Source organism: Arvicola amphibius, chromosome 12 (genome assembly GCF_903992535.2).
Source record: "Arvicola amphibius chromosome 12, mArvAmp1.2, whole genome shotgun sequence".
Lineage (NCBI taxonomy): Eukaryota > Metazoa > Chordata > Mammalia > Rodentia > Cricetidae > Arvicola > Arvicola amphibius.
Window position 1 is genome coordinate 164,272,913 of NC_052058.2, and position 120,695 is coordinate 164,393,607.

At 43.6% G+C, this 120,695-nt stretch overlaps 1 protein-coding gene across 1 annotated transcript; it reads left to right on the forward strand.

The window, feature by feature from the left end:
* The first annotated feature begins 15,843 nt into the window (after positions 1-15,843).
* On the forward strand, positions 15,844-119,732 carry Pak1 (p21 (RAC1) activated kinase 1). Its single transcript, XM_038313683.1, has 16 exons — positions 15,844-15,895; positions 16,139-16,410; positions 76,827-77,040; positions 83,000-83,100; positions 83,546-83,693; positions 87,565-87,602; positions 93,548-93,664; positions 95,547-95,721; positions 98,061-98,124; positions 102,413-102,461; positions 107,516-107,628; positions 109,279-109,396; positions 112,360-112,459; positions 113,362-113,558; positions 116,340-116,477; positions 119,583-119,732. Exons 3-16 carry the CDS (start codon positions 76,851-76,853, stop codon positions 119,667-119,669), a joined length of 1,635 nt encoding a protein of 544 aa, XP_038169611.1. The 5' UTR covers positions 15,844-15,895; positions 16,139-16,410; positions 76,827-76,850; the 3' UTR covers positions 119,670-119,732.
* Positions 119,733-120,695: the final 963 nt, after the last annotated feature.

The following is a 120,695-nucleotide window of genomic DNA, read 5'->3' on the forward strand; positions in this document are numbered from 1 at the left end:
CATGCGCGCCTAGCGTGTTCGAGGGCCTGGGTTCAAGGCAGAGGCTCAGCGCAGTACCCGGCCTGCCGTAAATGTCCCACACAGTCAGTTCGTGGCTGCTTCTCTAACTCCCTCAATGGCTCTTTCCTGCCTAGACCTGAAGGGAACACTGCCGGCCTTGTCTTTTCTTCCATCCCAGGCTTCGATACTGGAGTTGTTCCATGACTACCGCCCCTTTCCTGACCCACTCCTGGCCACCCTTTAGTCTCTGCTTGGGCAATGGGTTTGCAGCCCTGGCAAGGTCGGGCTGGCTCTTCTGCTTCCACCCTGTCCCCTCAGAACCGCGCGTTGGCGTCAATCACAGGACTTTATTATCAAGATTTGTTATTTTAATTTTTAAAAATTATGTGATATGGGGATATATATGTGTATATGTATATATGTGTATATGTGTATATGTATATATGTGTATATGTGTGTATATGTATATATGTGTATATGTGCATATATGTATATACACGTATACATACACACATACACACATGCATACATACACACACACACACACACACACACACACACATATGTAGTTGCAGATGCCCTTGAGAGCCAGGAGAGGGCATCAGATCTCCTAAAGCTGGAGTTACAGGCACTTGAACAGCTGGTCCAGGGTCCTGGGAACCAAACTCAGGTCTTCTGAGAAAGCCTTGCTCTTGGCAGCTGAGCCACCTCTCCAGCCCCATCAAGTGCTTTGAATATTTCTTCTCACCACTTATTTCAGCGTTGATGGAAACCCTGCCATCAACAGATGAACACACAGCAAGGTCCATCCTTAAAGGGAAGGAAAGGGCCTCATCAGGTGCTACCACACAATGAGTTGGAGCAGAAGCAACTCAGTTGCAGAAGCACAGCTGCAGACTACCAAGCACACCTCAGTACAACTGGAAAGTCTGCTGGGAAATGGTTACAATGTGTGCTGTGCCACAGTAACAAGTTGGTAACCCAACTGATGTGGGATTGCCCTCCGTATGCTGTGAATACTTTTGGTTAATAAAGGAACTGGCTTGGCCTGGTGAGGTAGAACAGAGCTAGGCGGAGAGAACTAAGCTGAATGTTGGGAGAAAGGAGGCAGAGTCAGAGAGACGCCATTGAGCGGATGCCAGAGACAGACACACTGAAACTTTGCTGGTAGGCCACGACCTCATGGTGATGCACACATTAATAGAAATGGGTTAAATTAAGATATAAGAGTTAGCCAATAAGAAGCTAGAGCTAATGGGCCAAGCAGTGATTTTAAATAATACAGTTTCCGTGTGATTATTTCGGGTCTGACCTGCCGGGCAACCGGGAAACAAGCGGCCTCTCCTTACAACACCCAAGCAGTGGGGAGACTGAGACAGGAAGGCTGAGAGCTGTGGGCCAGCCTGGGCTACCTGGAAGCTCTTCTCACAACACCAATAATGCTAACGAACCAGCCAACCAAACAATGTGGTCTGAAACCCTCTCCCCTTGTCAAGTCTTAGCAAAGTGCTAAAATAGTATCTACAGTTGTCTAGAAAGGTGGTTAAGATACCCCTTCCTTTCTCAGCTACACATAAAAGGTTGCATTTTCTTTTTCATTAGACTTGCAGCAGGCCAAGCGTGGAGGCAGATGTAAGCATGCAATTGCAAGTTCACAGCCCGGGTAGCGAAAAGAGCTCAGAACACAAGCAATTCTGCTAGCTATTTTCCTCTTTTCTTTTTTTTTTTTTTTTTGGTTTAGAAAATATAGTTACTTTGCTCACACATGCAAAATCTAATTCTTATTAGTAATTACAAAGGATGTAGCAGGAGATAAAAAAACAAATTAATAACTACATAAAAGCTTTTTTGGCTTGAACTTTTAATACAATGGCTCTTGATGGACACGCCAGGATTTATAACGCAGAGGAGTCCTGGGATCAGAGCGTCTGAGAACGGCTTCCCTGTTTTCTGCATGAACCACTAGTCTCTTCCAGGACAGGGGCCTCCAGTGGGTACCAGGGCACTTCTGAGATGGAGTGGTGACTCCTCAATCAGCCGGGTTAATCTCTGGTCTGCTCTGCCTGCTAAGACATTCATGAGTCAACAATGTCTCTTGGACAGTGGTTTCCAGCAATTGGTGTTAGAACCCACTTTTCGGATTGGAGGATAACACCCATTGGCCTCACTAGAGAGAATCAATAATCCTCTTTCGGTGACTCAGGAGCAGATTCATTCTGAGTCAGCCAGGAATTTGAAGGCAGTGTGGCAGAGCCAGGACATTCACAGCCGCGTTTCCGGGAACCAGCAAATCCCCGGCCCCACACCGAATCTGGGAAACGCATGTCGCTGTTTTTCCCAGTCAGTTAACATTTTCTGTTATAAATTGCACATGCTCGTGAAAAAAATGAAAGGAAAGTTCACAAGAGAAGGGCTTTGAAAAGAAAACTTGGCCGCGATTAGCCCGGCCTTTCTTATCTTGGCGGCTCTCCCTTTTAAAGGGACTCCGTGTACTCTCTTTTCAGAAAGTCCCGGTAAGCATTCTGCCCTGGTCTTAGTGGTTGATTGGTCCCTGCATGTCAGAGCAAGGCCGCCGTTGGTCAGTCTAGAGGCCAGTTAGGGCAGCCAAGGAGGGACGCTGGGAAGAACTAGAAGGATCTACGGTTCTGCTCTCAGGAGGTGTGTCAGCTGCCGTCCAAGTGGTCAGAGAGGACGCGCAGGCTCCTAAGGTAGGGAGTGATCCATTTCTTCCTGTATTTTCGTTATGGTAAAAATCTGAAATTCCTTCAGGAATTCTCCTTCCGAGAATCAGTCCTAAGGAAGTGAGGAGATATTGAGACAGCACGATGTGTCTGCCGTTATTCACGAAACTTGGAAGCAAACTAAGTGCTCACGATTTAAGGTTCATTCCAAAACTCTGTGGTTGTATAGTCTATGCTGGCTAAGAAGAATGGACATTTAGGAAGTCTTTAATGGCACAGGAAATTTTTTGATATAGATTATTGGTAACCACCTATATACTTGGCATAGATATTTGTTGGTTGAAAACTAAAAAAACATGTGGGTAAGAAACTGTACCTATGAATACTATATTTTCTATTATGTAAATATTTTGTTGACTAAGTAAAGAAAACTTAATCTTTAAATTTTATTTATTTATTTTTATTTTATGTGTATGGATGTTTTGCCTACATATATGTCTATATACTTGGTACTTGGTTGGCACCCTCAGAGGCTGGAATAGGGTATTATATCCTCAGGAACTGGAGTTAGGGGTGGTTGTGGGCCACCATGTGGTTGCTGGGAATTGAACCCAGGTCCTCTGGAAGAGCAGTCAGCGCTCTGAGCCTCTGAGTCATCTTTGCAGCCCTGAACACTTATCTAACGGCTGGCACCAATGCATGTCACCAGGGGAAAGCTGTTTTTGTGAAGATTCTGAGAAATGACCGAGGATTCGGCAGATATATACCAAGAGGGCTGGGAGCTGCTTTGCGTGAAGCAAAGACAGGGATTTGGTTTAGTGCTTCTGAAAGGAGGGGAGAAGGAGGGGGGAGGGAGGAGGGAAGGGGGAGGGGAGAGGGGATTGCATGACTAAAGGCTCTCTCAGAATTGCTAGTTTCAAAGAAGTTTAACTCAGTCTGGAAAAACAGCAACAACAAAAGACCCAACCCAGGTACTTGTTTAAACATACTTGGATCCAGATGCATTGGCATCCTTATTTGAGCTCTGCCCTCCCCTCCCCTACCTCCCCTTCCTTTCACTCCCATTTGTTTTCTCTTCTTTCTTTCTTTCTCTCTTCATTTTAAGACAGGGTCTTCTCACTTAACAGTGTGGCAAAACGATTAATTTTTTTTTAAACTTATCTACTTTTGTGAGTGTGAGCATGTGTGCACAGACACCTGAGTGCCATGGTGCATGCATGGAAATTAGAGGACAGCTTTTTTTGTTTTTGTTTTTGTTTTGTTTTTCGAGACAGGGTTTCTCTGTAGCTTTGGATCCTGTCCTGGAACTAGCTCTTGTAGACCAGACTGGTCTCGAACTCACAGAGATCCGCCTGCCTCTGCCTCCCGAGTGCTGGGATTAAAGGCGTGCGCCACCATCGCCTGGCTAGAGAACAGCTTTTAGTAGGGCATTTTCTCCTGGCATGTGGGTCCTGGGGATCAAACTCAGGTTGAGCTCAGGAGCAGGCACCTTTGCCTGCTGAGCTGTCTTGATGACCCAAGGCCGGCTGAACATTTCCCCTACTGCTGAGATGTCCAGGATGGTGTTAAACTCCTAGACTCTGGGACTCCAGAGCACAGGACGGGGCTGGTTCTCTTCCCATCTCCTGACTCTTTTTTCCTCTATTGTACTTCTTTTAAAAAATCGACCAATCTCGGGACTAGACCTATGGCTCAGCAGTTAAGAGCACCGACTGCTCTTCCAGAGGACCCAGCACCTATATGGCATTTCATAACCATCTGTAACTCCAGAGGATCTTACACCTTCATACAGACATATATGCGGGCAAAACACCAGGGCATGTGAAATAAAAATCAAGAAATCATTTAAAAATTAAAATCTCTCTTTCTCAGTGTGTGTGTGTGTGTGTGTGTGTGTGTGTGTGTGCATCTGTGGTGGCAGAACATGCCAACTTATGCCAACACATACCAACTCATGCCAAGTCATGCCAACACATGCCAAGTCACGCCAACACATGCCAAGTCACGGCAACACGTGCCAAGTCATGCCAACACATGCCATCTCATGCCAACTCATACCAACACATGCCAACTCATGCCAACTCAATGTTTCAGAGAGCAATATGGGGCCAGGATTCACAGCTTCTCACTGAAACTTGTTCTTGTTTCTTTTATATATGCAAATATTATTCCTGCTCATAGATAGCAGGAAATAAATGAAAGCACTGGGCATGTTAACATATCTGACATCCCAGCACTGGGGCGCGGTGACAGGAGGAGCTAGGTTTAAGGCTAGCCAGGCTACATCGCAAGACTTTGTCTCAAAACCCAGTCAGACAAAACAAAACAAAACAACAACAAAACAAAAAATTCTCTTTGCCATTATGAAGACAAATATCAAATATTCTGGTGGAAAACCAGAGCACTCAAAGTCAGAAAGTCCAATGTAACATGGGACATGGGACTAAGTCAGAGCCCAGGAGGGAGCTGATGAGAGTCCTGTTTTGCTCTCCCCATGTTAATTGCTGAACGGCTTGGCCCTTTGCAGCAGATCAGAGTTGAGTCCTACACAGAGACGCAGCACTCGGGAGGCAGTGGCAGGCAGATCTCTGTGAGTTTGAGGTCAGCCTGGTCTACAGAGTGAGTTCCAGGATAGCCAGGGTTACACAGAGAAACCCTGTCTTGATAAACACAACAACAACAGCAAAGAGGATTGGGCCCCATTCCCATTGGTGTTATTGCTCTGCGGGTTGCATGCTGCTCCTCTCTGTACTTCAGTTCCAGCCCATATTCAGCTGCACAGGGGATGAAGACCTGTACCCGCCACGCTGCCTGGTGGAAAGGCTCCTCAAGAGGCTGCAGGAGCTGGCTCTGGGTACAAACCTTCCATTTTGGTTTGTATTTCTATTTCTAGAGTGTATGTTAAATTTAAATTTTATGTTTTTATTTTCCATTCTTGTAAAAGCCACCTACCTTGTTTAGTTATTGATTTAGCATGTGATATGTGCATGTAGGTACATGCATGTGCAAGTGCATATGCCCATGTGTGTACATGCGGCGGCCAGAGGTGTCTCTAAGGTATCCCCTTCACGTGACAAACAAGCCTACCAGGATCCCGTGTTTCCATCAACTCTGGGGTCACATACGTGCCAGGGGCTGGAAGGTGACTCAGAGGTTACAAGTGCTTACTGGTCTTGTAGAGGGACCGGGGTTTGGTTCCCAGAACCTATGTCAGGCAGCTCATTCACAGCCTGTAACTCCAGCTCCAGGGGGAGTCACCGTGCCTGGCTTTCATGAGCACCGGCATCCGTGTGCTTTGTGGTGGTTTGGATGAGAATGACCCTCAGAGGCTCATAGGTTTGCATACTTGGTCCCCAGTTGGTAGATTGTTTGGGAATGATTGGGAGGTAAGGCCTTGCTGGAGGAGGAGGTATGTCACGGTGTGTGTGTGTGTGTGTGTGTGTGTGTGTGTGTGTGTGTGTGTGTGTGTTGGCTTTGAGGTCTCAAAGGCCAAGGCCATTCTGTGTTCTCTCTACTGTCTACTTGTTTATCGAGATGTGAGCTCTCGGCTATTTCTGCCACCATGGACCGTGACCTTCTGAAAGGGAAGCTCAGGCAAACACTTTCTTTTATGAGTTGCCTTGGTCATGGTCCTAACAAAAGCCACTAAGACACACACATCCCCACCATACACACGGTGTTAGATAAATAAATACCACGAATATCTTCCTCTATCCTTCGTTTTTATGTGGATGCTGAAGATTTGAATGCAGATCTTCACGTTTGTGCAGCAAGCGATTTTATTGAGCCATCGCTCCAGCCTCATCCAGTGGATTTTAAACACCCTTTTCACCAAAATTATTTCTAGTTTGGAAATAGATATTAACTTTAAAAAAAAGTTTAGGGACTTGAAAGATGGTTAAGATGTTAAGAGCAAGTACGGCTCTTGCAGGGGACCCGAATTCCATTGCCAGTATCCACAGGGACTCTATACTATTCGCTGGATCCCACACCATCTTCCAGATGCTGCAGGTAGTACACTCACACGTGCGTATCCACACACACGCACATACAATCACACATAATTTAGTTAATACTAAAGTATTTTTTAAAGTTTAAAAGACACAAATACTCGCTGGGCATGGTGGTGCATGCCATCAATTGCAGCACTCAGGAGGTAGAGGCAGGTGAATCTCTGTAAGTTCGAGGACAGTCTGGTCTACCTAGAGAGTTTCAGGACAGCCAGGGCTACATAGAGAGGCCCTGTCTCAAACAAACAAACAAACCAGAGAGAGAGAGAGAGAGAAAGAGAGAGAGAGAGGGAGGGGGAAAGAGAGAGAGAGGAAGGAAGGAAGGAAGGAAGGAAGGAAGGAAGGAAGGAAGGAAGGAAGGAAGGAAGAACAACAAGATGTTGGGCTGGGCAGAGGTGCACATCATTAATTCCAGCACTTAGGAGGTGGAGGCAGATGAATCTCTGAGTTTGAGGACAGCCTGGTCTACAGAGTGAGTTCCAGGACGGCTAGGGCTACACAGAGAAACTCTGTCTTGAAAAACAAAACAAACAAAACAAACAAACAAACCAACCAACCAAACAAACAAACAAAAAACCCAAACCCCCAAGATGTTGGGCTAGTGATGTGTCTCAGTGTAAGAGGGCTTGCTTAGCATGAATGAAACTCTGGCTTTGGTTCTCAGCAATGGAAAAAAAAAAGAGCAAAAGATTCTTGGCCCCTCCCTTCTTTGTTCCCAGGGCCTGTTTCCCAGCTGCTGAGGTTCCAGGCCAGGTTCAGAGGGAGAATAGCTCATGGGCCAGGTGCTCCAGCTCCACACTGTCTTCCCTTCCTTCCTGGTCTGTTGCCCCAGCAGAGGCCTGGGTGCAGCTACTTATGATCCTTCTCTCTAAAAACCTGTTCTCGGGAAAAACCTTATAGACTCACTCCCTCTCAAAAGAGACAGCAACAACTGCAGGAAACCTCAGGGAAAACTTGCATCTCACTGGCTCCAGCCCCCAGCTCTGCGATCAAGCGCGTCAGTATTGAGATAGAGCCTCACCCCTCACAGGTGGACTGGAGGTTATATGTGTGTGCGTGATGTACATGTGTGTGTGTGTGTTCGTGTGTATGAGGGTACATGTGAACTTGTGTGTGCATGCATACATGTGTGTGTTGAAGCCTAGGTTGACACTGGGCATCTTTGGGCATTGTTCTGTGCATTATATTTTGAGGCAGTGTCTCTTGCTGAATCCGGAGCATGAGGTTTTCGCTCTAGTCTAGCGAGCCAGCTCGTTCTGAGAATTCTGTACACTCAGTCCTCATGCAAGAGCCGTGCACGCTGTTTGCCCCCGAGCCATCTCTTCAAGCACAAGCTAGCCTCAGCTGTTTTTTTTTTTTTAATGTTGGTTTTTGTTTTTGTTTCCTCTAAGACAGTGTTTCTCTGTATATCTCTGTGTCCCAAAACTAGCTCTGTAGACCATGCTGGCCTCAAACTCACAGAGATCCACCTGCCTTTGCTTCCCAAGTGCTGGGATTAAAGGCGTGCGTCACCACGGCTTCATTTTTTTTTTTTTTTTTTTTTTTTGAGACAGGGTTTCTCTGCAGCTTTAGAGCCTGTCCTGGAGCTAGCTCTTGTAGACCAGGCTGGTCTCGAACTCACAGAGATTCGCCTGCCTCTGCCTCCCGAGTGCTGGGATTAAAGGCGTGCGCCACCACCGCCCGGCCCACGGCTTCATTTTTAATTTTTGAAAAAAAAATTTTTTTCTGTAGTTTTCCACAGTGGTGACACCATTTCACAGGTCTGTGGCTTTTCCTGGGGAGACGTGAAAGAAACAACCATCCATCCTCAATACGGAACAAGCCAAGAAACCAAAACAAGTCCAGCCTGGCGAACAAGTGAGCTCCTCGGGGCTGACGCCTTAGTGCCTCTCAGGCAAGCCGCATCAGCCGAAAAAAATCCCAGCCCTGCCCAGCTTTCTCCCTCATATACTTTAGCCTGTCTAAGAATAAGTGCGGGGTTGGGGGCGCAGAGGGCGTTCTGCTTGGAACCCCAGGAGAGGGGCCTGTTTCTTAGGACCCTCTTACTCCATTTCCTGGAGTGAACATTAACAGTTCGGGGACCGTAGAGCTAGCAGAGCGCTGGACACATTCAAGGGGCGCAGCCAACAAAGCTGTAGAAACGGAACCAGGCGAAGTCGACATTGGAACCTCTCGGGACACACTGTACCGCTGAAGAGCAGCACCCGACTGCAAGGAAGAGGGCCCTGAGAAACCGCAGCTCACAAACACCCAAACACACCCAACCTGCCCCGCTCTCCCTTCACAGGACAGCTGGAGGCAGGTGGCGCCTGGCCTAGGGTCGATGACTCAGACGCGTTCGGCTGAAGATCTTGGCGATTTCCTTGGCCTTTTTCCTCATAGTTTCAGGACCGGCTGCTCAGCTGCAGATCCCACATCTGCCTTTATGGGAAGAGGAAGGAGGAAGAAAGGGAAGACACCATTAGGAAGTAGAATTTATCTCCAGCGTTTTCCCTCCCTGTTCCCCCGTGTAGCTTCTATTACTTACAAATCATCACAAACACCGCTCAAGACGCACTTGCTCTCGCGGTTTCTGTGGGTCAGGCCTTGGGTGGTGGCGTCAGTAGATCCTTTTTCATGAGTCCGGTGAGCTGCACCGTCTTCAAAGAGTCCCGAGCTTCCTTAGGTTGTTGCCGAAATCATCTCCTTGCGCCTCAGAGAGTCACAGAAGCATTCTTCCTAAAGGCCAGAATAACTATGGTTTTATTTACTTATTTGCTCCGTTGTGCACGCGAGTGCACGCACACTTCCCGCAGCATACGCTTGGGGGGTCAGAGGACAACTTTCAGGACTGGATCCTCTCCTTCTCCCCCCGTGGGTTCTAGGATTGAACTCTGGTTGTCAGGCGTGGCAGCGAGTGCCCTTACCAGCTGAGCCATGTGGCTGGACAGTGTGGGTCCACAGAGGAGACCCAAGGACAGCTGTATCCTCTACCATGCGCTCACCTCAGGCTTTGAGGAGCAAACGCCATTCTTCACTGAAAGGCATTGGAGCCTTTTCAATAAATGGCAGTTTCAGCACTTTCAACAAAGGAAGTAGAAGACGCCTAGGGCACCTCAGACCAGAAAGCGAGGAAGTGCTCAAAGAGAAGCAGGCATCTTCCAAAGGCACACTAAATTCTGAAGTATATACTACAGCTTCTGAAGTATAGCGTGGTTTATGAAGTTAAGTAGGTGCTTGACCTACAGCACACCTATACGACTCTTAGGGGTTTACCCAATAAAATATAAGACTTGAATACATGTACTTGAAGGATCCATTATAGTTTTTTTTTTTTGTTGTTGTTTTTTTTGTTTTTCGAGACAGGGTTTCTCTGTAGCTTTGGAGCCTCTCCTGGAATTCACTCTGTAGACCAGGCTGGCCTCTAATTCACAGAGATCCGCCTGCCTCTGCCTCCTGAGTGTTGGGACTAAAGGCGTGCACCACCACCGCCTGGCTCGTTATAGCTTTTACGGAGCCAAATATTTGAACCATCTATTGATGCGTAAGTGGATAAACAGATGGTGATAAATATGTAGGATGGAATACTATTCAATACTGTAAAGGGAAGCATAACTGGCAGGACATGGATAATCTCAAAAACATGAAGGCTAGTGTGTATAGTTCATGGTAGCATATTTGCCTACAATGCGCAAGGCCCGGTATTCAAGCCCCAACATGGCAAAAAATATTATGAAAGAATTGGATGCAAAGAAGCATTTACAGAATGAATTTTTAGAGCAAGCCCAACTAACTCACAGTAACAGTAAACCGATCATTGATTGCAGGGGTGGAGGTGGGGGGTTAGGAGATTGACTGCAAAGGTGTATAAAGGAACTTTCTGAGTCAGATGAGCTTTGTCCTTGTTTATGAAGACAAATACCTAAAATACCTAAAATGCATGTGCTTCATTTTATGCAAGTTCTATCTCAATAGTTAAAACCATTCAAACAGAAGATTCAAATGGATTCTTTACCCTGCTGGGCACAGTGCAGGCAGAGAAACCAGGAGTTCAATGTCAGCTTCAACTGCATAGTCTGAGGCCAATCTGAGCTGCTTCATGGAACCTAGTTTCCAAAAATAGGTGCAGTAGCACACACCTTTGATCCCTGCACTTGAGAGGCAGAGGAGGCAGGTGGGTCTCTGTAAATTCAAGGCCGGCTGGTTTAGACAGTAAATTCCAGTCAGATCTGCATAGTGAGACCCTATCTCAAATCCAGTCAGTCAAACAGCCAATTAAACAGCCATCAAAAAGCACAGCTGCCTTAACAATCAAAAGAATGTAAATTAAGGTAAGAACACACGGTCACAAGACATACTGCTTGCAATAAATAAATAGCAAAGGTTGCTAATCCCAAGCTGTTGTGGTTGTGGGGTAATTAAAATCCACTCGTCTTCCAGATAGGAGTGGGCACAAGTTTGGCATCCTCTACTAAGCTTGGTTTGTAAGATGAACCTATAATGAAACCAAAGTAGTTTGAGGCAGACCCTTCCTGCATCACATTCCCTGAGCCCATCTCCGATTTCAGCTGCAGGCTTGGACAGTTGCAACTCTCTGTGCACTGCCACATTGACCTATTGTTCAACACACACCTTCCTCACCTCTCTGCAGGGACTTGATTGCTGGGGCTGGGGTGGGGATTAGGAGGAGAGTCTGATATCAGATTAGTAAGAAGGACCTGCAATCAAAGCCTTAAGTCTAGGGGCATCAACAGCCTGGGGGGCAGCTCTTAGGTAATGAGGAATTCTTGCAGTAGATAAGGCTCCTCTTTCAGGGTCTCTTCCAGGAAGCCTGCGTTTCTCCAAGGTTCCCACACACTCCCCATTGGCTTTCCCACACCACTCCTGTTTTCCAGATCAGCTCCTAAGTGAACATTGTGTTTCCAAGTATTTATAGCAGGCTCTGAAGTTTTTTTTTTTTTCTCACGATTAGATAATTGGTACCCAAAATGACTCTACTCTTAGGATGGAATTCTGGAACTTAAAGGCTCTTTGCCTGATGTCAGACTGGAAGTATAAGTGGAAGGAAGACATTAAATCACGTCACAGGTTTTGACAAGACGGTACGGTGGGTAAACCATGCTTGCCACCAAGCCTGATGACCGAATTGGTGCATGGAACCCACACGGCAGAAGGAGAGAACTGACTTGTGAATGTTGTCCTCTGGTCCACACACGAGCTATGGCATATGCGCTCGTACACATACACACAAAATAAATGTTCAAACAACATTAAAATTAAGTCCTGACATAGCCCTAGCACAGGGATGCTCAATCTTTTTTTTTTTTTTTAAAACATTTGTCATTATAGGAATAAAGAAGAATCAAAGCTGTCCTAGCCAGGGTTCCTACTGCTATGATGAGAAACAAGGGCCTAAAGAAAGTTGGGAGGAATGGTTTATTTAGCTTACTCTTCCACATTGTACTCCATCATTGAAGGAAGTCAGGGCAGGGACTCAAACAGGGCAGGAACCTGGAAGCAGGAGCTGATGCAGAGGCCGTGGAGGGATGCTGCTTGCTGGCTTGCTTTCCGTGTCTTGCTCAGCCTGCTTTCTTACAGAACTCAGGACTACCTGTGCAGGGGTGGCCCCACCCACAATAGACTTGTTGAGCCCTCCTCCAACCCTGTAATGGATCACTAATTAAGAAAATGCCCTCCCTACAGCCAGATCTTCTGGAGGCATTTTCTCAGTTGATGATTTCAGCTATGTCAAGTTGATGTAAAACTAGCCAGCACAAAAGCCTTCCAATTCAGATAAATGAAATGTTAAATAATAGAATTTTTATCAAGCAGTATGGCACTCCATAGGTCACACACCATTATAATATCTAAAAATGTCTGCCTGTGTAGGTACCAAATTTCTATAAGGAAATCTCAGCCCTGTGGAGAGAGTGCTCTAGCGCTTGAGAGATAGAAGGGCCGTGTCAAAATTGTAAGTTGTTGGTTGTGCTTTGTTAGCAATCTTGAGAGTCTTGAAGAAATTTCAGGCTCAGGTCATTACTCGCGTATCAACTCAGGATGTCACGTGAAATCCAGAGAATCTCCACGGAAGACTGAGAAACAACAAAGCCCATCGTCTTTGGCAGTCGGGAGAGCAGACTATGTTGCAGGGGATGTCCCGAATGAACTGTTGTGTGTGCCATGCCTGTAATCCATGCACTTAGGGCGCTGAGGATCTTGACTTTGGGGCTAGCTCTGGGCTATACATGAAGATCCTGTCTGGGAAACAAAGAAACACAATGTAAAAGGTTGCTAGAGATGTCTTGATTTGCTTTGGCAGGGTTTTAGGGACCAAGTAGCAAATGGTATCTAACAATTGGGGTAGACACATTAGTGTGTGTTTGCCTCTAGGAAGCGCCTCCCTGATGTGGGATCCCCCTCTAAATACCATTGGTTAATAAAGAAGCTGCCTTGGGCCTATCACAGGGCAGAAGAGAGTACAGCGGGAATTCCAAGCAGAGATAGGGAAAGTAGATGAGAGTTGGTGAGAGGCCATGCAGCTGCTGGAGGAGACAGACACCACGAGCCTCATGGTAAAATATAAAATAATAGAAATGGGTTAATTTAAGATATAAGAGCTATCTAGAAATATGCCTAAGCTATTGGCCAAACAGTATTGCAAATAATATAGTTTCTGTGTGATTATTTCAGGTCTGGATGGCCGGGAACGAATGAGCAGCCTCTGACTACACACCCCTGTCTACTTTACTAACATAGATGAGCCCTACTCTTGATTGGAGAACAATTTCTTTTGACCGGGGAACAGATTAGTAAATGTGTAGTGGCCTAAAACAATACACTTGTCATTTTATGGTAACGTAGTTCCGAAGTAGAAGATGGATGGAGGAGGGTCGAAATCAAGGTGCCGGGAGGGCTGAGTTCCTTTCTGGAGGATCCTAAGGAAGACTTGTTTTCTTGCATCTTTTGAAATCTGCTCTCAGGAGCAGAGCAGTTCCCACCTCAAAATTCTCATTTCCTCACCTCTGCAATGTGCTCTGTCATGGAGGGAACCGCAGTGACTGTTCCCAGTGGTCAGAGTATTAGCCGTTTGGAAGAGATCCTACTTGTCTGCTGTGCAGATGCACAGATAGTGTAGATTAGGATGAATTTTCCGGCTTCTGACCCTAGAGTATATTATGCTCTGTGCATATGCCTCAGTTTCCCCATCAAAGAGAAACAGTATGAAACCTCAAAGGATTGTCAGAGGCTTCTTTAGGGAGATAGTGTCAATGAGGTACTCAGAGCAGGAGCACACAGTAAGCATTTATTAAATACATTGTTTTGGAATCAGGATTTCAGTGATTTGCCGGCTCCCACCTCTTGAATGCTAGGACTAAAGGCCTATGCCACCCCCACGCTATTTTATTTTTAACAGATCAATCGATGCTATGTTACACAGCTCCAAGTGTGGAAGACACAGAGAGGAAAAGGACTTGTGAAACTGATGGAGCCAGGTAGACAATCACAGTTACACCTGTACTTGGGATAAAAGAGCCAGGCGAGGTGGTGCACTTGGGGGGTTGAGGCAGGTGGATGGTCACAAGTTCTAGGTCAGCCATTCAAGAATCCTGAAAGAGAGAAAAACAGAAAGAGGGAAGGAGGGAGGGAGGGAAGAAGGAAGGAAGGAAAGAAAAAGAAAGAAAGAAAAAAAGAAAGGAGGCAGAGAGTAAGAGGGAGAAAATAGATGTGGAAAACTTTTGACATTAAGTTCAGGGAACCTTAGAACTATTAGTCAAATTCCTAAATAAATGTGACGCTGGAGTTTCACGGTGCAGAATGAATGGGTGTCGTCCAGGCAGATAAGGAAGGAAGGCTCCTTGATAGGAAGAAGACTGTTAAAAAGCGTTCGGTAGTTAGTGTTCTGATGTGGCCGCAGCGAGGGTAGAGTGTAAGATGAAGCCAGAAAGGCTGGTATAAGCAGCCAGCCTGTATGTGCCGTGTTAAAGTTTGGACCTTATCCTAAAAGCTATAAAGTCTCTCAGACTGTTCAAACAGGGGAAGGAGAGACCAGAGAGCATAATGGGTTAGATTTCGAGAGACTAAAGGTTGGTTCTGTTGCCCAGGTGACGGTAGTGACTAGAGAGAAGGGCAAGGCTTGACAACGTTTTTGCAGATTTTACAAGTCGGAAGCACAGTTTGAAATGAATATTGAGAATGAGATCTGGCTTAGAGGGCTGCTAGATGGTGGTTCATTGGCTGACCACAGCAAGGGAAAAGGACTCTAGAAATACTCATTATTTTCAAGGACAATGCAGGGTAAATTGCAGCTACTATTATTACTATTATTGTAAAGCTGAAGTTTAAAGAGGCCAAGTTAGGATAGCCAAGTGTTATTTATTATGAAGAAGTTGGAAGGGTTGGAAATTCAATTTTTTTTTTTGTCTTTTCAAGGCAGGGCTTTTCTGCATAATTCTGGCTGCTCTGGAACGTGCTCTGTAGACAAGGCTGGCCTCGAACTCAGAGATCCGCTTGCCTCTGCCGCTCGCGTTCTGGGATTTTAAAGGCGCGCGCCACCATGCCCGGCTTGGATTCGAAGTCTTAACTGGAATATCTGGGGTGTGAGACAAGGCTATGAGTTCGGCTCAGAGTTACAGTGCGTCGGTTTTGGACGTACTGAATCCGAGTCACAGCAGGACAAGTAAGTAATGATCGCTGTTTCCCAAGGAGTGAGAAATAGAGAATCTGAGCTCAGGAGAAAAGTTTGTGTCAAAAGTAGCCTCGGTGGCGGGAGAGTGCTGGAAAAGGAGCCTCTTTTTTTTTTTTTTCCCACGTGAATTCCGTCTAGCTCGACCGTCTCCGCTATTTCTTCCCCCACCCTTGCATGTGACACCTAACGTTGCTCAGACCGCCAATCCCAAGACAGACAGAAGAGTAGATGTCCGCCTGGGAGACGGCCCGAGCCCCGACAGCTTTCACACATTCAGCTCTTGGCGAGCTAGGGATGCGCTGGTGCTTTGCAACGGAGGGGCTCCCCGCGTTCCACCCCGACCGCACGCTAAACACCTTACGTCGCCCCTAAAATCTCACGGGCCAACGCCGGTGCAAAGCGGTAGACCGTCCAGACTCGCAGCAGACACTCGGCCCCAATGACGTCACGTGGCCGCCAGGTGATCCTCGGCCTTTGGCGTCAAGCGCTGATGACGTCATCCGGCGCGGGACCTCCTCCCCTCCCCCTTCCTCGGCGTGGTAGGTCCGGTTCACGTGGGTCGGACCGGCGCTCCCGCCCCCTCCCACCTGCGGGGGGCGGAGTCCGGCAGGAGGGGGCGTGGTCGAGCCGAAGGAGGCGGGGCCGGGGCGGGGCTGCAGGGCGCGGCGGCGGCCAGTCGGGCTGCATACAATAGCCAGGCTGCGACGGGGGCCGAAGGTACCGCCGCGCGGTGGGCGCCCCGCACCGCTGCCCGACTCCATTCCGCCCCACTCCGCCCGTAGGCTGCACGGGGTCCCCTCCGCCATCGCCGACTCCCCGCAGTCGCCTCTCCCCGCTCAGAGCCCGCGCTCTCCCCAGCATCCCCCTCAGCGAGCGCACCCCGCCCCCTCGCCGTCCCGGCGCGCCCCCCGCTCCTCGCGGCCCGCAGCGGCCCGCCCTAGGACCCCGGGCGTGAGGGAACCAGAGAACGCGCTGCGGCCGCCCGCGCACCCCGCCGCGCTCTCCCCGGGCCCAGTGGCCAGGAGAAGGAGGAGGAGCAGAGCGAGTACAGAAGGTGAGAGCCCTCCCTGCCCGGTGCTCCCCGCATCGCGGCGTCCGGGCGCGGGCGTGGGTCGGGAAAGACGCGGGGGCAGGGGCGCCAGGTGAGCAGATGCGGGCGCCGCCCCGCGAGGCCGACCGACCGCTCCCCTTCGGGCCAACAAAGGCCCCCGGTGCCAGCTAAGAGGCGACCGCGGGTCCCCATAGCCGGGACCCTGGGGGATCCCGAGGGCGTGCTCTGGCGGGGGAGGGACCACAGGTCCCGGTCCGGTCGGGGTCCTGGGACGCTGGAACGGGCCCGTGACGCAGACGTTTAGTAAAGCAGGGCGGTTTTGGGTCTTTGGGGTCGGTCCTGGTTTGGGAATCACTTTGCGGGTTCATCGTCTTGAAAAATAAAGGCTGGAAGTCAATGACTTGGGCCGCCCCTCCCCCACGCCGGGAGTACCCCGTAACTTGGGAAGTTCCTCATTGACTTTTGGAAAGGAGGATGAGAATTCTACTCTTTTTCACGCCCATTTCAAAAGGCCGTGAATTATTCCAACCTTTCCAGAATTATTCAGCCTTTTAACGGTAAACAATACTATGAGTGTTTTGGAAGAATACTTGACAATTATTGGGTGATTAAATCTTTTAACCTAAGTTCCTTATGTTAAACCCCTTGGAGAATTTACCTTACCCTTTACAAGACTCCCAGAACTGCGACAGGTAAAAGGAAAGGTTAATCGTTATGTTAGTCCTTCTATTTTAAGGATCGTTCTTGAGGGAAACTTTTGTCCCTGTTTAAGGGTCTCAACCCTGTCAGAAGGGTTGTTCAGAGATACCTCTTTCGGCATCACCTCCTTCCTGTGTGACCTTGAACAGGTCCCCTCCAGCCTTCAAGTTCCAGGGGTTGGCAATGAATCTTCAGAAACAAGCAGCTAGGTACCAATCACCTACTCCGCTTTCAGGATTCCACCGAAGAATACTCCTCGCTGCTCAGTCTTTGCTGGCATCCTTCTGCCTCCTTCCTGGTAGAACACAGTTGTCCCCGTTGGGGCTCCTAGTGGCCCACAGAGGTTTCAATGTCTGCATTTTTAACGTGCTCGCTCTGTTTGGAAATCCCAAATCATGTACACTCGAACTGGAGAAGCCACCTCAACGAGAAGCCACCTTTCCAAGAGTTTTGGCAGCTCTGCCAACATTCCCCTGAAGCCTCTTCGTAGCCTTATGTTTGAACTCATGGCTTGGCCTGATCAGTTTGCTTATTTATTCATCTGTTCACCCAACATTACTGCCTAGACTCTGGAGTGCTACGGTGTTTCAAGCTGCCCTGCTAAGGTCTGTGTGGATTTCAAGTGCATGATACAGTCGGTCTTTGCTCACAAGACCAAGAGCTCAAAGTTTAGTGGGTGAGGTAGACGTGTAAACAATGAAAGCCCTCTGGGGGACTCTAGCCGAGCGGGGAATGGTGTGCAGTAATTGAGGTTGCTGGACCTGTCTTACAAGTCTTGTCCTGGCCAAAGCAAGTCCTTAGGGAAAGTGACTGCCCCTCATCTATAAGAGCTGCCCTTGACATGAAGCTTATCCAGTTTGATTCAATATATGTTTTTCTGAGTACCTGCTTTCAGTCCTTGTGCTAGGTTTACAGGAAGCTGTGCACCTTGAGGGGGTCTTTGTAAAACAAAATTGGTCACGGAAATGCTTCCTACCCCCACCTCACCCCACCCCTCCCTCTCTTTTCACAGTTGAAGGATCAGACTCTTTGGGACGAACTAAGAACTGGTCTGGAGCCCAGACCATTACTGCTTCTGTAGTCTTTGGCTTTTTGCATGGTGTCTCTTTTTTTGTGTGCTGCTTTCTACCCCTTCCTTGCCTGGACGGAGTTCTTTGTTGGATCTCTGAGAACTAGTCCCTCTTCTCTCCTAGTCTTCTCTTGGAGTGAGCCGCTCTTGTAAAGTCCTCTTTTGGTAATCAGTCTCTTAGTGAGAGTCCACACCTTTAACTCTCTCTCTCTCTCTCTCTCTCTCTCTCTCTCTCTCTCTCTCTCTCTCTCTCTCTCTCTCTTTCTGGGGATCAAGTGTTCTACTGCTCAGCTATATCCCCAACCCTTTGTTCACATTGAACATTTTAAAATTTTGAGACAGGACCGGCCTTGGACTCATTCTGTAGCTCAGGCAGTGAACCTGTGGTTCTCCTTCCTTAGCTTCCTAGCTGGGAGACCATTATTAGGTTCAGTGGCTTGTGAATCTTGTAGGGTTTGTATGAAGATCAGAGGGCAGCTTTGGAGAATCGGGTCTCTTCTTCCTAGAGCCCAAACTCAGGTTATCAAGCTTGGAGGCAAGCACCCTTTCTGGATGAACCGTCTTGCCAGCCCTACATATTTTTAAATTTTTATCTGTTATTGTGTGAGTGTTAGTGGGAGTTTCATGGAGGTTAGAGGACAACTTTCAGGAGTTGGCTTAGTCTCTCTTCACAGTGGGTTTCAGGGGAAGGAAGTTAAGGTCATCAGGCATCCTCTTTAAAGCAAGGACTTTTTAATTTTTTTCTTTCTCTTTGACCTGTTGACCCATCTCTTTGGCTCTACTTTTTATTTTGAGACAGGACCTACCCGAGTTGCTCAGGCTGGCCTTTGAGCTCCGGGTATAGCTTCGGCAGTCCTTGAACTTGGAATCCTTCTGCTCCTAGGTTCTGAATAGCTGGGGTTCTAGGCTTGTGCCTATTTCTGAATTATTTGAGGTCAGGTTATATTTAGACTTAGCTCCTAGCACTCTTCCTGGGACTGTGAATAAGTGTTCGAATGCTTAAATATGCAAATGGATGAAAGAAGTCCTGTGAGCTCTCAAGCTGGGTTACCTGATCTGGATGGAACAAAAGCCTGGCTCTTGGACCAGCGGTGTCATCTGGGAATTTGTCAGCATATTGTTGAGTCTCATCCCAAACCTACCAAATAAAGATCAGGCTTGGGGCCCAGAGATCCCTGCTTTCTTAGGCCCTCCAAATGTTCTTGATGCTTATTAAGGTTGAGAAACCACTACAGAGTTTAAAGATCTGTGTTTTGGTCAAACCAGCGCTGTGTCCCCCGTTTTCCCTCTCCCCCCCTTCTCTTTCTTACAGTATGTGGACCCTGCCGTTCCCTTGTGTTTACACCCCTCCCTCCGATCGATCTCTTGCCACCAGAGTGAACGCTTCTTGAGGGCTGGAAGTCTCTGTTCAAGTTCATGGCTCAGTGCCTCGAGGAGTGACTGACCATGAGCAGCGCAGACACTCAGGCGTTTGATGGGCGAATGCTGCGATTAGTCCTTTGACAGCCAGCTGCTGCTTAGCAGTCTTGTCAGAGAACAGCGGGAGTGAAGAGCAGTCCCATTCCGTTTTGCAAGTCCAGAAGAACCTTACTGTTTTGGGCGTTCATTTTGGCTTTAGCCATCTTAGTTAACCTACCTTCCTCCTCTCCCTGTTTTGTTATTTTTGGTTTTTTAGTATTATGTGAAACCAGGGTCTTTGTAGCCCAGATTGGCTGTAAACGCGTGCCAGCCTTCCTGTCTCAGCTTCTTGAGTGAGATCACTGGCCTCTTTCTGGCTTTGCTCGTCTTTCTGCTGTAGAAATGATGCCTCCAGAGTTTTCCAACTTAGAATATTGCTTTAGCCATGGCCTGAAAACTGCTGAGATATCCGAGGCCAGGATTCTTTTTTGAGAAATTTACAGCTTGGTTTTGTAGGCCTGACTTCTGCAAGTCAGACTTTTGGGTCTGAACTGAAACTGTCTCTTCTAGATGGCCTGTGGCTTCTGTCTTTCTCTAGTGACATTTAAAGCCATGTAAAGGCTTACTTGAGTTCTTGACTTCCTTATGAAGCTCTACAAGTGTTTTATTTCTTTCACTTTCTATTTGTGTGTGTATCTGTATGCATGTATGTGTTGTTTTCTTGCGTGTTTGTGGTATGTGTGTGCATTTGTTTCTGTTGAGTGTCTTCAATTGCTTCTCCACCGTATTCTTTGAGGCGTGGGTCTCTCACAGCCAGGTAGACTGGCTGGCCAGCAAGCCCCAGGCATCCTCTTGACTGTCTAGCCAATGCTAGGATTAGCGGTCTACTCCGGCTCCCAGCAGGGATTAGCGGTATATTCCCGCTCCCAGCTTGAGACATAGGTGCTAGGGATCCAGATTCAAGTCCTCATGCTTGTATGGGAAGCGCTGCACCGAATCATTTCTTCAGCCCGGTGCATTTGTTAGTTTCTTATTAGCCTAACCCAGCGTGCCCAGGTGTCCCCTTGCCTAACATCCCTCAGAGAAGTGGCTTTGTTCATTCATCCTTGACTTTAGGAACAGTAACTGGGCTCATCTCTGCATGTACCAGACATTCTCTGGGGTAGATGTTCACCTGTATATAGGGGATAGCCCAAGCCCTTAAGGAAATATTGAAATAAATGGACAAATAGAGGGATTTGATTGTAAAGGTGAGAGAAAGCTGCCTTTGTGCCCCCTCCCCATTTACAGGTAGGTTGTTAAGCAAGTGTCATTTTAATAAACACACTTCAAAAATCATTTTGAAGCTAGGAGTGGTGGCCAGTATTTTTAAATCACAGCAGGTGTAAAGTGGGGCTTTTTCCAACCCGCGGAGTAACCACGTGTGATAATGTTGGTATCTCGGAGGTGAAGAAGCAGAGGCTTGTCGCGGTACAGGAAACTCGTTCAAAGACTGGCTGCATGTAAGTGACAAGCCTCAGTTCCCGTCCACCTCCACCCGACCCAGCCACGCACTATTTCCTGCTTCCAGGCTGCTTGAGTTTTTATTCATGGGGGCATGGAACTATTTTACAAATAAATATACCGTCGTTGGAGCTAGAATAAGATTTTCTTTGTGTAGCCTGCCCCTTTTTTTTGTGCATTAGGAAGATTGAAAGACTAATCCGCACCGTGAGCAGTCAATCATTTCTGTAGGAAGAGGGTTTTCCTGGGTGTCCTTTTTATTGGTTTCACAGTAGGCTCTATATTCCCATTTTTTTGGGTTAGGAGACCAAAGATCATAGAACAGTGTCCGTTTGCTGGAAAATGCATCTCAGCAAATGCCTGAGTATTGGCGTGGAGCACACTCCGGGATTGTAGGTACAGTAGCTATGTTGTATTGACTTTTAAACTCTGTCCATCTAGACTCCGGGACATTTCAAACATCCCTTTAGGTTGCTTCCTAGTTTCAGTTTTTTGTTTATTTTTTAATTTTTTTCTCAATACAGGATTTCTCTGTGTAATTTTGACTGTTCTGGAACTCTATAGACCAGGCTGTCCTCGAACTCACAGAGATCTGCCTGCCTCTGCCTCCCAAGTGCTGGGATTAAAGGCGTGCACCTAATTTCAGTTTCTTAATCTTAAGAAAACCCTAATCAGAGAACACAGTTTGAGCTAGATAAAAAAAAAAATTGCTTAAAATTTTGTGATGGCATAAATTTTATGAAATAGAAAAAAGTTGTTAGCAGTTTGAATATAGCATTTCTTCCCCTGCCTTGTGTATTTATTGTGTTATGCACTGTCCTTGTTTTAAGACTTTCCTCAAAAATAGATTTCTCTTCTTAGAACCCCTCTTTTTTTTTAAAAAAATATTTTTTCATGTTTCTGTTTTTGCTGTCATGCATGTTTTATGACTCTAGATTACTCTTTGTGGGCTGGCATGTGGCTCGGTTGATAGAGCACTTGCCTGGCATATATGAAAACCTGGGTTTGATCCCCAGCACCATAGAGAGCCAGGTTTGATGGCATGTGCCTGTAATTCCAGCACTCCAGAGTGGTAGAGGATCAGAAGGTCAGGGTCATCTTTGGCTACACAATGTGTTTGAGGTCAGCCTGGTGACCAGAGACCCTGTCAGAACCAACCAACCAACCAAGTTATTCCTTGTCAAGGATCTTGAAGTAATAAGTCTAGGATGAATTTGAGGTTCTTTAATTCCTCATTACTATGATTTATTATTTTTTTAAAAGCAAGTCATAGTGTTTTGAAGTAGTTTTTCTTTGTTTTAAATATAAATATAAATATTTATATTACACATGTAAGTGTTTTGCCTGCGTGTGCACCACGGCTGTGCCTGGTGCCTGAAAAAGCCTGGAAGAGGGCTTGATTCCCTAGAAGTAGAGTTGCAGCCTACAGTGAGCTCCTGTGTGGGTGCTAGGAACCTAACCCAGGCTACGTCTTTCTGCAAGTTTCCTAACCGCTGAGCCGTCTCTCATTGATAGGGTTTTGTGTGGTGTCGATTAAGCCTCTAAAATGGATCCAAGTCTTAAGTTATACAAGTCCATTATGTCTGGGCTCTTACTCTGGAGTCAGGGTTAACTAATTTACATACAGCCTTGGGAAACCTTTCTTAATTGTGGAGCTTTCTCCATTCTTCCCTTTCTGCTTCCAGCTCCCTCAAGTTCCCTTTCCCTTTCAGGCTGGGGAAATTCCAAGAAGGGGGTGGCAGGAACGTTGGTTCTCTATAGAATCTGCCTTTGGAGTCTTTTGTTATGATAAACAATAATGCCAATGTCTGTGCCCCTTCCTCGATCTTCTGTCTGTGCAGACTGTATCTTCAGGCTCCCCTCTTATTCCCACCCTGCTTCCTACAGAGCTGAGGTTTATGTCTTCCTGATCTAAAGCTTTGCCTCCATAGTTCTTGTGTGTTCTTTGTTGCTTTCCTAGGAAGGAACTGGGTATAAAGTTACCCAGAAAAGCAACTTAGATACTTATTTAAATCTAGTTCTTCGTTAAGAAAAGAGAAGAAATGCTTAACTCATGTAGTTGTTGTGAAAGTTAAATTAATGTTTGTGCAGATGGGTTGCAAGATTTTGATCTGTAAGATCTTAGAGTAATGTAATTTATATGTAGGTAAAAGTTTTTAATTTTGATTGTTTGAATTACTTTGCAATATTAATAAAAGCACAGATGTCTGTCTTAAGTTTACTTTAATCTCTCTCTCTCTCTCTTTCTCTCTCTCTTTGTGTGTGTGTGTGTTTATGTTTGTTTTAAAAGATGGGGCCTAATGTGGCCCATGGTGGCCTCTAGCTGTGTAGCAGAGATAGCTTTGAATTTCTGATTTTTTTTGCCTCTACCTACTAGTTGTGCTAATATACCTTATTTAGTTAACTGTTTTAAATCTTTATAGATGATTCTAATATGCAAACATGATTGCCAATATCTGCTCAATATCTCAATATCTGCTGTGAGTATCTTATACTTGTCACATAACAATGAGTGATTTATCACTATTTGAAGTCCACTCATTTGCTAATCACATTATGTATTAGGCGTTCTCTAGGAGAAGATGGACCTGCATGTAGGCAGTTACATTCTGTTGAGACAGAAATGACAGATTAGGGTATGTGCAGGTGCCATGTGACATGGGAAGGGAATCTGCCCCACTAGAAAGTGGGAGGCTTGGCATGTCGTGTTAAAGGAAGTGACCCTGCGGATGAGGGCTGACGTAAGGGCAGAGGTTCATCGTGCAGGAGTTGCAGAAAGAGAGCAGTTAGGAGGGCCAGGAGACTGAAGAGGTTTTCTGCTGAGTCCCGAGTAGTTCAGTATGTGTAGAAGACAGATGATGTGTAGAAGACAGATCCTCCTGTGTGATACACAAGGTCCTTTCATTGTAATATGGCTTCACTTTGCTCTTTGAACAGTTCTCTGGGTTAGTTAGGACAGGTGCTGTTTTATCTCTGTTTTATAGAAGAGAAAACAGGGAGGTTAATTGAATTGCCTAAGGCTGGCTGTGGCATAGCTGAGATTGGAAGCAGATCATTCTAGCGTTTGGACTCAGGTGGTTTGCACCTTTACGGAGCTCGAGGCTCAGGAGAGCACCATGGGTACGAGCAGTTTGTAAGCTACACTGTGTTTGACTAACATTGGCTAGATGGGAGTTTGTGGTTGGAACTTTTATTTTTTTATAAAAATAAAAAAATTATTTTATATTTTACTTTATTTTGAGACAGGGTTTCATGTATCCACAATCTTCTCCTTTCATCTCTCAAATGCTGGGATTATTGGCCTGGACTGTCATACTCGGCTATAGATCCTTTAGCTCATAGTCTGTGGGCGTTTCTTAGAATTCTCCTTAATATCCAAGCGTTTTCTTTCCCCATTGGAGTTGCTAACCAGGATCCAATAAGCTAGAATATTGTCAGCTAATTCTCCTTCAATTTTAGTGTCTTTACCTGAGTCCCCTTTGTTTTTGTGTTTTGAATGTTTATTTATTGTTAAATTTATTTATTTGCTTTTTTGAGCACTTGGGAGGCAGAAGACAGGTGGATATCTCTGAGTTTAAGACCAGCTTGGTATACAAGTTCCAGGCCAACTAGGGCTACACAGAGAGACCCTGTGTTAAAAAAGGCAAAGCGAAGCAAAACAAACAAAAAAAATTGAGATGGGGCATAGGTGTTGAGGTATTTGGTGTAGTTGGACAAATTCTTGATTCTTCCTATCACTTGGAGAATTAGTATTTTGTTATTTTTTTTCATTTATTGTCTCTCCTGGAATTAGATTCCTAGAATCTGAGGGATGTGTTTTGTCACCAATAATTGTCTTTAGCTTTGGCAATTGAGTCCAGGGCTTTAAGCACTTGCTCTACCCCTGAGCTGTATTCTAGCTCCTCAGAATAGACTTTGCCTGAACAGCTGAAGATGTTACCTATATGGTGGTAACGTAAAAATGAACAACAACAACAAAAAAAACCAGTGCACAGACACACACACATGCAAGCATACAAATGTGTATATTCATGTGTACATATGTTCATGAGCTCTTGTTGTGTTACAACACAGGTCTCCTCCCCAGGTAGGGAACCCATAGGCTGAACAAAGTAGATACCACCAAAGTCCAACTTGGTAAACCAGTGAATTTTATTGGGGTTACTGTAGGGTAAAGGGCCAAGGAAAGAGTACCCCCCTCTTGACCCCAAGCACTTGAGCTGAGGAAAGAACACCCTCCCCTGACCTGACCCCAAACTCAAGACCTGGGCTGAAGGAAAAGCATCCTGTGTGTCCCAGAACCCTGTAAAAGCCTTCCTCTCCATCCAGCCTTCAGCTGTCTCATCCCCAGCCAGAGAAGCAGCCGCTCTGTGTTTCTTCCCAGTAGCTCTCGTGTGAGGCTGGTTTTTTTTTTTTTTTTTTTTTTTTTTTTTTGTGCTGTGACTGTGGTATCCCTTGGCTCCCGACTGCCAGGATGCCATAGGGTTGGAAACCCTTATGGATTCTTACAGGGGTGTCGGGGAGGGTTTATGAACAGGAGCAGAAATGACTCAAAGACAGCAGTATTGGTGAGGCCCACGGCAGCACAGATGATAGCTCCCGAAAGCTGGGAGCCCTGGAGCACCCTGCACAGCCTGCAGGAAGCTCAGCAGGTTGGAGAGTGTGGTTTCCCAGAGACTCTGGTCTGAACCCCTTCAGCTGATGGTTTCTGCTTCTTACAGGCAGCTAGTCTGATCCCAGAGTCTTCTGTGCTGCTCAGCTTCTGTCTGAGGGGTCCCTCTGCTTTTATGGCTTACTCTGGCAGGGAGGGACCAAATGAATCTGCTCAGTTTCAGGGACTTCCTGAATCCATTTCGAGTAGTTTACCTTCTGGTTTAAGGAGCCTCTTGCATGATGGGCTGTTTCCATCTTGGAGGAGACTTACACACAGCTCCCATGTACCTCACCTATAACTTGAATTCTATTATATTTCACTGTATTTGCCCATTGCTTGCCTGTCTCTCAAACTATTCGTATCCATGTTGTTTTGAAGCATTTCAAAATAAGTTGTAGGTGCTAATATTTTACCATTAGACACATTAGTATTCACGTTGTCTGTTTTCACAGAGCCATACCCATTTACTGTCCTGTGGTTTTATTTGATTAATGGCTGTCTGCCTACTGGAACCTAAGCTCCAGAGACTCGGTCTCTTTAAAACATGACGACTTAAAAGAGAATGAGGTCGTTTTTGTCTTGTGGTTGTTGTTTTTGGGACAGGGTCTTGTGGAGCTTAGGCTACCTCGAATTGGCTGTGTAGCCAAGGATGACCTTGAACTCCTCAATCCTCTGTCTCCACCTTGACATTTCTTGAAATACAAAGTAGAATTCCTTTTCTGTTAAATGATGCTGTGCTTGAACCTGGCATGTAGTAGGTATTTAATAGCATTTGGTGCATAGTAAATGAAAGTGGAACCAGCAGACACGGGAGCCCGTGTGACTACCTGAGTAAGAATATTAGTTTAATTTTTCTCCAGCTCAACAATCATAAAAGAGTTCTTGTGTGTTTCTCCTTTTGGATACCCTTCCATGCTTGGGAGTTCTTTCTTTCTTCTTAATCTATGTTCACACTGCTTAAAAAAAGGTTATTTTAATATTTGTCTAACAGGTGATAGGGGTTGCTGAATACATGACTGTTTACTGCAAATACCTCTGACCTGAGTAAGCGCTGAAAGCTTTCTTGATGACGTCTAAAAGTAAAAGTTTCAAGGCCACCTCCAACTGTTTTGCCACTCAGGGTATTTCTTTACTTCATTTGAATTGAGGAATTAACGGGTTATTGAGGTCTTTGTAGGATGATGACCTTCTGGGTGGCAGTTTGTTTGGTTTCGTTTGGTTGCAAATGTGCTGGCTGTGAACCTTGCAGGTTCATTTGTAACTACTCTGAGAGCCAGGCCTTTCCTCCCAAGGCAGGGCTTAAAAATTGCAAGTTTTTTCTTTTTCAATTGGTCTTAAGGTGTTTGTTTCTTTTAAAGTACTTTTTTCCCCCTTTTGGCAAGGTATCTGTGTATTTTAATTTGGCCTTGCAATCTATATCCTCCTACTTTAGCTTGCAGAATGCTGGGATTACAGCCAGGTGCTACCACACCCGGTTTAATGTTATTATCTTTCTTGTTAAAAATAACACATGGTAAAGAGCATTAGCTGAAGCTCTTTCAGAGGACCCGGGTTCAATTCCCAGCACCCGCGTGGCAGCTCACAACTGTCTGTACTCCAGTTCCAGTGGATCCAACTCCCTCAAAAGACACATATGCAGCCCAAAAACCAATGTACATGCAAAACAAAACAAAGGAAAACAAGAAACAGATCTGGGACTAGCATAAGTAGATTGCCATGTTCAGTCCCCAGCACCACAAAAACCTAAACCAAACCAAAGCAAAAAAATCTCTTGCTGTAATGCACACCACGAGCATGGCAAATTATAGAGAAAGTTTATCTGGGCTTGTGGTTCAGAGGGCTAGAGTCCCTGTGGTGAGCGGGGGCAGCAGGCGTGATAGCAGGGTGGAGAAGCTGAGAACTCATGAACTCATCGCTAAAACTGCAAGCTTGAAGCAGATAGAGCAAGAATCCTGTAACTCTGAAAGCCTGCTTTAGTGCCCTACTTCCTCTAAAAAGGCCGCACATCCTAAGAATCCTCAGAGAGCACCACCCACCGCCTGGGGACCACGCATTCCAATGGGGGAAATTTCCATTCAAAATCACTGCACTTCTCAGCCTCTTCCACCATCCTTTCAGTTTATTTGTTGAAGACACCACATTATTTTGTAGGGTTATTCACTTCAAATTTTGTATTGTTAAAATAGCTTCCCTGGACCTATTTATTTATTTTTAAAATTGTTTTAATTTAATTTTATGTATGTAGTTTGTTTGCATGTATGTCTTTGTATCAGAGGAGGCCAGAAGAAGGCTTCACATCTCATGGGACTGGAGCTGTAGATGATCATGAGCCTCCGTGTGGATGCTGGGAATTGAACCTGGGTCCTCTGGAAGAGCAGTTCAGCCATCTCTCCAGCCCCTCTTTTATTTCTACAAATCCATAGCTGGGGTTAGAAACCCAGCTCAGCCCTCCCCTCTCTTCTCTTCCTAGCTCCTCTCCCCCATCCCTCTTCCCTCTCCTCCCCTTCCCTAACCAGGACCTTGCTTACGATAGACAAGAGCAGTATCCCCGAGTCACCTCTGCAGACGCGTGGTCATATTTAAGTGCCTTTTACTTTGTTTTGAGCTAGTGCCACTTCGTTGTAATAACAATAGGTTTGTTCTTTCACCCAGAGGCTCACGATTCCTGGGTGTCTCTCTCTGTTAATAATCTGGATGGGAATAGCTGTAGAAATTCCCTTTTTGTTCTTAGATTATTGCACCTTTCAACCTTTGCCGTTCTTGTTAAGTTCCTTCTTTTTTTTTAAATATTTATTTATTATGTATACAATATTCTGTCTGTGTGTATGCCTGTAGGCCAGAAGAGGGCACCAGACCTCATTACAGATGGTTGTGAGCCACCATGTGGTTGCTGGGAATTGAATTTAGGACCTTTGGAAGATCAGGCAGTGCTCTCTCTTAACCTCTGAGCCATCTTTACAGCCCAGGTTCTTTCTTTTAAAAAGTCTTCTGGGCTGGCCAAATGACTCTGTATTTAAAGCTGCTTCCTGCCAAGCCTGAAGACACACACACACACATACATACATACATACATACACGCAAAATAGCTAAGTAAAATATAATTTTAAATAACCTTCCTTTGTTGGGTGTTAGGGCACATATGCACTTAATAGTCCCAGCTACTTGAAAGAGGCAGAAGTTTTGCTTGCACCCAAAAGTTGGAGACCTGTTTTAGCATTATTGTCAATATGTGGAATAATTCAGTTGTTTAAAAAAATCAGCATTCATGCATCTTTTTCTGCTCACCACTAGGTCTGTTCTCATTCCTTTTGTCAATAAGGGCTTTTTTCCCCTCCGAGACAAGGGGTGGTCTTTTTATTTGACATTTTTATTGTGTTACACATTTTTCTCTTCTTCCTTCTTTTCTTGTCCTCTACCCTCATCCCCTCTCCCATCACACCTACCCTCCCAATTTACTCAGGAGATCTTGTCTTTTTCTACTTCCCATGTAGATTAGATCCATGTATGTCTCTTAGTGTCCTCATTGTTGTCTAGGTTCTCTGGCATAGTGAATTGTAGGTTTTTTTTTAAATGTCTAAAAGCCACTTATGAGTGAGTATATATGATAATTGTCTTTCTGGGTCTGGGTTACCTCACTTAATATGATGTTTTCTAGATCCATCCATTTGCCCACAAATTTCAAGATGTCATTATTTTTCTCTGCTGTGTAGTACTCCATTGTGTAAATGTACCACATTTTCCTTCTCCATTCTTCGGTTGAGGGGCATTTAGGTTGTTTTCAGGTTCTGGCTATGACAAACAAAGCTGCTATGAACATAGCTGACTGAGCACATGTCCTTGAGTTCTTGAGTTCTTTGTATATTTTGGAGATCAGACCTTTGTCTGATGTGTGTACCCCACTTTTTAAATGGCACGATATTAACATTTAATAATATGGCAGATTCTAAAATGGAATTGAAGAATTTTGGGAAGTTGAGTTGTAGTAACTCTGGAAGATGGCCTGAGCCACACAGAAACCCTGACAGGTGAGATTAGATTAGGTTAGACCACTTTAAATGTGAAGGGGTTGTGTACAGTTAGTATGTTTATGCTAAAAGTTTAAATACAAATGGAAGAAAGATTAATGTGGGCAATAAAATGACAGGAGATTCAGAAGACACCGATTTAAAATAAGTAACAAAGGACTGAGAAGAACCTGGGGGAAAACTGATGAAGTCCTGAATATTTTTACAAAATTGATCTTATCTACATAGTTTGGAAGTTAAATGTGAAATGACAGATGCTCTTTAGATTTTTGTTAGTGACAATTAAAACAAATTTTAGTAATGACGATGAAAAATTGATTTTCATTTATTTTGATAGCTTATTAAAACTCCTTTCTTTCCATCAATTTCTTTTTCTCTCCCTCCCTCCCTCCCTCCTTTTATGGCAGGGGAGGTAGGTATACTAGCAATTCTGGTTAAATTTAAGTACTAATTTGGGTCCTAGTTATCCTTGGATAACAAGAATCCCTCCAGTGTCTGATGGTCCTGTTAGATGCAATAATCTGAGACCGGGACATTCTTTATTGGTTGTGTTTCTGTGATGTCTGAGAAGTGCATAGTGAGAAGTAACTGAAGAGATTTGGCACTCCGTGGTCCAGGGTGTGTGTGGCAGGAGTATGGTCCAGGGTCTGTCTGCCAAACGTTGTTAGGTCCAAGTGGAAAACCTCTTATTCTTCCTTTTGTTACTGCATGGTGTGTGCTTTAATATTCCGAATCTGCTCTCTGCCTTTGTAGCCCTGGTCTCATTGTGAGTCCTCTTGGAGATTGAGATGGAAATGAGAGGCTTTGGGCTGCAGTGTGGGTGTCCACACTCAGGAGAACTTAGAGATGCCGAGGACCAAAAGCCTGGACTGACCTAGCAGTGCCAGGTCAGCCAATCACTGCCTTCCTGTTCTCCCTTTGTTCGTTGCGCCTTTGGCCTTTTATCTGCTGGATTAATGTGATGCTAATGTGCCCCTTAATGAAGCCGCGGACGCACGTGATCCCAGTCGGTGGGCAGGAGCTCCTAGCAGCGGCCTTCAGAATGTCTTTTCCCCAGCAGTTGGACTAGACACCTGAAAACCTTTTCATTCTGTGTTGGAAACCATAGAAACCATAAGCTGATCACGCCGTGTAGATCTGGGACTCTTGACTCCTCGTTTTATTTAAGAAGAGAGACAGAAAAACAACAAAACAAAAAACCAAAAAGGGCTTATGCCAGATTTACTCCGTTATCTCATACGTCAACAGAGATGTCTGATCTAAATTTTACCCTCTGTCTTGTATAGCAGTTAAGCTTCTGCCCCTTCCTAACTCTGTAGGCTGTGATGCTGCCATTCCCTGACTGTGTGTTATGGGAGTGCTAAACTTGGTAGTTTTGGTTGATTTATCCTTAAAATAGTTCTGACCATACCTGCTTATAGGTTTGCATTAGGACTGCAGATTTTGACACTTACATGCTCAGCAAACACTGGCCATCAGTCCAGGTTAAAGAGGCAGCTGGGATGATCTTAAACAGCATATAGCTCTGTGCTTGAAACCTGGCTTCTTAGTTCCTCAGTTAGTATTCAAGCCTTGTGAAACTCAGAACGTTCTCTCTTGCTACCCTGAAGTTTCCTTAGCACCTAAAGAACAATCACATTTATTCATTTATTTATTTATTCATTCATTTATTCATCCACCCATTTATTTATTTATTTATTTATTCATTCATTCATTTATTTATTTATTATGTATACGATATTCTGTCTATGTGTATGCCTACAGACCAGAAGAGGGCACCAGACCTCATTACAGATGGTTTTGAGCCACCTTGTGGTTGCTGGGAATTGAACTCAGGACCTTTGGAAGAGCAGGCAATGCTCTTAACCACTAAGCCATCTCTCCAGCCCAAGATCAATTGTTTTTGAGACAATAGTATCATATAGCCTGGGCTGTCCTTAAACTCACTGTGTAGCCAAGGATCTTCTTACCTTTAATTTCAAGTAAGTTATCTGAGATTACAGGTAAGTATCACCGTGCTCAGGTTATGTGATTCTAGGGATCAAACCCAGGACCTCGTGCCTGCGAGGCTGGCCCTCTCCCAACGGAACTATATATCCCTATCATTTTATAGTACAATTTTTAGTGTATCATGGGTGCTTAATACATATTTTCTGTCCCCCCCATGTTTTTTTTTTTTTTTTTTTTTTTTGGGACAGGGTTTATATATCCTTTGTTGGCCTGGAATTCGCTATGTAGAGCAGGCTGGCCTTGAACTCAGAGATCCCACCTGCCTCTGTCTCCCGAGTTCTGGGATTAAAGGTTTGTGCCACCATGCCCAGGTGTCTGTTAGTTTTTTTGAAGGAGTATTTTCTAAATAATGTCTAGGTTTGGATACACTGTCCTTGGTTGTTTTTTTTTTTCTTTACAGTTTGTTTTAAATATATAAATTTGTAGTTTTTGAAAAGGTTTAGGCTGGCGGGGAGGCTCAGTGGCTACTTGGCTGCCAACCCCACCGCTTGAGTTCACCCCAGGAGCCACATGAGAACCAGCGCCCGCGACTTGTCCTTCAACTTCCGTGTGTGCTGTCACCTGTACCCACATACACATGCATGCACACAAAATAAACTGTCTTATGTCTGATCGTCTCATGGATCTTTGTTTCCTTTGCATTATAAGCCTTCAAGAATGCTCCTTGAGTCTCTAGCTAAAAAAAAAAAAAAAAAAAAAAAACAAACAACAGCAACAAAACAACCAACGCCCCCACAATCTAACCCTCAAAAAAAGCAAAGGGACTGTGATCTTTGTTGTAAGACTCTTCACCATAGCTCATAGTATGGTATTTTTGTACAGTTTTGAAGATTTAGTAAATATTAACATTAGGTTATAAAAATCATTTGGATTCAACTTTGTTGAGCAAAAACTAGTAAGCTGTGGAATCATTCCGGAGTCTAGGGAGTGAATTTTATAGGTGTAATTCTCATGGCAGGGGATGCCTTACTGCCTTTATGAAAGTCACTCTTTGTCCCCGAACTCACCCTTCCTGTCTCTCTTCTGTACAAGGACACTGGCCATTTCTTCGGTGCTCTCTCACTTCTGCCACGTCTCCCTGCTGCTGCTTCTCTGGGATCAGTTTCTTTCTATGGAGGTTGGCTGATGAGCCAATGCAAAGACGTGGGCGGGGCGTTGTGGGACTATGATCGTGTATGCTGTATGTTATTTTTCATGTGGGGCTGTTTACCATGTATGCTGTATGTTATTTTTCTTTTTTTTTTTTTTTTGTATGTTATTTTTCATGTGGGGCTATTTACCGTGTATGTTGTATGTTATTTTTCGTGTGAGGCTGTTTACCGAGTCCTTATGAATCAATAGAGGCAGAAGCAGAGTCACTTTTAGCAACCTTAGGCAGCATGGATTCATTTCAGGTTATGAAAGAAGGTGCTGAAGACTCCTTGTATGGCCAAGCATACAACTCGACGGTAGACTGTGTGTCTGGCGCACTCAAGGTCCTGAGTTTGTCAGCACTGAAGAATGAAATCTGACGAAAAGCATCCAGGTTGAATTCATCTGAACAAACTCTGCAGATTGCATTAAAGAACTGAGCTCCCGAGGATGGCGGTTTCTGCTGGAAGCTGTTGCTATGACAGCTGGATCTAGACTTGTGCTGTCTCTGCTGCGGTTTGTTCCCACAAAAGGATGCTCTGTCGAGCCTCATCCTTTCTCTGATCTACTTCCAAAATGCTATCAAGTTTGAGAGTAGATACACTCTCTTGGCAAAACCTAAATCATACTAAGTAGAGAGGATAGGAAATCGAATTTTATTTCCCAAACGATGTAGTACCTAGAAGGAGATTGAAATAAGTTTGAGAAAACTAGTTGACAGATTGGTTATAGAGTATTCAGGTACCAGTGCATTTTCCTAGTGCCAAATCTGAAATTCTATTAATACAAAATCTTAAAAATTTTTTATAGATCATGTTGACATTTATATCATGCTTGTTACCTTTGTCCCTTTGTTGGCGTAGTAAACTGGAGAGAGAGAGAGAGAGAGAGAGAGAAAGAGAGAGAGAGGGAGAGAGAGAGAGAGAGAGAGAGGGGAGAGAGAAGGAGAGAGAAGGAGAGAGAAGGAGAGAGAAGGAGAGAGAAGGAGGAGGGGGGAGGGGCAGAGATTATGAATACTTGCAGTCTAGCCACTAATTTGGTCTGGTTCTGGAAATTGAACCAAGGAGCCTCTCTCTGTAAGAACAAGCGCTCTTAACTACTGAGCCATCTCTTCAGCCTCCTAAAGTGCCCCCCGCCCCCCCACATCTTCCAAAGAGTCAAATTGTACTTGCCTGTCTCTGGTTAAACTTAACCGCTTAACAGGAAGTAAACCCTGACAAGGAGAACGGGATTAATAGGCCTGGTTTGGTTTTATAACCAGCACCTGTCACCTTTCCCTCAGGATGGCGTGGTTTTCAAAATGTGGCTGTCTAGTATTTTTTTTTTTTAATGTGCTTGCTTTTTATAATTTGAGACTTGGTCTCTTACATTGCTCAGGCTGGCCTTGAAGTCTTGCTGTGTAGCCAAGCCAAGGATGTCTCTGAGCCCAAGCTCCAGATCATCCTGCTTCTGACTCCTGCCTCTGCAGTGTTCAGATGATAAGTGTGGGCCATCATGCCTGGCAATATACAAAGTTTTGAACCACATCCCAGACCTAAGTAAAAACTTCTGAATGTGGGGCCTAAGTTTCCAGGTGGTGCCGATGATATGCTTGCTGCAGATGAGGGCTGATAAGTCTGAGGACTCGCTTACGAGGAGGGAGGCGGGAGTAGATGCCGTGGGGCTCAGAACTGTAATGTGGACAAGGAGCCAATTCGCGAGGGATCTGAGTGTGTACTTTATAAAGTTGTGAAAGATAGTGGGTAGTGTGTGTCTGAGGACTTGTAGGATGAAGGAGACAACGGAACAGCGGGAGATTAGATTTTCACCCTGGGCTCTTTCTCTCATTCAGCTTTCAGCTCTCTTTCTATAAACAGAACATGGCCATTCGGATGTTGGGAGAACTTAGTGAACAACACACTTCCTCCAGGGACCAGGCTTGCCCCATTAGTCCTGTCAGCAAGCGCCTTTCCCCACTGAGCCATCCTGATGGCCCCTCCTCCTCCTCCTCCCCGTCCTCCTCCTCCTCCCCGTCCTCCTCCTCCTCCCCGTCCTCCTCCTCATCCTCTTCCTCCTCCTCATCCTATTTATTTATTTATTTATTTATTTATTTATTTATTTATTTATTATGCAATATTCTGTCTGTGTGTGTATGCCTGCAGGCCAGAAGAGGGCACCAGACCCCATTACAGATGGTTGTGAGCCACCATGTGGTTGCTGGGAATTGAACTCAGGACCTTTGGAAGAGTAGGCAATGCTCTTAACCTCTGAGCCATCTCTCCAGCCCTTCCTTTTTTTTTTTTTTTTTTTTTTTTTTTTTTTTTTGAGGTAAGGTCTCACTCACCACATTGCCTAGTGGCCTCAAACTCACCACCCTCTTGTCTCAACCTTCTGGGAGCTGGGATCAAGCATCTTTCCTTTAAGATAATATCTTGATTTTCAGTGATTATTTCAGGACTCGGGCGCTTGATCAGATTCTTCCGCCAGCTCTGGTTTAGCCATATGCAGTCTTTGGTGTCATGTGAATTGTTAAATTCTGTTGTCAGAGGGACTTAGAGGTTTCTTTCTGCTTTTAGAGCTAATATGTATTGGGATGATGCTACCATACATGTTTTATGTTCTATCTTAGCATTATATACCATTCCCTTTTAATTTGTGCCACTATACCCTTTCCTCCAAAATTTTTATCACTTACATATTTCACATTTTGTAAGATAGAATATTTTCTAGGTTACAAACAGGAAAGGTATTTAGAATTGATTTAGCTTCTTCCATACTTATATTTAATGAAACCAAAACAGAAGGAATTTACCCAAAATTTTAAGTATCTTGCCACTTCCCCTTTCACATTTCTGGGCAGAAAAAAAATTACATCTGAGGTTAAACACTTTTTATTATTTTATTTTGTGTGTGGGTATTTTGCTTGAATGTATGTATGTGTATATGTATGTATGTATGTATGTATGTATGTATGTATGTCTACATAGACAGACATGTCTGTCTGGTGTCCACAGAGGCCAGAAGAAGGTATCAGATCCTCTAGAATGGAAGTTACAGATGGTTATGAACAACCCTGTGGGTGCTGGGAGTTGAACCTGAGTCCTCTGTAAGAGCAGCCCAGTGCACCTAACCACTGAGCCATCTTTCTGTCCCACAATATTTTCTTAACTATATTTTTATCAAAAGTTATATGTAAATGCCTGACTTGGGTTACAAACTGTCTCATGTAAATGAAGCAGAGCTAAGGTCTGCACCTAGGAAGAGAAATCAGCTAGTGGAAAGAAGTGTAAATCCAGTAGAGAGAAAAAAGGTTCCTGCTCTCTGACTGAGGGCAAATTCTTACCCTCACATATTTGGTATTAGATATTCGAGCTGGGCAGTGGTGGCACACACTTTTAATCCCAGCATTCGGGAGGCAGAGGCAGGCGGATCTCTGTGAGTTCGAGGCCAACCTGGTCTACAAGAGCTAGTTCCAGGACAGGCGCCAAAGCTTCAGAGAAATCCTGTCTTGAACCCTGCCCCCCATTAAAAAATGAAAGAAAGCAAAAAGAAAGAAAGAAATTCTAGTATTGGGTTACTGGATGGCATGAGAGCTTTGCTTATCTAAAGTGTTTGAAGGAAAGAAGGCATGAAATTAAGTGAATGACTTCATGTGGTAATAAAATGACTTGTTATTTTCCTTTCAGAATGGAAACCAAATAAGCTGCTTCTTGTAAACTTATCGTGACAAAACTTAGATCACCAGACTTTGGGGACTAGCTAACCAGACATTGATTTTAGGAACGAAAAAACTGGGGCTCAGAGAAGGAAAACTCTCGATTTACCTGTTCTATTAGAAGTTTGGGTTAAGGCCACATTTTAGCGCTTGCGCCTCTTTGATGAGTCCATTTCTGTTGGACTCCTTCCAGGCGTGGTACACGAGGAAATGTGACAGAGAGCAGAAAGAGGACAGACCTGCCTGCATGCTCATCATACTTCTGCCTCTTACTCATTTGCCTCTGAGACGGTATTACTTCCTCTGCTGTTTTCCCCAGTTGTAAAATGAGCTTATGCCGCTCCCTCTGCCTTCCTCCCTCCTCCCTCCCTCTTTTCTTTTCTTTCTTTCTCAAGACAGGTTTTCTCTGTATAACCCTGGCTGTCCTAAAACTCAGAGATCCACCTGCCTCTGCCTCTTCCTGATCTTTCTGAGTGTGGCATTCACCACCACTTGTTCAAGGATGGCACTGCTCGTAGTGACCCTTCTACACCAATCATTAATCAAGAAAATAGCCCACAGACTTGCCTAAGTCTCATTTGATGATGGCATTTTCTTGTCTGTCTGTCTGTCCATCATCATCATCTATCTATCTGTATAAACTATGGTACCAGAAAGGAAAACATTATTTATTCCAGAAAATCTACAATGATAGCTAGCATAAAGATCTTAGCTGGGGTCAAGAAGACGACTCGTTGGGTAGAATCATATCTAACTAAGCCTGATGACCTGAGTTCATTTCTGGATCCTGGATCTCATGTAAGAAGATAGGTACCATCTGTAATTCCAGCACTCCTGTTTCAAGATGGGTGGTAAAAACAGGAGGGTCAGCTGGAAACTCACGGGCCAGCTAGCGTGGAGTATACATCTTAGTAATAGAAAGAAGAGAAAATTGTCTCAACAAGGTGGAAGAGAGAATTAACACCCAAAAGTTGCCTCTGACTTTCCATGCAGGCTGTGTGGCACATGCTTGCCCTGGCACATGCGCGCACACACACATTGACTCACACGTACACACACACACACACACACACACACACGTAATTAGCTGGACAAGGTAAAGCATACTTATAGTCCCACCTACTCAGGCGGCTGAGGCAAAGGATCTGATGAACTTTGGGACTTTGAAGCCAGTCTGGGCAGTTTAGTAAGATCAGCCTCAAAGGAGAGGGGTAGCTTCAGGGTTGATCCTTGGGTAGTTATGGCAAGTGCTTTATAGCCAGCACTTCCACCATCACCACTACTCACAGAAAAAGTTTCATTAGGAAAAAGACTACTTGTCCATTGAGCAATCTAAAAATTCAAGGTGCAAAAGAGTGTACCTGAACTGTGAAGTGCCCTGTTGTTCCAGGCTCGGCTTTCCCTGCTCAGCACCCTCTCCGGCTTTCATTCCTCTTATGTGAACAGTGAAATGGATGTTCTCTTTGGCCTTGAGAACTTAGATAATTAGATAATGCTCTTGCTTGCGTTACCATTACCATGGTAACTGAGATGTTCTACAGCTCCTCTGCCTCTCTTTAATCCACTGCTTATTTCCTTTCAAGTTTGTTGTCCGCTTTGCTTTTTATTGACTTATTTATTTACTTTTTAACTGTTTCTGTGTAGACCTGTGTTCCCTTTTGAGGTTGAGTTTTGTAAGGCCTCAGGAAGTGGTAGAAGCACCTTCCTCAAACCTGGTTGCACCAAAGCCCGTCAAGTCAAGCCTTGTCCCCCAAAGAGGAAGAGAAAGCCGAAGTTCCTTACCGTAGATAAGAGCTTCTCTTTTGAGCTCCCTGGGTTAGTTTCTCCACTAACAGAAGGGACATTTCCTTTTAGCTGACAGCATTTATTGTACTGTGTATTTTATACTCCATTCTCTGGTAATGGTTCTCATATCCTGTCTGCCCCTAAACATTTTCTTACAACCATCAATCCTTCTAAGGTTGGAGGTAGCCGTATGCCAGGTGATCAATAATGAGGAGAAACCATGTGCCGAGAGCCTCATTGCTTGTCAGCGCCCAATAAATGTTTCCATGTAGTTTTCACAGTGGTCTGTGACATGGGTATTATGTCCCCTTTACATAGGATGTCGTTGAAGCCCAGAGGGAGAAAGGGGTTTACAGCGTCGTGACTGATAAGCTGGATTTGCTGACCCCATGCATGAACTGTGATTGGAACTCTTCTTGTGATTCCCAGTCTAGCATTCTTCCCACTGCTACCGCAAATGCAGAAACCGAGTGTGTAGCTTTCTTTAATGTAGTGGGTAGAGAGGAGTTCAGATGGGAGCAGGTTGGAATGGAGGGGCATATTGGTGCAGCACACACTTTCCGCCAAATTAAGAAGTTACCTTGGAATCTTTGTAATGTCCTCACTGGAACTGTAGGCACTCCTATAATTTGGCATCCTAAAATGATTGTGTGCTGATTAGCAGATGTAACACCACCAACCTCTAGGCGTGTTCCGTCCTAAAAAGATGAAAAGCTGCTTCTCACCACCAAAGGCAAGGCAGGTGAGCTCAGCTCTGACTTGAAACAGTTCGTACTTCTGTCTTGCCCCCAAGCTTTTTTATTTTTCAGTTTTTAAAGCCAGGTGCCAATAACCTCCATTTTCAGTGCTGTAGAAGCATTAGACAATTGGGACATGGGGCTCTTCTCACCAGAGAGCCCGGGTATTAAGCACCGTGGTGAAGTTGGTTGCTGAGAGGTTGCCTCGAGACAGGACTCTGCCTGCTTGTGTTTGGCACGGGTTGTTGGTTCAGTCTGAGGTTTCCTAAGAGGACTAAGTGATATTGTGTAGCAAGGTAATAAAAATAACACCTGGGCTCAAACTCTTGTTAACCGTGTGAGCTTGAACAAATGATTTCTACCCGCCAGGCCTTTTCCTTCATGTGTTTTAATGGAGTGATTCTCGTTGTCTCTGGAGGAAGACACTGCAGCCCAGAGACCTGATAGTAGTCTAGACTATACTTTCAATTATTCTTGAATCAAGATCCTTCCACTTATTATCCGTGTTCTGAATTTTTGCTGAAGTCTGTAGCATGCAAAATAAAAACCCAGAGACAGATATTGGGGTTCAACCTCATGGTTAGAAAAGCAAAGCAGCCAGCCGCTGGTTCCCACCTCTACCTCAGACTGGAAATGGGCAATCCTGCCTCCAGGAATCCTCAGATTGAGACTGAGCTGATACCTGTCTCCTCCCGTTTTATATTCCTCTCTAGTGCTGGGATTAAAGGTGTGTACCACCACCACCTGGCCTCTATGGCTAAGCCTGGCTTCTTTGCACTGATCATCAGGCAAGCTTTATTTATTTTCTTTTTTCTTTTTTTTTTTTTTTTTTTTTGGTTTTTCGAGACAGGGTTTCTCTGCAGCTTTAGAGCCTGTCCTGGAACTAGCTCTTGTAGACCAGGCTGGCCTCGAACTCACAGAGATCCGCCTGCCTCTGCCTCCCGAGTGCTGGGATTAAAGGCGTGCGCCACCACCGCCCGGCTGCAAGCTTTATTTATTACAACAAAAATAATACACCCCTATAGAAGACCCTTACTGTCTGATATCTTCATCATTGGGGTTTATACCTTATGTATATTTTAAACTGTCATTTTAACATGACTTTGGAAGGAACATGGGTAAATATATTTTTGATCTGCCAACTTGAATTAGAAGCAAACTTCAAAAGAAGTTAAAGGAAAGATGAAATTGGTTTTGTATCCAGAGTTGCAAAAGCCTCTCCATGAGAATAAATGAGATGATAGTAAATGAAGCTGGTTTCCTGAAGAATGGCCTGAAAAGGAAGAGACCAAGACTGAAGCCTGGTAGTACCTGTATCTGGCTTTGTTGTATTGCTGTAGTCACAGGCCAGCCCTTCTCAAGGTGGGCGAAGATTACTTTTGATGACCCAGGCTAGCCACAACATTTATAAAGAAGTGAACCTTTCTAAGCAAGCTCTAATTCTGATCCATTTTCCAGGCTTGGTAAATACAGGGAGAATTCCCATATGTCTTTAAGGGATGGTTTCTGCCGATGCAAGAAGCAGGGACTCCTTCAGAAGCCTCCTGGGTCTCATTTATCTACGAAGGATCTTTCTTAGTTATACCACAGTTATGCCTGTCTCTACAAACAGCAGGGCACTAGTGAGAGTTGGGAGCACCGGGGATTGCTTTGCTCTCTGGTGCTCTCTGGTGCTCTCTGGTGAAATCATCTTCACTAGTCTGAGCATTTTAACTCTTTTGACTATACAGAAAATTAACTGAGGGAACTGTACTTTACATCAGTACTTAGTATTTTTAAAAAAATGGTTTTGTTCATCTTCTCCTGATCTTCCTAAAGGAGAAGTGTGAGGAGACTAAGGGGCCTTGCAGTCAGTGTGGGTTTGCAGTTGGCACTGATTCACAGTGTGATTCTGAGTTACAGTCTACCTCTGACTTCAGGACACTAAGCTAGAGAGTCAGAGCTTTGAAGTAAACTCTCACGGGTTACTGGGTAAATTTGGGAAGTGGGAAGAAGCTGAGGAAGTGGACTTACCCTTCTCCATTTCAGACACAATAGTTCTGCTTTTGTTTATTTAAATGTTGAGGTTATTGTAAGATCTGATTGGAAAGAAACTTTTGAGACTAAAAAAAAAGCTTGAAAGTGGATTGCTGTAGTGATTAAAAGTCTTAAGTTCTCAGAAGAAAGGGGTTGGCTTTTTGTTGCCATAGACAATTGGCCTCAGGGATGTGAGGATACCCTCTTTTCTGTATTTCTGAACAAAAAGCAACAGAATATTGCACCTAAATGACTCCTAAGAGACCAAGATTTTTCTTCCTCTTTGATAATTTTTATTTATTTATTTTAAACAGTGCTTGCAGATATAGGCATTGGTTGCTAATGGATATATCTTCCTGTCCCTAAAGTGGTATAGCTTCTTCAGGGAACCTAGGTCTTGAGGGATAAAGACCTTCCTTGGGAAGACGGAAAGTGTGTTATACATAGATCAAGCCTTCAGGTGAAGCAGGGGAGGGGAGGGCAAAAGAGGGAGGACTTCAGTTGACATTTGCTTTTAACTGTTTAGGAGATCTCTTTTTTCTTTTTTTTGGAGGGGTGGGGTGGGTGTGGTTGAGACAGGTTCCTCTGTGTAACAGCCCTGGCTGTCCTGGAACTTGATCTATAGACCATGCTGGCCTCGAACCCAGAGATCCACCTGTCTCTACCTCCCGAGTCCTGGGATTAATGAGATTAAAGACGTGCGCTATCGCTTCCCCCGGCTCTCTTATTGTTTATGGCTCCAGTGCTCACTGTTACTTCCCTTACTGTAGAAAACAGTTGAGGGAAGGTAAGCTGTTACCTGCTCCCCCGTTATTCTGGTTTGGAGTAGAAGCCTAGAAAGTAATGGTTTGGTGAAAGAAGGATTGGGCTTGGAGTCGGCAGAGCTAGGAGAGATCCGTGTCTTCTGCTTCCCGTGCGGCTTTGGGAAGGCTTGGAGTCGGCAGAGCTAGGAGAGATCCGTGTCTTCTGTTTCCCGTGCGGCTTTGGGAAGGCTTGGAGTCGGCAGAGCTAGGAGAGATCCGTGTCTTCTGTTTCCTGTGCGGCTTTGGGAAGGCTTTGTACCTTACTTCTCGGTTTGTTTTGTTTGTAACTAGGGGTTGTTGGGAGGACTGAAGGTGAAAATGAGGCCCCGCACTACACTTAATCCCACATCCGTTGCTTGATAGGTACAAAATATTTGCTATTTTCATTCATTCTTTGAGACTTTTGGATAGATACTAATTAAAAGTTTAAAAATAGTTTATGCCAGAGTAGCAAAATTAGTACTTCATAAAATCTAGTCTTGTCAGATACATTTACAGTTTTAATTGGCAGTTTGTCTTTGGAGTTGTTCAGGCTCTGGGTGAGGCAATGAATGGCTCAAACTCATCTAGTTGAGGCAGCAGGCAGCTCAGCTTGTATCTCATTCTCCACTGACTGGAGTAGTTTATAGTAGTATGGGCGTCTGGCACGACTAAACATCCATACTAGTTCCTAACTTCAGTTTTGAGGGTCGTTCATCTGTGTAGCCTGAGAAGCCAGTGGCTGCCTGCTGTTGGGTAGAGCAATATCTTACATGTTCCTACTGTCTTTAGATGTTTTCTCCGATATGGGTCAGGTACTTCCCTGCAGATACACCTGACTCTTTTCCTTGACAATTTTACCCTCTTTTCCTATAGCTTAAGGAAAATAGCCCTGAAGAGAAAAGATAGGTATAACCATGGTGCTCTGGGAGCACAAAGGAGGAATCAGAAGGACCAGAAAACTCTTTAGGTCTTTCCCTATTCCCATCATAGTCTGTTAAATGCTAGTCCTTCAGTTCTTAGGGGGAGAATCTTAAAACTCCCACACAGGCACTGGTGTGGCCTTTACCTTATGTTGGGGCTCACAGTGTAGGTTTCTCTAGTTCCCAGCATCTGCTTACATTCTTCACAATAGAGAACTGTACTGCAATTGGTCCTCTCCGAAAATGAAGACTCATACCATCGTGGCTTCTCATCAGTGGCCTCTCACATGAGAAAGCAGCTGAGGCAGACGAAATGATGCGTGTTGAGCAGGCTGGTGTTGAAAGTCTCCATTCTGCCTCCAACTGAAAGTACTCTGCAGTGTAGAGACCGAGAAGTTCAGATCTAGAACCTCATATCCTCCTGTCTTTGTGCAGTTGTCTTACCTAAATTTATTTTTACATGTTTTTTCTCAACTTAGTAATAGAGACTCTTACTGATTTTGTAGTCTTGCTACTGTTTTGTAGATGAATAACCCAAGGCCACACAGAAATTCTCTGAGATAACTGGGCTTGAAGTCTGGCTTACAGTATCAACCCTTGAATTTCTTTTCATGGACAGTTTTTCTAGAGAAGCTGCTTGTAGCACGAATAATAAAAACCCAGAGACAGATACTGGGGTTCAACCTGAAGATCAGAAAAGCCAAGCAGCCAAGCCACCAGAGAGCACTTACCTCTTTGAAATCTTCAGACTGGAAGAGGGAGTTCCTGTCTCATCCCACCTTATATTCCTCTGTAGAGCTGGGACTAAAGGAGTGTGACTCCCAGTACTGGGGTTAAAGGTGTGAGCAGCCACCACCATCTGGATCTGTTTCTGCATTGGTCTTGTGTAGCCCAGGGTGACCTTGAACTCAGAGGGATCCATCTGCCTCTGTCTCCCAAATCCTGGGATTAAATGTGTGTGCCACCACTGCCTGGCCTCTAGTGACTTAGTTTTACCTTCTGGTCTTCAGGCAAGCTTTATTTATAAAACATAAATAAAATATCGCTGTAGCTGTTAGCAATCTCTGAAACCATATTTCAGATTTCAGTCCGTGAGACTTCTATTAGGAGATGAATGGCAAGTTGTATTAAAACACAGCAGGGCTGGGAATACAGTTCAGAGCACTTACTTAGCAGGTGTAAGGCCCTGGGTTCAAGTCCCAGTACCGCAAAGCAGCAGAACAAAGCAAAACAAAACACCATGTAGGGTAGATTTTATCCTAAAAATATCAAGCTGTTTTTCAACTTTAGAAGGGAAGGTTAAGAATCGTACCCACAGCATTTATGGATCACAATAGAGTTTATAGACTGCTTTAGACATGAACAGAATACTGTGTTCTAGCTTCTACAAAAACGTGGAAATTCCAGCTTCCAGACATGTGTCAGAAAACTTCACTTTTCTCAGTCACTTGTCCTTTCCCGCCTTGTTCCCTTGCTCTTTTTCCTTTTCAATCTCTCACGGAAGTGTGCCCCATTATAGGAATTACCACATGCACCGGCTCTGTGCTGCACTGAGAGAATTCTGGCATTTGCTCCGGGCAGCAGACCTGGCTGTATTGGAGCAGAATACTAGACACACAGTTCTTGAAATGCTGGCTCCAGTAGTGGTTTGTTTTAATTGTTGTTCATGCCTCTTTTTGTCTCTTGTAATCTGTGAGTTTCTCGAGGTCAGTGTTGTACTGTTTCGGACTATTCAGCTATAACAGATGTCTTTAAAAGGTTAAGTATTAGGTGATAAAATGGTTTAGCAGGAGAGGGTGCTTGCTGCCAAACCTAATGACTTGAGTTGTCCTCTGACCTCCATAGCATGAATAATAAAAATTCAGAGGCAGATATTGGGGTTCAACCTGAAAACCAGAAAAGCAAAGCAGCCAAGCCGCTAGAGAAGTCTTACCTCTGCCAAGGCTGGGCGACCAGACTGAGCAGCCTAAGCCCCTCCTCTCCCATTTTATATTCCCTCTAGTGCTGGGATGAAAGGCGTGACTCCTTAGTACTGGATTAAAGGTGTGTGTCACCATTACCTGGCCTCTAGTGGCCTTAGCTTTGCCTCTGGTCTTCAGGCAACATTTATTTGTTAAAATACAAATAATATACCACTGTATTTCCCATTTTTTGTATAAAATAAAAAAGAAAGGCTATAAATAATATAAGAAAAACTATATACAATTAGTACAACGACTATATACATTATATACAGGCAGTAGTAAGTGCACCAACAATGTCTAGTCCATTTGCATTTGGCAAATTCAGAGAAAATACTCCATCTCTATCCTATCTTGTGAATCCAAAGTTTTGTACCTAATTTACTTTCTATCATAACTTGCTTTCTGCATCAGGTAAACAAGGAAAACTATAACCATCTAGTCTCCAACTCCCTCAGAGACCCAAGAAGGAAATAATATTAACTGAGTAAGAAGGAAGTGTGAGCAAGATACTTCCAAAAAATGTGAGCAATGACAGAAAAGCTGGCTGCCTGAACAGTCACCCAGAGCTCCTCTGCAGTGTTGGGGCATCCGTCTTTGTCCTACAGGCCTAGCACATCCCACAGACTTCTCTGTGCGACAGGACATTCTGAAGGGCCGCCCCTCCTGTGTCGACAATGTTCAGCAGTCGCTTCTTCTGTGTCCTGCTTTTCCAGTTTTTTTCTTTTGCCCAGTGGCTTACTTTTGCCACAAAGAGAGTAAATTCCATGTAGAGTTTCTTTGATCTATTCTCTGAAGTAGATTGGTGCTGCCGGGAGCAGACATGTCTCATAGTCATGAAAAAGAAGAACCTAGGTTATTAAAACATCTTAAATGCCATATTCTGTAGATCTCTAAAGTGTTTGAAAATGACCTGTCTAAAATATATTTTTGTTTGACCTTTGTAACATACCTAATGTCATTACAATTACACTAACCTGCATTTCCTTATTATCCTAAACAGTTAGTAATAATAATTATCAAGGACTAGAAATTTGCATCACATTGTTAAATGAGTTATATAGGACTAATACCTTGAACAAGATTAGAAATGTATGTACAGTTTGCTCTAACCAAATTAATCTCAATATACAAAATTTGTATACAATATACAAAAGTCCAGTCCAATATAAAACATTAAAACTAGTAGTTGCTGCCGGGCGGTGGTGGCGCACGCCTTTAATCCCAGCACTCGGGAGGCAGAGGCAGGCGGATCCCTGAGTTCGAGGCCAGCCTGGTCTACAAGAGCTAGTTCCAGGACAGGCTCTAGAAACTACAGGGAAACCCTGTCTCGAAAAACCAAAAAAAAAAAAAAAAAAAAAAAAAAAAAAACCAAAAAAAAAAAAACCCCAAAAACTAGTAGTTGCTTTTTGGAAGATTCAATAATCTACTTTTTATCTTATATCTTATCCTCCCTTTATTTTTTCAGAGTAGAATCCATCTACCCTTTTATCATATCATCTCTATATTCCCCTTTTTTCTTTTCAAAACAAGAACCTTGAATCTAATTTCCTTTGTTTAACTTTTCCCTCACTATTACCAATAATAACTTGCAATTAACCCTGTAAACAATGACAAGTATCCATGATCTATTTCACGGCCAAACACCATCCATCCCACCTCTTGGGAATGTGGGTATTGTATTCTTAAATTTACTTGCTGCTGTCTGGGGGCAACAGCATCTTTAGGAGATCCTGAAAAGAAGATTTTTTTTTTTTTGTTAATTGTCAAGTCCTGAGAGAGGCGGCTTTCTCATTTGTAGTCCAAAGCCCATCTTTAAAGGATGCTATCAGCTGAAATGACATCATATGAACCAGGTGGTATTGTTGTGGGGCCCCAACTTCTTCCTGGAGACTTCAGAGATTACTGTCAGAAAATGTATTGCTCACTATGGAAAATTTAGACATTATTCATATCAAAATGGAAGTTTGAATTTCATGTATTCAAAGAAAGGTACCATAGAGACAAAAATAGGTAAGGGGAGAAGTCAAATTTTTGAAAACAGAGTTTTGATAACCTTGGTTCCTAAATTTTTGCCTTCCTTCTGTCCCATACTAGGTGACTCTCCTGCTATGAGACAGAAACTCTGAATTTTTTCTTTTAACAACATGCTTGGATTTAGAGAAGGCGAGAGCCCACTCCAACTCCAAAGCTAGCTTTAATCTTTAATTGTATTGGGACTACAAAAAAGACCTTTTGCATTATATGTCTGTAGAGAAGAGCAGAAACAAACATTCGAGAAGATTTATGGAATTTTACCCTGTTGGAAATGAAATATACCAATAGACCAATTTACTCTTTTTCTTGAGACACTTTTTCTCTTTCTTCAGATGTCTCATTTGTCCAGTGATCTTCAGATTCCTTAGCTGGATGTTTTCATTCTCCTGAAGACAGAAACAAAACCCCTCCCTAATTTTGGAGAGAGTCTTTTTTGACAAGTTATAGCTGATCAAATTAAAAGCATTTGTTAGTTTTATAGGTTAGTTCAGATAAAAATGCCATGATGTTTGATGAACTGTTACCTCTTCTAATTAAGAGGTGTCTCTTGTTGAAATTGAATATTTATCAGTTTTGATGGTCTCCATGGCTTTACTTCTCCAGTAGAAACAAAAGCAAAATCCCTTTCCCAGCATAACACATGTCCCAGTTTCCATTCTGAGGTCAGTATATCCAGGTCTCCACAAAGAAACCCTGTCTCCAGAAACAACAACAACAACAAAAAGTTCTCAGAGAAACCAAAAGTTTTTATTATAAATAAATGAAAAATACTCCACTAGGTATGGTCTCAAGTACTCAGGTACAGCACGAATTCTAGTTGGTTTAGATTAATTAAAACCCAGAGTCAGATATAGGGGTTAAAGCTGGAGATCAGAGAAGCAGAGCAGTAAGCCACTGGAGAGACCTTTTACTTCTACCAATGCTAAGACCGAAGGGGCAATCCTCAGAATGCATAGACTGCACTGTGTCTCCACCAAACATCAGATTCCACACTCCAGTGTGTTCCTGTCTCTTCCCCTTGTATATTCCTCTCTCTGCCCAGCCATATCGCTCCTGTCTCCACCTCCCTAGTGCTGGGATTAAAGGTGTGTGGCTCCCTAACACTATGATTAAAGGTGTGAGCCACCACCACCTGGATCTGCTTCTTGATTGATCTTGTGTAGCCCAGGGTAGCCTGGAACACAGAACTCCATCTGCCTCTGTCTCCAGAGTCCTGGAATTAAAGGTGTGAGCCACCATTCCTTGGCCTCTAGTGACTTGGCTTTGCACTCTGATCTTCAGACAAGCATTATTTATTAAAATACAAGTAAAATAACATTACACTCAGGAAGTTGAGACAGGAGAATTTTGGTGAGTTTGAGGCCAGTCTGAGCTACATAGTAAACTCCAGACCTGCCTAAGAAAAATCGAAATACCCCTCCAGTAAATAGTTCAGGAAAAGAGTTGAGAGATGTCAGAGGGAGTTTTCTCTTAAATCTTGTGAGGCGTGGCTCTTGCAGTTATAATGTAGGATGCTACTTTCAAGCTTGAAACCTAGTAAAACCGGGCATTTATCAGTCCGAGTCTGAAGGCCTATGAATTACAGCAGCCATGATGTAAATCCTCTTCTGAGGGCAGAAAGAAGAGAGGACACAGCGTTCAGAAAGGCTGACAGACAGGAAGCAAAAGGGGTGAATTCCCTCTTTCTTTTGTTCCATGCAAGCCCTAAAAGGACTGGACAATGCCAGTCCACAGTGCACAGGGCACTCTGCTGAGTCCACTGATTCAAATATTACTGTCATCTTGTAACACCCACCAACAATATAATGTTTAATCCGGGGAGCCCGTGGCCAGTCAGGTTGGCACATGAAATAATTATCACAGGCTTACCTTTCTGGCATAGGAATAAATTTCAGCTGTCACTTATTGCTTGAGTGACATAAGACAAGTTAACTACCTCCCTAGCCCTCATTTTCTTCATCTCGGAAATTGAATAATACCTCAGAAGCTTCTTGTGAACACTGAGTGAGGTCAGTCACAGAGGCTGGAACATAATGAGTTGTTTGCTTGATACCCTCCCCCCAAGAATTTCGGCATTCCTCCTTATAATACTGGTGAGAACTGGATGTGAAACTACCTGTATGTGTTAGTTGCTGGCTACTCTCTGAAGCCCATTCTCCATGTTTTCTCTCGCTAAGATACCCACAGTCTTTTTTTTTCTCCTCAAAGCCACTTCCTGGGGAGAAAGTCCAAAGTAAGCTGTTAAGACTTGCCTTGGCCCCTCCCTGAGCCCAGTTCATTCCTGTAAGCTGGGAAAGGAAATGAGTTCACATTGTCCAACCCAAGCTCAACTTTTCAAGCAAAATATCTGCCTAACCTTGGGAAGGAGTAGCAGTAGGTGTAGCTTTGAATGAAAGGGACCCCTGGACAAGGTAAGTAGGAAGGCTTTTCTGACCCACACACAGACCAACTCCAAATGTGAGGAAGAGAGGTCACTAGTGGCTGTCCTTTGATGAAGGAGCTAGATCTTGATTTAAACCTGTGGAAGGGTGAAGAGAGGGAGGGGGAAGAGAATGCTTGCAAGGTGTCTGGGACGTATCTTTGTGTTAGCTCCTGGAAAAAGCAATAGCCTGGGCACAGGAGAAAAGAATAGCTCGTTTCCCACTGACTTTTCTTCTTTTTAAAATTTTTTTTGCCCATTCTGAGTTTTAATAAATGCAGCTCTAAAATGTTCATTCCCACTTAATAAGGTAAGTTTATGTGTTTATACAGTTTAGAGATGTTCAGAAGGTAGAACTTCTGTTTAACTTGTTTTATATATAGACCTTGAACTCATGATTCTGTCTCCTGAGTGCAGGGTTTTACAGTTCTGTTTAATCTGTATTTATTTCTCAACCTCAGGAGTTGTTTCAGGTAGCAGGATTCTCTGTCGGGTGGATGTGAAGCAGTCCTATTAGTAATTGAACGTTTACATAAAATTGTGTATCTGTGTCTGTGAGTGTGTATGTGGTGGATTCTTGTGTGTGCATAGGGGTTCTTACTGCTTGTGTGTACGTGGAGGCCAGCAGTCAACTTGGGGTGTCTTCCTCCTTTGTTCTCCACCCTTTTAATTGAATAAAAAAAGCTTATGGTATCTTATGTGCTTGAATGTGTGCTTACTAAGTGTGTGTCCTTGTTGAGTCCTCTGCCTGGACTTATGGATGATTGTGAGCCACCATGTGGGTGCTGGTGATTGAACCTGGCTCCTCTGCAAGCAAGAGCAACAAGTACTCATAGTGGCTGAGCCATCTCTCCAGCCCTACCCATCTTGTTTTTTGAGACAAGGTCTTTTACTGATCCTAGAGTCAGACAGTGAGCCACAGGTGTTTCTCTGTCTCTCTTTACCCAGTTCTGGGGTTGCAGGTTTGTGCCACTGTCTGGCCTTTACCTAGGTGCTGGGGAGGTGAATTTAGGTTCTTGTGTTTGTGGAAAGCTCTTTTCGCAATGAGCTGCCTCTCCAGCTCTGTTATAAGATGTTCAGCAGTACCCTTGTCTGTCTCCTAGACGCTAACACACCTCTTACCCCACAAAGTCTTCCTAATCGGAAATGTCTAGGTACTGCTGAATGCCATTGTGGGGGAAACTCAGCTGCAGCTGAGATTCAGCATTCTCTCTGTACATAAGTTATAGTGATAGATAGAAGAAAAACCAATATTGATATGATCTATTGTAGTCACTGTGTGCCAGTCTTAAATACAATAGCTTGTTTAATCCACTTAATAATTTTGAATTAACTACTGTTACTGCCGTTTTATAGGTCAGAAAATGGAGGGAAAGAAAGATTAAATGAATTAATAGGTGCTAATGTTGTTACAAGTATATGTTGTTAGGGACTGCCCTAATTCCCTTACCTGTATATTATTTTTTTAATATCCTGTAGAGATGGTTTTGTTAAACATAGACTTTTGCATTCAGTACTTGACTTACTTGTGTGAGTACTGAATTGTCAGTAAGTGCATGGGAAGGAAGGTGATTGGAAGATTATGTAGCATTTTGATAGTAGTTTGGGCCTGGCCCTGAATTCTTTATAAGCCACACGCTGCTTGCCTTTTGTATTCTTCTCATGACTAGGACTAAATGATTTTTGTGCTGTTTGCTCATCAGGTTCCTTAGTTTTCCTTCAACAGAACTAACTGATAAGCAGCTGTTCTTGTCTCTTTTCCATTTTGGTTGCTCATAATGTCCTTCTAGTATAGTCTCTGACCACTGAATAAATGTCTGTCTATGGAGGACCAGGGAGGCTATGCTGTCTGCCAGCCCAGACCTGGAAGTCACGCTAGAAGCTACAGTCCGTGACAACTGCTTCCTCTTCCAGTGCTGACACGGTGGTCAAGGCGTACCAGCCACAGTAGAAAGTTAGTTTATAGGGAAGAAGGCTCTTTAAAAAGAGATTCACCGTGTACCCTTGGCTGGTCTGGAACTTGCCCTGTTGACCAGGCTGGCTTCTAACTCACAAAGATTTGCATGCCTCTTCCTCCAAATGCTGGGATTAAAGACACCACCACACCTGGGTAACCTTTTTCGTCGGCCAGGGGCATGTGGGGAGGGTTGCCTTTCCCTTCTTAGTGAATTTGGAGAGCTGATCATTTTCTTTAGCTTATGGGGAAAAGTCACAAAGCTACTTAACTAAAATAAGAAAAAATGCTCTTGTCTGTTGGTTTCAGTGGTTTTGGTATTGTTAGCAGTGACAAGGGATGCCTATCAGGAAAATAGATGTCTCAGATAATTTAACAGTATATAAAGTATTTTCATGTTTGTTTGTTTGTTAAACCCAATTCTCTAGATATTCCTATTGTATCCTTATTTTACAGATAAAGCAGCTAAGGCCCAGTAAGAAGTCATGATTATATAGGCGGCGAGTGTCAGAGTCAGGGTTTTAACCGAGGCTGACCTCCTACGTCCAGGAGGGGTTTTTGCTTCTTTACCACAGCTTAGTCTGAGTTATGTTTAACAGGTTTATTTTACTCGTGTTTATTTTTTGAGCTTAGGGAGGGTCTCCTATATGGCCTCAACTGTGTAGACCAGGATGACTTTGAGCTTCTGGTCCTCCTGCCTCTGCTTCTCCAGGGCTGGGATTTCATGGATGTGTGGCCTTGTATGGTGCAGTGCTAAGGATGGAACCCAGGACGTCATGTGCGGTAGGCAAGTACCCTGCCAACTCAGCCACACCCGCAGCTCTGACAGCTTTATAGAATCATACACTGTGAAGTTCACACAGAGCATAGACAACTCAGTGTTAGTTTGGTTTATTCAGAGCTGTTCGTAAAACCAGTGCTGAAGTCTAGTTTCATACTATTTCTCCATCAAAGAGAAACAAACCCGCTAGCATTCACTCTCAGTCTCTCACAAACTCATTGTCCTAGTCTTGGGAGATGATTGATTTACTATTTCACTTTTGTAGATTTGATTTACTTTGGACATTTCCTGTAAGTGAAACCATACAACGTAATGTGTGTGTGTGTGTGTGTGTTACAGGTGCACACATGTAGGTGCATACATGGAGACCAGACGAGGACCTCAGATATCCATCACTGCTCTCTGTTATATTTCTTTGAGACAAGGACTGTAGTAAGACCCATTTTGTTCCACCAGCCAGCTCCCAAATAACTTCATGGAGACTTGTTATTATTCATAAATATCAGGACTATGGCTTAGACTTGTCACTAACAGTTAGCCCATGTCTTTAATCTAAAGGCTCGGTTTACCTTACTCTGTACTGCCGTGCTGCTGCTTCTCCATCTGCTGGTGACCCTGGCATCTCCACACTTCTTCCCAGCATCCTCTCTGCCCCTCAGATCCTGCCTATGGACTGTTTAACGTTTTATTAAACCAAATCCAAGTGACAAACCTTTGCAGTATATAAAAAGGTTATTTAATAACAAAGTACTCTAACTAAATCTGGGGCTACCTGGTTTGTTTTTGGCTAGACTGCTGGCCAGAAGTCCCAGCAATCTCTTTCCTTTCTCCTCTCGTCACTGGAGCTGTAGGTATATGGAATCACACCTGGCTCTTTATGTGGGAGTTGGAATTTGAACATTTTAGGTTTTCACTATATTCTTTGTATTTTAAATGTTATTTTTTTCAAGACTTCAGAATACTCATTTTTCCTCATTTGATAGACTAAAATGTCCAGGTCAGAGAAACACATAACCAGCTCAAAGGACGGAGTCAAGAATCAAAACTGGCTGGGTGGTGGTGGTGCACGCCTTTAATCCCAGCACTAGGAGGCAGAAGCAGGTGGATCTCTGTGAGTTTGAAGCCAGCCTGGTCTACAGAGTGAGTTCCAGTACAACCAAGGCACACAGAGAAACCCTGTCTTGTAACTGCCTCCCCCCCCAAAGATTCAAAACTAGGTTCAACTTTAAAGTCTCTATTTTCCTACTTCATTTTATTTCCTTTTGGTAAAGAGGTCTTTCCCTCTGGCGCTCTCTCCTTCTGATAAAACGGTCATTGTGGGCGATATGGGTTTTTTTAAGGAAGGATAAAATTTGCTCTTGTTGACAGTCTAGCTTGTCTGAACACTGGTGGAGAAGACGGTAGGTCTGAGACTAATTTAGTCGCCGATTCTTCGGACACTCAAAGGTCTGAACTGAATGAGAACAAGGATTTGTGGAATAACAGAGCCATGTTCCAACGCTGAAGGAAAATTTGGTGTCATTGACCTTTGTATCTAATAGGTGAATGGTTTTTTCTGCTGAAATAGGAGAATTGCTTGCTGAGTTCCTCACCAAATGCCAAAAGAAATTAGTATCTTGTAAACCTCACGAAAAGACTAGTTTAGAAGAGGCTTTGACTCAGTTGAAGCTGTATCACCTTCTCTTTTCCTCTGTATAACCCTGACATTTAGTCAGTACCAGCTGTATACGCTTACAAAGGGTTTTCATGGTGTTCCCTAAGCTCTTTGTAGCATAAAGGTAATAAACAGTGGTTCTCAACCTTCCTAATGCTTTGACCCTTTAGTGCTATCTAGAGGTGTCTGGGACCGGAGAGAGAGAGAGAGGGAAGGGGAGGGGGAGGGGAGGGAGAGCGCGAACGCTCAGTTTTTAGGGCTTACTGTAGGTCTATCCGCTTGTTCAAACCTTAGCCGCACATTGAACCTCTCTTATTTATGAGTCCATTCCTTTAGGGCTTTATCTTTTCCATCCTAAGTTGGGAACTTTTTGGATTTCTGTTTATTCATTGGTGTTTTGTGATAATAACAGTGATTAGTAAAGAATGGGTTGTTTACGTTTGTATTTCCACTTAAGTTTTGTTATGCTTGTTGTTTTGAGAAAGGATCTCACTCCTGGGTAGCCTGGAACTTACTGTGTAAACAAGGCTGGCTTCAAAATCACAGAGATCCTCCTGCCTCTTCCTCCCCACTGCTGGGATTAAAGATGTGTGCCTCTGTGCCTGACCTCCCAGGCAAGTTTTTTTTTTTTTTTTTTTTTTTTTTTAATTTCAAAATTGAGATTAGGAAATTTCTGTCTCCACAGAAATGGAGTCAAAGTGTTTATCTTTGTCTACATGGCTAACTCAAGAATATGTTCTTTACTCAAGATTGCTGCCTGGTGGTATTTGGATCTAAAGAGGAATAAAACTTACTTTCAGCAATTGGGAAATAGCATAGAAATCTGTACAAGATGGTGGAGCAGATTCTCTTCCAGGTTGTGGTATTACTAGATTTATAGTCTTTGTCAGGGGTTAAGCTTTCTGTGTCTCATTCTTCTCATTTGTAAATGAAGATAATAAGGCTATTTGGGTGTGTGTGTGTGTGTGTGTGTGTGTGTGTGTGTGTGTGTGTGTATGGTGTCTGTGTCTGTCTATATATTTGTGTGTAAACACAGACATGTTCCTGAGTGAGTGTGGAGGTCAGAGGTAGCTCAATCTTCCTTAATTGGTGTCTGTCTTAAAGAGACAGGGTCTCTCACTGAAGGTAAAACTCTTCAATTTGGCTAGATTGGCTGACCCGTGAGCTCCAGGAACCTGTCTCTGCTCCTCATCAGCTTCTAGTGCTGGGATTATGGACACATAGTGGTGCTGCTTTGGGTTTACATGGGTACCCAGGATCTGAATTTGGGGCAGCAAGTACTGTATTGAATCATCTTGCCAGCCCCTAAAGGTGAGTCTTTTATGTTAATTTTAAAAACATACGTTCATTTATTCATTCGTGCATGTGTGTGTCTCTGTGTGTGTGTATGTGTACGTACAGTGGAGGGGGAGTGTGTTTCATGGTGTGAAGGAGGTTGTTCTGAAGCACAGGTTTTATGTATATAACATGTCTACACCACACATTTAGAAGTTGGAGACCTAAGTGAGAAAATTAACAGGTGCTGAATGTCTTCTCGAGGCTGAGGGCGGAAGCCTTGCTCGCGAGGTTGCTCTTGTCGCGTTAGTGCTGGCTGTCGTGGTGAAGGGGAGCCGTGATGAGGTTCTCGCATCCATTGAGTGCGGTAGTGTAGCTGTGTCTCCGTTGGACTAGATCTTCAGTGTAGCTTGGTGCTTTGTCCTGAAGTTTAGCCTCCAGCCCCTTTCTCTCTTCATTTCCGTAGCTTGTGAGACACCCAGTATTAGTAAGTTCATTTTCTACTCAGTTGTCTAGGTCTAATCCGTAGAGTCCTAGGCTACTGCCTCTGGGACGCGTCTGACATGTAGTTCTATTGGATGACAGCTACGTTGAGTGGTTGAGACAGAGATGACAGAACCTGCAGTCCTAAGATGTTCAGCCTCTTGCAGAAACAAGGTAATCTTGTCTCTTAACAAATACTGTAGTTTTCTTTTTGTTATCTGAGTAGTATGTTGTGTGTGTTTAATATGCATATTTATATGCATACATATCCTGAAAGTCATTTTAAAAATAGGTGTTAATGTTTACTTTTTAAATATTTTGTTTAAAGGACTTATTGGGAATATAAAAAATTATGAAGTGTGCTTATTAGTGCTTTCATATCTATTCATAGCCTCTGTAATCTAGTGGTAGAAACAGGGTTTCACTTATGTTAGAGACCACTGGTTAAACAGTAATAATAACAATAATAAGTAAGGGGACAGTGGTTAGTAAGGAATCGGTGTTTCTGACTACTTAGAATAATTTTTCCTCGTGATTTTCCTGTGTTCTGCTGCTTTATATCAGCAGCATTTCCAGCTGTGTGGAGAAGGAATCCGCACAGCAATCTGAAATGTAAAAATTAGATTTCTCTACTCGAGGAGGAGGGTGGCTGGTGGCTGGCTTGGGCGCTGATGCGCCAGCATTTGGGAACCAGGTGTTGTGTCTTTCTCCACTCACCTGACTTTGGAGCATTGGCCTTGTGCTGTGAGGTCTCGCCTAGACGTCTGGGTCCTGGAACGCCACAAAGCACAGAGGAAAGGAGGAACCAGCACCAGTTCTATGTCCTATTTTACAATTAAAAGTAACTATTTCCTTTGAATTCTTAAAAAGCTTCCTGTCTTTAACTATGTCCTATTATCACATTAAACCTTAGGGGAGGCTGGGGAGAGAGCATAGATGCTCTTCAACGTAAAATGATGGGTCTGTGCTTCCACGGAGCCATCAAATTGTGTTTATGTGTGTATGTATGTGTGTGAGTGTGTGCACACGTGTGCATTGCATGCTGTGGAGGTCAGAGGACAACCTCCACTATCAGTCCCCATTTCACCTTGTTTTGAGACATGGTCCCTCTCTTTACTGTTGCACAGGACCCGTTAGTTGTCTAGTGAGCTGGGAACTCCCTTGTCTCTCTCATTTCCTGTTGGTGCATGCTGGGATTACAGATGCGTATCATGATACTGCATCCGTCCTTTCTCATGTGAGTCCTGGGGATCTTGAGCTCAGGTTCTCAGGTTTTCTAAGCAGTAGCCACCTGCGAGTTCCTTCTCTCCTCCTTCCCTTGTCTTTGTTGTTTGTTTTTTGAGGCAGGGCATCATGTAGAGAAGTTTGCAAACTCCTGTAGCCAAGGATGACTTTGAACTCCTGCTCCTCCTGCCTCTGCCTCCTGAGTATTGGATTTTTTTAATAGGCGTGCTCCACCATAAAGCCATTCTAAATAGAAAGCATTGTAAATTAAAAGTACATTTAGCCAGGTGATGGCGGCGCACACCTTTCATCCCAGCACTTGGGAGGCAGAGGCAGGTGGATCTCTGTGAGTTTGAGGCCTGCCTGGTCTCCACAACAAGTTCTAGGACAATCAGAACTGTTACACAGAGAAATCGTGTCTTGAAAAGCCAAAAAAAAAAAAAAAAAAAAAGTACATATAACGCATCGAACCTATTGCACATAATAGCTTAGCATCACAGTGTGCTGTATCGTATCAGCTGCTTATTCTTGCCATCCCATGTTGGCAAGATGTACCATGTTACATACAATAACCTGTGAAAGATCAAAATTAAATGTGAAGGGCGTGTTCTGCTGACTAACTGGAGGAGCATGCCTGTAATCCCAGCACCTGAGAGGTGGAGGAGTGAGCGTTTAACGTCAGTTTAGGCTACGCAACAAGAGCCTGTGTGGTGGTTTAAATGAAAATGGCCCCCATCGATTCACAGGAAGTGGCATTATTGAAGGTGTGGCCTTTTGAAGTAGGTGTGGCTTTGTTGGAGGAGGTATGTTGCTGGGGGATGGGGTCTGTATCATTCCACAGTGATGCTTGGTAGGGTCTGTGTTTTACCGGAGTCGCCAGCTTCTCGGCTGGGGGTCGACTATGTATTAAAAGAAGAGATGAAGAGTCTTTTTAACCAAGAGCTGAAAAAAAGTATTAACAAAGACTCTTAATAAGTCAGAATGACTATTTCAGTAGTCCCTCCCTCCCTCCCTCCCTCTCTCTCTCCCTCTCTCTCTCTTTCTCTCTCTCTCTCTCTCTCTGTGCTGCATCTCTGGCTGTCCTGGAACTCACTTCTCAAGCTTGTGTTTCCCTTTTCTGTTCTTCTTGGCTTTGTTGCAAATACAGTTTAATTTATTGTGGCTTTGTGACCAACTGCCGCCAAATAGATTTTACTTTTTCCATTTGTCTCTTCTTCTTTTTTGTTTTATTTATTATTTTTTAAAAATATTTATTATGTATATAATATTCTGTCTGTGTGTATGTCTGCAGGCCAGAAGAGGGCACCAGACCTCATTACAGATGGTTGTGAGCCACCATGTGGTTGCTGGGAATTGAACTCAGGACCTTTGGAAGAGCAGGCAGGGCTCTTAACTGCTGAGCCATCTCTCCAGCCCTTTTGTTTTCTTTATTGATAGAATTTTTGAATCTGAGTCTGATCCCAGACTGACTGTATAGCCAAGGGCGTTCCTGATGGTCCTCCTGCCTCCACAGCCTCCCTGTGTTGGGATTACAGTTGTGTGCCATCATGCACAGTTTTATAATATAGCTTTAAAGTTGGTAGTGTGATTTATTTTTTGGTCTTGTGTTTCCATACTATTTTGAAAACTTCAGTATTTTGAAAACCGTTATTTATTTTATACTCTATCACATTTTAGAAAGTCTCCTTAGTAGGCCTTGCCGTCTAATTACTTCAGGAAAGAATGTCACATTACATGGTTATTTGCACACCGTTGTTGACTGATTTTTTTCGTACATTTAGTTGTGGTATTAGGAAAGCATAATTTCCATCCAGCAGTGTTTAAAATTGTTTGTGTTTGTAAGAGAAAACCAATTCAAATTCTGCAGTTACTCCAGTCATCGTAGGTACCAGTTAAATACATACACAGCTAAATTAAAAGTTTTAGTTTCTAAACAAAGCCAGTTTTCCTAGTTAGAATTATTGCTTATTTACTTTTATAGCAGAGTTAGCAGGTGGTCTGTGCTCATATGCCTAAATAGGCCAGATGTGTGACTTAAAAGGGCCCAGTTAGGTTTAAGAAGACTTCACAGACAAAACATTGCTGTCCAAAGTCCACAGTTTATAATCTGTCAATTATTTACTTTGTAAATCAAAGGGATATATCATAATGAGAATTAGTTGCTATACAGAACTGCTAACTCAGATTTCAGTAAGTCATCTGTTAGCTGGTTGATTTAATTTATCTTTGAAACATAGAGCCTCATCTCTGAATTCCCTTCTCCTCATCAGTTCTGCTTTCCCCCTTCCTTTCTTTCTGCTCTAGAGACAAGATGTCACTCTGTATCACTGACCAGTGATTCCTCTCTGTGCATGCTGAGTGCTAGGTCGTAGGCTCGCACCACCACCCCTGCCTGCATCTCTCCTCTTTGATCTAAACGGTTGTCAGTCCTCAGTAATAAACTGTTGGCGTCTTCATCAGCGTGCCTAGATCTGCAAGTCGGTGTGTCATCAGAGAGAGCCAAGGTGTTGTTCTTTAACGGTCACTAAGTATTTTAACTTCTTCTTATTTTAAACAATTAAAATGTAATTACATAATTTCCCCTATGGGAAGGGAGCCAAGTTTCTTACATCAGTCCTGAAAGTGAGAGGGGACAGAGTGAAGGGGGCGCTGATGATGTTGGATCGCCTGTGCTGGTTAGGTAAACAGACAGAGCTTTTGACGGATGGTTTTCCACAATTGAAGGCTAAACAGAAGATACCTGAATTTGATCTTTCCGTACTATGTGATAGACGTTTTTGTTTCTTCTACTTCATTCTACATTATTTAGTTGTCTGTTATGCCACTTTTGTGTTTGTGGTTGTTTTTGTGCTGTTAAGAGCCCACGTTGTAGTTGTGCAGTCCTTGCTGGCTTGGAACTCACTATGTAAACCCAGAGATCCTCCTGGTCCTGTTTCTGAGTGCTGGGATTAAGGTTGTATCTTACCATGCCACCATGCCTGGCCCTCCTCCCCTCCCCTCCCCTCCCCTCCCCTTCTTTTTCTTTTCTTTCTTTTTTTTTTTTGGTATTTTCTCAAGACAGGGTTTCTCTGTAGCTTTGGTACCTGTCCTGGAGCTACCTCTTGTAGACCAGGCTGGCCTCGAACTCAGAGATCCGCCTGTCTCTGCCTCCCGAGTACTGGGATTAAAGGTGTGCGCCACCACCGCCCGGCTTCTTCTCTTCTTTTTCTATGAAGAATACAGTCTCATAGCTCAGGCTGGCTTAACTTGCTTTGTAGCTGAAGATAACTTTGAATTACACATCCTCTTGCCTCCACCTCCAGAATGCAGGGTTAACAGGTGTGTGATGTTACCTGGATTATTTTTCAGTTATGCTACATATGTTGACCCCTGTTGGTGATTTCCTGTAGATATCGGTAATTTCTTCATCATTTTTTTTTAATCTCTAAAATCTAGAGCATGCAAGAGTACTTGATGGACTTGGGCCTGGTGGTTCAGGCATGTCATCCTAGCCACGGGGGAGGTTGAGGCAGGGGAAGTACAGTTTCAAGGCTTTCCTGAACGAAAGAGTGAGCTCAAAGATAGCCTGGAAAACTTGGTGTCATCCTGTACCTAACAGTAACAGAGAAACCCTGTCTCAAAAAAACAACAAAACAAAAAACAAAGGTCACAAAAAAGGAAGAAACATAAAGAGAAGGAATAGAGGTGTATTTCTTTGGTAAAAGGCTTGTTTCACATCGGGTCTGAGAGCCCTGAGTTCATTTCCCAGTACTACAGATAGACAAAAAGAATTCATGATGAACGTTTAATAAATATTTCAAAAAACTGCATAATTAATATTTTTGTAGATTTGCAGATGGCCGTGTCCAGAAGGGAAAGCCAGCGTGCTCGGTTACAGACTGCATAGATGCTCTGGAGTTGAAGGATGAAATTTAAGAGAACTGTTAAATTCTGCATTTTAAGTCTCAAAGAAAGGGTAGCATGTGGGCGGAATGGGGTCTTAGCGCGATGCTGATCTTATGGAAATGGTGCTGTGGGCTGCCTAAGTTCCACTTTGTCCAAAGGCATCACGGTGGCTAACACTTTCATGTAGCTCTTAGTTAGTAGAAATACTAGGTATAAGGAGATAGTAGTAGCACTATGACGAGCAGTTTGTGTTTAATAGTAATTCCTTGGGTTATTGCAGGCAGCTGTGTTTAGTGGCGGTTCCCCTAGATCACCACCATTCAAAGTGTAGTTGGCACTGTTCACAGTCTGTAGTCAGATAAGCATGGAAATTGAGAAGTATTTTGATAACAGCATCTTGCCAGTCATTTTATGTCTAATGAGCTTTGCTGAAAAGAAAGCACTTCTTATCAATGTCTTTGCTTTTTTCTTAATGCTTTCTCTTTTATAATCATTTTCAGTGCAGTTATAGATTTATTAAAAAATTGGGCAAAACATTCATTGATCCAGTACAATTGACGGAACCAGCATTGGATACATTATTGTTGACTGAAGTCTGTAGTTTGAATTAGTCGTTTTGTAGGTTTTGAAACGTCCGTAATACCATGTATTTATTATTATAGTGGTGTGAGACTCTCTATTCTAGAGAATCCCATACGTTACATATCTATTTGTTAGGTTTTCTCTTCCCACCCTTTTACTGTTTTTGTAGTTTGCCCCTTTCAAGACACCGTGTAGTTGGAATCATGGAGCCCTTTTTCTGAATGGCTTCTTTCACTTAGCAACCTGCATGTAAGGTTTTGCCATGTCCCTTTGTAGCTTGCTAGTTTCTCTTTTGCGTATGCTATTGTATGGATTTATCAGAGTTTATTCATGTACTAATATGTGTTGATTGCTTCCAGTTTAGAACTGTTGTATGTACAAGGGGGAGCTTTTTGGGTGGACTACAACCGATTATTTTCATTTGGGTAAATACCTAGCTGTTCAGTTGCTGAATTGCTTACTAAGCCTATATTTAGCTTTGTCAGAAACTGCCAAGTCGTCTTCTACAACGACTGGCCACTCTGTGTTTCAGCAGCAGTGAAACAGGCTCCCGTGGCTCCAGGTCGTCGTTGCCGTCAGTAGTCTTAGGTAGGAACTCATCGTGCTGTCACGCCATTGTTTAAACTTGCAGTTCCCTAGTGGCTTACAATGTTAAGTATGTTTTTGTATGATTGTTGTCTTGGTAAACCTTTTGTTCAAATCTTTTGCCTCTACCTGATTTTTAAGATAGCGTCTTACCATGTAGCCTAAGTTATGTTAGAACTCATGATCCACCTACTCCAGCTTCCTAAGTGCCGGTCAGCTGATCCACCTACTCCTCCAGCTTCCTGAGTGCCGGTCAGCACGCTAAGAACCCCAGCTGTCTTGTTCTCATCTATTTATTAACCACCTACCTACCACCTATTTGTTTATTTATTTATTGCTGTGGTGTGTACCTGTCATGGCGTACATGTGGAAGTCGGAGGACAGTTTTGTGGAGTCAGGCTCTCTCTTCTGCATTTAAGCAGGTTCTGGGAATTGAACTTAAGTCATCAGGCTTCTGCAGCCATTTTTTTAACCCATTGACCCATCTCCCTGGTCATAAAATATTGCCAGTTCAACCTCAGCTCCATAGTTGGTTCTCCACCTCACTCACCCCTACCCCATGCGGTGACTGAGCCTGGACCTTGTGCATTTTAGTCAAGTGTCTTCCAGTGAGCCACAGTCCCCAGCTGCTTCCCCATTTTTTTATTTGATTATTTTCTCATTGCTAAATTTTAAATATTCTTTGTGTATTTTGGGTACAAATCCTTTATGTACTTTGCACATGTACATAAATTTTGAAAATAACTTTTCCTTGTCTGTGACTTTTCATTTTTTAAATATTGTCTTTTGAAGAATAGATTTCTCTTTTAATCAAATTCAACTCATCTAGTTTTTCTTAAATGAATTGTGTGTTTGATAATGTATCTAAAAAACCATTGCTAAATCAAGATCAAGTGTTATGGAATATTAGTTGAAGATGTGTTACATTCGTTTATGTGGTGGGATATTTGTTTAATGATGCAAAGACGTGTCACATTCTCTTATGTTGTATTTGTTTAATTCTGTAAATCTGTTCTACTTTGCCTGCCTAAAACACCTGATTGGTCCAATAAAGAACCTAACGGCCAATAGCTGGGCAGGAGAGAGAAATAGGCGGGGCTGCCAGGCAGAGAGAATAGGAGAGATCTTAGAGAGGAGGGAGGAGGGAGAAAAGGAGAGAGCACCAGGGCCAGCCGCCCCGCCAGGCACGGAGTAAGGAGGAAAGGAAAATATATAGAATAAAGAAAGGTAAAAAGTTCAGAGGCAAAATGTAGTCAAAGAGAAATAGGATAATTTAAGTTAGCAGAGCTGGATAGAAGCAAGCCAAGCTAAGGCCTGGCATCCATAAGGAAGAATGAGTCTCTGTGTGTTTGTGTGGGGCTGAGTGGCGGCCCCAAGAGTGAAAAGAGACCGACAGCAATCCAGAGTTCCTCCTGCGCTGTACTGTAGACATTTTATAGGCTTGAATGTAGACCTGTGATCCAGTTTGACTGTGTGTGAAGACTGTAAAGACCTTGTCTAGTTTCTTTCCTTTTCTCTCCTTTTCTGTCAGTCAGCCTATATGAATTAGAAGGGGCAGCGTACGAAGGTGAATGCTTGTCTTTTTGGTTTTTCGAGACAGGGCTTCTCTATGTTAAAGCCCTACCTGTCCTGGAACTAGCTCTTATAGAACAGGCTGGCCTCAAACTCACAGAGATTTGCTTGCCTCTGCCTCCCAAATGCTGGGATTAAAGGCGTGCACCACCACCTTCAGGCCCGTGAATGACCATCTTAAAACCACTTCAAGCTTGCATAGTGGTTGCATAACTAACTCCAGCATTTAGGAGGCTGACACAGAATTATCAGGGCTCAGGGGCCTCCTAAGACCCATAAATGAGTTCCAAACCAGCTTGGGTTGGCACACTGTTTTACAAAACTAAACTAAACCAAATTAAACAAAATATGTAACAACAACAGAGAGTGGGGGGGGGGGTCAGATCTCCCGGAACTGGAGTTACAGATGATGGTGAGCCACCATGTGGGTGCTAGGGACCGATCCTCTGCCAGAGCAACACGTGCTCAGAACCGCCGAGCCATGTCTTTAGTGCGTGTGCATGTGTGTGTCACGGTGTTAGTTCTGTCTGTCCCGCCTCCCAGGGATGGAACTAAGGCTAGCAGTCTTGGCAGCAGTGCCTTTGCCCACTGGTCCTCTTTTCTGGTCCCAGGTCCTTTTCCTAATGTAGAAATGTCCAAGTATTGCAAGTACTCAGGACCTGGAAAGGGTGAATAACGAAAGAGCTGAGTTCTTTCTGCGTACGGTTCTTTGAATGGATGTGGGGAAGATGGCGGAGTTCATGCTGGCCACCCACTCTTAGCTAGGATCCCGGAGTATAAGATGACCAACAGTGGTCTGTTGTAAACAAAACAAATAAATAAGAGGACAAAAAAGGAATTTAGGCTTAGGAATCAGACCGTGGTAAATAGATGATCATGCCATTTACTGGATGTGTGACCCTGGGGAAGTCACCATATTTTCTGCCCTGCTTTCAGGCAGTGTCTTCAGAATGTGTTATTTCTTTTCATCCTAGACATCTGAATAAATTAGTACTGTCTTCTCTCTGTTGCCTGAAGCTCTAAAAGACTCTGTTCACTCTGTTCTTATCCATACTCCCTCCATTAACCAGGGATCTTTTTAAAATGTTAACTTTCATTGTTCTGTTTTTCCCGAGCCCTTCCATTGCTGAAACTTAGGAGCAGGTGAGGTGGCTCAGTGAGTCAAGGCAGGTGTCACCAAGCCCGACAACCAGGTTTGATCCCTAGGACCTGCATGGTAGAAGAGCATTGATTCCCATGCGTTCTCCTCTGACTCCTGCATGCATGCTATGCATGCTGTGATACTCATGTGTCACCTCCCATACCACATAAAGAGAGTAAATGACTTAAAACGTTTAAACTCATGAGTTATGACCTGGAAGAGATAATCTGCATAACTTGTCTCCACTCATATACCTCAGAGAAAAGGGATGAGTTGGGTGAGTGGGATGAGAGATACTGTCCCCTGGGAAGCACTGGGAAATAATGTGAAGGTAGATTTTCATCGTTTTAGTCTTTAGGAGGCACCTTTTATTGGGAGGTGGCAGTTCAGCTAGTGACTGGTATCTAGCAGGTCCTTAAGAAATTTGGAGAGCATATTCTTCTAGGACCCAGCTCTGACGCCCATGAATTAAGGTTGTAAAGTGCCGGACCTCATACAATAGATGTCCTTAACAAATGGCAGCTGTGGTTGAGCGTTGTTCAAGGGAGAGGAGGGTATAAGGCCACCTAGTATCTTTAGGGGATGCGTTTTAGAGAGCCAGGGTAAGAGATGCACTTCCCCCATCCACTCTAGTCGGAATGAATCTTGACTCCCATTTGAGAAGGTCCAGGAAGGACTCTCAGACTCCCTCAATACCTGGCTGCAAAACTAAGGCGCAGAGGACCTCCTGTTTTCATCCTGACCCTTGGGCATAGGAGGACTCTGGCGGCTCTAGAAAGCCTGCCTGGCACCTCTTGTTGGAGCCTGAGCTGGGAGACCGGCAGAGACCACCAGAATGGTGGAAACGCTGCTATTTCCCGCCCATCAGCGCCTCTTCAGAAAGAAGGGGGAGGAGGCAGCGCTCTCCCCGCCCCCTTCCCCTCCCTCTCTCTGTTCCTCCCTCCCTCCCCGCCCCTTCACCGAGCCACTCCGTCTTTGCTGCCGCCCTGCGAGGGGGCCGAGTGTGCTGCTGCTCCGAAGCTGGGTGGCTGCGCTGCTGCGAACAGCAGAATCCAGCCTGTCGGGCTGGTTCAGCCTGGGCTTTGTCCCAACTGCTGAGCGGGGAGAGGTGCGGCTCTGCGACAGATCCACAGGATCGTCAGAGATGCTGGGCCCCGCACTCCCCGCCAGGTAATGCTGGCCTTTTCTGGGCCTGGCACAGCTAGGCTGAGCCAGGATAGGTGGAGGGGGTGTCCTGCTACCTTCCGGTGCAGAATGGGAAGAACATTATATTGCATTTACCTTAAGGGACTCTTTATGAGGGAAGGGCCTGAGGGTGGAACCCTGCGATAAGCCCACTCAGGGCTAGGCCTGTGTTGGAATTAGAGATCTAGCTGGGGAAGGTTTATGAAGGGGAAGCTGGATTTTTGGGGAACTGTGTGCCTCAGGGGCTCCTCTCCTTTGTAAGCATGCTTCTGCTCGATGGCCTGTTGGTTTAGCTGCTCGCTTACAGAGGCCAGAGGTGCTGTTCCCTGGTGGGAGATGCGGTGGAGATAGGAGACCGCGGAGCTGTTCCTGTTGAGGCAGCCTCGGTGAGCCTCAGTTTTCTTGTTTGTCAGAAACTGTGGCTTTCCTAGGCTGTCAGATTGCCCTGGAAAGGTGAACCAGACGGACAGGGAGCCAGCATTTTGCTGGTCTGATTAGAAGCAGTGACTTCAGGGCCAGACTGGCTGTAAATGCTCATGGTGGGGGCAAGTGTGGGTATGGTGACTGTAGGGAGGTGGGGTGGAAGATAAACAGGTAACAGTATATTCATATTTTTCTCTGAACTGGCCAGTTCTTTGGTGATTAGACCATTGCTGTAACTAGGCTGTCTTCTCTGGGGCCCTGCTATTGATCTGCTAAGTAAATGACAGACCTTGAGATTGTATAATGTCTTAATCACTGTAATTCCTTCCTCTATTGTTTGGCACCAAGAAATAAAAATACTAGCGTACCTTGATTTTTTCGGACCTTCTTTTTCATCTCAGTTTCAAAAATGTTATGCATTTCCTCTGGCAAGCCTCCCTTTCCTTCCCCCTCCTCCTGGTCATTTTTCCTTGCTTGTCCCTCACCTGTTTTCCTACCCCACCATCTTCCTTTCTTCCTGTCCTTGTCCTCATGACTTCTGCTTCTCTCTTCCCCTCCATAACCAGTTGTTTCTGGTTCTGTTGTTGTCGTCCTGTCTCTCCTCCGATCCTCTCCATCTTGGTTAGGCCTCTCCTGTTTTCCTTTTAGAATTTCTGTCTGTGCTTTCTCGGTGGTGGTAGGTTGCTGGTTTGTGGTGACCTTTGCTGTGGTGTTCGTAAGGTTGGAACATTCTATCTAGTTTCCTTGTTTTTCACTTAAACTCTGTTTTCTTTGAGTGCCAGGCTCCCTCCTTACTGCCCTCAGACTGTGTTTTGGTGCCTCCCAATAATCAATCCTTCCTGGTTTTATTCTCATCCATCCTTTTTCTTGAGTCCAGAGTAGGGAAAAAGCACACTAGAAAGTCAAGAGCTTGAAGGCTGGAGCACCAGTACAAGTCCAGCTAGACAAGAGACTTTACTGAGAGTCCGCATTTCCATGAGGATCTGGGGGATAGCCACTTACCAGCTGGCAGCCCAGAGGTACTGCTGCCTCAAAGGAAGGGAGGTTGATGTGTGTGTGTGTGTGTGTGTGTGTGTGTGTGTGTGTCTGAGAGAGAGAGAGAGAGAGAGAGAGAGAGAGAATAGCACATTGGGGGAAAGGAGAAGGTGGAGTTTTGGGGGTAAGAGAGTGTTCTTTTGAAGAGGAAGGTGGTCTTGACATCAAGATAGAGGTTATTTGGGGGTAAGGGTGGTTGTGGAGGGAGAGATTATAGGATGTGTAACAGGACCAGATTCTTTTCTTTCCTGTTTTAGGGGTCTTTGAAGTGGTTTATTTTTGCTCTGTAGTTTTTTTTTCCCCTTGGGCAGTGTCCTAAGGCGGGAGAGTAAGAGGGGACACAGAGACGAGAATGACAGCGTTGTTTCATTGACACTATCTAGAATATGCAGTGTGTGTGTGTGTCTGTGTGTTTATACACACATATACACAAAAGATTTCAGTGTGGTATCCGTTATTAATTGTTCCCTCTGGCTGGTGAGATGGTTTAGCCCAGAAGGGCACTTGCCTCCAAGTCTGACCTGAGTTCTGTTCCCAGGTCCCATATGGTGGAAGGAGAGAACCAACTCATATAAGCTGTGTAGTTCCTGAGCCATGGCATACAGTCGCTACTACCTCAGTACAGACATGCATGAATAAATAGATGTAATGTTAAAAAGAAGTGTTTTCTCAGTCAGCTATACCATGTTAGTTAAAAAAAAGTGGGCTTTGATTCATTGTCTGCCTCCAGTTGGGGTAAGGGGTGTGGACCCTCATGTGGGATGAAGACTAAGGTTCAGCAGACCAGGGGCAGGGCTGGATGATAAACTATTCTTTAATGGTGACATGAATTTGCTTTGACCATGTCATCTTGTGACTCGTGCATGTTGTATGTGAAGGGTTTTCTTGTTTTTTCTGTCTTTGGTACTAGAGTGTAGATATTACAGAGACAGGAAACAAATGTACATGTGGTAGGTTATTGTGCCATGGCCAAACAAATTCTCAGTATCTTGGAAGGAATTTGTTCATTTCTGGCTCCATACCATTTAAGTGATTCACTGCTGAGCACCCTTTCTGAGTTATTTGATTCCTTTCTGCCCCTTTTCTCCCCCTTTATCTTAAATTCAATTTCTGGCACGAGATAGACTAGGTGTGTATTTCTCTGACTTCTGTCGAATAGAAATGTCACACCCTGTAGGGCTGGTGAGGATCTAGTGAAGCAAAGAGTGCTTGAAGACACTTTGTACAGTGATGTGCCCATTTTATTTTATTTCCCTGAATGCAAACGCTCAGACGCTGTAGCCCTGAAGCCTGAGGATGCCACTGGGTAGCCTAAAATTTGAGTTTCATTCTTGGTGAATACAGGAAAAAGAGGGACTAGACAGAAAAGGCTTTCAGGGTTGACAGTTGAACTCCTGCTCAAATGGAGCCAACTGGCAATCGTACTTCATTCAGATCAGAGAGATAGTAGGGGGCCAGTATAGAAGATTGTAGTTTCAGTGATTCTTTACGGTAAACAGACTTTATTTTAGAAATCACTGGTTACTTACTTGTTAATCTAAGTTTCATATATAAAATGAAAGGTAATTTATATTACCACTGAAGAGTTCATTACAAAGTTTAAAAGTAACTTTATAAAGAATAATGGGCTGGAGAGATGACTCAGTGATTAAGCACATCCGGGTTCAATTCCCAGCACCCACATGGCAGCTCACAACTGCCTGTAACTCCAGCTCCAGGGGATCTGGCAACCTCATGCAGATGTACATGCAGGCAAAACACCAGTGCACATAAAAATAAATTTTTTAAAATAAAAAATTACACGGTTGATAATAGTTATTCTTATCCTACAGAAATAAACTCTGAAGTCATCTCTTCAGAAAGTCTTCCTTAGCCGGTAGGGCCTCTTCTGGCTTTATGCAGCACCTCCCTGCACTCAGTGGTGGTGCTTGTGGCTGCTGTAGGCTGCGCATTTTGAGGGCAGAGTCAGAGTCTGCACCTCTGACAGTCAGCTAAGTGCCCGTCCAGTTGTTACGTATGTGTTAATAAACACACCATATTTAGTTGCTACTGCTTATTAAGGAGATGTGTAATAAATGAATATAATTAAACGTTGTGATAGCTGCTGTGATAACCAAGAGTTCCTTTTGGTCATGCTAAGTTTAATAGTCTGTGAGACAGCGGTATATCTGCCACTCTTACCGGGTCCTGCAGCCTCACAGAGGTGTAGGTGGAATTGTCTGCCACACAGAGCTGTTCGGTTAAAAGGTGACACTTGTGGGCTGGGTGAGGCCATCTTGGGGACAGTGTTGTGTGTGAGTAGAGGGTCTGGAGTCTTGGGTGTGCCACAGACAGGAGGAAGAGTGTACAGAGGGGAGAAGAGGAGACAGAAGGACGGATGGAGAGAATCCAGAACGTAGAGTATTTAAAGGAGAACTGAGGTTAATTATGTTGACTGCCGATGAGAAAGCAGACCAGGTAGGGACAGAAGCGTGACCATGTGATTTTTCAAGATGGGGATGATCGGCGATCTTGACAAGAATACTGTTAGTGACATAGGAAGGATGCCAGGTGGCCCAGAAGGGAAGGTAGTGGAGACAGTGCTGTACATATGAATGGATACCTCTGCGGAGAAGCTCTGCTTCTGAGGGCAGGCGGAGACGGAGCGGTGTTTGGAAGAGGTGTTGGTGTCAGAGGAGAGCATGTGTGCACACAGAGGATGCCGCAGAGAGTTTGTGTGCTATTGCAGTATTTCTTGGGTCACTTAGATCTGATTTTGCATTTCCTTTTTCTTAGCTATGCTCTATCAGTTCCTAAACCCTTTGGCTCTACCTTTAAGATACATTTACCTTTGAAGTTCTGTCTACCCGCTGTTAGTCTTATATGTAACCGTGAGTTCTTACCTTGGTTTTTGTAACTTCTTAATGGGTTTGCCTTTATTCTCCTTTGAAGCCCGTTCTACTCTGGCTGGAGTGGTCTGTCTAAATTACGAATCCAGTTACTGCTTTACAACACAGTTGCTGTACAATCCAGGTTCTTACTGTGGCTTCTCAGGCCCTGCTCTGTCCCCATCTCATCTTTGCTGTCTGGGGCTGGGGCTCAAACCCAGGGCTGGGAACAAACCAGGCCATCGATTCTATCACAGAATTTCTAGCCTTAGCCACTTAATCGTAGTCTCTTGACATACTTTTCCTTTGACTATTGAGTAAACTTTTATCTTGTTGGTCTTTTTGTTGTTCTGGTGCCCAGTATATATAGTTCTGTAATCTATATTTTTATTTATGGTTCTATCTGCTTCCAATGATCATCTTCTGGATGTTACTAAAATCTGTCATCTCATTTCTTACTTGCTTCCTTTCTTTTTTTTTCTTGTTTAAAGACAGAATTTCTCCGTGTCACCCTGACTGTCCAGGAACTACCCTGTAGAGCAGGCTGGCCTTGAACTCAGTGATCCACCTGCCTCTGCTTCCCGAGTTCTGGGGTTAAAATCATGTACCTCTACCACCTGGCTGTCTTCTCATTTCTTTCTTTTTTAAAAAAAGATTTTACTTACTTATCATGTATACAGTGTTCTGCATCGTGTATGCCTGCATGTTAGAAGAGGGCACCATATCTCATTGTAGATGGTTGTGAGCCACCATGTGGTTTCTGGGAATTGAATTCAGGTCCTCTGGAAGAGCAGCCAGTACTCTTAACCACTGAGCCATCCCCCCAGCCCTGTCTTCTCATTTCTTAACCTCTGGGCCATCTCGCCAGCCCCTCATCCTATTCCATTCATTTCTTAAGTGTTTCTTCCTCAGCAAAGTCTGTCCTGGTCAACCCTACCCCATTCACATACCTGTGCACACTGTTTTATTGAATCGCTTGCTTCTTGTCTGCATCTGTTACTAGATGCATGATTTCCACGAACATAGAAATTCTGTTTTATCCAACTAGAGTAGTACTAAGACATTGTAAGTGCATGATATTATTTGTTAAATAACAGAGTATCAAGTGACTGGCCATATCAAACAGAAGGAAAGCTTGATGTAACTGAAAGGCCGTTCTAGGGAAGAAGTCAGGCAGGCAAAGAGAATATGGAAAAGAGAGTCGGTTTGGGGGGAACGAATGACGTCATCACTTCATCATAACTGGAAGCGGGAAGAATGTGGTTGCGTGAGTAGGGAGGCATGCAGCTTTGGGGGGTGGAAGCTAGCATTTTCCTGCAGAGATTTCTGTTTTCTTATTAGAAATAAGCTTCTCCCCATAGAGAGGAGTGGGGAACCATACAGTGTCATGCAGGAGGACAGTGACCGGGTTTTAGTGTTCTCACACAGCGCTGCTGCAGTCCGGAGACATCGGAGAGAGTGAATTCAACTGTGCACACTGGATTTTCGCTGGTTAAACTTTGGAAAGGGAGGGAAAGGCAGGCAGGGGTGTGTGTGTGTGTGTGTGTCATTGGGCTTGGCAGCAGGTGCCTTTACTCTCAGCCATCTCTGGGCTTAGCTAATGTTGAGAGACGGAGGAGAAGGTGATGGCTGTAGGAACTGGTAATTTTAGTGGAGATTCTTGAACTCGTTAGCTGTTGTGTCTTTAGAGGGTCTGTGATTCACTTTATAATGTTGGAGTTGATTTGTATTTGGTGATCAGGCCCTGGGGTGATCCCACGGATGTTGTCTCAGTTGGACCTGAGGTGAGAGAGTGGAGTGGTGTTGGCCGTTGAAGTCATTCAGCTACGGTGGTAACTTAGAATGGGGGAAGAAGCAGACACTCAGGAGCTGAGTGAGGCTGACTAGGAAATGAGCTGTAAGGAGCAAAGCAGTGGTAGCAGCCGGCAGAGGTGACTCACAGTCGTCTCTCCAGACGGAGGCACAGAATGCTTTGCACATCACCCTGAAAACTAGGGATAAAGTCTGCAGGGTGAGCGTGAGAGGACAGACATCCTCCAGTTTGGTGTGTGTGTGGGGCTGCAGTGGCATCTGGAGGAATCCCTTTGGGTTTCTTTTAAGGCTAGCATGCAAAGGAGAGATGGCCAACTGCAAATGGAAAATTCCAACAAAAATCGTAGAGGGTTTGAATCAAGAGGGGTGTTAGAAGTGAGGATGGTGTGTGTGTGCGTGTGCATGTGCGTCTCTAAGTACATAAGTACCTGGCAAGACTAAGTGAATTTTAAGTCTTTTACTCCCAGTCTCTTCCATTTCCACATCTTTGTTGCCTTTCCTATTCCCCTTAACTTTGGGAAGCCTCTCAGTGTAGCGCCCTGTCTCAAATTACAATTAGTGTCTAAATAATACTTTAAAGAGAATCAAGATAATTAAGAAATTAGTCATGCCCTTGTCAATAATTAGTTTAGTAAGCTTTGGTCAATTATATACCCTGATAGGTTTCAGATTGACCCTTCAGAACCTTCCAGTTTCTGTATATTTTCCGCTAAGCCTTAGAAAGTGAGCTGTTGCCTGCTACCTGAGACTCTCCATGTCTCTGCTGGGTAGAGGCTGTGGAGACTTGGAGATTAATCATAGTTTTGTCCCTTGAGTTATTCCTGGCCGAGGGACCCCAACAGGTAAAGATGAAACTTTGACATTGCCTCATAGAAGTATGTATAAAGTGCAATTAAAATTTGAGGGATGAGGCAAGTAAGAGGCTTCTTCTAAAGTTTCTTAGAGGAAGTGAGTTCAGTCGGACCTTGAATGAGCAGGAGTTGACTAGGCAGACTCAATGAGACGCCTTAGGCAGATAGAACGCTGTAGGTAAAGGTGGGGGCGTGAAAGTGTATCAATGGGTTTGGGGAATGATGTAGGTAAAACTAGAAAAGTAGACGGAGAAGAAACAGATGTGTGTTGGACATCCTTTTGTGCCATTCAGCATTCTAGGTAGTGTTTCTTTTAAAAAGCTTTTGTGTGTTTAATTCCAAACTCTGGAATAGGTAGTCTTTCTTATCTGTATTTTCCTTAAGAGTCAACAGAGGATCAGAATTAAAGTAGCTTTCATAACAGCTCAGAAGCCACCTACAGTTTTCCTGCCTGCAGCCCCAGCAGTTGCTGTCATGTTGCTCTACTGGAGCCAAGCGGCTGGCTGAGGGCTGCATGGTGGGAGTGCCTTTGACGCAGTAGAAGGCCATCCCTCAGCACATTCAAGGCTGCAGCATTCCAGGCTCCTGCCAAAGCAAACCTCTTGGCACTATTTAATTAAAGATCAGATTCTAATAACCAAGCACCAAGGGCATACAGTATTCCTCAGCCTGTGGCTGGCCGTGAGCATTTGCAGCTGCTCTGGGTTGTTCGGAGTTAGAATGTAGTTAGGATGGGAGGTAGACTTTCATTCTTCTTCCTGTCCCTCCTTCATTCTGTTGACTAATTTATTGTAAACTCCTAACTCTCTCTCTCTCTCTCTCTCTCTCTCTCTCTCTCTCTCTCTCTCTCTCTCTCTCTCTCTCTCTCCCTCTCTCCCTCTCCCTCCCTCCCCCCCTCCCCCCCCCCCCCCCCACTTACAGTGCTGGGGATTGAACTCAGCACTTTCTGCCACTGAGCAATCCCACCACCCTTCCTCTTTTATTTAAGTAATGATCTGAAGGATTATCTAGAAAGTGTCTGCTTTTTTCTTCAGGGGTCCATAGTCTCAAGTCCAGCTGAGGATGGTGAAGGGGGAGGCAGGTGTGCAGACAAATGGTTGCGGTGCAGAATGAGAGACAGCTCTTACGTGAGAACTCTTCAGATGAGGTCAACAAAGGTAGACCAGGCTACCTTTTGATGTTACAGATATCCTCCTGCTGAAGGTTTCCAGTGGAGTATACATGACCCAGACATCATGTGGTGCAAGGTTTCAAACATTAGATCCCAATAGATTAATCTACCCACCAAGAATTCTCTTACATGATAAAATGACCAAGAATGAAGAAAAATATGTATCGAGATGGTTGGTGAAGCTGTCCTGGCATAATCCCCGCCTATGGCCCAAATGGGAGTGAAATGGAGCTGCTGGTTGAAGGCCTGGGAGGCCAGGGAGAGCCTGTTTCGGGTAGTAGGTAGCTGTGGGAGTATAATTTTGGAACTGGCAGCCTGGAGTAGGAGGGCATTGCCAACTATGACACTGGATGCTTTCCTGGAAGAGCTGAGGGCCTGAGTTAGAGCTGGAAGAGAAAGCAAAGGCCGTCATATATGGGAAGTGAAGCTAGACATAAATTAAAGGAATACCCAGATAGTCATATAGTTCATATAAACAGATGCATCTTTACTTGATTTGATATTGTTTGTTCAAAAGGGAAAGGGATACTTGGTTTGCCAAAGTTTGGTCAAGATGAATTTAAAAATCCAGTTGAGTTTGACTCTAAAAAGTTAAATAAGATTTTAATTAACGAAGAGAGCAGTCATTGGCACAGAGCTAGACATCCCCCCATTCCTTGCTCCTTTTCCCTCTCTTTCTTGTGTGTGAAAGAGTATTTGGTGAGGGCCAGCTGTGATGGCTCACATCTTTAATCCCATCACTCGGGAGGCAGAGGCAGGTGGATCTCTGTGAGTTTAGCCTGGTCTACAGAGTGAGTTCCAGGACAGCCAGAGCAAATAGTGAGACCCTGTCTCAAGAAACAAAACAAAAAAGAATATTTGATGAGCTAGCAGGCAGTGTAGCTTGGTGATAATGCTACACGGAATCTTGTCCCTAGCACTAGAAAGAAAGACAAGGAGAGAGAGAGAGAGAGAGAGAGAGAGAGAGAGAGAGAGAGAGAGAGAGAGAGAGAGAGAGAGAGAGAGAGAGAGAGAGCGCTTGTCAAGTTCAGAGATTTCTGAGGCATAGATTGAATGTAGACTGTGTATAGCCTTAGTTTCAATTGATGTCCTATTATAAAGGACTGGATTTCATCTGTACTAATAAATTCTTTTCAAGGCAATACATATCTTTTTTTGTAAACTATTAACATGTTATCTACTGTACGTTAAAAAGGCAAGACACTTTGTAGCCTTTGATCTGCAAAGATAGCAAAATGGCTCTTTGAAAAGATATATCAGTAATAGTTATAACAATACAGGGAATCGGATAACCTGGAAATAAATGCACTGCCTTGGAGCATAGAGAGGGGCACCTAACCTTTCGGGAGGTCAGAACATTTTCTAAAGGTGCCATAGAAGAAATAATCAATCTTCAAAGGATGGGTGAATTCACTATTTGATAGGGAAATAGGCAGATGGAACATCACGTGTGAGGGGAGAGAGGTGTGAAAATTATGGCGTATTTAAAGAAATTAAAGAAGATGGTATAGCTAGACTGTAACAGGGACTAAGGAGTGGTGGTGTGCCCGATGGGCGTGCCCGATGAGCGTGGCTGATGCATGGGCCTGGTCACATAAGAGGAGGCCTCTCTTGAAGATGCTGAAGAGCATGGCTTTTATCCTGCCATGTCTGAAGGAGTTTGGAATAAAGAAATAGTATGTTTCTTTGGGTGGCCCCTGGAGAAACCATTGAGGAAGAAATCAGGGTGGAAAAAATCAGAGGTTTTTCATTTACTAGGAAATATTAAAAAGACTAATATAAAATTTTACAAGTTTATAAAAACTGTTACTTTTATCAAATACACCATTCTGCCAGAGTTCTCTCTGTGTCTAATCTTTTTAATTATTAGAATGGCAGATGTATTGCATTTTAAAGAATTGATTTCCAAAGCAGTGGTATTCCAATATGGCCAACACTGAGCTTTTAATTTCTAAAGCACTGTGGTATCTAAATTCCAAAGAGACTATAGTATAAGTAGTTGTGATTAAATACACAACTTCTTCCATTGCATGCATTAATAAGGAGGCAATATAAACTCTGGGCACATTCATATGTATCTGTTGTCAAGAACTAGAACATATTTTAAGGTAATACTTGTTTTCATTAAAATCCCTTGTTGGCATATAATAGGGATTTTCCTCTTTTAAGTTTTATTCTATGTTTCAAAAGCATAGGGAATGCTAGTAAAACAAGCAGGATGGCTGTGTCCTCGAACACTGTGTGTTTAGAATTGAATAGGATCTGGAGGGGGGATCCAGAGAGCTGGCAGAAGGGCAGTGATTTCTTTGTGAAGGACTAAGAAGGACTGCACGTTTTCGGGCGTATGATCACTGCCTTGACAGCCTGACCCGAAAGAGAGATCGGTAAGATGTAAGTAAAGGAGCTGGTTTGGCTTGGTAGAGCTAGCTCCAAGAACAGAAGTTTCACAGACAGTTGGCAACTGTCTCATCTGAACATGGAAAGAGTCACTTGTCTAAAGTCATAGAATTAGATGCTGTCAGCAAACTCAGTCAGTGGGATGCTGCTGGGTGTTAGCTCAGGGGTTCTCAACCTGTGGGTTGCATAGCAGATGTTTATAAGCCACAGTGGTAGCAAAATTACAGTTATGAAGTAGCAACAAAATAATTTTATTATGATTGGGGGGTCACCACAATATGAGGAACTGTGTTAAAGGGTCGCAGCATTAGGAAGGCTGAGAACCGCTGTTTTAGTTAATATTTGTGTGATGAAGGAATGGACCCAAAGTAGCCGTGGGATTTCACTGCATCTGGTGTTCCTGGGTTTCCCACTGAGTTCTTGCCTGGCCTGCATCTGCTTTCCAACTGCAGTGCAGGGTCTGCCTTTCTTCTGTAGGCTCTGAGGTGAGAAGCAGAGAAAAGTAAAATCTCAGTTTCACTTCTATCAGAGTTTGGCACACAGTGGGGATGTGCATCTGGGTTACCGACTACACAGGCTGGTAATATGCATGGCTGGCAGCAGAAGGGGTGCATAATTTGAATTTTAGAACATTTTAAATATGTATTTCCTTGTGCCAAAAAATAGTAAGAGTGACTATGTTATTCCTTTTGATTCTAGTAGCTGCTGCTGCTGGTGGTGACAATGTCAAATAACGGCCTAGACATCCAGGACAAACCCCCAGCCCCTCCCATGAGAAACACCAGCACCATGATCGGAGCAGGCAGCAAAGACCCTGGGACCCTGAACCACGGCTCCAAACCTCTGCCCCCGAACCCGGAGGAGAAGAAAAAGAAGGACCGATTTTACAGATCCATCTTACCTGGAGACAAAAGTACAGTATTTAATTTGTTTTCATAATTTTTGTGCTTTAAGAAGGAATACAAACCAAAGCAGATCATCTTTCCCCTCCTAATAGTCTAAATGAAAGGTCTGGCCTTCCCCGACTTAATTCTCCTTCGTACCTTTTATTTTCTTGTTAACCATTCTCCATGTCTTGCATTTCTAAAGTGGCTAAAACCAAATGAAAATTAGACTCATTGTTCAGAATTATATTTGAACAAAATTCTAAGAATAATTTTGTTCCTGTTAGCTATCAGACATATTGAAGACAATATGTGTATTGTATGTATCTCTTTTTTTATTGTATGTATTTATATTGTATGTATCTCTTTTTTTACTTTTTAAAATGTTTATGAAATTATAAAACACCTAAGCACTTTTTAAATGTCTTGGTTTGGAATTTTCTTTTGCCCAGATTGCTTTCACTTGGAATGCCTTCTTTGCATATTTTGATCTCCATATTTTTATTTTCTGTCTAGATCTCTGGTTCCACACTCAGATTGGGGATTTAATATCAGGAAGGAATGGCTGAGCAAAGAAAGCAGAGATAGGAAGGACTCACTGTGAGTTCACCATGAGTAAAACTTACTAGGTGACCTCATTTCCTCTGTGTGTGTGTGTGTGTGTGTGTGTGTGTGTCTGGATCTCACTCTGTGGGCTGTAAATGCTTGCTGTCCTCCTGCCTTGGCCCCCCAAGTGGTGAGATCACTGACATAAGCACCCTGCCCACCTTCCATTACCTTCTTATTAATAGAATTTGAAAGTAGAATAATCAGAATCTTAACCGTGGATCTGAAAAATTCACTGTCGTTGTTACAGACAAAGTAGTGGGAACATACAGGTTTGAGTGTCCACGTGGCTTTTGCTAGGCACTAAAATGCTGTCTTCGGTGACCGTTGACCTTCTTGTGTGGTTTCATCTGTGAATAGTATAAGCTTCAGATTGAGATGTGCCTGATTCTCCGCCATCAAGGAAATCAGACAACAGACGACTTTCTGAAATTGCATATCTTAAAAGGAACTTGCATCAAAAAAAAAAAAAAAAAAAAAAGAATTACTACAACTTAACTAAATATCAGATAACTAAGCTTAAAACTGGGAAGAGGATCTGAATAGATATCTCTACAAAGAAGATGGACAAATCACAATTTAACATATGAATTAATGTTCAGTACTCATTAATTTCCAGGGGGAAAAACGAGTTCAAACCACATGAAATGCTACTCCACGCGCTAGGATGGCTGTAGGATGGGTGGATAATATCAGATGTTGGTGAGAATACGGAGGTATTTGACCCTCATAATTGCTGGTAGGAACGTAAAGGTAGTCGCCTCAGGGAAAGGATTCTGGCAGTTCTTTAGAAGCTCAAATATAAAGATAAGTTACTACCCAGCAGTTTCACCAAAGAGAAATAATGCTTTACCCTCATTTTTCATAATACCTAAATGTGGGAGCAACGTAATATTAAAAGTAAAATAAACGCTCCATATAATGAAGAAAAGGTCCTGAGCCACACTGCATTTCTGAGTGCCTGAAAGTACCGTTAAGGAAAAGACCCAGTCACAGTGGTCACATAGTGTGTGGTTCCACTGTCCAGAAATGTAAATCCGTGGTTACGTAAGGATGCAGGATGGGTAAACAGATGGGATTAAGGGAGTGATGGCTAAGAGATACGGAATTTCTCTTTGGAATGATGAAAATGCCTGAGATGTCGTGGTGATTGTCCAGCTCTGAAAAGACTAAAAGCCACTGATTTTATGCTTTATAGGTGAATTATACTAGTATGTAAATTACGTATCAACAGAGCTGGCGCGTGCATGTGCGTCCGTGTGTGGTGTATGTGCACATGTAGAGAGTGTGCTCGTGCACCTGTCCCATCAGAGGAGGACATCCTCATCTGTCACAGTTGACCTTAGTCCCTTGGAGAAAGGGTCTCTCACTGAACTTGGAGCCAGGCAGGCAGTCAGCAAGCCCCAGTGACCATCCTGTTTCCGTTGCCCCAACCCCCCCACAATGATGGGGTTACAGACGCACATGGGCAAACCTTGTTTTTGACATGGGTGCTGGGGATTTTAACTCAAATCCTCATTCTTACACAGCCAACACGCTTACCGCCTGAACCGTCACCCAGCCCCCTTTATTAGTTTTTAACTAAGATTCCCATCTAAGACACAAGGGTAGAAGCGGCACCCTCGTGCGTCATCGCAGCCGAAGGGAGCAGTTTTGTGTCAGGAATCCAGACACCTGGGCTATAATCTCGCTTCTTCCACAGCTGGATGTCAGGTGTGTGTGTCAGCCACTTCTCCGTAGATGTCCGTGTGTCCATCTGAAAAATGAGAGGGCCAGAGCCAGTGTCTCTTAGCTCTGCAACTCTATTGATGTAGATGACATATTGCAAGATGCCAGTAGATCAGGCTTGTCTATGTAGGTAGAGAGAAACCAGGCCATTGTGAGCTATTTTTATTGGTGAGAGAGCGAGCTGTAGACCTGGAGGCTCTTCTGCAAATCTGATTGAGTACCCCTAGGCCAAATTGGGTCTTGAAAGTAAGTCTTTGTAGTTCGCATCTTTGTAGGTTGAAAGCCGGTACAAGAAGTTCTTGCAAGATGACCCAAAAGCCTGTATTTTTCTAGCTTTGGGTTTTCTTTAGATTCCCTTAGCACAGTGGTTTTACTCCTGCTTTAAGACCCTTGTTGGCTATTGTTAATGTGCATCAAGATGGAAAAATGGCTGAGTTTCTTCGTTTCGTTTGGAATCTTACTTCAGCGAGCCATCTATTCTCAACTGCAGGGTACACGGTAGTGCTAGTCTGTGCCAGGCTCTGCCTTCATATGTATTTGAAGATTGATACACGCTGCTTAGAGAACTGAAAATGAACTCCCATTAACCTGTATCAAAGTCTTCCCCCATACTAACTCTGTCATTTATTATTTTTAAATACCATAATTTTAGAATCATCTGCAAAGTGGGAGTCACGCGATTCATACTCATCTTGTATCAGCAGTGAGCGCTTGTGTACAACTATGTCATGAATATAAAAGCGTTTTCTAAACTATAAAATCATGCAGATATGAGGTTATTTTTATGAGATCTCATTCTTTCTTTTGGTTGATGCCCATATCGAATGCCCACAACCTCTTTCCAGTTAGAAAGCAGCAGCTTAGAGAGCAGTGAGCAATGACAAAGGTCCCATTGGTAGAAAGGGAGGGGAATGAGTAGAACTCAGTCTTCCTGGAGCATCTATGGCCTCATGCTGGTGTTAGTGGCTCTCAGCACTGCGTATTGGACTCATGCATGCTGCTTCTGAGAAATACATGTATCAGCTCCTACCCAGACTGCAGAGGCAGAATTTCTAGAGACGTAGCGTTGTGTCTCTAAGGGAGACGAGAACGAAAGGGTCCATCACGGTGGTGGTTTCGATTAGAGCTGGCAGTGGGCGGGGTCTGTGGCATTACCTAATGCTGACCTCCAGGATGGCATGCATCAGTGATTGGAAGGAGAAGCTGTAATTGAAGGCTTGCAGTAGGTGCTGCTGAGTTGCAGAATTCCATGTGGCAAAGCCTGGTTCCTGTGGTTAGGATTTGGAGCCTTTGGTTTATTCTAAGAAGTCTCTGGCATTTAGTTTGAAATCTCTTTCTAACTGCATTTTTATGAACAAAGTGAAATTCTCTGAGCCTGGGAAGAGGTTAGTGAAGTTAATTTTAACACTGAACGACAGCAGTGTTGATCTCTCTTATGTTTGGAATGTTTTACTGCCTTTGCTCAGATTAGTTCAGTAGAGCCAATGAGAGGTGCTATTTAAAAATAATTTAAAAGTAGGGCTAATAGCTCTCGCTAAAACTTTAGTGTCTGTGGTAAAACATGGAATTTTGTAGCCACTGCCTTCCCCAAGCTGAGCCCAGGCTGGACGGAGCCAGAGACAGGAGGACAGTTGAATACACAAGCGCTTTTCCCAGTTAGCTTCTCAAACCTAAGGTCTCTACTTTCATGAAATCAAGGTAGGTCTTTCTCCTTTCTGTCCTCAGTCATATTTGGATTCTCTATCTTAATCAGCTTATTGAGAAATCTTACATCAGTAGTTGCTAATATTAGTGATCACTTGTGGTTTTAAGGTTCTTTAGTTTATAAAACCATATATTTTAATTGTTTCACACAATAGTAAAAGAAAAGAAACGTAAATTGTCCTGGGTTTCTTCCTTTTTTTTTTCTTATTATTCTTTTCATTCTTTTTTCTCACCAAGTTGTACTGTCTGATACTCATTGCTGTGTTAGACATTACAAGTGGTGGTAGGAATCACCCTTATTTTGTTTTTCATTCCAGAGGAGAGGGATCCAATATTTATAGCTATATTTATTAGATATTAGCTAGGCAGAGGCAGGGAAGGACATTCCAGAAACAGACAGAATAAGCAAAGGCTTGGGAGAGTCAGTAGTGTGCTCAGGATTTCCCCTGCTTTCCATCTGCCAAGAGCCAACCAACTCAATAATCTCTTACTAGGCCTATTATGATTTTGGGTTGAGGAGCAACACAGTGGATAAAGAAAATCTCTGCTCCTGGGGGTTCAGTAGCTCAAGGCCACAAACCCCACCTCTCCAGCCTCTGTAAAAGGAAAGGTGGGAACTTGTGAGGTGGATTCAGAGACTGCAGGTAGAGAGAAGAGTGAGTGGCAGAGGCAGAGCTAACTCAGTTAACCTTGCCCTCCCTATGAGTTACATGGTTTCCCTTCTCTGACACTCTTTTCTATAAACTACTTGTTCCCTGAGCTGCCCTTCCTCTGGCTCTTTACCACCGTAGTTCTTCTGGACTTAACATCCATGTCTGTGATGTTATATTATTTACTTCATTAATATGCAATGGAAATCATTTATAAATCATAATAAGATGTATAAACCTAGCATGTCCAAACCTAAATAGAACAATATAATTGTATTTCTCTAAAACCTTTTAAGGGATTAGCTTAGAAGGAATTTAGAAACAGAAAGCCATGTGGCACAGAAAGCATTTCCAAAGCCTTGCCACATGTCCTATACATTCTAGCTTTGAGAAGACAGATGCAGTTATGTCATAGGTGACTGCTCGCCTGGGGATCATGGTAAACCCTTAGCCTTCTCCTCCTCAAAGCAGCTGCTCTAGAAGGGAACTTGCCAAGTATATAAATAGTCTAACCCTTAGCAACTGGCGTGTAGACAGGGTTCTTATGAAGTTACTGTAGAAAACAATCTTTGGGACCAGACCTGGGTTCAAATACCAGCCCTTGCTAGTTATGTTGACAGGCCACTCTGTGTTCTCATCTAGAAGCAGGTAGTAGTGTTTAGCTTGTAATATAATACCAATAAAGGAAAGCTGTGTGTAGCATATATACATGGTAAGTTCTTGATGTTATTTCTCCTTATATCTGAGTGCGTTTTCTCAAGTCCACTTGCAGTCCTTCAGCAGGGGTAGAGGAGAGGAATCTAAGGGCCTGGACTTTGATTTCACTTGCACAGTGACTAGGCAGGTCTGTGCCACAGTCTCCTAGTCCACAAATGAAGGTTGGCTCGCAGGCTTGTGACGACCACATGTTATAATACGTATGAAATGCCTGTTAAAAGCTATGGGTGTCCTCTCAGGAAACAATCTAGCTACAGTGCTTTGAGAGTACTCATCTTCCTTGTTACATAAACTCTTGTGAACTAGAGACGCTAGACGGGTCCCTAAGATCGTCTTGTCCTTCTCCTTGTCACTGAGTAAGAAAGCAAAGATCCAGAACTATGTATTTATTATGGCAAGGAAGAGGTAACAATGACATGGACTCTAGCTCTAACCCCTCCTGTTATAGCCGTCTACGCTCTGTAAATACATATGCGTACTGGACAGAACTCGCTCTTCACGGGAACCTGCTGAAAGGCTAAAATAAGCCTAGAAACGGAATAATACCTCTTTTTTTATTTTATTATCTTATTTTCTTTTGTAGCAAATAAAAAGAAGGAGAAGGAGCGGCCAGAGATTTCCCTTCCTTCAGATTTTGAACATACAATTCATGTTGGCTTTGATGCTGTCACAGGGGAGTTTACGGTGAGTCCTTGTGTTGGTCTTAGAGTTTGGGCTGTGTGCTGTTAGGCTCGCTTCTTTCTCTTTTAATTTTCTTGGTTAGTTTGTGGCATTTGGGTTTGAAAACAAGGCCCTGCATGTACTGTACAAAGTCTTTACCACTGAGCTACATCACCAACCCAAACAAATCTCTCGTAAGAGGTCCCATGATAGCAAGCTCTACGTGGGGCACTAAATGCCGGAGTAAGTCAGACCTGGTTCCTGCTCTGAAAGAGATGAAGCCGGTGATGGAGTAGACCTCTTAAGAAAGATACATGAAAGGAACTTGTGTAAATTTTGAGGGGCCAGGGAAAGAGGTAACTAACAGGCTCATTTTTATCTGCTAGCAGACATCAACGTGTGATCTGATATTCTTCCAGGGTCCTCTGCATCCGTGTATTCCTGAAACCCTTTCATGTCTTCCTTTTAGGGCATGCCAGAACAGTGGGCCCGCTTGCTGCAAACATCAAATATCACAAAGTCAGAGCAGAAGAAAAACCCGCAGGCTGTTCTCGATGTGTTGGAATTTTATAACTCTAAGAAGACTTCCAATAGTCAGAAGTACATGAGTTTTACAGGTGAGAAGATTGTGTCCGTGGTAATCCCAGTGAGAGAAGCTCCCAGGAGCCTGTGGTGAGCAGGAGAAAAGGAAGTGCCAAGAGTTCTGCGGCACTCTCACGGAGGTGTGGTTTGGAAGTGACGGCTGAGGTGAAGGCTTCTGTCTAGTTACTGTTCTGTTGCTGCAAGGAGACACCATGACCACAGCAGCTCTTATAAAGGAGGAAACATTTTATTGAGGCTGGCTGAAGTTTCAGAGTTTTAGTCCCTTACTCACAGTGCGACATGGTGGGGTGCAAGCAGACACGGTGCTGGGGAAGGGGCTGAAAGTCTGCATCTCGGTCCTCAGAGATAGCAGAAGGAAACCGTCACATTGGGCCTAGCTTGAGCCTAGGAGACCCGAAAGCCTGCTCTCACAGAGCAAGGTCACACCTCCCAATAGTGCTGCTCCCTGTGGGCCAGGCTTTCAAGTCTGTAGGGGCCGTACCGAATCCAAACCACCACAGCCTGTTTGTTTTTATTCTGAAGCTGCCTGTCCTACTTTTACATGATGCATTTTGTGTGCGTGGGGCATGCATGCCATGGTGAGGGCATGGGGGTAGGCTCTCTGCCCACCACGTGAGTTCTCGTGTTTGAACTCAAGGCCTCCTCATTGCCATTATTTCTGATATCGTTACTTCATGACATTAGCAAGTATCCTTTAAGTCTCCTTTAAAAGACTCCTTTTGAGCTAGCTCAGGCTGGTTTAGGTTTAGAACTCACGGTAATCTTTGAGCGTCAGCCTTCAGAATGCCAGGACTGCAGATCTGAGCCGTCAGATCCTGTGTGAGTGACTACATCTTATCATTTGAATGGAAATCAGGTCAGTAGTAATTATAAATGTTCTTTATATGTACTTTCTGTGGAAGGGATTGTTTCTTTCTTTTTTTTTTTTTTTTTTTTTTTTTTTTTTTTTTTTTTAAGAATGTTTTTAGTAGTTGAATTGGGATTAGAATTCAGGTCTTCTCACTCCTGGCCCCATGTCTTTTGAATTACTCTGCCTGTAGTAATTTTATTTGGAGCATGTCCTTCCATAGCAGAGGTAGTTTTTTCTTTTTCTAGACTAACTTATAATAAAAAGCTTGTATTTCTGGAAACTTGTCTTCTCTCTGTTGGAAAGATTTGTTTATTCATGAATTTGTGTGATCTGCCTTCATGCACACAAGAAGAGACAGTCAGATCCTATTACAGTCGTTGTGAGCCACCATGTGGTTGCTGGGAATTGAACTCAGGACCTCTGGAAGAGCAGTCAGTGCTCTTAACCCCTGAGTCACCGCTCCAGCTCCCAAAGCTGTTTTCTTTATAGCATCTTTAAGAGTGTTAAAGCAAAGCTAGGCATTGTGGTATAATCTTGTAGGTAGATCTAATACAGGAGGATTAGGAATTAAATGTCATTCTTTGCTATGTAGTAAGTTCAAGGCTAACATTGACTACGTGAGACTTTGTCTCAGAAACAAATAAACAAACCAGAAAAACACAACACAACAAAAACAAGGGGGAAAATGGAACATTAGGTAAAGAAGCATATATACACCAATTCCTCACTGTTTGCAGATAGGAAACACAGAGAAGGCCTCTGCAGTGTGCCTAAGTTAGTGTCAGGCCTAGTCTCGTACTTGCTGTTAGCCTGGTGCTCTTAGTTTCTGCAGCCTCCTTCAGAGCAGAATTGTTGGAGAAGGTGAGAGTCAGGATGAACGAGCTGACTTTGAAGGACGACTTTCCCAGCTAGTACCTGGCTCGTATCAGAGGGTGCAGATGGTCGGGTGATGGGATGCAGCTCCGCTCAGGCTGCCGTGGTAGCACTCGGGAGAGGCCATGCGTCTTCCCAGCAGCCTTTCCTTCCTCTCCTCTGTGCCCACTGGGTCTGTCGTCTTCCTTTGAAGGATTAGATGATTCTTAGGAGGAACTGGGTGAGGTTGCTAAGTAGCCAAGTTTCCTAGTTGTCAGGAAATTGGAACTTCTGGTTAAGGACTTTATCACAGAGATATCATATTGGGATCTGTTTTCTATGTCTGTATGTAGATAAAAGGAAGTCACATGCATGTATGTATGTATATGGATCATTGCCCCTGTGGACTTGTATATGGTTGAAATTATAGTCCCTTTAAGTACTTATGAGTGGATATGTGTATAGCTATATACATTCAAGTAATTACAGTCATCTATGAACGCATACTTAAATTATAGTTATTGTATTTCTACAGATACATGTACATACTTTTGTGTATTAACATAGACATGTCTGTGCACTTGTAGGATTTAAGATTTTCTGACTGCTAAAGACAAGGGTCAACTCTAGGCACAATTCTGTATTTGACAAAGATTATTTTTAATGTGATCCATCCCTTTTTCCTGTTTCCTCTTCTCCCATATTGTTAGTTAAGCTATTCTGTATAACAGTTGTATGTGCTCTCCTGTGGCTTATCTCCTGACTCTTATGTGGCGTATAGGGGTTGTCAGGGCAAAGGTTTGTTATCCCCATTTTACACACTCAAAGAAGTTAATTAACTTTAAAGAAATTATAACTTGCTCATTATGATGCAAGTGATATGTTTCTTATTTTTATTTTAGTTCCTTTTTTTCTTTTTTTGAAACAGGGTTTCATTATGTAGTCATGGCTGTTCTCAACCTCAGAGAGAATCCCCTGCCTCAACCTCCTGAGTGCTGGGATTAAAGGCATGTGCCACTACATTGCCTTTGGAAGTGTGTTTTTAATTTAGGCCTTTCAACACTGCTTTCGATAATCCACACAACTCTCTAGTCCCTATTATTTTTTTGGTTAAGTTTTCTGTGACTTTTGATTTTCCATACCAGTTAATGTTAGGGAGAAAGTAGACTAAGCTGATACTATTTTTTTTTTCTGGAAAAACAAAGCAAATTAATTATGTTTAAATTATGCCTTTGATTGATTTCTCCAGAGCTTAGCCATTTAGGGCTTTTGTTACTGCTTTTATTTTATTTATAGCTAAAGTTTCATTTTGTCTGCGTGAGTTTTGCTATGTTTGTGCACTGTACTCATGTGTGGTGCCTGGGGTGAAAGTTGGGGTTCTGGGAACCAAACCTGGGCCACCTGCAGGAGCAGAAATACTTTTAATGCCGAGCTGTCTCCAGCGAACAAGGTTTGCTTTAAGAATGTATTATCATAGATTGCTTCACTTCCCACTTCATGGATTCTTTATTTGCTGTGGAGCCAAAGAGTCTTCCTGGGCCATTTTCATCTGACAGGACTGGGACCTCGAATGTTCTTCTGGGTTCTTGATGATAGTTATGTCAGATTTGATAGAATGTTTTCCTGATCCCACTGGTGATAAACTGGCAAATAAATTCTTAGGACTTAAAGAGGCAAATCGAAGACACTCCTAGTTTTTCAATCTCTTTTTCTTTTTTGCTAAAATCTCTTACGGGACTCGGGAACATAGCGTGGATTCCTTGCCTTTATCTCAATGTCGGACATTTCCTTGACCACTGAAAACTCATAATGATGTGGGTACTGTTATAGCATGGTGCTTAGAATTAGATCAGAATCGAAAACTCATAATGTGGGTACTGTTATAGCATGGTACTTAGAATTAGATCAGAATTCAGGTTGAATCATCTGTTTAACCTGTGTAATTGGGCAAATTATTAAACATCTCTCAGTTATACAGTCTACTAAAGTGAACATAGTATTAATACCCAGAGCCATGGTGGAGGCTAATGGAGCTGATAGGGCTAATGTGCTCAGCATGGCTTCTGCTCACCATTACCATCCTCTGGAGCTGGCAAGTACTCGGCCAGATCCATTTCCTTAGCCCTCAGAAAAGGGTTAACTCTGCTTGTTTACTAAATCTTTTGTCTCTCTTCTTTCTACAGACAAGTCAGCTGAAGATTATAATTCTTCAAACACTTTGGTAAGTTTATGTTTTTTCCATTCTGGCCTAACTGGGTGTGGAAGTAAGGCTCCAGAGAGTGTGGTAGAGGCCGGGTTGGCCATGGAGACAATTACCTCGGTCAGTGCTGTGCTTTAATCTCTTCCAACAGTGAAGGAACTGGAATGGTGAACAGAGTTGTCTCTATGTGACAGTATCTCTCTTCCAGCTTTACGATGTTGTTGAAATTCTAATATTGAAGCCAGAAGATGTAGCTTTTAGGCTGTTTCATTTGTAGGTCTGAACACTGGGAAACACAGTTTGTCTTTCTGTGGCTCAGATTTTTCCACAGTCAAATGAGAATGATACATTTTCCCTTGCCTGGGTGTGTTTAGGAAGGAATCTCTGCCTATTCATCTGGAGGGCACAGATTCTGTTTAGTCAAGAGGAGTGTTCTCCCCTCTGAGGCTCTACTAGAGTTATGTAAAGGATTGTGGGAGGAATCACTGAAGACTTGACTTGGAAATGTACCTAGATGACCTTAAAAAGTCCCTCTATGTCCCTCATTTTAAAAGTTGCATTTTTCATGGCAGTTATGAATAAAAATGAGATGCTGATATCTTTGTCATATAAAGAATAACACTTGGTCATATAAATAGTAAGCTGTGAGTCTTATAAGAGAATATTATTCTTCATATGGGTGTTACCTTTTATAGAAAACTGTTTATAGCCAGACTTGGTGGCCAGGCCTTTTAATCCAAATTAATTGACAGACTAAAGCAGAAGAATTGAAAGTTTGAGTTCAGCTTGAGCTGTTGAATGAGTTCAAGGCCTGCCTGAGCTTACGGAAACTCTGTCTCAAACAAAACGTTAAAAGCTGTCTGAGTACATAGGTGAGTGGTAGAGTCCTTGCTTGTCATGTGAGAAGCTGTAGATTCCATCCCCAGAACTGCAGAAAATAAAAGAAAGGTACTTATGCCATATTGATTTATTAGACGTTTACAGAAACCCCTGCTCTTTGTCAGGCCCTGTGTGGAGCCGTCAGACAGTCTTACAGAGGATAGGAAGGCACATACATTTACAGTTCAGTGTGCTGTAAACATCATGAGGTCAGGATCTATGTCTGTCTTATTAATTGATTTGTCTTTGGCGCTCAGCAAGGTCTGACATTTTGCTAAACATTTATTGAATGAGAAGTTGGATGTGTCAATGAACACATCTCGTTATTTAGAGCAAGAATTGGAGAGATGAAGGTATTTCAGATAGAAAATTATATGCGTGGGGGAAAGAGGTTCAGAAGGTATGTGTATTCTGGGAAGTGCTCATCGTTTGATATGTCTGGAATATAAAAATGTGCCGGAAGAGAAGTTGGCGGTGAGGAAGCATGGAAAAATAGGCCAAGTCAAGTAGGAGTTTGGCTTTATGTAAAAGGTAATGAAAGTTTAAAGGATTTTGAAGAGGAGGATAGTAATATAGAGCACAGTACTGAGCCACTGGCAAGCCTGGCTGGCAGCAGAGTCATTTACCCCGTTGGCAGTTATAGAAAGAGCAGTGAGCCAGCCTGGTACTTTGCAGTGTCTTGGGTCCTTTCTTATTCATTATCTCTTTCATTTTTCACAGCAGTGTAGTGAAGCAGACCGTAACCCTCGCTTTCTAGGTGATAAAGCTGAGACAGAGAAAGGTTAACTGCCGTACACATTTGATTCCTCCGCGGCTCACTTTGCTCCCATTCATGCTGCGTGGCGTCATCTGGAAGAGTTGTGTTTAAACGACAGGAAACGCGTTTGCAACTGCACTGTCTGCGAACAATGAATTATTGATCAGTGGACTATTGAGGGAAGGGGCTCAGCATAGTGGAGCTGTGACCTGTGGGTCAAGCATCGTCATGCTTTATAAGAAGAGTGTGTTATCTATTATTTAGTGGCTGCTCTGTGCCAGACACTGTGTTAAAATATCTTCATCCTTAGCGTAATTAATCCTCACAGGTACCTGGGAGGGAGGTGCTGTTCTCCTCCTTTCCTGGGCAGAACAACAAACCTTCCTAAGGACTCATACAAGAACCATTTTAGAAACCAGTTGTGGAATAAACCTGTAATTCCAGCACTTGGGAGGTGGAGGCAGGAGGACCAGAGATTCAGGGTTGTCCTTGACTACATAGTAATTGGATTGGCCTAGGTGACATGAGACCCTATTTCAGAAGACGAAACAGTTCCAGGGTGGCCTAGATTCACAGTGAGTGTCAGAGCAACCAAGGCTACACAGACAAACTCTGTCTTAAAAAACCAAAAACCAGCCGGGCGGTGGTGGTGCACACCTTTAATCCCAGCACTCGGGAGGCAGAGGCAGGTGGATCTCTGAGTTCGAGGCCAGCCTGGTCTACAAGAGCTAGCTCCAGGACAGGCTCTAGAAACTACAGGGAAACCCTGTCTCGAAAAACCAAAAAAAACAAAACAAAACAAAACAAAAAAACAAAAAGAAAAAAGAAAGAAAAGAACTAGAATCCCCTGAATCTCATGTACTCCAGGCTTTTTTTCCTTTCCTGTGTCAGGGAACAGAGAACGACACAGAAGGTCTTTAAAGGTGACTGCAGTAAGCAGCAGCCATGGTGTTGGTGTAGGAGAAGAGCCCCGTGGCTCATGCCATATGGCTTAGAGGATGACACCTGCCTGGTTAGTGTCTACAATTAGAACCGCTCAGACGGTCAAGGACGTTTCCCCGCAGTTGGGAGCATTTCCCCAGAACTCCCTGTTCCATATTTCCTTATTAGTCGCATACTGAGGATGTGATTTTATCATGCTGGCATATTACTGATTTCTGTACTGGCTTATACACATTGTTTCTCTTCATTTATGAAATAATCAAGCACAATTGCTATCTCTATGTTATGGATTAAGAAAATATGGTACAGAAAGATTGAGTTGTTCCCTACTGTTGAGTTAATAGTATGAGTCAGCTAAAAAATTTCCAGTCTCTTGGACGTTCATGTATTTACTCATTTCATAAATATTTCCTCATCATTTTCTTGGTGGCAAAGCACAGGCCACACAAAAGTGAATGTATCTGCCTAGACCTTGAGAAGAATCTGATGGGTAGCCTGGGGAAACAGGAACCAAAGGAGAGGGTTGCAAGACTAATGCACAGTCAGGTCGTATTTGATTTGTGGTTTGTTTTTTCTGATACTTGAGGGAAGTTTACACACGAGGTCCTAGAGGTTTGCTCATTTAACAAACATGATCCTGTCGATCTCTTTCAGCTTGAACCGTTGTTATCTGTGTCTAGGATCTGACTCTTAAGATTCTGTGGTATTTTTATGGCTGACTCTTATTTGTAGAATTCATACTATCCAGGTGTGGTGGTGCATATCTGTAGTCATATTCAGGAGGGGTCATAAGTTCCAAGCTAGTGTGGGCTGCATGGCCTGACCCCGTCTGACCGCAGGAGAATATGTATTGTGTGCTAGGTTCTCTGGGTGTGGAGAAGTTAAGGACTGGAAAGGGCTCTGTTCTAGTTTCACATGCTAGTGATGAATCAGGACATATAAAAAGGATGTGGAACATAATGCCAGCTAAAGCTGGAAGTAAGGAATGGGCCTTGCTTTCTTGTCCGAGGGCTGGCGTACCAAGAGCCTGTCAGGGCTTGTCCAGGGTCCAGTGTGTAAAGCGAGAGAATTTGAGATTGTGCTAGAATTAAGTGACTCCTTTAAATAAAAGATGTATATAGTTGGGTGTGCATTTTAGTCTAAGCTTAGAAACATTTCTCTAAAAATAAGTTCAGGGGGAAAATGAGCTGAATTTATCTTAAAAACGAAGAAAAAACTGAATTCCTGTGTTCACCTCTTGCTAGCTCAAAGATGTATATGAAAAGGAACAGTATTCAAAACCAAAAACAGGTCATAACTTAACCGTTGTGAAAAGTCAATAAAAGATGTAAAGCTGTTGAGGAGGAGATGGGAGCAGGCATAGCTTCAGGTACGTGACACATGCCTGACATTCCCACACAGGAGATGAGGCAGGACCGGCAAAAGCTCAGGCCAGCCTTGGTTACACAGACCTTGTTACAGAGTCGGAGAGGAAACTTCTAGGGAGAGAGAAGAGTGTGGGGTGGGGGAGGGGGAAGAGTCCTGGGTTGGTTTAAAAAGTAAACAAGCTACCTCCCCTCCAACCTTTGTGTCTCGGTTAAATACAGGTATTTTCTAAAGAGAGCAGACATTTTACTTAAGAAAAACTGCTGTGGCTAGGGAGCCTGAGAGAGAACACAGAACCCTGGTCAGAAGCTTGCTGCCACGGGTGTGAAGAGGAGCACAGTCCACAGATGGAGAGAATGCTTGCTACTTTATTAAATAGGTTTATTTATTTGTTATGTATCATGACCATACTCACCCCCAATCCCTCCTTCCTAGCCCCCCATACCTCCCAGCAGGTCCATGTCTCAGTTTTCATACCCCCCCCCCTTTAACCCACTAAGACCAATCAGTGCTGCTTGATGGGACGTTTGATGGATCTTGCTGGTTTTGTCTTGCACAGATCTTCAGCCACAGTTGAGCTCATGAATGCAAACGCCATGTCATATTAAAGACAGCATTTCTGCCTCCTCTGCGGTGGTCCTTGAGCCTTGGGTGGTGTAGATGTCCCTGTTCCACAGTGACTTAGTCTCAGCACTCTGACCAGCTATGAGCCTGCAGTAACCGTCGCCCACTGCAGAGAGAAGGGCCTGTAGTCATGGTCCATGTCCATTAATCAGAACAACAGAAGTAGGTTCCTCACTATGGCCTGTGACCTCCTGAACCATGGGACTCGTGACCAGGTTTACAGCGCCAAGCATGATGAATTCCTTCCTGTGAAGAAAATACTTTGAAACTCCTACATACCAAGAATAGGTTTCTCATACTTATAACACTCTGGAGGAGAGCTTCTACCTTACAGACTTTTATACACACACACACACACACACACCACACACACACACACACACACACACACACACACACACACACACACACACACACACATCCCTATATATCCTAAAGAAAACCTTGTCATAAAACCACTTCCCTGTAATGCACACATTAAATCCGACCTGCCATAAATACATTGTTGTTGGAGTAATCAAAGGATAAGAAAAGGATTCTTAAAATTTAAAAATGTAATAAATCAACAAAGACTAAAGAACAATTGCGTATAAATTTCATGCTTCCGATTTTTAACAGAATACATCACAGTATTCTAGGGGCTCTGACAATATCTGAAATTATTTATGTCGGTATAACTGAAAAATCCCGATTGCCTTTCTGGTCCTAATATTAAAACTAACAATAACAGCAAAACAACACCTTGTGTTTTAGATCTACTTACCTTGAATCTGGTATTTTTGTTCAGCCCTATTTCAGTGTGCATGGGAAAATCAAGTTGCTACAAATCATTAGCAAATCCAGTTAGTAGCCCTTGTGCAGTGCATTCTGGGACAGGCAGAGCTCGGTAATAGAGAGAGCACCCAGCCTGGGGAGAAACCCATTGTCCATTTTGGAACGAAAGATCATGATGTTCTGTACCTTACTGAGGCTTTGGAAGAAGGGAGAGTGGGGGGGTGGCTGCTTAGACCCCTGGTTACTATATTAGGAAGCACAGGTGGTTACAGTGATAAAGTATAGGAAATTCAAAACTGTTTTTCTTCTCCCCGTTTATTTTCTGCTCATTATAAAGAGTGAAATTTGTAAACTAAGAAGAAATTGAAGTTCTCAAGGATTTGATTGTAGGAGGCAGGCAGGGGATTTGTAAGCTGACCACAGTTCCACAGCTTTAGGTAGGAAAAGGAAGCATCCAGAGTGCGTGGATATTGATGACTACACAGAAATGGAGACTCTCGAGGCCAATGAGGCTTTCGTAAGGGGGGTGCGTGGGGTGCCAGAATTGAGTTCCTTCTAGAGAACTAGCAGACCTGGTTTCTGAAGTTCTTTGTCATACAGACCAGATAATTTTCTTTTCGAATAGAACGTAAAGACTGTGTCTGAGACCCCCGCGGTGCCCCCTGTGTCGGAAGATGAAGATGATGATGATGATGCTACCCCACCTCCAGTGATCGCTCCTCGCCCAGAACACACAAAATCTGTGAGTCTTGCCATCTGGAAGAATGTATGGTTCATTCAGATAAGAGGCGGATGGTGGTCCTACAGCTCAGAGTCCAGGATAGGGGTCCAGAGACCTCAGAGCTGGTACAGTCGCTGAACTACGTTTGTTTCTCCTCTCCTGTTTTGAGACAGCTGCTCACTGTGTAGTTCAGGCTGACCTTGATTCAGCGTGCTCCACGTACCTTACGAAGGTTACAGGCATGTGCTGCTATACCCAACTAGAGGATTGATTTGAAGGTATTTCCTACATGATTAAAGAGGAGTAGTGGATTTGCTACTTCGGCTGTTCCTAAAGTCCCCTAGGTAATTGATGTTTACACTGGTCTAACCTCCGCTGCTCCCCTTGGCCTTTGCAGATGTGACATGGAGATGATAAGGAGAATTGATGCATTTTATTACATAAATTATTCCAGCCTTTTAGGAAGCAGGAAATTACCTTGCTGAAGATTTTTTTTTTCTTTTATGGTAAATATGCAGTGTTCAGCCCCTCCAGCATCTTTGATGATGCTGAAAGACCCAGGGGAGTTTATAAATACATTAGTGCTATTAATATGCTGGGCATTAGGAGTGCATTCTGATGCCGGATGCTGGTAGTGATTTCTCCTTTAACTTCCTTTGAGGTTCCTGCACTTCAGAATGGCCTCCGTCTCTCCCGCACTTGGCAGACTCCGTGTGTTTGCCTTTTATTTGATTTAGTATCACTGAGCAGTGCTTGCCCATCAGATGGTTCTCTGAACACTACTGATGTTGTCTCGGCTTTTTATTATGAGGAGAACTCCATAATGAAAGAACCATTAGGGCTTAAGCTCTGTGCTGATTGAATGACTAATGGAAGAAGCTGTGGAGGAAATCCAATTAGATGACCTACCTCTTAGCCTGAGACCCTACAGAGAGAATCTGTTGGATTTCCTTGTCTGTAGGTCAAATTTACCTTTAGGAAAATAGCCTTCTAAATCAGTGAGCTGTCAATATTTTCTATTGATGTTTCCTGTTTGTGGTTTGTAGGCATATTTATTTGAAATACTTTTCTCTCTAAACCTTTAATTCTCTCTCTCTCTCTCTCTCTCTATATATATATATATATATATATATATATATATTTATATAATATATATATAAAATCTATGTGTTATCTTTTTAATACCTGATATAGTTTTTGACATGGGGATCATAAAGAAAGCAGTAAATATTGAATAAAAGAATAGATTGATAAAATTGCTTTCCTTATTACTAGTTCCTAATTTATAGAAGAAGCAGGTGAGATATAGAGAGGTGAATTGATCTACCCACACTTAGTCAGCAGAAGCCAGGGTTTGAAAGAGGATAATTAAACCCAGGTCCAGGTCACGCTCCACAGCAGCACACATACCACATCTTTGTGCGTAGAGACCCACACTGGAAGCCAGTTAAGGGTAGTGTTATAGAGGGAACAGACAGGATATCTTTCCTTAAAGAACCATAGATAGAGAAGCAAAGAAGGTTAAAGTACCTGGGGTATAATTGCTCTACAGGTACAAGAATAAAAATTGAGAAATCATTTTGCTGGAGTAGTCAGAAAGCCAGTCTGGTTGAAAGATCTGATCCTTCAGATTTTACTGGGAGTTGTCTAGCTCTCTGGGGGTGATTTTGGTGCTAAGGCCATCACTAACCATTCTTGTACTATGAAAGTGATAAAGGCCATTTTACCCAGGGCGATAGGCTGGGTCTCACAGGAGGAATAATACAGGTTTTGACATATAAGAGAAAGACTGAGCTGGGAAGTGGGAGGTTCCTGGAGATATTCTAACTGGAACATCCAGAAAGAGGTTCTACTACGCTAACAAAACGCTGGCTTTGCCAAAAATCTCCCGGTGATTGTGCAGGTATATACACGATCCGTGATCGAGCCACTTCCTGTTACTCCAACTCGGGATGTGGCTACGTCCCCCATTTCACCTACTGAGAATAACACTGCTCCGCCAGACGCTTTGACCCGGAATACTGAGAAGCAGAAGAAGAAGCCTAAAATGTCTGACGAGGAGATCTTGGAGAAATTACGTAAGTACATTACAGCTTTTTTGATCCTTCCTTTGGTCTGTGGCTGGTCAGTCGTTGATGTGGACCGCTACTGTGAAGATCTGGATCCTAGGTTTCCGCCATGTCCCTGGCTGGCCCTGTGTAGTGCCAGAGCTCTGGAGCGTACTGCTCACCATCTGAACTTTGACCCCTTCTGTATATCACCAGCTCTGGGTGTGCACTGCCTTAGGATACACAGGGACGTAATAGGAGAGAATGTGGGTTATAGACATGATAAGTAGCTGTTATTAGTGGGTCATCTAGAATATTGCGGTATTGATTCTGCCTGGTGGGAAAGACTGTTCTTGTCAACGGCTTGCTAAGGAGAAGACTGCTCTGCCACCGTGGATGTAGAGAAAGAAGGAAAGAGAAAACAATGTTTATGAACCTGTACTGTGTAACAGATGACAAGCAAGAAAGATACTTTCTTGAATTTTTAAGTTTTTTTATAGTAACTCTGTGAAGGTACCCATGATAACCTTCATTTCTGAAGTCAAGGATTTTAAGACCCAAAGATTCTAAATACCGGGCCCTGGATCACAGAGCTGCAAAGGGGGCAGCTGAGGGCAGATCGAGCTGGGATTCTGTAAATAGAATGTGTATTGACTCTTAAGTCAGGTATAGGGGTTTTGTTTTGTTTTTCTTGGAAGAATCGTTGGAAAAGGATTTGACATGACTGGTTTGACCAAGCTTCTATGCTCACATTGCTTTCTAAAGCTGAGGTTTCTGGTTCCTTAGTTTAGCAACTTCCTGTTTCTTCTAACAGTTCCTGTTTAACTTTTTTTATTTGTTTGTTTGTTTAGTTCACTGTCTTAAAAGAGTTGCCCTTGAACCAGGTGGTGGTGGTGGTGGTGCACGCAGATCTCTGTGAGTTTGAGGCTAGCCTGATCTACAGAGCTAATTCCAGGACAGCTACGGCTGTTACAAAGAAAAATGATTGTCTCCAAAAACCAAACCAAACCAAACAAAAATGAAACCAAAACAAAACAAAAAAAGGTTGCCCTTGCTAGGGTCTTCCTGTGATGAGGTAAAAGCCACTCGCTGGCTTTAATTATATGTACTCTTGTCCCCTAAACCAGAAGGTCCCCTTACAGTAAATACAATGTGTTATAGAAAGCAGACTGGCCTGGACAATTTCCTGCTGTCTTTGAGCCTCCTTACCCCCTCACACCTTTTAAATAGTGACACTTTTAACTGATCTATTTATTTGTTTGTTTGTTTGTTTATTTTTGGTTGTTTTTTTTTTTTTTTTTCGAGACAGGGTTTCCCTGTAGTTTCTAGAGCCTGTCCTGGAACTAGCTCTTGCAGACCAGGCTGGTCTCGAACTCAGAGATCCGCCTGCCTCTGCCTCCCGAGTGCTGGGATTAAAGGCGTGTGCCACCACCGCCCGGCTAACTGATTTATTTTAAATTGAAGTACATACAATGTGTGTGAGAAGTACTAGATCCTAGTGATTGAGGTATCAGTGGAAAAGCTAATTGTATTGAGAGCCTGGAAACCAAACTCTGAATCTTAGCTCTGGCTCCAGTTTACTATATGGCTTTGAGGAAACATCTTCCCTCTGTGGGCTGCAATCTCTGCCTCCAGAATACTGGTGTGAGACCCCTGGGCTCTCTCGGGCGTCTGTGCCTTTGATTTAAACTGTCCCCTGCTAGAGAACGCTCTTGGCCTTCTTAACCTCGCTGAGTTGCACTCATAATAAAGTCAGCCCAGGTAGCACCTTTCTGAAACCTTTCTAGCCTGTTTCTCTCCCTCTTTCTCTGTCCATTCATTACAGCGATGCTCTGGAGAGCAGCGCCTGTCTGAAGTGTACCTCGTCTTCCTCTTTCTTTCCAGCACTCAGCATAGAGTCTGGTAAACCTAACAAATGAGTAAATGTTTAATGAATTAATTGAAAGTGAATGAGTGGCTCTTAGAGGTTTAGAAATGGAATAAAATACTATGAATAAACACAATCAAAGATATAAGACTTTTGGCTGTAGCCAGGTAGTGGCGGCACATGCCTTTTATCCCAGCACTCAGGCACAGGCAAGTGGATCTCTGTGAGTTCAAGACCAGCCTGGTCTACAAAGAGAGTTCCAGGACAGCCAGGGCAGTTACACAGAGAAACCCTGTCTCAAAACAAGTGGGGGGGGAACGGGGGCTAAAAAAATTTTGGTTTAGATTTACTGGGGGGAAGTTAATGGCCTGGTTAGGGTGCTTTTGGGGAACTTGGCACAGTTCTGTAAAACTTGTCAACTTAGGGATTTAAGAGGATCGTGGGATTTCTTGTGTATCTTGATCTGGAACAAAATGATTCATGGTTTCTGTTTCTTTCAAAGGGAGCATAGTGAGTGTGGGTGATCCTAAGAAGAAGTACACACGGTTTGAGAAGATTGGACAAGGGTTAGTAGTGGCGTTCTGTTTCCTTGGAGAAATGACTTACGATCGTATGCACTGGCTTTTATGAATTTACTTGATTTTTGGTTCTCATCAACCTTGTTCTTTTTTAGTTTTTCACCTGTTACATTAGAATGACTTCCAAATTTGGCAAAATTGTGCTTTTTATGAGAGATGTGTTATGATCTGGCCACGCTGAAGTAACGCTGCAGCAAGAGTAGATGAGACCTTTTTTAGAAAAACCTTCAGCATAAATGAAACCAGCTTCCCAAACTATAAATGATTTTCCATATTAGCTCTGTTTGCCTTAGTACTGAGACCTGTCATCACTAATATGAAATTTAAGATTCAGATATGTAGACTTTCTAGTAATGGGATGGGACTTATTTTTCCTAGGTGCATGACAGAATCCATGATTTTACTCTCCAGGTTCATCTCTACAACCCGAACTCTGTCCTATCAGTAATGAACTCAGCACATCTTAGCTGAGTTTTTGTTGTGTGTTGAGGAGCGTGAATTGGCTATGAATCTGGCAGTCTCTGTCCTCAAGGATCTCAAGTCAGCCAGAGATAGAAAGGCGGAAGAATTATAGTACAGAAGTCTCTCTTTGACTGGAAGGAAGTCAAGTGGGACAAAGAACGAGGCAGTGTTGGGACTGGAGGGATGGCTCAGTGGTTAAGAGCACTGACTGTTCTTCCAGAGGACTCGGGTTCAATTCCCAGCACCCACATGGCAGCTCACAACTGTCTGTAACTCCAGTTCCAGGGGACCCATCACCCATGGCAAAAAAAAAAAAAAAAAAAAAAAAAAAAAAAAGCAAGAAGCTTAGTGGTGAACATAGGTCATATACATATATAAAAATCTGATTGTACACTTAAAACTTAATGCAGAAAAATTTAGGTAAATATACCTCTATATGAAATGTAGAATGAAGATAATGAGATTCTATGACTATGCCCCCCAAAAACCCTATCAAATTTAAAAGAAAATGAAAAAAATTAAGTTTGGCTCATACTAGGCTCTCAGTAGAACAATGCATTGTTAATAATTGAAATTTTTTGTCTTAATTTTCTTAGGCTAACAAATTTCTGAAAATGTGTTAATGAGTTGCAAAATATGGGGATGGGTGATATTTTGCATAGCATTTTATAATCTATATCTGTTACTTACATTGAGTTTTAATTTGATCCTCAAATCAACTTTTGTCTGAGCAGATGTCATTTTTCCTGATCCAAGTGTCTTTTCCACTAGATGCAATGGTTTTTTGAGTCCAAACTGGTAGAATATAGCTTGCATATTGAGAAGAAATTATTTTGTTTGCCTCAAAAGTGAAGATAGCATTTTTGTTTTTAGGTAGTTAAATTGAGTTATTTAAGAACGTAGCAAAAAGGATTCGTGGGCAAATTGCAGCTAGTTGGATTCCTCTGGGTTTGAGCTTCTTTATCTGTAAATTTGGAGGATTGTGGATTAAGGACGTTTCTCCTCTAAAACATGCCTTTTAAAAAATAGATGTACAACCCAGACACAGAAAGATAATTATCACATGTTCTCACTCATAGGCAGGTTTTAAACATAAAGCAAAGAAAACCAACCTACAAAGCACAATCCCAGAGAACTTAGACAGCAATGAGGACCCTAAGAGAGACCTACATAGATCTAATCTACATGGGAAACAGAAAAAGACAAGATCTCCTGAGTAAACTGGGAGCATGGGGCTCTTGGGGGAGGGCTGAAGGGGGGGAGGGGAGCAGAGAAAAATGCAGAGCTCAATAAAAATCATAAAAAGCTGTACAACATCTATGAAGTGTTCTCTGCTTTATCTCACAGGTCTGCTAGGGCTAGGCAAGAATGAAATATTTATTAAGCGCTTTTGTTAACGTTGTATTCCATAATTTAAAAGTGCCCACCAGTTGGATGTGTTGGTTTGGTACTGTTATAATTTAGGTTTACTTCCCTTTTTCAAACCTGGAGACTGTTAAGCTGTCTGGTCTTGTATCTGTGATAGAAATCATGCCCTACCTGGTCTGCTCATGTAGCTTTCTAAATGTACACACGGAAGATAAAATCCCAAATGTTTAGTCTCTGAGATGCGACTGTTTGCCCTTTAAGGATGGTGTCTGTATGGTAGCTGGAGAGATAACTCAGCGGTTGAGAGTAGGTTTTGTGTCCTGTCACCTACACGGTCCTTAGAACCATCCGTAATACAGTTGCAGAGTCCCATTCACACTTCTGCCTTCCCAGGGACCAGGCACATACGCAGTGCACAAATGTAACTGTAGGCAAAATACTTACACAGGTAAATATTTAAGAAATTTTTTAAGAGATTTTATTTATTACATATACAATACAGTGTTCTGCCTCCATGTCAGAAGAGGGTACCATATCTTATTGTAGATGGTTGTGAGCCACCATGTGGTTGGTGGGAATTGAACTCAGGACCACTGGAAGAGCAGTAAGTGTCCTTAACCTCTGAGCCATCTCTCTAGCCCCTAAGAATTTTTTTTTTTTTTTTAAAAAGAATGGTGTAAATTGGCAGGAATGCAGAGGGCTAGGGCCAGGAAGATAGACACACATTCTGAAACTAGAGCTCTCTAGGCAAAGATGACTAGGCAGTAAAGGAATAGCTGCCAGGGAGCGTGTCCAGACCTCAGTTGATAGCCGGTATCGTGTAATTACCCTTTACATGCCTGTGGCTCGGCTGCCGGGGGGATGGTGGTGAGGCTGTGGGGACCATAGTTTCCAGCTGCAGGCATTTTCCAACCGTCTTTTTCCTCTTGAATTAACCTGACTTTAGTGGGACGCATAATTTCAGGATTCGTTGGGAACATCTTCTAAAAGTCCAGAATTTAAAAATGTCCACAAATTGCACCATATATACGTGACATATAGTCTGTATAATGGTGTATATAGAACACAAATTGTGTAGACATAGGCAGGATTCACGATTTCAGGCATGAGATGAAGGTTTTAATTGTTCCCTGTAGATAGTGTTATATAGCATTATTTCCACCCATCTCTTCCACTTACCCCATCTCTTTCTTTGAGTGTGTCTAATAAATACCTACATGTTCGTACATCCTTTGGAGCGAGTCTTACTTTGAGGGTGAGGTGGAAATAATCTCAGATTTTCTAGAAGTACATATGTTTGGAAAAGTGTGTGCAGTATCGTTTTATTTTTGAAAAAAAAAAACTAAAAAATGCATTTCATTTAAACCGTAGGAAATGAAACCCTTCTGATCAGCTATGGTTGAAAAGTGATTTTAAAGTATCCTTTAATGCGGAAGAGAAGGATGCTGTGGGCCTATTTTAGGCTATTCAGTGTGGGTTGACCAAGTTTACGTAGTTTTTAAAAATCAGTTATACTTTTTAAAGATTAGCTGTGGAGTAGAATCTTAAAAGCTGAATATTGATTCTTGCAGCTAACTGTCCCCTACCACTTTTTTAGGGTCTTGCCCGTCTTCCTCCCTTGGCTTACTGAGTTACAGGGTTACAGGCAGACACTGCCCAATAGGCCATAGCTGTAGTTTTAACGTAAAATTTAAAAGAAGGTAGCACACATAAGTATACTGCCCAGGGAATTTTCAAAAAGTGAATACATAGCCGGGCGGTGGTGGCGCACGCCTTTAATCCCAGCACTCAGGAGGCAGAGGCAGGCGGATCTCTGTGAGTTCGAGGCCAGCCTGGTCTACAAGAGCTAGTTCCAGGACAGGCTCTAAAAAAGCTGCAGAGAAACCCTGTCTCGAAAAACCAAAAAAAAAAAAAAAAAAAAAAAAAAAAGTGAATACATGACTGTAAGCTGCATCCAGGTCAATAAAGAGAATATTGATACTCTGAAAGTCCAGATTTTAAAAAATATGTATACGCCATCTCCCCACCTCATTCTGACGTGCTCCTCCGTCTCGCTTTCCCATCCCCTCCCTCCCAGTGGACGGTGTAAGAAATGAAAGCGAGTCCTCAAGGTAGCAGAGAGGAGGAGGGCAAGCAGGTGTAGGAAATGAATGTCCCTGAACTCTTGGTCTACTGCTTCACTGAACTCTTACTACGTATGTGTACAGGTAAAGCTCAGAGTCAGAAGTCGCTTGAGACCAAACAGTAGGAGTTCCCGATTGGGTGAGGCCTTCCTTCTTCACGGCCACACACTGCCTTTCAGACGTGAGAGTGGACGTTGCAGAGGAGGTTTTACCTTCGCTGCTTTTGTTAGCGTATTTCCAGGTTGTGTGTCAGGCTGCACAGACAAATACTGCATCGCTGAACACCCTGTTTATTTCCCTCCCTCTCTTTATCTTTTCTTCAGTGCTTCCGGCACGGTGTACACGGCAATGGATGTGGCCACAGGACAAGAGGTGAGTGTCCACACCAACTGCTGGGCTTCTGCGGTGTTCGTTTTTAATGTGGAGTCAATCTTACCCTTCCCTCCTTCCCTCCCTGCCCCCCCTTTGCTTTCTTTTCTTCCTTTCTTTCTTTCTTCCTTTCTTTCTTTCTTTCTTCCTTCCTTCCTTCCTTCCTTCCTTCCTTTCTTTCTTTTTTCTCTTTCTCCCTCCCTCCCTCCCTCCCTCCCTTCTGTCGATCCTTTTCTTTCTTGTCTTTCTTTTCTCTCCTCAATGGGAGACTTCTAGCTTCTTTCTGTACCATGCTAGGCTCAAATAGTAGACTGATATGAGACTTAATTTTTTTGCAAAGTCTTCCAAAGATCAAGTGTGGAGAGTAGGTCAGAGGAGGAAGAATGGACCATGTAAGCCAGGAGGTTGTTGTGAAAGATGATGTTGTAGGAGTAGACCTGAGAAGTAGTTAGCAGTGACTTGGTATAACTTAGCGGTAGAAGGTGAAGACAGCTTCCAGACGGGTAGTGCTGTACAGGGAGAAAGAATAAAGCCAGAGGCATAAGTAAAGAGGAGGTAGATACTGCCTGAGAGATCTTACTGAACTGCCTAGGTGGAGATTTAAACCCATGGCTGTCAGCTTCTAATCTAGTAACTTCCAGTTTTGCTTCAGATCCCACTGGACTTTGGGGCCCTCATGTATTTGGAGGTACCTCTTGGTCCTTATTTTATTAAGCCACGAGAACACTGGCCTTACTGCTAAAGCCCTCTGACCCAAGGTCAGCAAAGGGAAGCCATGAAGGGGATAACAAGTCATTGGAGGCTCCTTGTAGACTGCCCCTTGGCTGGTCACAACACAGGAAAGCTGGCAGGTGGGTCGCAGTTAGTATCACCTGAGAAATGTTTAGTTAAAGGGGGATTGGAACTCAGAAACTGAGAGGAGAACCTCTTCTTTGAGTGAAAATAGTTGTTTCTCTGAGAGAGGCTGCCCGGATCTACTTGTATGTTTTTGATCATCAAAATCTCGTACCCTTGAGGGACAGCACATATTTACTTGGCTTCTTGTTAACTTTTTAGAAGTGTAAAAGTCAAATACTGATGTTGTCTGAGAGTGAGTCAGTTTTCAAGATCACCAGTATGGGAGCTGGAGAGATGGCTCAGTAGTTAAGAACACTGGCTGTTGGCACCTCAGTTGGGTGACTTGCAACGGCCTGTACCTCCATCTCTAGGGGATCCAACACCCACTTCTGGCCTCAGCAAGCACTACACTCATGTACACAAACCCACACAGAGATACAAACATAATACACATAATGAAAATGAGATATTAGCTGAACAGTGGTGGCACACACCTTTAATCCCAGCACTCAGGGATGCAGAGGCAGGAGGATCTCTGTGAGTTTGAGGTCAGCCTGATCTACAGAGTGAGTTCCAGGTCAGCCAGGGATATACAACAGAGAAGCCCTCTCTCGAAAACAAAACAAAAATCTTAAAAAATAATTAAAATCATAATTATAGTTAAGAATTAATTGAGGAGGCTGGAGAGATGACTCAGCAGTTAAGAACACTGCTCTTCCAGAGGACCTGGGTTCAATTCCCAGCACCCACATGGCAGCTCACAACTGTCTGTAACTCTAGTTCCGGGGATCCAGCACCCTCACAGATATACACACAGGCAAAACACCAATGCACATAAAATAAAAAAAAATAAATTATAAAATAAAAGAATCAGTGGAGAATTTAAAGACATAGGTGCTTGCCTAAAGTTATTTCTGTTAGCTTGGGCGAACCATTTGACCTTTTTCTGCCCAGATGATCAGGGTCTGGGTTAGAGTTAAATCTTGTGTACTTGGGGATGCAGTGTCATAGCAGAGCTAAGGGTAGGTATTAGGGTCTTCCTCCTACTGTGTTCCTGGCCTCTTAGGCCTTGAACCGTTGAAGGAAGACAGACAGGTGATGGTTGAAGCCCTGGAGATGGCAGTGTGAGAAGCGGGACCACAGGAAAGAGAAGCTTGACTTTGCTGTGTGCTTGTCTCGTGGTTAAAAAGCTGTGAATGGAAACAAATCCATTAGTGTGGCTAACGCAGTGTGGTCAGGACGGCCTCGCTTCCTGCCCAGGGGAGTATAAATCTGTAGTGAGGCCAGAGTGAGCTCTTCTTTTCTGTGAATGATGATGAGGGTGTTCTCCTGCTCGAAGAGGGGAGCTCCTGTCCATCCCATATAGATGGGTTAGCACTGAGTGCTGGGAAATCTTCCCGTTAGAGATAATCACTTTTCAAGCTTATTTTTAGAGGCAGTGTGTTTAATAGCAAGAACGACTGGAGGAGCTTTAGGAATTTATACTGGTCTGAGAGCTGCGATCGTGATGACAGGCGGTTTTCTTACGTGCCTTGGCTTTGGGTCTGCACCTGAAAATGCAGCACGTCCCTTCGAAGGGTTGTTAGGTTTGGCGTAGATAAGCACAGCAGGAAGAGCATGGTCCTCGTTCTCGCTGTTCTGTGCCAGGTGCTGATCAGATGTGGGACTACCGTGCTGATCCTATTCATTGCTGGCTGCCTTTATTACTTATGTCTTTGACTTACAAGTGAATGACATGTCTATTTTTTCTGTACTCAAAATATATTTTGACTCAAAATAGAAATCAAAGTAGAATCGTAGTTAGTTATTATTTTCAGTACATTTATAAAGAGATTTAGGTTCATAAAACCAGCGATTAGTCAAATTCGGAAATTGACAGTCATATCTAAAGCTTAGATCTCTTAGGTCAAGTCCAGTTTTCTTCTCTTATAGGAGTGGTATTGCCTGGCCTGCATGGACGGGGTTTTATTAGGTCAAGGCCTGTAGCCAGAGCCCTCCAGCCCAGCAGAGGTGGCATAAAGGGCTCTTGGTATCCTGTCCTAGCCTCTGTTTGCCTCTCCCTTGCTGCTGCCTCTGATGACCACAGGGAGGTTCACAAGCACTCGCTCATCCTCCAGGGTGGCCTAAGGAGCGCCAAAGGGACTCTGAAGGCCCCCGTCCTCGTCGTAAAGGCGTACTTACTATGTACAGCCAATTAATGTGGCCCTTCACAGCCGGGAGGAAAAGGTACTCCTCAGCCGTTCAGAGATGCTGTGGGCCCTGAGGCCTGACCTGCTGGGAAACCCGTTTCCAAACAGTTCATCAGGGCTAGAAATGGAAGAGGTCAGATGCTTAAATAAACATTTTAAATATTTTTATTATTCTTGTGTATGTGTAAGAGAGAGAATGTGAGTGTATGTGTGTGGGAGAGGAGACAGCATGCCCATGACCGCGATAGCTGTGGAAGGAGGTCAGAGGAGAGCTTGAAGGGGTCAGTTCTTTCCTTCTGTCATGTGGGTCACAGGAATCAAACTTAGGTTGCCAGGTTTGGCTGCAAGAACCTTGGTCCACTGATCCATTTTGATGGCCCATAAGAATTATTTTTATTCTTAATAATTAACTGAGTCTCTTCAGAAGAGTATATTGACTTCAAGGATATTTGGTTTCAAAATCTTTGCATCATTCATTTTTTAAAAAATTTTTTACTTATTTTTGTGTATATAGGTGTTTGCCCTGCATGCATGTCTGTGTACCTGGTGCCCAAGGAGCTCAGAAAAAGACACCGGGTCACTTGAAACTGGAGCTGGATAGTTAAGAGCTGCCATGTGGCTGCTGGGAATTGAACCAGGTCTTCAGCCATCTTAACCCCTGAGCTAGTACTCCAGCCTGCGTCCTTCAATCTTATTACTGAGTCTAGAAAGTGGTTCTATTGGATGTCACATTCTTGTTCACTGAGCAAGAAAAAGAGAGACTATCTCTAGGGAAAAAATATTTAACAAACAGTGTAACCCTGTGGGGTATAGTGTGTGTGTGTGTGTGTGTGTGTGTGTGTGTGTGCACATGTGTGCACGCATGCGCTCGTGTAATCAAAGAACTTACTGACTTACTGCTTCTCTCTCTCTAAGCACCAGCTTTATTTGTTGAGCCCTGTGCTTGACACTGGGGTTTTGAGTTTTGAGTTTTTATTTTTATTTTTTTTTATTTATTTAATTTTTTTGGTTTTTCGAGACAGGGTTTCTCTGCAGCTTTAGAGCCTGTCCTGGAACTAGCTCTTGTAGACCAGGCTGGTCTCGAACTCACAGAGATTCACCTACCTCTGCTTCCCGAGTGCTGGGATTAAAGGCGTGCGCCACCACCGCCCGGCTTTGAGTTTTTAATTAAGCTCTGAAATGTCTTGATACATTCATGTGTGTACACACACATACACACAGACATACATAAATTCATACAAAGTGGCAGGAATAATATGATCTTACAAGACTTTCCAAAAAGGGGAAAACACTCACAAAGTTTGAGAGTGAAGTTCCCTTTGCCGTCATGGCACGCTTCTGAATGTGTAAAAGTGAGACGGTCTATTCCAGAGAGAGGGGAGCCTAAGCGAAGGCAGGGAGAACATGGAGCATGTAGTACAGTAGGAAGTCGCGGTGAGGAACTTGAATGCCAGCCGAGGAACACGTCCAGGCAAGCAAGAGCCATTTTGCTTTCAGATGGGAAGACCATTGTGTATGGGGTCGGTAGACCAGTCTGTATTAGCAGGATAACTTGAGACAAAGTACCTTTTACGTGTATGTGTGTGTGTACATGCCTCAGACAGTTAAACTATGAAGGCAGGCTGGTCACCCATGTACAGTTCTATCTCAGCCTCGTGGGTGTTGGGATATAGGTAGTAACAACCCTACTGAGTGATTTTTTTTAAAGTATTTTTTAAATATTGAGGTATCAAATTTTGATGTGTGTCAGAATAGCACAGTGGCTTATGAAGAAAGGCATATTTTTATTTCAGTAAGTTTGTAGTTGCCCTGAGAACATTTGTTTCCAGCAGTCTGTGAGCTGATGTTAAATGCTACCAGCTGAGAGAAATCCCTTTAACGTTGACAACTTATGAATTGCTTTAAGGCTAAGGCCACGTCTTCCTCATCATTGTTTAGATGATAAACTTAGAACTTAAGGTCTAGCGCTGAATGTGTGCTTAGTAAATGCTGTGTGACCCTCGGTGCGCATTGAATGTGCTGTTCTTTCAGGTGGCCATCAAACAGATGAATCTTCAGCAGCAGCCGAAGAAAGAGCTGATTATTAATGAGATCCTGGTCATGAGGGAAAACAAAAACCCAAATATTGTGAACTACCTGGACAGGTATGGAGTGGGTGGGTCCTGTGAGAAGTCTCAGGCCTTCAAGACGCTGTGTTAGAGAAGAAAATGAAGCCAGCATTTTAAGTATTAAAGTATTAAGTATTTTCTGTCCTGAGCGCTTTGCTAGAAAATCCTTCTGGGTGATGGTTAACCCACTGCCCCACAACTTCTAACACTGTGCCTTCTGCTCTAGGGAAGGCTGCCTCTTCAGCCCACCTGCCTGATGTCTTTATTTCCTTCTGTGTCCCAAGCATTTCTCCATCCCGCTCACCTTCTTGAAAACTCCTTGTTGTCTATACCCTCTTAAAACACGGTGCTCAGTCCAGTCTGGTGTTGTTTTGAAATCTGACCACCATGAAAAAATGGTTCTCTTTGTTTTTCTAAACTCAATAAAAGTGCATCCGTTTGTGTCCCCCCCACCCCCATGCCTGTTGTTAGCTACTAGTAAGTTTGTGGTCAACTGAAATTTATTCCCCCTCCTCCATATAAACTAGCATTAAACTGAGAATACAGAACATTTAGCTTACCAGCTTCTGCCTCCAGACTGCTTGGATTAAGGCTTGCACTGCCATTTTTAACTTGTCCTATTTATTCTTCGTTACCTTACAAACATGGCGGCTGGGTTGGGGTGCAGATCTGTGAGAGAACGCTTGGCCAGACCCTGTGTTTGGTTCCCAGCATCCCAAGAAGAAATTACAGCAGAACAGAATTAGAATCTTACCTTTGTTTGAGATAAGTCTTAAAACCTTTCATGTTTCCCTTCTACCAAGTAAGACCCTTTACCAGGATTGATATCACGCCTCAAGACAACAACGTGTTTTTCTCCAGCGTGTCACGGCAGGTTAGCACACGTCCGCAGCCTCCTCTCATGTGTCGACCAGATGGGCTGAGTTACCTTTGTGTTTATCACGTAATGGGTCAGCGAGACCTGATCTCTGAGTCAGATTCAGTTCTAACTCGGGTCAGTTTATAACGTCCAGGCTACCACACCACAGACAGAGTCCTCAGAAGTCCCTGTCAGCATGATAGCCTGGCGTACATTTTACAGCTCCTAAAGACCTGACACCACCCTTTCATGTAACATATATTTAATAATATATAAAATGTGTATTTTCCTCATGGATTTATTCGGTAAATAATGGTATCTACTGTGCTGAACTCTGGGGCTAGGGTCTTGAACTCGACCCAGTCTGCCTTGAGGATCTCAGGTCTAGTAGAACTCCCAAGGAGGCCCTGTGGCCCTCCGTTTTGATGGTAATACGTCTTCCAAATCCCATCCTTTTCACGTGTATGCGTGTTGCCTGTATGCTTTTACAGGTGTAGGAATAATGCTGATATTTTTAGTTTTAGGAGGTAGCCTCTGGTATTACAGAGAAATGTGATTTTATATTTTAGCCTTGTGTTCTTAGTTTTAGTGTTTGGGACTTCATAGACCACGTATGTTTTGTCTTTTCCGGGTGTATCCCCAACTGTTTTAAAATTGCTGATTCTGTCCTCCAAATTTTGTTTTTTCCCAGAGTAAGGAACCCTAAACCCTTCCAAAGCTGCCTGAGATGGTTTCCCTTGTATCCTCGTCCCTCGATTCTGACACCCCCTGCAATGGCTTCCTGTGTTCTAACTGTTCCTTCTTGCCCTGAATCCGCTTTCCTGCAGTTACCTTGTGGGAGATGAGCTGTGGGTTGTCATGGAGTACCTGGCTGGAGGCTCTTTGACGGATGTGGTGACAGAAACCTGTATGGATGAAGGCCAGATAGCAGCTGTGTGCCGGGAGGTAAGACCTCTATATCACCATCCATGTTAGTTCACATCCAAAAGAGGCTTCAGTCTGGGCTCTGTGGAAACAGAAGTTGTGGCATTTATCATTTATGTTTTATGGTTGTATTTCATAATTTCTATAATCATTTTTTTCTTTAAAGCTAACTGTTCTGACCATGGAAGAAAAATGAGAAAGTACCCAGAAGTCTATACTAAAACAGCCATTCATACTTTGAATCTGTAATTATAGCTATTCAAATAATGTTTCTCTTCATCTCTCTTATGTGGACATACATTTGAACCACTTTTTCCCTGCCTCCCTCCGTTGTGTATGGTGGAGGAAATAACTCCTGGTAAGAAGGTAGTGGCATCTTTCAGATAGGTGGTCAGAGGTTTCTCCCTTGATTGGAATATGCATTTGAGTGACATGTAGAGGCAAGCCAGCAAAATACTAGGATAAATTTACTGCAGGCAGAAAGCCTGATGTGGTGACCTATGCCTGTAATCCCAGCCCTGGGGAGGTGGAGGCGGGAAGATCATCTTTGGTTGCATGGCAAGTTCCAGGCCAGTTTGGGATACAAGAGACCCTGTCTCAAGCAAACCAATAAGCAATCATAACTCCAAACAAAAGAAGCAGGAAAAGGAAAAGCATACATAGATACTCTCCTTCTTCCTCATTGCAGTTAGACATTGAGGGGTCTGTGATGCTGTCATCAGCTTTCCAGGTTTCCACAAGAAGCGTTATCTGCAGAGAATAGGCACACTTTCACCTTCCCAGCTGAGAAGGATGCTAACGGGAATAAACAGAATGTTGAAGATGCTGGTGTTTTGCTCTTGAGAGACTGAGTTGTTGTTGTTGTTTTGTTTTTGTTTTGTAGTTTTTCGTGGTGGCTTTTGTTTTATTTTGTTTTTTTGAGGCAGGGTTTTTCTGTGTGGCCCTATCTGTCCTGGATCTTTCTCTGTAGCCCAGACTGGCCTCTGCCTCCTGAGTTCTGGGGACTAAAGGCATGCACCACCATGCCCAGCCCCAAGAGACTGAGATTTTCTAATGCCTAATAGTAGAAAAGTTAGAAGATTGAAGAAAAGATGAGATTAAAAAGTGTATGGGGATGAGTGTGATTAGTGTCTGATGGTGGGAAGTCTAGAGGAAACGGGTGAGATTACAGAGTGTACTTAGCCAATGCTAACGAGAAAGAAATGCATTAACAGCATTGTCATTTAGAATCCCTACAGTAAAATTAATTCTGAGCTGTAAATCCTAGGAATTCTGATTTTATTTGCTCTACCACTAACGCAATATTTTATGATCTTTTAAAAATAACTCTTCCCAGCCAGGTAGTAGTGACACGCGTCTTTAATCCCAGCACTTGGGAGGCAGAGGCAGACAGATCTCTGTGAGTTCAAGGCCAGCCTGACCTACACAGAGAAATCAGAGAACATGCTTGTGTACACACACATATCAGCTGAGGAGTGTGGTATGCATTAGGCCCTGAGTTTGATCCCAAGAACTGTACCAAAGTCATGAAGAACGTGGCCAGAAATTTAAACGTCATATAAATAAGTGGTATTATTATTCTTAAAGTCTAATAGAGATGCCCTCTGACCTCCACAAGCACCAAACACATGATGCACATACATACATGCTGGCAAAACCCTCTCACATAAAATAAAACATATAAATCTACTTTAAATGTTCTTAAGATACTGCTTTATATTTAATTTAAAAAGTTCTTTTGCATGTGTGTGTATACACATGCATGTATATGGATGTGTAAGTGATATGGTGTACATGTGGCAGTCAGGACAGCTCCGCTTTGTGGGTTCCAGGAATCCAGCTTAGGTCATAAAGCTTGGTGGCAAACCCTTCACCCTCTAAGCCATCTAACCAGACATTTGCAGTGTGCCGTCTGTCTGTCTGTACTGTATTTGACCTGTTTGTCGCTCATTCTGCTGGGTAAATAGAAGTGTTTAAGTTGTGTGTGTGTGTGTGTGTGTGTGTGCGCGTGTGTGTGCGTGTGTGTGTTGGGAGGCATCACAATAGGTGTTTTGCTTTTTGTTTTTTTCCTTTTCTTCCTTTCCCCCCTTTTTTTCTTTTTCTTTGCTTTTCTTTCTTTTTCTTTTTTTTTTAAAAGATCTTTCTCATATCTTTTACTGGTTGTAATCATTCCTAAGCCTTAAAAGTCTATTTGTGCTGGCAGTGTGGGTGAGTGAGAGAGTGTGTGCTTGGTATTTATGAGGCCATGGTTTCACTTCTCAGCATTGAAAAAATAAATCTGTCTTTATAAATGATTTGTAACTATCTCTATATTGAACTGGGATGTCAAATTCAGTGTGCTCCAGCAGTACAGACTTCTTTCCCAAAGTAAGATCGTCTGTGAACGTCACTTCCACATGCAGCCTTTCCTAGATGTGGAAATGTATTGTTAGAACACTTCTGATTAAAGCAAAATTGTAAGATGAAAGCAGTATGCAGTTTTAAATTAAAATTTAAAATGTGTGTGTGTGTTTGGGGTGGAGGGTTACATGCACATGTACATGGTACCCAAGCAGGCCACAGAGCCATCACTTCAGCTTCCTTTACCCTGCCCCACAGAGATTTTTTTTAATTTATTTATTTATTAAGCATACAACATTCTGTCTGTGTGTATGTCTGCAGGCCAGAAGAGGGCACCAGACCCCATTACAGATGGTTGTGAGCCACCATGTGGTTGCTGGGAATTGAACTCAGGAACTTTGGAAGAGCAGACAATGCTCTTAACCTCAGAGCCATCTCTCCAGCCCCCCCCCCCCCCCCCCAGAGTTTTAAAAGACTTCTTAGTTAGGAGACAGAAGACGTGGTTATATAGCCAGTTCTGCCTCTATGCGGGGCAGTCCGTTTCTTCCTGGAGGCCTTGCTTTCTTTACCTTACATTGAGGAGGTTGGATATCGTTAGTCTTCTAATTCTATGTTTCTTTCTTCTGCACACACTAATGCAATAGTGCCTACAAGCTTTGGAGTTCCTACATTCGAACCAAGTCATTCACAGAGACATCAAGAGCGACAACATTTTGCTGGGGATGGACGGCTCCGTCAAGCTAAGTGAGTATGGCTCTCAGGAAGGATAACGCTTCTCTCCGAGCAGGGCCGTGGCTCGGGTGGCTAATTAAATAACAGTCGCTACAACATTGGCCGGAGAAACCTTGTTGTTTTATAAGATGTTGTGGGATATTTGTATTCCTCTGTAATATCATACAGTGTCTTTTCCCTGTTTTCCAACTCTTTTACATCAAAACACTCCCCCCCCCCCATGCCTACTTCTGTGGTTCTCGGATGGGATCTGAAAGTACACTTACCAGCCTTCTAGGAATTCTCAGTCCCCTGAGAGACCTGCGATGGATTTATTCAGTTATTTACTCAGGAGCCAATTGCTGACTGTCTGTTACCTGGCGGTCCTTTTAGAGGTACAGGGGAGACAGCCTTCATGTCAAGGTGCGGCCAGTTTAAGTAAATGTGCAGTTTCCGTGTTGTGCCAAGGAATGGCATTTTGTACAAAGGTGTGAAGCCAGTTACCTCGGCAAACTATGTCCTAAGGGGGTGGATGGCTAAAGTGAGGAGCTGAAAGTAGGGATCTAGCCCAGTGTTGGTGGTTGGGGTTTAATTCAGTGACTTGTGTCCAGAAGATAAGAGATTTATTAATTGCAAGATTCTGAGGTATGGAGATGTTTTTTTTTTTTTTTATGTATAAAGGGCTAAGCAATTAAGGCCAAAATGTCCTGCTGGACTTCGACCATTTGGTTTGAGAAGGCGGGAGGAGGCTGGAGATGTTGTTCTGTATGTTCCTGCTGCTTCTCTTCATGGTTGAACGAGGAGGGGACTTGTAGCTGTCAAGTGATTCCTGCTTTGGTGAGACGCATTGCAGAGAGCACAGCTTGGTGGCCGTGTGTAGGTACGCAGCTCTTACTGACGGACTCTAAGTGTGTCTCTCCTCTCCCTGTTTCCAGCTGACTTTGGGTTCTGTGCACAGATCACTCCAGAGCAGAGCAAGAGGAGCACCATGGTGGGAACCCCGTACTGGATGGCGCCTGAAGTCGTGACACGCAAGGCCTATGGACCCAAGGTTGACATCTGGTCCCTGGGTATCATGGCAATTGAAATGATTGAGGGGGAGCCCCCATACCTCAACGAAAACCCTTTGAGAGTGAGTTCCCGACTTCTTTCAGAGTATTTGGGCTACTGTCTCTAATCCCAGGAAGTTGGATTCAGGCTCTTCTCTCTGTATACTTGGGCATAGTAATGCATTCTTATAATCTTAGACTCACAAGACTGAGATAAGATGCCAGTTTGAGGCCAACTTGTCTCAGAAAACAAAACATCTGTGAGATGACTCAGTAACTAATGTTCCTGCTGCCAAGCCTGACGATTTGAGTTTAATCCCTGAGACCTAAGCAGTAAAAAGAGAGAACCAGTTATCACAGCTTTTTCTCTGGTCCCCACACATACACTGTGTGGTCCACATGTACTACACACACATGTGCACACACTGAATAAACAGATGTAGAGAGAACCAGTTATCACAGCTTTTCCTCTGGTCCTCACACATGCACTGTGTGGTCCACATGTACCACACACACATGTGCACACACTGAATAAACAGATGTCACATGTGTTAGTGTGGTCCGCATGTACCACACACACATGTGCACACACCAAATAAACAGATGTCACACATGTGTAAGCCCAAAGACTAGATACTGTTGAACTTAAAATATAAATGAATATAAAATATAAAAGGGTCTGGGGATACAGCTTTTTTTTTAGAGCTCAATCTTAGCATTGTATGGTTAGGGGAGGAAATAAGGGCTGAGTTCCTATTATATACAAGATATTTTTCTGATAATAATACCAAATTATTATATAACTGCTGTTGAAAAATGTAGAAATGATTGAAAAAGTGACAGGGAAGGTTTTATTTAAAGGGAAGTTTTCAGTTATTATTTCAGCAGAAACCTAAAGGAGATTTAGTCTTATGCAAGATTTTCCAAGTATCAAGAATTTGATTCGATTATTTTTTTTTTTTTGGCTTGTTGAGCCCCACATTCAAAGAGGCTATTTCCCTGAAAGGAGTGAGGAGAAAGTGGACTGGTAACCAGAGCCAGGGGTAAGAGAGGGCCGGCTGCTAAGACTTGTGGCCAGTGTGTGAGCTTGTTTTACCGCACTGGAAAGGGCTTTCTGCTAGCTAATAGAAACAGGATACAGTTTGTGCTGCAATGAGTCATGCTGGTTGCTTCTTTAGAAATCGGTGAGAGACCGATAGAATAGTCCAGACAAGAGTTGTGGCTTGGATGGCCCTGGTAGGATGCAGGGGAGAAATAGACTCGGAAAGCATCTTGACGAGGTGAATCGGAATAGCCTGAATTGCTGAGAAAGTCGATTCCCCTCTGCGTTAGTAACTTTGCTGTTGCTGTGACCAAGGCCACTTAGAACAGAAAAGGGTTTGTCTGTGCTCATGGTTCCAGGGGGTGAGAGTTCATGATGGGGAAGTAGCAGGAATAGGGTACTGAGAATGTCCATCTGGAACCACACCTGAGCCAGGGAGAGCAAAGCCCGCAGGTCCCACCTCCAGTGATGGATGGACTCCCCCAGCAAGGCCTTCATGGCCTGTTCGTAGGGTGATAGGGACAGACACCTAACTTGAGCAAACCCGTAAGAGCAGAAAAGGAGAAACTGGGGTGGCATTTATAAATACTTTTCTCTTATATGAGAAATGGAACGATACCTTGCAGAGAGTTGAGAGAGTTGGGCTGAAAGCTGCGGGCTTACTAATGGAAGTGAGTTAGTGCCGAGGAGAAAATGGCCGTTTGCAAGAGAGAGACGGCAGCTTCAAGGATGAACAAGGCTGGAGGAAAAGAAGGGCCCTGGAGCGTGGACGTGTTTCTCTTCTGCGGTGGGAGAGGAAAGCAGAGCTTACAGCAGAGACGCGGGGAGGCGGCGGTTTTGATTGTGGGCAGATGTGACGTCGTTCTGATTGCTTTGGTTTTCTCGTTAACTCCATCCTTCTGTGCAGCGGAGGATTCCCTGTAAGGGATATCTGCCCTTAACTGCACGCTCATGCCCCCTTGGATAGCTTCAGTTCCTGGAAGGTGCTTCCTTTAGAGTTTCCACCCTTTGGTCCCAGCTTTGCTCTCCGATTCCTCCTCTGCCTGGGATGTGAAGGATCCCTGCGGTGAGACGGAAAGAAGCCTGGGATTAGAGAGAGTACAGGTGGTCAGGGGTGCAGCAGGTGTCCAGTCACAGTTTCGCATGTGCAATGGGGGCAGACGTTTCTGAGTAAGACGTTTCTTACTCAGAGTTGCGGTGGCCATTAAAAATGAGGTGATGCAGCTGGGTATGGTGGCTCACCCTTTAATTCCAGTACTCAGAGGCCTCCAGAGGCAGGCAGATCTCTGAGTTTAAGGCCAGGCTGGTTCCAGAGAGAGTTCCAGATCAGCCGGTGCTACACAGAGAAACCCTGTCTTAAAAAAACAAAAAACAAAAATGAGAGAACCTTGTAATCAAAGAGAGTTGCTTCATGTCAGGGGCAGGGAGGCCACAGACAAACAGTTGCTGTCTAACCAAACATGCCTTTTTATAGTCCTCTTGGGTGACTGAGTTCAGTGAAGGGGTCAGCAGTGATTTGGGCCAGCTACTAAAGAGCTGTTTAACTTACCATGCTGAGTGACTAATGAACCCTTTATATCTGTAATCAAGAAAAAAAAATAATAAACCCTTAGACTTGTAACACCTCAGAAGCGTATAAAGTGCTTTCCAAATGCACTCTTTACTTTTGTGGTTATATGAAGTATCGTTTTATTAGCAGTGAAGTTATATATTAGCTACGTATACATGGTCACATGGCCTTGAGATGTTAGACTTGACATGTCTTGAGACCGAGAGAGAGAGCCTCAGTGGGACCAATATGGTTCTTCATTTGTATTGCCAGGCCTTGTACCTCATTGCCACCAATGGCACCCCAGAGCTTCAGAACCCAGAGAAGCTGTCCGCTATTTTCCGGGACTTTCTGAACCGCTGTCTTGAGATGGATGTGGAGAAGAGAGGTTCGGCTAAAGAGCTGCTGCAGGTAACTGTCCTTCTGCAGGGAGACGCCTGATGGGAAGAAGCGCCAGCCCAGCCTTTGTGTCTCATTTTTGTCTTTGAGGTTGCTTCTTGTAGGCTGCTCTCCTGCGGTCTCACTTTGTCCTTCTAGCTCTCTGACCGTCACCCCGGGGCCTTGGCTCAAAGCTGTCCCTTAGTTTCTTCCTCAGTCTGTTTAAACTTCACACATTTTCTAGGCTCAACTCAACGTCTGCTTTCTGAGCTTCCTTTGAAGTTTCTCTGTCTTTCAGAAGTCTTGTTTTGCCTGAATTAGCCTATCAAACTTTGGGTCTCGTGAAGTAGCTCTCTGAGAAGTCTAATTCTGTACATTTTACTGGGACACATGTAAGCAATGCAAAGGAACAGTGGTCTGGGGCAGTGGTTCCCAGCCTTCCTGATGCTGCGACCTTTAATACAGTTCCTCGTGGTGCGGTGACCCCCAGCCATGGAATCGTTTTGTTGCTACTTCAGAACTGTAATCGTCTGCTGATATGAAATGTAATGTAAATATCTGATATACACGATATCGGATATGCGACCCCCAAGGGGTTCGTGCCCCACAGGCTGAGAGGTCTGGGGTTAGTCTCGTCTTTGCAAACTTCAGATGGTGGCAGCGATATTCTGTTTGTTTGGAGTGGGACTCTGTAAGGGTGTAGTGAAACAGAGTTGAATTTACCAAGCCTTTTATAAAAAGTACTTTTATTCTGAGGTCACAGCTTAATTAGTTTATATGATTTCAAAAACTACCTTTAGTAAATGACATCATTCATAGTTAGCATCTTTTAAAATACAATTTCTTACGTCTTGTGTCATTTTACTGAACTGCAAACTGGGAATTTCCTGGGAAGTATCACATTATGGGGGTGACAGTGTATGTCTCCAGGTTAACCAGTTACTACGTGTGTCATGACCAGCAGAGCAGACAGCAGGACCTTAGTACCTGCCCTGTAGTAGTTACACGTGAACCTCTCCATCTTGACCACTCTACTGTAAACTCTGTTTTATTACTATCTAGGCTTCTTCTTATATGCGATCTGACTGAGAATCAGTGCTCAGAAAATATTTACAGAGTTGAAAAGAGATATTTACTTGCCTACGTTTCTAACATCTGTTTGTGGTTGAGGCTCTGTTTAGAGCACTGGTCTGTTAGGTATGGGATCTGGGTTCTGCCAAGTATAAGCCATTACTTGTCGGATCCTTTGGGACTAAAAGGCTCCTTAAACGCATGGTACAATGTTGGGTCATTTTTGCCTTTCATGTGACTTGTGTGCTGGAAGCCATAGGCCTTGCAGAATGTACCAATACTGTGCTAAGTCTGTGGTCATTGGAAACATTACTAATTAGGTACCTAATTGTAGCCCTTGAAAGCGCCCTCTAGAGTTTCTTCCTGGTACAGCAGTGTCACTAAATAATAAGTGCATTACAGTTTTATTTTTTTAATAATTGCCACATTCTGGCCGGCAACCCTGTGGGTTACAGGATTGGTTATTCCCATTTTTGCAGGTGATGAAATTTACATGTAATAACTTTTGTGTGATTATGCCGTTGACAAACAGCGCATACAGTGTTTCAGGATGTTTGTCTCCCAAGTGTATGTGCTCTTGGTCATTGCTTCTATAGACTCAGAACATGTCAGCTGGAAGGTTTTATAGGGCTTACCTAGTTTACTTTGTTGAGAGAAGAAATGGAGGCTTCCTAGCTGAGTGTTGGAGGACACTGTTTTCTTTCTTCAGAAGACTTAGAAAAATAGGACTTCAACCCTAGCTCTTTAACATCGGTGTTATCTGGTAAATATTCACAACCTAGACTTTTCAGGATCTTCAGTCACGAAGTTTCATACCTGTTTCTCCTGTGAGAATATACATACGGACAGAAATATATAGGATGAGACAGAAATGTATAGAACCCCAGTATGGGAGCCATAGCTTCAAGCTTCAGCCCAGGTCATTCGTGGTTCTCAGTTCCTCTGTATTTCCTGTATCTGTCCCAATAAGTTGAATCAACTTCCATCTATGAATGTATACGTCTCTGTGTGTCTGTACACATATATAATAACACTAGTTAAGATTATTATAAGCATGGTAGAAGAGCCAGATATGTTCAGTAATAATAAACTTCACATTTGCTCAGAAAAGGAAACGTAGCTCTGATAATTATTATCAAATGGAAGAAATAGTCTGCACCCTCAAGATAATTGTGGAAAACAAAACAAAACAAAAACATAAACAACCCACCGTTTTAGGTAAGAGTTACATAAAGAATTGTTTTCTATAACATTTTCATAGGATATTTTCTCTTAAATGATTTATTTTTTAAAATAGAAGTATGACTCAAAGTCCATTTTAGTGAAAGCAATTTTGGGAAGGATCAAACTATTGAAATTCTTACTGAACACTTAGCCTTGCTGGAGTCAAGGCTTTGACAAAGAGTCCTATACGGTGCATGCTTGTATTCCCGGCTTTAGGCTAAGGTTGTTGTGTTAGGACTGACCTTCAGTGTCTTTCCCAGAAATAATAGCTACTCTGTTATTACAGTGGTTTAGTTTTACTTAGGAACAAACAAAATTATACAAAATGAACATTTGTCTTCTTTCACTCAAAATATCTATGGTATAGAGCTGGGCGAGGTGATTTACGCTTTTAATCCCAGCAGAGGCGGACAGATCTCTGTGAGTTTGAGGTCAGCGTGATCTATAGATTACAATCCGGGACAGCCAGGACTGATTATACAGAGATGACCCTGTCTCACAAAACTAAAACCAAAAAAAAAAAAAAAGAGGTCTATGGATTCATCTTGCTTTCAGTGTGTCAATTACTGTCTTAATATTCTGTATAGTTTTTTTTATAGGCATTTACTATTATAAGTAAACTTGTATGCTTAGTCAGTGAGATAGCTTACTGGGTATCCTGGTACCTGTAATTGTGAAGAGAATTGATTCCTGAGCGTTATCCTTTGACACACACGCACAGAGTAAAATAATTTTTTCCCTTCAGTTTGAGGATGATCTGACATTGATGTCCTTACTGTCTTCAAATGGGTGCTGGATAAGAATGGTAAGTAATCATACTCTTTCTGCTCTTTCTTCTCCTAGCACCAGTTTCTGAAGATTGCCAAGCCCCTCTCCAGCCTCACCCCACTGATTGCTGCAGCTAAGGAGGCCACCAAGAACAGCCACTGAGCCACGTCCGCCCCAGCATCATCGTGCCAAGCCTTCTAGGAAAGAAACACTCGTTTCAGGAACTCCGACCCTTGTGTCCTCCCCCCCCCCCCCCCCCCCCCCCCCCCCCCCCCCCGCCTTGCTTCTCCCATTTCCTGATCTAGTGCTCTCAAGACTTCGACCTTGGACACCGTGTGTATAGCACTGAAGAGAACTGCAGCTGGGTGATCGGCGAATCCAGCAATGGCCATTTCTAAACAGGACTTCCCTTCCAATTCGTGGGCGTGCGGGAGTGACTTATGAGCAGGGGTTTACCTGAATAAACCTGTTTCTGCGAAACAGAAATCTCAACCATCCCATTCCTCACCCCTCACAATCAGTTCTTGGCTGTATAAATTTATGGTTTGATAGCATTATCAATTTGCAATCAGTCAAAATTTCTTTAGCGCCTTCTTTCTGTGACCAAATTGCCCAAACACCTCGTTGTATTGGAAAACCGTAACAGCTTTGGAAATGCCATGGGGCCTGATGATCTGCCAGGGACGTGAACCCTGACGATGACGCAGCTGACCCCGACATGGGAGAGCTACCGCGTTTCTCTTTGTGTGTGCTTCTAGCAGCTGTTCGGGAGAACCATGGCACAGTAGTGTCCCCGTGCTATTTCTAGTGAAGTGGTCTTAGCTATGTAGCAGCTTTTGATTCCCTGCATCCCCTAGGCCGCTGCCTGCATTCTGTTGTGAATCTTATTTATAGCATCGAGAGATTTCCTAGAGCACAAGCCGAGCGAGACAGCGTGAGAAGGCGGAGGGAAAAAGCAGCTACTTTTAGCGCATGGCCGGGCTTCAGCACCTGTCCGCTAGGCTCATGCGCTATTTCAAGGTCTCAGCCTCCGTTTCTACCTGGGATAGGGAGCTGAAACGCAAAACTCAGATCTTTTCGTAGCTTCGCTATTTCGGTCGAAAGAAAAGGTCTCTAAATCTGAGATGATGTGCTCCTAGCGATAAAGGGACCCTCTTTTTAAATGCATGACCAAGCTCTCTGCAAACG

What these genes read in the sequence shown, in the direction of transcription:
- Pak1 (XM_038313683.1), top strand. Translation starts at nt 76,851, where the DNA reads ATGTCAAATAACGGCCTAGACATCCAGGACAAACCCCCAGCCCCTCCC. An exon ending in ATTGTGAACTACCTGGACAG is followed by an intron (nt 107,629 to 109,278) that starts GTATGGAGTGGG and finishes GCTTTCCTGCAG; the next exon opens with TTACCTTGTGGGAGATGAGC. An exon ending in CGGCTAAAGAGCTGCTGCAG is followed by an intron (nt 116,478 to 119,582) that starts GTAACTGTCCTT and finishes TTCTTCTCCTAG; the next exon opens with CACCAGTTTCTGAAGATTGC.